The 144179-nt window shown below is 36.9% G+C and overlaps 1 protein-coding gene across 2 annotated transcripts; it reads right to left on the bottom strand.

Moving 5' to 3' along the window:
- Positions 1-49023: 49023 nt before the first annotated feature.
- Positions 49024-130752, bottom strand: FAM83B (family with sequence similarity 83 member B). 2 transcript variants are annotated; one of them, XM_036870798.1, is made up of 6 exons: positions 130623-130717; positions 128972-129304; positions 111894-112397; positions 56365-56529; positions 55546-55670; positions 49024-51723 (listed from the first exon to the last, which is right to left on the bottom strand). In XM_036870798.1, the coding sequence occupies exons 3-6, from the start codon at positions 112335-112337 to the stop codon at positions 49419-49421; spliced, it is 3039 nt and encodes a 1012-aa protein (XP_036726693.1). In that variant the 5' UTR covers positions 112338-112397; positions 128972-129304; positions 130623-130717; the 3' UTR covers positions 49024-49418. The 2 variants fall into 2 exon arrangements, with proteins under 2 accessions (XP_036726693.1, XP_036726692.1); XM_036870797.1 differs by lacking the exon at positions 128972-129304 and having other exon boundaries at positions 130623-130752.
- Between the last annotated feature and the right edge of the window lie 13427 nt (positions 130753-144179).

The following is a 144179-nucleotide window of genomic DNA, read 5'->3' as shown; positions in this document are numbered from 1 at the left end:
TGGAGCCTGTGCCTCACAACAAGAGAGGCCGCGATAGTGAGAGGCCCGCGCACCGCGATGAAGAGTGGCCCCCGCTTGCTGCAACTAGAGAAAGCCCTCGCACAGAAACGAAGACCAAACACAGCCATAAATAAATAAATAAATAAATAATTTAAAAAAAAAATTAATCTTAAGATGTAGCCACATGCCTATTTGTGATGCACAAAACATCACCATTCAAACTTCTTTCAGCCCAGTGACTTCTGCCGCCTACAAGATAATTCTACTTATTTTTCTTCACCATGAAGCATTTCTTTAACTAACCTTAACTTGCTACCTTTTTTATCATTGATGCCACCATATGTCAGCACCCAGGTAGTGGGTGGAGAGAAAAGGTGAGAAGCTGGCTGGTACTGCTGAATCAGAGAAACAATCTAAACCTCGGGGCCCAAACCCACATCAGATGCTCTGCTTTAACATATTAATAATGATAATGATCACAACATTTATTAATGCCTTCCTGTGGCAGGCATGCCATTGAGTGATTTATATGTATTCTTAGAATTAATCCAACAGAAAGCACTACAATTTGGAGTTGAGGGGGAGAGATTGAGTAAATGTTCAAGGTCAGAACCTCTTCAAGGTCAGCTAGCAAATTGTTGCCTTCCTGCACACTCACATCTGTTTGACTCCAAAGCTCTTGCTTTTTTTTTTTTTTTTAACATCTTTATTGGAGTAAAATTGCTTTACAATAGTGTGTTAGTTTCTGCTTTATAACAAAGTGAATCAGCTATATATATACATATATCTCCTCCCTCTTGCGTCTCCCTCCCACCCTCCCTATCCCACCCCTCTAGGTGGTCACAAAGCACCGAGCTGATCTCCCTGTGCTCTGAGGCTGCTTCCCACTAGCTATCTATTTTACATCTGGTAGTATATATAAGTCCATGCCACTCTCTCACTTCATCCCAGCTTACCCTTCCCTCTCCCCGTGTCCTCAAGTCCATTCTCTACATCTGCATCTTTATTCCTCTCCTTCCCCTAGGATCTTCAAAACCATTTTTTTTTTTTTTAGATTCCATATATATGTGTTAGCGTACGGTATTTGTTTCTCTCTTTCTGACTTACTTCACTCTGTATGACAGACTCTAGGTCCATCCACCTCACTACAAATAACTCAATTTCGTTTCTTTTTTATGGCTGAGTAATATTCAATTGTATATATGTGCCACATCCTCTTTAACCATTCATCTGTCAATGGACACTTAGGTTGCTTCCATGTCATGGCTATTGTAAATAGAGCTGCAATGAACATTGTGGTACATGACTCTTTTTGAATTATGGCTTTCTCAGGGTATATGCCCAGTAGTGGGATTGCTGGGTCGTATGGTAGTTCTATTTTTAGTTTTTTAAGGAACCTCCATACTGTTCTCCTTAGTGGCTGTATCAATTTATATTCCCACCAACAGTGCAGGAGGGTTCCCTTTTCTCCACACCCCAAAGCTCTTGCTTTTAACATTTTGTTCCAAGCGCCAATTTGGAAAAACACATGGAATGCCAGATACTACATATGAGGCTTTATTCTGAGACTGACACTTAATTGTTTAGGTTTTTTTACTGCTATATACAAGTCATTCATCAATGCATACAATGGGTCAAATCTGAACTCAGCCTGTAAATTAAGGCCTGCCCCACCTACTCCATAACCCCCCTCCCTCTCCAGTCATGTTTCTCTCTTGACCTTTCTGGAACATCCCAGCTCATCTCTCAAATGCAATTATAATGTGGCAATAAACTGCTCTTCCCTCACAAGGACAAAGCCCTTGCTTCATGAGCAGACGTGAGTCACTCCTTACAGGAATCCCTAATTGACCTGTGTTGCTCCACAATCATCTTCCCTCTCCCTTTCTTTTCTTCTCTCTGCATTTCTGAAGATATCTGTACCTTACCCTCACACAATTCATTCCCTTTTTTCTATTCGTTCATGTTTTTTTCGTTCTACGGACCTAGTTGGTCCCTGATGGTGATACAGATGCTGTTGAATAGAGAGGTGAGCAACAGAATGAGGACCCTTTACTCATGAAATATGGAGAGTGATCTGATTAGGAAGACCTAGATAGCAACTTCAGATGGAGTATTAGGAAAGCCTCAGCGAGGAGGGTATGCTTGAACTGAGACATAAATAACAAGAAGAAAACAACCTATGCAGGTGCAGAGAAAAAGTATTTCAAATGTCAATTATAAAGATTCTAAAGTGAGGAGGGACTTGGCATGTTTGAGGTCCATCAAGAGATGCCTATAGCTGGAACACAGTGGGGAAAACAGTGGTAGAAGATGAGGTTAGAGATAGAAGCTATGACAAGGAGTTATTTAATTGCAGTGAAAGTCGCTGGAAGATTTTTGAAAGGGAAGAATCATGATCTAGTTTTTCTTTTAGAAAGATCACTAGGGCTACTAAGTAGAAAATGCCTTGTATAGAAGCAAGAATGGAAGAAGAAAGACCCTAAGGGAGAAGTGATACAGGCTTAGATCATCAGCAAACAATGAAGATGGAGAGAGTAGACACATTAGCAATGTACGTTGAATGAGTGGGCCACATGGCTTGATGCTGAACTTAATAAGACTGAGGTTCTAGAGCAACTGGTTGGAAAAGTAGGCTATTTAAAGACTTGGAGAAAAGGCTGAAAAATAAATAGTTGGGAGCCTCGAGACTCTCAATTTAACTGTGATAGATTTGACACATCAGTTTAACACAGAGACGGGAAGCGGAAAGTAGGATATAAGACTTTGAAGTTCAGAAGAGCAGCCAAGGCTAGAAAAACAAATTTCGGAGAAATCAGCATCTGGCTGAAGATGAAGCCATGGGACCTGTTATTGGGAAGGAATGAATGTAGTGATCCCAGTAGAGGACCTATAGAATAAAGTTCCTCAATTTTCTCAGATTTAACATTTATATATTTCCAATTATTTCAAAAGTATATCATGATATGCAGTGATGGGTAATTTTGTTTCATGTATGGATTTTTCCTCCCCAGCGACTCTATATAAACTCTGAAAGGGAAGTGAGCTATATTTGTTTGTTTCGGTGTTGTCCACTCTGCCTTGTTTGAATGAAAATCTGAATTGAAATGAATTAAAATGAACTGAGAAAAGGAGTCCACGGAGTTGGAGAATTTTTGTGAGTCATTTAACAAGAACATTTTTCACTTTTATTTTTAAACCCAGTTGAAAGAATAATAAGTTTTACATTCCTAAGATGCTACTGCTTCTGCTTAGTTTAAAACAACATTTTTATTTTTTTCTGAATCACTCTTCTCAGGATGTTCACATGAAGAGCTCTGTAATGAGAATCTTTTCCTGACTGTCTTCACTTATGAAAATGCTATTTCACCATTTCCATAAGTACTTGGAATGAGAGACAACATGAGACCCTGGCTAGTTTGAGCTCCCCCAGAAGTAGAGCTGGAGCTAATATTTGAGTGGAAGTAGTTTGTTTGGAGACACTCTCTAGAAATATGGGGGAGTCGGGAAGTGAGACAGGAAATGGGAAGAGGAAATCAAATGCTATATTATCAAGAAAAATACTACTGTGGGCAACTAGAATTTGATCTCTCTGGGAAACTTGAGGAACAAGTGTAGAATATAGAGCTCAAGAATGAGAGAGCTCCTTTTGGCTGGCTTTGCCCAGAACCATTATCACAGCCCTTTGCTCAGGGCTGGATGCAGGCTGCATGCACTCCTGTGCCAAGGAGAGCCTGGGACCGAGTGATACTGGATCCCAGAAGCTGGAAATTGGGGTGTCCTGTCCTGAAAGGTTAAGTGTGAGAGGGGCATGCATGAGGCGTGACCATATTTGCTACAGTGATATATTACAGGGAATGACAGCAATCTGGTTAAATAAGATTTCAAAGTGCCAATTGATTATAAAGTTCTCTTTACAACTTAGTTTGCAAAGAGCTTCTGTGCGTCTTCAGCCTGGGCTAGTTGTCCTTGAAAAGTAAATAGCAATGGATTTCTATAAGTCATACTTTTAAGCCCCTTAAAACAAATAATAATGAGAGAGAGACAGAGGGGGTGAATACTTATGGTTATAAAATTGTAACCTAATAGTTGCTTTTAAAATAAAACAGAAGGCAAAGCATCTATTTGGCCATTTCTTCATTTCAAGATGTAAAGATGTTAGAAAAATCTTGTGTGACAAAAATAATTAGGGAAAATAAAGTGGTAGAAGAAGAAAAATTGCAGAAGATTTGTATTTATTTATAAATGGGTATGGGGGATGCCATGCTCTAAATAATAAAAAAGAAACACATAACTATTCTTCTTTATCTTTTCAACCCACATGGCCTTTCCTCTGATCTTTGACATTCAATGTAAAGTATAGTTAGGATAATTTGTGTTTTCTAGGGAAGGAAGCACAAAATCAATGAAATGCTGCAGACAGGAGGGTTATATTAAGTGCTAGAATGGGCTCTTCAGACAGATGGGCTCATCGAATAAGGGTCAGCCACTTGGTGATCATCAAACAGAACTCATTTCCAGGCACTCTTCCTGTAATATGGGTGTGTCCATATGATGACTCAGAAGACCCATGCAAAAGAGGCCCTGTACCTAGACACCGAGATTCTGATCATATGGCTACCTGCTTCATTTATTGTAGATGTGTCTCAATGACAATGATGTGATAATTTTTTTAACCATGGACATTAGAAACAAGAAAGAACTATGTGGAAAGAAAGCACTATGTATATTAGTTAATAGAATTTTTGCATAACAATTAGTTGAACAATTATGCCCACTGAATAACCATGGGTAGATCACAGGTGAAGTCTTGCTGAATAAGTAGTGCTTCCACAGTCAAAGACTGGGGAGCTCTTTCTTCACAGATGACTAGAGACAAAATCTCAGCTTAGTGCTGGTTTCAGTGAACTGTGGTTTAAGTTTCTTGGGTTTCTTACAGATTTTTGCCACCTGATGGCTTGGGCTTGCAGATTTCTTGTGTACTGTTCCCGGTCTCAGATTTGTTTCCATCACAAAATGATCTCTCCTATTACTGACAACACACAGCCTCTACTGCAAATGATCTGTGAACAATTTGGGGTTGCATTATCCTATGCTGACTTCGGGTTTTAATGTCCTTTGCTTATTTTTTGCACCTCGTTCTCTGGTCCAATAATGTCAAAGTTCACATATTTTTTTGCCCCACATCTTTTATTTATTTACTGTCATGTTGACCAATTCAGGTACTGTTACTACAATATTCAGTGCTACACACTGAATACCCAAATTTCATACTCTGTACTGCCTTTATTCTTTCTGTTCCAACTAATACCTGAGCTATTACATTTATTACGACAATTATCAACATAAAGCCACCAGTTATATCTCAATAATAAATATCCATTGTGTTCTGCTCTGCTTGTAACTGGAGATGTAGCCTTTATAACAAAGAAGTATCTATTTTTATTGCCCCTGTCATTTTTTTATAGTTAGCCACACATTTCAACATTAATATCCTTTTCTCTGTGAAACTTTTTCCTTCCCTCTTCAAATTTCCTCTTTGCCATATTTGACTAGCAGAGAATAATTCTGAGTCTCTGCATGCAGACATAAAATCTGGTCCATTTAGAAGGAGAAGGATGGAGAGAGAAACTAACAAAACCTTTTATTTTTAATTCTTCAACTCTGCATCATCATTTCTGGTCACACATAGGTATATTTTATATGTTTCTTAGACTTCTGGGCCAAATATAGGATTTTGGAGAAAAAATTTAAATGTAAGAAAAAATATCAAAGTGTTTATCATGCACCTGATTTTGCATTTTACTTTTACAAGTGAGCAGCCTGAAATTTTCTTGCACTTTATTACCGTCACATTAGAGATCTGAGTAAGTACTAACTGCATGGCAGTACATTATTGCTGGAGATCTGTTTGAAGGGATTTCTTTGAATCTCCCACTTTCTTTAAGAAAAAGACTAATACATAAATCAGTTTCTTAACTGGACAGCTACATGTAAAAGAATGAAATTAGAGCACTCCCTAACACCATATACAAAAATAAACTCAAAATGGATTAGAGACCTAAATGAAAGACTGGACACTATAAAACTCTTAGAGGAAAACATAGGAAGAACACTATTTGACATAAATCATAGCAAGATCTTTTTTGATCCACCTCCTAGAGTAATGGAAATAAAAACAAAAATAAATAAATGGGACCTAATGAAACTTAAAAGCTTTTGCAAAGCAAAGGAAACTACAAACAAGACGAAAAGGCAACCCTCAGAATGGGAGAAAATATTTGCAAATGAATCAATGGACAAAGGATTAATCTCCAAAATATATAAACAGCTTATGCAGCTCAATATTAAAAAAAAAAACCCAATCAAAAAATGGGCAGAAGACCTAAGTAGACATTTCTCCAAAGAAGACATACATATGGCCAAGAAGCACATGAAAAGCTGCTCAACACCACTAATTATTAGAGAAACGCAAATCAAAACTACAATGAGGTATCACCTCACACCAGTTAGAATGGGCATCATTCCATCATCTTATGGAAAAACCTAAACGAACTTTTCGGCCAACCCAATACTATCTCTGTGGTTTTTGCCTTTGCCAGAATGTTATCAATGTATATTGGAATCATATAGTAAGTAGCCTTTTCAGATTGGCTTCTTTCACTTAGTAATATGCATTTAAGGTTTCTCCATATCTTTTCATGGCTTAATAGCTCATTTATTTTTGTCACTGAATAATTTCCATTACATACAAGTACAACATCATCAACTGAAGGATATCTTGGTTGCTTCCAAGATTTGGCAAGTATAGTAAACCTTTTTGGTTTGGTTTGGTTTGGTTGCTTCCAAGATTTGGCAAGTAAATAAATATTTCTAATGTTACAAATTATCATTCTAACATCTTTTTTTTCATTCTAAACTCCAGTAGATAGACATATAGAAAGTCTAAGAGATCCCTATGAATAAATAAACCCCAGAAGCTGGTTAATAAAAAAACATAGTCTTCGTACTAACCCATTTGAAAACATTTTATTTCTTTCTCATTAGAGTGAAAATATTGGTAGTAAAAGTATTCTCTAATTTCAAATTCCAGATAAATGAGTGTTTAATATATAATTATATAATATTATTTAAAGACTAAAATCAATCAAAACAATTCAAATTATAATAAACATAGTTTGCCCTCTTTAATTGAAGAAACTACCCAGAACACAATTTGATCTATAAATTAGTTTACAGTGTACAACATGTGTGTTTTTCTAAAGGACTTTTAAACTTTTGTCATAGCATACCATGATATGTAAATTGTTGTAAAAAAAAATCTTTCGTAAAACAATGATGGTCTGTAGAGTAAACAAAACAAAGCAAATCATCAGATCACCAATAATCTTTAAAAATATCCACAGTGAACGCTTACATAGTGTTTACTATGTACAGGTTCTGTTTTAAGTGCTTTTATAAACATTTTATTTCTTACAATAATGCAATGTGTTGATACTCTTTTGAACTCGATTTCACAAACAAAATGTTGTGGTCACTCTGAAGAGATAGGATGGATCCTCCCCGCCCCCCCAAATTTGGTTCAGATGTTAAGGATGACACCACACATGCACAGAAGGTATGAAAATAGCTATAACTCAAATAATGAGACTTTTTGGAAAGGAGAGAGCAGACTCCCAAGCAGCCCAAAAGGCTTGAGGGAGCAGGGAAAGGAGACTGGCTTGATGCCCTGGTGGCTGGGGTGGGAGTTGAGCTGAGGACTCTGAACAGGATTTCAGCTTCCTACCAGAGCCAAAAGAGGGGGCGTCCAGACTTTCTCATCACATTTTCTAGACATAGGGCAGAAAGGGAGTAGGGACTGGTAGGGGGTGAAAGCTGTCAGTGGTCAACAAAAATGGACTCTAATATTTTATTACAGAAAGAAACAGACTCAGTGTAGATAGCTTACTCTGGTCATAGAGCTTATAAATTGCAGATCTGGGACTAAAAGTCAAACAGTAGATTCCAGCATCCATGCTGTTAACTAAGATACACATTTTCTGACTATATAAATATCACTTACTGTAGAAAATATGGAATGTATAGATAAATTGGGAAGAGAAAAATAAAAATTATTCACACAACTCATGGAAAACCATAGTTCTATTTAGTTTATTTCTATATTGTCCTTTAATAGTTATCCTATTTTAATACCTGTAATCTGCTTTGAATATTCCTAAATTAAATATCACAAGTTGAACCTTTTTCAGATAATTAAATATTCCCTTAAGTAGTAGACAGAATTCAAAGAAGCCCCTTATGATCTCCTGCTCTTGGCTTTATGTCCTGTATTGTAGTCTCCCCCTTGAATGTGGGCACAGCCTGTGACCTGATCTAATTAATAGAATATGACAAGGGTGATAGTATGTCACCTCCATAATTATGTTACCTTATACAGCAAGGTGAAGGTATTCCATAGATGTAGTTAAAGCATCTTGAGTTCATCAAAAGGGGTATTATCCTAGGTAGCATTATGTGGCCTCAGCCTTCCCCAAAGAGAGACACTCTTCTGCGGTCTTAGAGAAGTAAGGTGCCATGTTGAGAGGGCCTATAAGACAGCCACATGTCAAGGAAATGCAACAGCCTCTAGGAGCAAAGAGTGAACCTGGATGACAGTCAACAAGAAAACAGGGACATCTGTCCTACAATCACAAAAAACTGAATTCTGAAAATAACCCCATGAGCTTGGAAGAAGAGCCCGAGAATGGAACTTAGCCCAGACAACACCTGTAGGCAGCTTTGAGGTACGCTGAGAAGAGAATCCAGTCAAGCTGTGTGTGGACTCCCGACCCATGGAAACTATGAGATAATAAATAAATGTTGTTTTACGCTTCTAAGTCTATGGATTTGGGGTCATCTGTTATGTAGCAATAGAAAAGTAGTACATCTAAATATGTGTTTTCAAACTGTGGCACAAAATTGTATCAGATGCATTACCCTTATGTTATTTAAGTGTTTTCTATATAAATCTCAGTTTAAATTTGTGAATTTTTTTTTTTTTTTGGTATAAATTCAAAGAAGTCAACCCATAGAGTTCACTGCACATATGTGATTTTTTTGCTTCCTTAAATTCAGAGTGCTTTATTTTAATAACAGGAACTCAATTGTCCAAGGCTTGTGGTCTTGATGGAACTGTCAGTCTATGTCCCTAGTCCTTGCCTGGCCAGGGGAGAGTAACATGAGTTCACAAGACCCATCAGACTCTTTCCCTGCAATCTGAATCTCAACTAGAGAGGCACTGAAAGCCAGTGGATCTGATTCATACTTACGATGACATTCTGATGAGACTTTTTGTGCTTCCCTCCTAACTAGATCCCCATTTGCTTGGTTTCATATTTTTTCTTAGGCCTCATTGTTCAGCTCCTTCTTTGATTCCATGAGTGCAAACTCATATCCTTCCTATCTATCTATCTATCTATCTATCTATCTATCTATCTATCTATCTATCTATCATCACCTATCCAAACATACACACAGCATCAATTCTCATTATATTGGGGTTCCACTTTTGTGAATTTGCATACTTGATAAAACTTATATGTAACCCCAGAATCAGCTCTCCCCAGCTTTTGTGGTCATTCACACACATGTGTAGAGTGTTGGAAACTTCAAGTGGCCCAGTATAAATTCCCAGCTGAGATCAAACAAGGCAACACTCTTCCTTCGTCAGTTCTTATACTGTAAACAGCCTTTTCAGAGACTATATATGTTTCATGTTTTTGCATTTCTGTGCATTTTGGGCTGATTTTGGTTTAAAATGGCTTCCAACCATTAGGTTGAAGTATACTGTCTAGTATTCCCAAGCACAAAAAAGCTCTAACGTGCCTTGTGGAGAAAATGCCTGTGTTCAACAAACTTTGTTCAGGCATTAGTTATAGTGCTGTGCACCATGAGTTTAATGTTATTGAATCAATAACACAGTACATCCAAAAAAGAAAGAGGAAATTCAGTGTTCTCTATAGGAGGCTGCTCCAGAAAGTACTAAAGTAACATCTATAGTGTGTGATAAAACTATGGAAAAATGGTTAAATATATGGATTCATGAGATGATTATGGATTACAAAAAAGCATAGTGGTCAGATTGTGTGAGGCTGAAAAAAATCAAAGAAATTTACGGTAACATTACACAGAGTCAGGAAAATGTTAAACCCTTCTCAGCTAGTGGTGGTTGGCTCACACATTTCAAAAGGCAATAACTGTGTGAGAAGTGCTAATCTGGCAGGAGAGGCAACTAAAAAATACCTGGTAAGTGTCATACAGGAAAGGGTCATATGGAAAAGGAGGTATGCAATGGTCAGGAGACTGGCTTGTTTTATAAGAACTTTGGTAAACTAGCCTATATAATGCAAATAACATTTCAGTTGATGAAAATGTGACCAAAGTCTCACAAGAATCTTACCCTGTATTTCTCCTTGGAGCAATAGTTCAGTATTTGTTAATTTAGTATTCATATGACTTTATACAACATCACTACCATGAATAACCAGAATCTACTGTGTGTATGTGTGTGTATATATACATGCAAATACACAAATATGATATATATACACACCTGATACTTACACAGTCATATATATTATAAACCAGTGTTTTGGTTGCTGGCAACTAAAGAATTCTATGAATGCACTGGATCAAAGGTTAAACTTTAATCACTTTATACAGTTTGTCAAAGTTGTCCTTCAGAAATGAAAAAAAGTTAAGACTTTCTCAAGTGAATAAAAGTTGGGTGAATATATCACCAGTAGGTCTGTCTTACAAGAAATGTTAAACAGACTTCCTCTGCATCACTTTGAGAGTAATAATTTTATCCATTCTAAAATCTCATCCCCTGTACTCTAGTCATACCATTCCATTAGGTTCTGTTTCTGTTTCTTGAGATTCATATCTCTTTTTCATGGGATTACTTTTCTTGCATGACTGGAGATCTTGCCTTGTGTGCTAATTTTACTGGGCATACTGGTTAGGGGCAGGGTTATGTAGGAAGGACTTAATTAGGAGCTAATTTTCTGGTCACAGAGTTTTCCATTTCCTCCTGGGTGTCTCCAGCTACTCAGGACATTCTCATGCCTCTCTGGCCCACAGGCCCAATCTCACTGCTTCTGTCAGACCACAAAGACCTCTACTTGGTCTTAAGCGGGGGGTGGGGGTGGGGGGGGAGAATTGCATGCCTCCTGGGGCAGCTCCATCCACTAAGATTCTTATCAGTTGACTCAAGGTCCTTTCTTCTTTGACAGATATTGATATATCACACCTAAGCCCAGAACACCTTCTCCCACTCCACACCTCCTCCCCCACAACTACTGTCTTTTTTTACCCTGTGCTGGTTTTCCTTGTAACTTGCTTTTAATCTGTGACTTCTCCCATTAATCTTATTCCATCGTGTGCCACATTCCAATAATTAATTTCTGGTCTACTGAGAGAATGGCTTTTCTATTTCCAGTTCTGTTATAGGTTTTTAAAAATATGCTGTTGAAAGTGAGACTACATCAAACTAAAAAACGTCTGTAAGGCAAATGAAAGCATCTACCAAATGAAAAGTCCACCTATGGAATGGGAGAAAATATTTGCAAATAATGCATCTGATAAGGGATTAATATCCAAAATATATAAATAACTCATACAACTCAACAGCAAGTAATAACAATAACATTTTTCCATAGAAGACATACAGATAGCCAACAGGTACATCACTAATCATTAGGGAAATGCAAATCAAAACTGCAATGAGATATCACCACACATCAGTTAGAATGGCTATTATCAAAAGACAAGAAATAACAAGTGATGGCAAGGATGTGCACTATTGGTGAGAATGTAAATTGGTGCAGCAGCAATGGAAAATTGTATGGAAGTTCCTTTAGAAATTATAAATAGCACTACCTTATGATCCAGCAATTATTCTTCTGGGTATGTATCCAAAGAAAATGAAAATACTAACTTGAAAAGATATATGAGCCCCCATGTTTATTGCAGCATTATTTACAATAAGCAAGATATGGAAACAACCTAAGTGTCCATTCATAGATGAGTGGATAAAGAACATGTGGTATATATATATATATACCAAAAACAATGGAATATTATTCCATTATATATATATATATATATATATAATGTAATACTATTTCAGCCATAAAAAAGAAGAAAATCTTGCCATCTGGGATAACATGGATGGACTTTGGAGGAATTATGCTAAATGAAATAAGTTAGACAAAGAAAGACATATACCATATAATCTCAATTATATGTGGAATGTAAACAAACAAACAAACAACAACAGGAACAACAAATGTCTAAAGATAGGATAGAGAGAACAGGTTGTTGGTTACCAGCGTCAGAGGTGGGGGGCAAAATGGGAAGAGGGGGTTAAAATATACAAACTCCCAATTATAAAATAAATAAGTCATGGGGATGTAATATACAGCATGGGAGATATAGTTTATAATATCATATTGTACATTTGAAAGTCCTTAAGAGAGTAAATTTTAAAAGTTTTCATCACAAGAAAAATAAAATCTGTAACTTTGCATAGTGAAGGATGTTAACCAGATGTATTGGGATAATCATTTTGCAACATATTCAAATATTGAATCATTAAGTTGAACACCTGAAAATAGTATAATGTTATTTGTCAATTATATTTAAATTTTAAAAAATACAATACTAAGCATTTGATAAGGGAGTGTTGTCTAGAATGTATATTGAGTCAGCCATCTTAAGGCAATCCTGAAACAACTTTCTAAGTTTAAAACCATCTGAAAAAATTACAAATAAAATCAGTTTTAGATTTGACTTTTTTAAAAATATAAAACTGCTCTACATAAAAACTGAATATCTGAATAAAGTTAAAGTAATACAAGAGAGACATTTGGAATAAACTTTATAAAAAGAATTCATACAAATCTCTAAGAAACATGTTAATGTCCCAAGAGATAAATAGAGAAAACATATTAACTGGAAATTTTAATGACAAAAATAAGCATGAATAAACATAAAATACATTAAACAAAATATAAATTTAAAAGCTGAGAAATGGTTTTATATTTGCCAAATTCATAGAAAAAATGAATTTTAATGAGAATTTTAACACACTGTGTTCTAAGATAAACATTTTTATATACTACTAGTGATTATTGAAATTGAATTATTTGCCAATACACTTCAAATGTTCTAAATCTTTTTCCATTTGATTCAAATATGGAACTAGATCTTTAAAATATATTTAAATGAGGATGTTGTTTTACACAAAATTTGTAATGTAAGAAAAAAGTAAATGTCTAAAGATAGGAAAACAGTTAAGCATATTATAGTTCAACCACATTATAGTCTATTATGTAAGCATTTAAAGTTGATGTTTATGAAGACTTATTTTATGGAGACAAGCTTACAATAAGTTAAGTTTTAAAAGTACAGCATAATTATGTATATAGTTCATTTTCAACTTAAAAAATATGCATGTGAATAAACCAGAAACTAAAAGGAAATTTGTGAAAATATCAAAGATTTTATATTATTGATAAATGTATTTTTAATTTTAAATATTTTTTTCTGTATTTTCTAAAGCATCTGTGGTGAGGAAATAGTACCCCAATGGATAGTAAGAAAAGCTATTTTAAAAATTAATCACTTGAAAAGTACTTGATTTCTCAGCATCTTTCCCTTTTATTTCATGTCTAGTAATTTCCCCCCTTTTATTAGTTTTCTAGGGCTGCTGTGACAAAGTACCAATAACTGGGTGGCTTAAAATAACAGGAATTTATTGTGTCCCAATTCTGGAGCCCAGAAGACCAAACCACGGTGCCAACAGGTGCTCCTTCTGAATGAAGCCTGTAGGGGAGAATCCTTCCTTGCCTCTTCCCAGCTTTTGGCTGTGCCCATCCATCCTTGATGTTTATTTGCTTTTGACAGCCCAACTCTAGACTCTGGGTCCATCTTCATATGGCATTCTCCCTGTGTCTTCACATTGTCTTCCTTCTGTGCACGTCTGTCTCTATATTCAGATTTCTTCCTATAAGGACATCAGTCATATTGGGTTAGGGCCCACCCTAATAACTTTATTTTAACTTGATTATCTCTGTAAAGACTCTATTTCCAAACAAAGTCACATTCTGAGGTACCAGGGGTTAGGACATCAACATATGTTTTGTGGGGGGATACACAATTCAACTCATAATACTCCTGCTTGGCAAGTTACGATGTCCTACCTATTTCTGTCTTCAAAGAAATTATCTCTTAGCTCTGAGTATCCCTCTTAACCCTCTAGATTATCACATTGTGCTGAATTAGTATGCCATTGCTTAGAAGCTTCTTCTCAATTAGTTGGAAAAGTCCTAATAGGAAAGGGCCTGATTCAGGGTTGGGTTAATACCCAGTAATGGCTTATGGGGTCAGGCACTAATGACAGCCTGGAAGATATTTTTCAGCACCTCGCTGATCATGTCACATAGGAAAAGTGACAAACTACTTCACCTAAAGGCAAAAGAGGAACCTGGCTCACTGGAGACAACTAAGGAAGAAAATGTTCAGTTTCACTGCCAAGTGGCAGAAATGTCATGTTGGATAATATGCCTGGTGACCCTTTAAATCGCTTCCTTAATTTCCTACTGTGGTATTTTCCTTAGAGAAACCTCTCTTGGAAGCGGGAAGCTCTCTTCAAAGCAGAAAATAATAGCATGAAGCTACAGCCAGCTTCCTTGCTTTCTTTTCATTGTCTGCATTCAAAATATAAGATGGGAAAATACATAATAAATGTGGCAATTTAGGTGATCCAATTCTCAGTAAGACATATTGAATAAGGTATCAATTAAGTACTCAAGAAATACTAAGCACTACTTATTCATGGAGTGGGTTATAGATTCAATCCTCAAGGCATCCTTCTTTATTTAGTCTTGAAAATAGTAAGAAGGAAATCTGGGAACATTGAACTGCTAATTTTTTTTTTGGTTCCCTCCAAACCCCCATTCCTTTGGCAGCCCATATAAAAAGTAATGTTCTGGTATGCATTATGAATTACATTCAGGGGAGATTTTTTTATTTTAAAGCTACTATGGATTCAGTCTCGGCATATATTATTTAGATCTATATATTAAATTACATGGTAATTTATTCTCATTTATTCCCACGTTTAAAATGTGTGTGCTACTATTGCATCCATAGGCAGACTTGCAGGAACTAATTCCAGTTGCAATCCTCTTACAGAATCAGTCCTAAACCATTATCCCAGCATGAATTCATGGCACCATACTAAAAGAAAATGCCATCTCTTTTAGGGACGGTAATTTGGGAGTAGGAACTCTGTCCATTCAGGATCACTATAGCAAAATGAGTGGTTTTGACATAGTGAATATTATTCAAGTCAATCCCAAATTACAGACTTGTGTCCTGCCTCTGTAGAAACTTGTCCAAATGAAGGGCTCATGTTTGAAATTTTCCATACGTGAATTTAAGCACTATTATTATATTCAAGCCCAGATTGTATTAAAATATCATTTTTTGGCTGTTATTCTGACTGAAATATATCAAAAAATCTTAGCTCTAACTTTGATTCCAGCAAACCTGGCATTTCAAAAAGATGGTCTCAAATTCATCTGCAGGCAATCATTAAAGCTGTAAGGCAAAATTAGTGCTACATTATTCTCAAAAGACGTGTTTGTTTGTTTTTCAAAAGATTTTGTTTTGTCTTTGTTTTTCTTCCTTATTCCATATATGCCTTAATCTCTATGATACTGAATTCAGAGAAATGCTGCAAAATTCCAGACAGATGTCTTGCATACCTGAATTGGCCACAATTCCTAAATTGGTTCCTAGGAAACCAGCTAGGCATCTGCTGGTTTATAGGCCCAGCTTCTTCCAAGATTATTTTTCCGGTATACATTACTCTACTATCTTGAATTTCTCAGTACTTGATCGTTACTGGGATAAATAAGAATGCAGAATTTCATTTTGTATTTATCTAAGAGAAGGGCTATTTAGTAGTTGTTGGCAATTTCTCTTTCTTGTGGTAGAGATATCAAATCCTAAATTTTTAAAGTTTCAGCAGCATGTACTCCCAAGATATTACCCCAAAATAAAGCAAGTAACTCACTATCTATGTTTTGTCTTTCGCTTAGGTATGGGTGCTGGTGATGGTATATTATTAATGCAAAGTTTTCCCCCCGGTACATCTTTGCATCCAGGAATTTGCTTAAAGGAGAAATCTGAAAGGATCAGTAGTAGAACATACACTTCTTCCCTTTGAAGTATAAATCTTTAGAAAGGTTGGACAGACTACAGGTTGCCCCCATGAAATGAGAGCAGGGTTCCTCAAAAGAAAACTGTTTTGAGAGGAGAGGTCTGGTCCATGACCCCATATTGCCATCGAGTCCTGTGAACTGCGTGGCAGATGCTGGGTTCCCTCCTTCTAAGAAACTTGGGTAGCATGAGTGGATGAGTCTCAGGATAAGAGGCTGTAGATATGAATGAAAGAGCTTCTTTATAAGAACTGAGCCTAACCCTAGAGCCAAAAGTATTTCTTCTTGGAGCTCTTGTTATTTGAATATGAAAATAAATATAATTTATTTCCTACCCCAGTAGAAAAATGCAGCACGCTAGTAATATTTAAAATAATGATATTTTCTTGCACTTTTGTAAATTGTTTCTGCATAGGAGTTTTATTTCTTTAAACAGATTATTATCTCCCTGAGAACAAGAACCATATCTTCTACATGTTTTTGTGTTTTATGATAGCATCATTAATTGCTGTAATTTATGAATAGTGAACACCTGATATGTGGGAGGGGGTTTGACTAAATTATATTTTCCCTTTATATGGCTTTATGGTTCATGATGTGCTTTCACACACACACACACACACACACACACACACAATTACCTGACAACCACACAGAGAGCGGATTGTGCCAGATAAAATAGTTTCCCTGAAACTTAGGGAAATAAGGGATTTGTTCACGGATAAAGTCTTATAGCTAAGAACTGGGAGAACCAAAATTCAAACACAGATGTATAGAATCTAAATACATTGCTATTCCACTTACCACCACTGGTGGCACTCTGGTGGTCCTCAAGCCAACTTTCAGCCACAGATTTCTTTTCTCCTTTTTCTACTGACCGCTAGGTGAGACACTCTCTCCCCAGCTGACCACACTGCTCAGCACTGGAGGCTGAGCCATGTCTGGCACCCCTCAGTGACTTAGTTACTTGCCTGACCCCTAAAGACTTGACATCTGAAACTTCACCATCAACTATACAACATGGAAAATGTCTGTGTCTTGTTTAGAGCCTTCACTCGAAACAGAATATATTAAATGTTAAAAGGAAGCAAAGTAAGCAGAAAGCGAGAAGAAAGGAGAGTTACTGAGAAAGACATTTATTATGGGAGATCCTCACAAAAGTCTCCGCAAGCCTTGATCCCTCTGTGTTGTAATGCTCTTCCCTTCTTATAGAATGCAAAGGAATTACAAACTGTGATTTTGTTTTAAGCAAATAAAAAGCCTCTTAATACCCCTTTTCAAAATATAAGTAGCTTATAAAACAAGGGAAATAATTATGTAAGTCTACAATTTTACTATTATAATCTCTATTTTTTTTTAAATGTTAGTTTTGCTTGATTTATTATATTTTTATTAGAAATTAGAAAATAACTTGCTCTTCGATGATATAAATCAAGGGAGTTATGATGGAAAATCAACAAGGATCCACAAAGTGCCAAAAGAAGGTAATGGGAAAAATGAGGATGAATTCACAACTTAGAAAGAGAGCCCACTGGCCCCGCAGGTCACACCTAGCAACAGCTACAAGGTCCAAACAGGTCTCGGTGTCTCCATCCCCAATCACTGCAAAAGCGACATCAGCCTGAGGATTAGAATTAACTGCACAAGTAAAACCCCAATTCAGGCCAAAGCTGGAAGCAATCCTATGATAGCTTCCTATGGCTTAGTATCATACTCAATAGGGAATTAAAGAACAGGATGGGGACTTCCCTGGTGGCGCAGTGGTTGGGAATCTGCCTGCCAATGCAGGGGACACGAATTCGAGCCCTGGTCTGGGAAGATCCCACATGCCGCGGAGCGACTAATCCCGTGAGCCACAACTACTGAGCCTGCGCATCTGGAGCCTGTGCTCCGCAACGGGAGAGGCCGCGACAGTGAGAGGCCCGCACACCGCGATGAAGAGTGGCCCCCACTCGCCGCAACTGGAGAAAGCCCTCGCACAGAAACGAAGACCCAACACAGCCAAAAATAAATAAATAAATAAATTTATTAAAAAAAAAAAAAAAGAACAGGATGTCCCTTTTAGTCATTCTATATCTCTAATTTTCCTGACATTTGCCCCCTCTTCATGCTCCTTAAAGAATCAAACAAAGCTTAAGTCCAGAGGAGGCAATCACCCTTAATTTTGACAGATCTTAAAAAACAATTACTTCTCTGATTTATACTGAGGGCCTTTTAATCATTGAATTGCCTTAAATTACATCCTTTTTATTAAAAATCTGTTCCTCTGTCCTTGTCCATTCTCTCTAATTCTTATGGCATTTCTCAAGACGAGGTAAGAAGGGTCTATAAGCTTCTTAATGAGTTCTCTGGATAAAACCTTCTTCATGTGGAAAATAGGTTGTTAAGATCTAAGATCTTTTCCTCTTCTGATGTATTCATAGTAGTTTGCTATAGTAGTGAGTTAAGAAGAGCTGTGAGGCTATGCCTTGCTCAGAAAAAGTTTTAAGATCAGTTTCAGGTCTTTTTCTTGAGCTTCACAAAAAGAGTGAAGATGGGAAGGCCAGATTACTTGCCATGATCTATCACTCTGATAATCTCTCCACGTGTTTAATTCAGATGACTCTGACTCAGGCTTGCTGGTATCTTGGTAAGAAACAAAGGCTAAGTGCTTGACCAGCTCTCTTACAAAGCTGACTAGCTTAGCCAGTGCTTAAGACTACAACTGTAGCATGTAAAGGGCTAGCAAGACTGAGGCTTAACCAGTTCCATCCTCCAAAGGTCTGATTTGGCAACTATAGCCCAGCAAGTCAAATCCCAATACAGAAAATTACTTAAGGGAGGCAAATGACTTTGCTGGTCATCTGACTGCTCTGTCTTGTTTTTATTCCCCCCTGGACATGATTTACATATAGGGGACAGGACACAGTGCTTGGGTAACATCAAATGTCAGCTAGGTAGGGGCTGAGCCTAGAAGGCAAGTGGGTTGTGAAGTAGAAATTGCGGTTAAAAGGCAGTAACAGAAATTGGGAAAATCTGGACACACAAAATAGGGGACATTTGCACTTTGGTGAGCTGAGCACACCAAATCCTGGGTATAATAAATACATTTGCCCCAAGATCAGTTCAACACAGTCCCAGACTTTCTCCTGCCAGCCCTCTGTCTCCTACCTCACACTGGATCACAGGGTTGGAGATCCTACCTTGAGCCCCAGAAGGTCCATCTAAGCCCCTGAGAGCAGCATGTTGGCAACACTGAGAGAAGATATGCTTTTCTGAGCTGACCACGTGATGCTACCTCACAGATCTAAACTTGGAGTAACTGCTTTGATTGGATCTTCACTTTTAACTGTGGTAGAAAAAGAGTTTCAAGACACACACTTTGACTACATGTTTCATTCCACTTAGTACATCTCCTACTCACATCAATATATAAGTGTCCTTGCTGAATTCATTTTGATTTCTCTTTATTATTTCATAAGTATGGTTTTAAAGAGAGCAGTTTATAGGCTACAGATCCAGTACAAGACCCTGCCAACTGTTGTGGAACCCACTTTATGTGAAGCAGGGCTCTTAACATATTTGTCAGAACAAGTTTCTTGTGTCTATTTCTTAGAAGATTGTGTCCAACACTATTGGAACAATGTCTATAAAATAAGTGAGCTGATTTACCAAGGAAAAGTAGATATGCTTTATGGTCAAATAAAATATGAGAGAGGGAGAGTGAACCAAGATGGTGACATGGTGGCACCTGAGCACCTCTCCTCCTATGGACACATTGAATGTACAGCTACACACAGAACAATCTAGGAACCAGCTGAGCAGATCCTATACATCAGACAAATGAGAAAATACCCACATCGGAGCAGACAGGAAAGGTTGAGACACACTCTTGCCTTAAGCCCCCTACCCAGCCCAGCACAGCGCCATATGACTGGTAGGGAACCCCCAACCCCCAGATTCTCCCTGAAGAGCACAGAATGTGGATTCCACATCTAGCACTCCCAACTTTTAAGACTCTCACTGGAGGGAAGGGCTCCCCAAACACCTAGCTCTGACTGCCAAAGAGGATCATGTTGGAGAGACCCACAAGATCAGAGCAAATACACAGGAAGTTCCTCAAGGTGCTCAAGCACCTGCCACCCCTCAGGGTTCAGGGAGCAGGCAAAATCGCCTGTCACTCAGTCCTTCTTGGAAAGAGGTTCATCTGCTTACTTTAAAAGCTGCTGCCTGAAGGCCAGGCTTCTAATTTAGCAGGCATTTGGGGCTGGCTAGGATCCTCCTCAGAGACCTGGGAAGTCAACGGACACTTCTGCCTTCCCCCGCCAGCCCACTCCTAGTCACCAGTATCTCCCTGGAAGGAGTTTGAACACAAAACTGCACCCCAGCTTTTAAGGCTGCTGCCTAAGGGACAGGTCCCCAGATTGCTTCACTCTGATAGCCAACAAGGCTTAATTCCCAAATCCTCCAGGACTGAGGCAAACAAAGGAGCAGTACTTAATGGGTAACTGAGCCCTCTTCATAGCTATTCCCAACCTCCCAGGGCTCAATGAAGAGACAGCAGGTAATAAACGCCAGTCTCCCAGGCGTTTCCTGAAAGGGGTGTATCTACATTCTTTAAAAGTTGCTGCCTAAGGGCTGGTTTCTAATTTAGCAGGCATCTAATTTAGGGACTGGCTGCCATCCTCCCTAATAACCAGGAAGCCAGTGGATACCTCTCCCACCTTCTCCCTGCAGCCTGCTTCAATAATAAAACCAAGTCTCCAGTATCTCCCTGGAAGATGCTTGTACATACATCTAACACCCCAGCTTTTGTGGCTGCCCCCTGATGGATGGGCCCCAGGTCCCCTGACCACTCTCCCACTCATCTCCCCATACACCTAGGGCCAGCACAGAGGAAACAGGCAAAAAACACCCACCTCCCAGTTTCTCACTGGAAGGGCCTTAATTAATTACACGCTTTCCCTTCTGCTGCCTGAGGGTCCAGTTTCTAATCAGTCTGCAATCAATATAGGAAAATCAGCTGTATTTCTATACATCAACAACAAACTACCAGAACCATTTACAATAGCATCAAAAAGAATAAAATACTTAGAAATAAATTCAGTCAACAAGGTGAAAGATTTCTACACTGACGGCATTCGTGAAAGAAATTAAAGAAGACACAAATAAATGGAAAGATATTTCACGTTCAAGAATTGGAGGAATTAATATTGCTAAAATGTCCACACTACCAAAATGATCTATAGATTCAATGTAATCCGTATCAAATTCCAATGACATTTTTCACAGAAATTGGAAAAAAACGCCCTAAATTTTGTATGGAACCCCAAAGACCTCAAACAGCCAAAGCAATCTTGAGAAAGAAGAACAAAGCTGGAGATATCATACTTCCTGATTTCAGACTATATTTCAAGCTATGATAATCAAAACAGTATAGTATTGGCATAAAAACAGACACATAGATCAATGGAACAGAATCAAGTGTCCCCAAAATTAACACACAACTAATGGTCAACTAATCTTTGACAAGGGCACAAAGAACACAGAATGAGAGAAGGATAGTCTCTGCAATAAATACTGTTGGGAAAACTTGATATCCACATACAAATTGATTAATTCAAAATGGATTAAAGACATAAAGTTAAGACTTGAAATCGTAAAACTTCTAGAAGAAAATATGGGCGGGGGGGGTAAGTTCCTTGACACTGGTCTTGGTAACGATTTTTTTGAATTTTATACAAAAAAACAAAGGCAACAAAAGCAAAAGTAAACAAGTAGAACTACATCAAACTAAAAAGCTTCTGCACAGCAAAGGAAACACAATAAAAAGGTAGCCTATGGAATGGAAGAAAATATTTTCAAACCCCATATCTGATAAGGAATTAATATCCAAAATATATAAGGAGCTCATATAATTTAATAGAAAAAACACAAATAACCCAATAAAAAAGAAGTCAAAAGATCTAAATAGACATTTTTCCAAAGAAGAAAATCAAATGGCCAACATGCATATGGAAAGGTGCTCAACATCACTAATCATCAGGGAAATGCAAGTCAAACAAAGAAGACAAATGCTGGTGAGGAAGTGAATAAAAGGGAATGCTGGTGCACTCTTGGAGGGAATGTAAACTGGTACAGCCTCTATGGAAAACAGTATGAAGATTTCTCAAGAAATTATAAATAGAACTACCATATAATCCAGTAATCCCACTTCTGGGTATATATCCAAAGGAAACAAAATCATTATTTTGATGAGATATTTGTACTCTCATGTTCACAGCAGCATTATTCACAATAGCTTAAGTATGCAAACAACCTAAGTGTCTTCCTACAGATGAATGAATAAAGAAAATGTGTTATATGTATGATAAAACATTACTCAACCTTAAAAAGAAGGAAATCCTGTCATTTGCAACAGCATGGATGAACCTTGAGGACATTATGCTAAGTAAATTAAGTCAGACAGAGAAAGACAAACACCACATGACAACACTTATATGTGAAATTTAAAAAAAATAAATAAAAATTCAAACTCATACAAGAAGAGAGTAGAAACATGCCTTATTTTTTGTTTTTCCCTTGCTGCTTTAAATATTTTGTCATTGAATTTAATTTTTGTTAATTTGATTAATATGTGTCTTGGTATGTTTTTCCTAGGGTTTATCCTGTATGGGACTCTCTGTGCTTCCTGTACTTGGGTGACTATTTCCTTTCCCATTTTAAGGAAGTTTTTAACTATAATCTCTTCAAATATTTTCTCAGACCCTTTCTTTTTCTCTTCTTCTTCTGGGACCCCTATAATTCAAATGTTGGTGCATTTAGTATTGTCCCAGAGGTCTCTGAGCTTGTCTTCAATTCTTTTCATTCTTTTTTCTTTATTCTGCTCCTCAGCAGTTATTTCTACCATTTTGTCTTCCAGCTCACTTATTCGTTCTTCCACCTCAGTTATTCTGTTACTGATTCCTTCTAGTGTATTTTTCATTTCAGTTATTGTGTTGTTCATCTCTGTTTGTTTGTTCTTTAGTTCTTCTAGATCTTTGTTAAACATTTCTTGCATTTTCTCAATCTGTGCCTCTGTTCTATTTCTGAGATTCTGGATCATCTTTACTATCATTTCTCTGAATTCTTTTTCAGGTAGATTGCCTATTTCCTCTTCATTTATTTGGTCTTGTAGGTTTTTACCTTGCTCCTTCATCTGTGACATATTTTTTTTTGCCATCTCAAAAGATATCACAAATAAAATTGTAGACCTATATCACTGATGAACATAGATGCAAAACTACTGAACAAAATACTAGCAAACAGAATCCAAAAGCACATTAAAAGGATCATACACCATGATCAAGTGGGATTTATCCTAAGGATGCAAGGATTCTTCAATATACACAATTCAATCAATGTGATACACCATACTAACAAATTGAAGAGTAAAATCCATATGATCATCTCAATAGATGCAGAAAAAGCTTTTGACAAAATTCAACCCCCATTTATGATAAAAACTCTCCAGAAAATGGGTGTAAACAGAACCTACCTCAACATAATAAAAGCCATATATGACAAACTCACAGCAAGCATCATACTCAATGGTGAAAAACTGAAAGCATTTCCACTAAGATCAGGAGCAAGACAAGGATGTCCACTTTTGCCACTCTTATTCAACATAGTTTTGGAAGTGCTAGCCACAACAATCAGAGAAGAAAAAGAAATAAAATGAATAGAAATTGGAAAAGAAGATATAAAACTGTCACTGTTTGCTGATGACATGATACTATACATAGAAAATCCTAATGATGCCAACAGAAAACTACTAGAACTAATGAATGAATTTGGTAAGGTTTCAGGATACAAAATTAATGCACAGAAATCTCTGGCATTCCTATATACCAACAATAAAAAATCAGAAATAGGAAACACTTTTAAGGAAACACTCCCATTTACCATTGCAATAAAAAGAATAAAATAGCTAGGAATAAACCTACCAAAGGAGGTGAAAGACTTATACTCCGAAAACTATAAAACACTGATGAAAGAAATCAAAGATGACATAAACAGATGGAGAAATATACAATGGTCTTGGATTGGAAGAATCAATATTGTGAAGATGACTATACTACCCAAAGCAATCTACAGGTACAATGTAATCCTCATCAAACTACCAATGGCATTCTTCACAGAAGTAGAACAAAAAATTTTACAATTCGTATGGGGACACAAAAGACCCCAAATAGCAAAAGCATCTTGAGAAAGAAAAACGGAGTTGGAGGAATCAGGCTCCCCTACTTCAAACTATAACACAAAGCTACAGTAATCAAGACAGTATGGTACTGGCACAAAAACAGAAATATAGATCAATGGTACAGGATAGAATGCCCAGAGATAAACCCACGCACATATTGGCACCTAATTTATGACAAAGGAGGCAAGAACATACAATGGAGAAAAGACAGCCTCTTCAATAAGTGGTGATGGGAAAACTGGACAGCTACATGTAAAAGAATGAAATTAGAACACTCTTTAACACCATACAGAAAAATAAACTCCAAATGGATTAAAGACTTAAATGTAAGACCAGACACTATAAAACTCTTAGAGGAAAAACACTCTTTGACATAAACCACAGCAAAATTTTTTTTGACTCACCTTCTAGAGTAACGGAAATAAAAACAAAAATAAACAAATGGGACTTAATTAAACTTAAAACCTTTTGCACAGCAAAGAAAACCATAAACAAGACAAAAAGACAACCCTCCGAATGGGAGAAAATATTTGCAAATGAAACAACAAAGGATTTATCTCCAAAATATACAAACAGCTCATGGAGCTCAATATCAAAAAAACAAACAATCCAGTTAAAAAATGTGTGGAAGACCTAAATAGACATTTTACCAAGGAAGACATTCAGGTGGCCATAAGGCACATGAAAAGATGCTCAACATCATTAATTATTAGAGAAATGCAAATCAAAACTACAATGAAGTATCACCTCACGCCGGTTAGAATGGCCATTATCAAAAAATCTAGAAACACTAAATGCTGGAAAGGGTGTGGTGAAAAGGGGAACACTCCTGCACTATTGGTGGGAATGTAAATTGATACAACCACTATGGAAAACAATATGGAGGTTCCTTAAAAAGAGACAAATAGAACTGCCATATGACCAGCAATCCCACTACTGGGCATATACCCTGAGAAAACCATAATTCAGAAAGAGTCATGTACCACAATGTTCATTGCAGCTCTATTTACAATAACTAGGACATGGAACCAACCTAAATGCCCATCAACAGATGAATGGATAAAGAAGATGTGGCACATATATACAATGGACTATTACTCAGCCATAAAAAGAAATGAAATTGAGTTATTTGTAGTGAGGTGGATGGACCTAGAATCTCTCCTACAGAGTGAAGTTAGTCAGAAAGAGAAAAACAAATACCGTATGCTAACGCATATATATGGAATGTAAAAAAAAAAAAAAAATGGTACTGATGAACCTTGTTTCAGGGCAGTAATAAAGAGGTAGACATAGAGAATGGACTTGAGGACATGGAGTGAGAGGCAGAAGCTGGGGCGAAGTGAGAGTAGCATCGACATATATACACTACCGAACGTAAAATAGTTGGCTGGTAGGAAGCAGCAGCATAGCACAGGGAGATTGGCTCAGTGTTTTGTGATGACCTAGAGGGGTGGGATAGGGATGATGGGAGGGAGGCTCAAGAGGGAGGGGATATAGGGACACGTGCATGCATATGGCTGATTCGCTTTTTTGTGCAACAGAAACTAACACAGTATTGTGAAGCAATTATACTCCAAAAAAGATCTATTTTAAAAAAATTTAGTTGTATGAGAACCACCTGGAGATCTCTCTCTTTTGAGTCATACCATAGTTTGAGAATTGCAGATTTATTAAATTTAAAAATTACCTTAGGTGAGATAATTTCCCTGATTGATTCTTAGAGACCTAATTATGAATATCAAATGCAAACTATGTAGAGAAAGAAATTATAAAAAATATTTTAAATAATGTATTATAACTTTATTCCATATTTCAAAGAAACAGTTATCTATATCTTTGAAAATTGAATTGCTTTTTGTAAAAATAAATGTGAAAATGCCCAAGAGTAAAACATTTTCAATGTTCTTCAACAGTAGGATACTGGTTTGGTTTTCTTGTGTTTTGTTTATTTGTTTGTTATATGTGTACATTCTTCTAAGCCATTAAAATATGAAAACTGGGGAGTTCCTCGGTGGTCCAGTGGTTAAGAATCTGCCTTCCAGTGCAAGGGACGCAGGTTCGATCCCTGGTTGGGGAACTAAGATCCCACGTCACGGGGCAACTAAGCCCATGCTCCACAACTACCGAGCCTGTGAGCTCTAGAGTCCAAGTGCCACAACTAGAGAGCCTGTGCACCACAAGTACTGAGCCCACACACTCTGGTGCCTGCACGCCACAACTAGAGAAACCCGTGCACCACAATGAAAAGATCCTGCATGCCGTAACTGAGACCCAACGCAGCCAAATAAATTTAAAAAAAAGAAAAAGAAAACTGTCTCTTTATATTTTTCAATTTACTGGAAAAATTGTGTGGCAAATTATGTAACTACTGGAAGATATGCAACTTCTAAAAGAAATTGATATGTTAATTCAATTTACTGAAATATATTTTTAACAATTAGTTATGCACTACAGAAAAAAATCATTCAAACATGCAATATGCACTAGTGATATAACACTAGTTCTGAGATATTTGTTTATTTTGTACAAATGCAAGTGTGAGAGCTTTATTCAACAACTCGAAAAGAATGTGGTTTTTTAATCATTAAGTATTAATTCAGGCATACAATTTTAAACAAAATAAAATTGAATATTACTTCTTCTGTATATAATGCAGGGCTGAGCTTCTTTGTTCTTTTATATTTCAAGCTCTACTTTAACAAAGCATAGGAAGAAAGTTAAATTTAAGGATTTCTTGAATTTATAAAATAGTTTTCTTCCCAGGAACTCAAAATTACTTGCATTCATTCTTAGAAGATGTTTGTCAGGCTGATAGTTTTACTGTGTCATCTTATGACTAAGATGTGCCTGGCAGAATGAACACCAACCCCTCCTGCCTTCTAATCAAAGGCACTGAGCAGAACCAAGTAGATGTCTATGGGTTGAGTCTGATTTAGTTTTAGACACAGTGAAGCTCATACGTCCATATATGGAATTTTGTTTTGTGGGAACCCTGTCAAAGTAGGCACCATGGAAGGATAAACATTCCATGAAGTTGAGTCTGAATCCTATATATTTAGTACTCTCCTGGGTAAATGGTCGGGTTGCTTTCAGAACTAGTGGATGGACCACTTTAGTGCCACATGAGACTCAAGGAACACATTTCACTTTCATCAAACACAATTCCATCTTATTTTTATTGTCTTATTGTTTTCATCTGTTAAGTTACCCCCAGTAGGAAGATTTTGTCACCAATGTAAATTTCCAAAGAATGAGACAGCAAACTAGTCCATGCCTTTCATAGATCTGTTCAATAAAAATAAGTTTGATAAACACTAGATTAGCTAACACTGAAATTCTCCTGTAAACCAGAAACTATTCCAGCAGAAATTCATTTAATGCTCAATACAACTCATATTATAGATTCTTAAAAAGTAGATATTGAGAGATCACACAGCTTGCCCATGGCCATAGGCAGTAAAATGCTTTCCATATGCAAGTTCAACATTGCCCATTTCCGAGTCATTATGACCAAGGAAAAGAATACATGGGCAATTGACACAAACACCACTCTCAATGCACAGAGTGAGAAACAAAATATTCATGATGAAAAAATTAAAGAGAATAGACATGATGTCTATGTATCAGAGAAGCAGTCTTGGACTGGGCACCTTGCATGCCAAAAGAGGGACCTCACCCTTGGCTGATTCAGGTTTTGTGGTACCTGAAGCATATTCAATTTTGGGACCGCCACTTTAAGGAAAAGATTATATGAGTATAAATAAAAATATGGGATAAAAGTACGTATTTATTATGAATTAGAAAGGAAATCTCAACAAATTAAAAAAAAAGTTAAACTACCAAGTACCACAAATATCACAAAATGCAGAAAAATAACACATCAGTATTATTAATGAACAACCTGATACACCTGTCTAATATTTTATATCCTACAATTTTTAGTGCATTTTCTTTGACTGACTCCTCCCATGACAACAATTTTATAATATAATTTTCTAAAAAGAGAATAGAAAGGTAATATTTAATTGCTCCTCTGGCATGGTTGATGGAAAGTTGAGTGTGTTTTTCAAAATTATTGATTCAAAAGTGTCTCCTCTGTGCTCCATTTCTTTATTGGTAATGTCACATCTGCTCCAAAAGTGCTTCTTGCCTGGAGGCAAGGCATCAGAAAACTGCAACAGCTGCTAGTTCAGCTTGGCCACATCCTCCCTGAACCATGATTCCTCCTCATGCCATCCCTCACCAGGCCATTGGTGTATAGGACGTGATGTAGCCATGAAGCCTCGTCACGGTAACTTCTGAACAGGGAGCAGTGGAACAGAGTCTAAACTGATTCCTTCTTCTTTAAGTCAAATATGGAGTCCAGAGGCATGATGAGGTCTACCATGCAGAGATCTAATTATTGGAGGTAAAGTTGGCAGCCTATTGAACTGGCCTCAGCCCCAGGGACACCGTCATGGGACAGAGGGTGTTATCCAAGCTGGGCAGTATGCCATGCTCCCAACACCTCTTCACATCCACTGTGGAGAGGGCTCCAAGCCATGATTCAATAGCTTCCTGAGAAAGCTACCACTGACCGTAATACTTTACGTATTTATAGAGAAGTAGGAGTTGGCAAGTAACATCCCATGGTTTTTGCAACAATAGAAGTTTCCTAAGCAGGGGAATGGCTTGTTAGAAAACAAGAAAATCCATGTGAGTCTGAATACAACACTGCCTTCATCCTAGAGAACTTGGGTTCTTCCACTGAACAAGCTCAGTTCTGCTAGCCGACTTTTTGCTAGGTTATCAAAACTTTAAGAGAGAGAGTTAACAGGGACATTTAGGAGGTAAAAAAAAAAAATCTCTCCTTAATGTTATAACAGAGAATGGGATTTGGATTCAAATAGACCATATCTGGCTCTACCACTTAACTTTCTATAAAATGGGAGTAGTACATACTGTGAACAGTTGAGTAGAGATTTACTGAGATATTATATGTGCAATGACAGTGCACTGCTTGGCCTATACATTTTTAATGTTAAATCCCTACAATCTCTCCTGAACCAATCAATACCAATAATGCTTCACCTTGACCCATCAGGACCAATATTCTCCACCAGTGGAATAAGTTTTACTGCTGTAAACTTGTCAGGCAGGGTACGTTGTTTAGCACTGGAAACTCAAATATGTATCGTCATAGCCAACATTAATCTCTGTCCTCTTTGTTTAATACTTCATTTTTGAGCCTAAGCATGTAGATTCCCACTGGATTTGCATCCTTGCTGTAAATCTCTGCTCACTAGACTAATTCTGAATGTATTCATAATGAGGAAACTTTGTATTGATGACTTACTGACTTGGACACTTCTTGATGTGTGTGACCCCTGTTACCTTGTTCAACCCACTAAACTGTATTTCCTCAGCATTGTTGCTGGCCTGTCTGAAACCTGGAATTAGCCAAGCACTATAGCATCAAGCGGCTGGCTACCAAGCTAAGCCACTTGATTTCATCTGATGCATTTGTGCTCTCCTTCCTGCTGGCTCCTGCTGCCAAGTTCTCAGCAAGTAGGAGGGTCTAATGCAGGCTCTTAAGCCACTTCTCAAAGAGGTACACAAAACCATTATGAGTAACAACAGGATTGAAAAATATACATTAACTCTCAGGATGACTAGTTTCTACAAATCATACTTACTTGAATAAAAATTGTAAAGGCCAAAATAGTGCAAAGAACTTTACCTTCATTATCTCTCTTATTCTTCATCAGAATTCCATAAGGGAACTAGTAAAATTATTCCCATTTTATAGATCAGGATTTGGCAAACTATGGCCCATGGGTCTGGCCTGCCATCTGTTTTTGTGTGGCCCATGAACTAAGGATGGCTTTTAAATTTTTAAGTGGTTGAAACATAATAAAAGTAAGAATAATATTTTGTGACATGTGAAAATTATATGAAATTCAAATTGCATACCCATAAATGAAATTTCATTGGAACAGAGCAACATCCATTTGTTTGCATTCTGTCTATGAGTAATTTTGCTCTACAATGCAAAGTTGAGTAGTTGCAACAGAGACCTTATGGCCAGCAAAGCCTGAAATATTTACTATCTGACTCCTTATAAAGAAACTTTGCTGACCCCATTTACAGGTAATGAAGCTAAAGATCAGAGCATTCAGTAACTTACCCAAGCTTACTCTAAAAGAAAGTAGTGATGATAAGATAAAAACTGGGTCTGATTGATCCAAGAGATCATATCTTAACAACTCTACAATGTTGTTATAATTTTCGTTGTTATGGAATTTACTGAATCTCACACACAGAAAGGAAATTACGTTTTAATGACTCTATAGTCATACTTTCTATCTTGACCACTGCAGATAGGTTTGGCAGAAGATGACTGCTACCACTTCTATAAAATGGTATGCTGCCAAATTTATAAGGAGAGCATTTCGCTTTGCTGACATCTGCATGGCACAATGAAGTTCTGGTCCTATTTCAAGTGGAATAATTGCCAATCCCCATATTATAAACACTTCTACTTCTAACCTAACTTGAAAAGCACAGCACATATGCTAGGCTTTTGGAATTGGATGAAAATTATGGGACCATGCCCAAGAAATAATTACAAATGATTATTCAAAATTATACATTCAGTTAATTGCCAGTAAAGAGAAAAAATACTCCCTTCCTGGTTTCAGAAGCCAGAAATAGTGGCAAAAGATTCAATCCATTAAATAAATGGAAAAAAATTACATCATCATAATCATTATCTCAGAGCAACATTTTAATATCCAATATTCATTTTAAGGTCAACTTTGAAATATATTTATAATTTTATTTTATTTTCACCTTGACAACCACTAAATTTTAGATATATAATGCTAATTTTCAAGGCTGCTATTTTGTACATGTTAGAGTGCACGAGGAAGGGCATCAAGGATTAAGGGATACTGTTTTTAGGTCTTTGTAGAGATGCATAGACTGCGTCTGTCCATATACTGGGACACAGTGGCACACTGATAATTAGTATTGTGATGATACATTGACTTATGAATTAACGCATTCATAATCAGTATCACAGGCTATTATCATTGTCAATGGTATTAGGATCTTTGGACTGAAACACTTAATCTGCATTTGTACCACAGCTGCCCATTCTGGAAGGCTTCATCTTCCAATTATTATGTTGGATCTTAAGATATCTATTTTTGTGACTTGGCTGTAAAGGTAAATGGCACATCTCGGAAGAGCACTGATTTTAATAGGCTAGTGTCTACCTTAAGTGGGGAAGTAAAAAAGACAAGGCCTTTTTTTTTCTAGGTAAGAAGAAAAGACATATGTATTAGAAAATTATAACGGGTAAAGTAATATTCTAAAAATTAAAGCTGTGCGTCCTACTTCCAATTTCATTTGCAAGAAGCTTAGAAGTTGCCACTCCATCCTAAAAACAGTTAAAAATCTTCATCGATTGATGGGGGTGAGATGGGGAGGGATTAAATTGGGAGATTAAGACTGACATATACACAATACTATATATAAAATAGATAACCAGCATGGACCTACTGTATAACACAGGGAATTCTACTCAATACTCTGTAATGACCTATATGGGAAAAGAATCTAAAAAAGAATGGATATATGTATATGGATAACTGATTCACTTTGTTGTATAGCAGAAACTAACACAACCTTGTAAATCAACTCTACTCCAATAAAAAATTTAAAAAATAAATAACTTTTTAAAAAAGGATAAAGTCACAAACTCTCTTGAACAATAAGGGGAAGATGCTGGAAAAACCACTGCCCCTAAGGTTAGAGACACACACAGGTGCACACCATGTGAAGAAGCCATGCCTCAGGGGAGCAGAGATCACCATGGCAACTAGGGCCCCGAGTAGGAAAACCTGAACTGGAATTGAAGACTTGCTGAAGCCTCAGTGTGGACACCTGTGAGAGTTAAAAATTCCAGGGGCACCCCGTCACAGGGGAGACCTGACAATATTGGAAGATTTTCCTAGAGGAGCTCAGCCAGATTCCCACAGGGAGAGTGGAAAATGAACCATTTAGAAATACTCCAGAGCACTCTGTTCTTAACAAGGTTGCCCTCAGGGCAAATGAGGTCAGGAGCCCAACCTCCTGGGGTATGATGAGAGCCTAAAAAACTTGTGTAAGGGATTTACCCAAATCCAGCCCACTCTAGCCATCCTGTCTCACCTTCGGGGGAGAGAAAAACTGAGAAACACTTATGAAGTTTACAGTCCCGAGGTACAGTCTAACTAAAACACTCAGACCTGATCACAGGACTATAGAATATTTCCCTTCCCTACAACTTAACACCATGTTACTAAAGGTCTATTTACAGCACTTCCTTTTACCCAGTGCATTATGTCCCTTATCAAGAAAATAAAAAATTGCAAGGTGTACAAAAGGCAAAAAACACAGTTTGAAGAAACTGAGCAAGCATCATAACCAGACATGACAGGGTTGTTGGAACTATCAGACTGAGCATTTAAAATAACCATGATTAATATGCTCAGGGCTGTAATGGATAAAGTGCACAACAAGCAAGAACAGACGGGCAATGTAAACAGGGAGATGTAAATCCTATAAAAGAATCAAAAAGAAATGCTGGAAATAAAAAAACACTAACAGAAGAGAAGAATGCCTCTGAGGGGCTTATTAGCAGACAGGACAAAGCTGAGGAAGGTATCTCTCAGCTAGAGGATCTATCAATAGAATCCTAGAAAGCTGAAAAGCAAAGAAAATAAAGATTATAAAAAAGAAAGCAAAATATCCAAGGACTGTGGAACAACTACAAAAAGTATAACGTATGCATAATGAGATTACCAGAAGGAGAATAATGAGAGGAAGAAACAGAAGAAATATTTGAAACAATGATTACTGGGAATTTGCCAAAATTAATGTCAGAAACCCAACCATAGATCCAGGAAGCTCAGAAAAAACACCAAGCAGGAGAAATGCCAATAAAACTACACCTCAGTATATCATTTTCAAACTAGAGAAAATCAAAGTTAAAGAAAAAATTCTGATAAAAAGCCAGAAAAAAAAAAAAAAACACCTTATCTACAGAGGAATAAAGATAAGAATTACATCCAATTTTACCTCAGAAACTATGCAAACAAGAAGAGAGTGGACTGAAATAATTAAAGTGTTGAGAGGAGAAACCTCAGGAGACTAGAATTCTGTTCCCTGTGAAATTATCCTTTAAAAGTGAACAGAATAAAGATTTCCTCAAACAAACAAACAAAAGAAAACCTTGACGGAATCTGTTGCCAGTAGGCCTGCCTTGCCTTGCAAAACTTAAAAGAAGTTCTTCAGAGAGAAGAAAAAATAATAAGTCAGAAACTTCGGTCTACATAAAAAAGGAAGAGTATCAAAGAAGGAATAAGTAAAAGTATAATAAAAATATTTTTCTTATTCTTAATTGATCTAACAGATAGCAGTTTGTTCAAAATAATAGCAATAATGTATTCAATTACAGATGCACATATATGTCGATATATATGTGAAATGAATGACAGCAATTGTACAAAGGACAAGAGGAAGGAATTAGAATTATTTTGTTATTATAAGGTATTCACAGTACATGTGAAGTGATATAATGTTGTTTGAAAGTGGATTTGAACTAGTTAGTTGTAAAGGAATTTTGTAAACTCTAGGGCAACCACCAAAAAAAAAAGGAAGAAAAGAAGTATAATTGATATGCTAAGAAATGAGAGAAAATGCAATAATGTAAAATGCTACATTAAAACCACAAAAGGGAGGGGAATTCCCTGGAAGTACAGTGGTTAGGACTCGGTGCTTTTACTGCCAGGCCCAGGTTCGATCCCTGGTCAGGGAACTAAGATCCTGCAAGCTGTGTGGCACAGCCAAAAAAAAAAAGAAAAAAGAGTGAAAGACAAAAATAGGAACAAAGAATAAGGGCAACAAAGAGAAAATAGTGGTAAATATGGTAGATATTAGTCCAACTGTATCAATAACCACTTTGAATATAAATGCTCTAAGTGGATCAATTAAAAGACAGAGATTGTCAGAGTGAATCAAAAAAAATGACCCAACTATACGTTATCTACTAGAAGCTCCCTTTAAATACAAAGAAACATATAGATTAGAAATAAATGCATGGAGAGAAATACACCATGTTAACACTAATCAAAAGAAAGTAGAAGTAGCTATATTAATTTTAAGACAGAACAGACTTCAAAGTAAGGAAAGTTTTCAGGGATAAAGAAAGGCATTACATGATGTTAAAGAAGTCAGTTATCCAAGAAAACAAATTCTTAATGTGTATGCACCTAACAATGGAGAATCAAACTACACCAGACAAAAACAGATAGGGGACTTCCCTGGTGGTCCTGGGGATGAGAATCCGCCTTCCAATGCAGGGGACGTGGGTTAGATCCCTGGTAGGAGAACTAAGATCCCACATGCCGCAGGGCTACTAAGTCCACATGCTGCAACTACTGAGAACGTGGGCCACAACTAGAGAGCCCGTGTGCCACAACTAGAGAGAAGCCTGTGCACCTCAGTGGAGGATCCCACGTACCGTAACAAAGATCCCAATGAAGATCCCACGTGCCAGAGCTGGGACCCTACACAACCAAAAATAAAATAAATAAATAAGTAAATATTTTTAAAAACTGGTAGAATTGCAAGGATAAACAGATGAATCCACTATCGTAACTTGAGACTTCAACACCGATCAGAAACAGGCAGATTCAGCAGGCAGAAAATCAGTAAGGACGTAGGTAAACAACGACATCATAGATTAACTGAATATAATTGACATTTATAGATTACTTTATCCAACAACAGCAGAATACACATTTTTATCAAGCTCACATGAAACATTCACCAAGATAGACCACATTCTGGGCTGTAAACCACACCTTAACAAATTTAAAAGAGAAATTGTACAATGTCTGCTCTCAGACCACAATGAACTAAACTAGAAATCAATAACAGAAAGATAATTGGAAAATCCCCAAACATTTCAAGATTAAACAGTACACTTCTAAATAACACATGCATCAGAGAAGAAATCCTAAGAGAAATTTTAAAATATTTAAACTAAAATAAAATGAAAACAGAACTTATCAAAATTTGTGGGATACAGCAAAAACAGTGCTTAGAGGGAAATTTATAACATTAAATGCACATATTATTAGAGAAGAAAAAAAGATCAAAAATCAATCATCTAGTTTCCATCATTGGAAACTAGAGAAAGAAGAACAAATTAAATGCAAAGTAAGCTGAAGACAAGAAATCATAAGAAGATAAGAAATCATAAGAATGAGAGCAGAAATCAATGAAATTGAATACAGAAAATCAATGAAATTGACAACAGGAAATCAATAGAGAAAAATCAACAAAACCAAAGCTGGTTCTTTGAAAAGATCAATAAAACTGATATTCAAATTAAAACAAAATGCTGTACCACTACACTCCTATTAGAAAGGGCAAAATCCAGAACACTGGCAAAACCAAATGCTGATGAGGATGCAAAATGGTACAGTCACTTTGGAAGACAGTTTGGCATTTTCTTACAAAATTAAACTTACTTTTTCCATATAATCCAGGCTTTGCACTCCTTGGTGTTTACCCAGAGGAGGTGAAAACTTATGTCCACACAAAAACTTGCACATGAATATTTATAGAAGCTTTATTCATCGTTGCCAAAACTTGGAGGCTACCAAGATATCCTTCAGTTTGTGAATGGTTAAGTTAAATAAACTACAGTACATCCAGGAAATTGAATTTTATTTAGTGCTAAAATGAAATGAACTATCAAAGCCATGAAAAGACACAGAGAAGCTTAAATACTTATTATCAAGTGAAAGAAGCCAATCTGAAAATGCTACATACTGTATAATTCCAACAAAATGGCATTCTGGGAAAGGCAAAACTATGGAGACAGTAAAAAAGATTAGTGTTTGCAGTGATGGTGGTGAGACAGTAGAGATGAATAGGTAAAGGACAAAGGATATTTAGGGCAGTAACATACTCTGATGATATTATAATGTTTGATATATATCATTATTCTTTTATCCAATCCCATAGAGTGTGCAACACCAAGAGTGAACCCTAATGGGATGGAATTCGGGTGGTTGTCAATGTAGGTTCATCCTTGGCTAAAAGAAAAAACTGGTGAGTGATGTTGATAATGGGGGAGGATATGCACGTGTGAGGGCAGGGAGTATGTGAGAAATCTCTGTAACTTTTGTATACACTACTATAAAATAGATACCCAACTAGATATACCTACTGTATAACACAGGAACTCTGCTCAATACTCTGTAATAACCTAAATGGGAAAATAATTTGAAAAAGAATAGATACATATATATGTATAACTGAATCACTTTGCTGTACACCTGAAACTAACACCACATTGTTAATCAACTATACTGCAATATAAAATAAAAATTAAAAAAGAAATCTCTGTAACTTTTAATGTTATAAACCTAAAACTACTCTAAAAAACTAAAGTTTTTTAAATAAGAAAAAATAAAATAAATACATATTCCTAAATTGTGCTTACTTTTAGTATATTTATCTCATTTTCTGGACAAAATGTTTCAAAATTAAGCTCTCTTTATATAGTAAGTAAAGCATGTGAGTCTTTGCCTCATTATACTTCCCCTCTCTTCTGAGTCTTCTTAATACTTTTCTGCATGACTCTTTTGTGCTTTTATTATCACTCTATTTACTTGAGTCATTCTGCTGGTTCCGTATATTGTAAACTCTTTGAAGTCAGGTACTGAATCTTAAAAAGGTATTTGCATTTACTGCTATAGGGGATTAATGAAAAATCATTGACTTAAATTGAATAAAATATGTACTTGTGGAAAAGTACATTATGAGGAAAGATGTGTGCTTTTGTTTGACAGGCACAGAGAGATTTTTATGTGCTACGCAGTTTCTTGTGTTAAACTAATGAAAACCTGTCCACTTTTAATGTCTGATTTGCTTTCATCATTTGCAAAGACAAATATTAGATAAATATGAAGTGGAGAGGAGAATTTATTTTAATGAGAGGGTAAATAAGAAGAAGGTGAACTCCAGAGAGAAGGAAGATTAGACCTGAAAAGGACTTGCAATTCCCATGCAAGGAAGGTACAAGATACCATATTAGGAGAGTTGGAGAGAGTGCCCAATCTGAGTAGAGTTTTTAGTATTATCTTCCTTCTAGGTCCAGTCACAGCATCCAAGCCTGTTCATCTCTTTCTTCTTTGTCTCTAATACTTACTAAACATTTAGTATAGGTAGAGCATTATTCTAGAAACCATAATATTTTGTATTCTAAGTGCCCTGAATTAATTTTGCTGAAGCTGATAGATAAGCATGATTCTTTATTCTAATTGATGATCCTAAATCTGGCCTGAACAGACTTTGTGGTTCAGACACTAATGGACATGCAATGAGTTTTGAACCATAATCAATTCATCTAGTGACAGATGAGTCAGTTCTGAAACATAGTATATTTTTCTTTCATAGGCTTTGAAAGCTAATTGTTTCAGTTCAAATTCTGATTCTACCGTTTACTAGCTTCTTGTCCTTTGAGATCATTAAGAAAGTCCTGTAAGCTTCAGTTTCCACATTGGGTAAAGAGGGATGATAGTAGAATTTAGCACAAAAATTTCTGTGAGGATCAGTTGAAATAATGCATTTAAAATCCCCACACATTATAAGCACTCAATAAATACTAGCTATTAATACTATTAGAATTAGTGTTGATCTATTGTGCAGCTGTCCCTATTATGGATCTCTTGACCTCTGGGGCAGACATTTTTGAATGAATAATTAATGTTGATAAGGTTTGAATTAACTGGACTTCAGTAAGCTAATATTTGTCCATTCAGGGTGCATTGAATAAAGCGCACTCTGCCAAGCTCATGAGTCTTCAGTACTCTCTCTCCATACTTAACAAAGCACAGAATCACCAATTTTATGGCTTTTCTACTTTTATTTTAATTTTTTATCTAGCTCTAAATAGCAAGATGTATTCAAGTGTATTTTATATCAATAATTCATTCCTTATTTAAATTTAACCTGAACAGAATATATAAACCAACAGTACATTTTAAAAATCTAGTTCTTATCTAGTGTTAAGTCTTATAATGTCTTATAATGGCATCAACACCCCATTATGTATAATATTTATTTATGTATTTATTTATGTATGTATGTATGTATGTATGTATTTATTTATTTATTTATTTATATAGACAACCAGGCTATTTAATGATGTCTTTCTTTCTGTAAGGTAGTCAGATCAAAATGATCACAGTCACAGAACTCCATAGCAATAGCAAATGAGCTTCCTTGTTATTGAATATAGTAAAACAGAAAATGTTTTCTTTCTCAAATGGCAAAATAAATTATATGTTGATGACCTATAAATGATATAGATTACATAATTCCAAATTTTTTATTAAAAATAATATACAAATAACATTTGCCCCAATAAGGCAAAGTAGTGTAGATCCGATTCCTCTCCCCTTCTAATATATACAGATAAAAATATCTCTTAACAGCTGAGCAAGCAAACCTACAAATTTGGCTTAGGTGGATATTAACTAATTTTCAACAGGTTGAAGAGAGAACCATTTTAGTGGAAAACTACTTAAGCTTAAAGATGGAGCAAGCATGATTTCTCTCTAACATAATGTCATTCATCAAACATAGGTCCTAGAAAGCGTGTGAGCATGTGTGTGCACCGAGGTGAAGGAGGCAAACCAATCCTAAAGAAACAAGTTTTAATATTTTATTTTGGTAGAATATGCTATAGTTAAATGTTGTGATTTCAACATTAAATTCTGGCAGTGTAAACATCCCTGAAATTACTGAGGCTTAAGAATCTTCTTAGAAGCACAGAAATTTAGCTTCAGTGGTTCTCATATTTCTATCCCTAGGCTAGCAGCACGAACATCATATGGGGACTCAGAAATGCACATTTTAGGCCCCCCTCCAGACCTACTAATGTAGAAACTCTAGGGGTAAAATCCAGACATCTATGTTTTCATGAACTCTCTAAGACATTTATATGCACATGAACATTTGAGCATCTTTTGTCTAAATCAATTCCTCACAAACGGGAGCAATTTGACATATGTGCCAAGAAGTCTGGAGCAAACAAAAATCATTAGTTTAAGTAGAATGTTTGCCATTGATGCCTTTTCTAGAGCCTTTAAAGTCCTGTCTAGTTATGTTACTCCTTTGACTCAATTAGGGAACATTTTGTACGCCGCCATGCCTCCTCCCCATTCTCTCTTTAACAAGCTCAAGCTCAGCTTCATTTTGGTCTTTAAGATGGATCTTGATTCTGGTCAGTGATATTCAGCTAACTCCAGACCCTCCCTTTGAGGGTCAGTGTCATGATGCTCATTGCCAATCTGACTCACCCTACTGGCTAGTTCTACTTTATCTGGTTATCAAATCATTTCCCTATTTCTGGAAAACAGTTTAATATTTATGCACCTCTTCTTATATTTCCACCTCTTATCCCAGAGGACAGAATGTCCACCCTAGCATGTTCTTCTGACCCCCCTTCTTATTAGCTGCTCTTCAAGGCTGCATTGATTAGTAAGAAGACTAATCAGAGATGAAGCCAATAAACAGGCCACTTTTCACCAGCATGCAAAAAACTGTGTGCTTGTATGAGGATGAAACATGGTGGGGCAGGAAAGGGGGGCAAAGACAGGCAGGAGGACTGTGGGAAGCAAACAACATCCCCCTGGATGTAAGCCTTAGCCCTACTTCTTAGCCGAGCCCTGAGTGTGGTACAAAACCAAGGCCAGCATGTCAGGTACTTCCTTATCAAAGAACCCTAGAAGGCACAAGGAATAAAACACAGAATTCAAACACTAAAATTTCACTCCCCTAAATCCTAATTTCTCAGACCCAGCCACTGTTTTCCTATTTTGTTCTCTGAATCCAGAGTTTTGCTTGGATACCCACCAAATATCTCCAGTTTTAGAGGAACTTAGTTGTTTTAATAAGTCCCAAAGTTGCTGGAAATTTCTATGGAGGAGCCCCCTTAGCTAGCCATAACTCTCTATGCCAACTACTCCCAGTTAAATCAGCAGTTTATATGCTTTATATGGTTCACATACCAACCTATGGGGGCCTCATCATACTCCTTGTTAGTACCACAAAACACTGAGTTCTGTGTTGGATTATCTGTTGTGGTCCCTTGTTACACCTCCAATATTCTAAGTTCTACCTTCCTCTCCTCTTTCCAGCTGGAGTAGCTACACTCTCCCCATGCCTCATTAGAAGCGATTCTAGTTTATAGCTCTAGGCAGATCTTTCTTTTACAATTCTGCTATAGTTACTCAGTCCATGTCTGTTTATATTTTGAAATATAATGACTTTACTTGGCAAATAATATCAGGACAGAAGAGATCCTTTGTGAAAATGCTTCACCACTGAGTTTGTGTTTCTATCATGAAAAACCATCTGGATAAAGAGAAATTCAAGAGATGACATACTTAGGAAGTCATCAAAGCCTTCCTTTGTTGTTACATTTAGCCTAAGGCAGTTTTCCGGTTGCTACCATCTTGAGAAATTTTGGTGTGTATTATACACATTTATATCCTCATCATAAATGTGGAGGAAGTATTTAAGATACACAGACAGAATCTTGGATTTAAATAAGGGGTTTCCAGGAAAGTGCTCAGGAAAACTCTCGTTGACTATTTAAAACATGCAATAAACAGCAAGATAAACATATTTTCAGCAGGGGAGATTCATTTGTTTTGTGGTCACTGGTGAAAAAAAATAAGGCTAAAATCACTGCCATTTGCTCTTCTTTCCTATCTCTCTTCTCTTGATTTCTTTTCTCTTCTCTTTTCTACCTGTCCCTGGACAATCTTACTCAGTGTAATTATCCACTTCGATTATCCACTTCAATGCAGATTACTTCCACAACTATCTGACTCTTCTCCCCTGAGCCCCAGATATACACCATTAATGGCTGCCTACAACTTAGTGTCTGAAACATAACAACTACAAATGACTCAGCATCCTTCCCTCCACACACCACCACACACCACGCCTGCCCCTTCTTCTATATACCTTACCTCAGGTAAGGAAACTCTGCAGCCTTCCAAGCTAAAAGACTCAAATGATCAAAACTCATCTCTTTCCTTTAAGAAAAATCATATTTTTAGTTATCAACTATTTTATTCTAATTCCAAAACCTTTTCAATTTTGTTCCCTCTTCTTCATCCCCTAAGGCCACTGCGTTTGTTCGTCACCCATTAAAAATTTCTTAGATTTCCACGGTAGCTTCCTAGTTGGACTCTGGATCTCCACGTTTCCTCCTCATCCATTTTTAGTAGCACTTCCTAAGATTAATTTTTACAAAAACAATTTTAAAGGTCATTCCAAGCTCAAGAGCCTTCAAAGATTTCTCACTGCTTCCAAGATACAGTCTAGACTTTAGCTTGGCACATAGGATGCCTTATAATTTGGCACTAAAGCTTCTTTTCTGACATTTACCGTTTCTTCTTTGCACCCCCATAAACGCTAAAATCAAACCACACAAACCTCTCCATTGTTTTAGAAAAACACCACACCTTTTATACATTTCTATCTTTGTATATGCTTTTCCTCTGCCTAGAGTAGATACTCCACTTTATCTTACTAGCATAAAGAGACTCCACTGTGGCTTATTCACATGGGATATTAATTGTTTATTTGTGACTCGATCACTAAATTATGCTTCTGGAAGGAGAAGACTGTGCGTACACCATAGGTATCCAGCAAATAATAGACATTTAATTTCAGTGAATGACTACTTAAATAAATCCAAGGCAACATCCATAGTAATTACATCCATAAATAATGATCTTAATGATGTTAGGATAAGGTCAACAAATCAGTGAGTAGTAAATTGTTCAGGAGATACGCATTTTAGGGAGGATGAAAAATCTGGAAAGATACCATTTTCTCTTCTCTTTTTACTTGCAGAATGAAGGAAAATTTGACTCTACATTTAAAAGCAGCCCGGTGAATTCTACTTTACATACCTATCAAAAACTAATTCAGAAATGATGTCATAAATTTCCCATACCTAATACTGAGTCAATTCCCCACGTGTAGTGTTAGGGACATTACGTCTTCTAAAGGAAATGCAGATGGTGATCATGAATGACACAAAGAAACACATTTCGGATCTTTGATGATATTAAGGAATAATTGATAAAGGTATTATAGAAAATATCCTTAAATATTAAGGATATTATAGAAAATATCCTTAAATATTAAGGATATTTAGAAAACATCCTTAACTTTTAGTGATACATAATGAAAACACAGAAGTGACATCTGATATTGCTTCAAAATAATATGAAATGGTGAAACAGTTAAGAGTGTGGATGATACATATATCCATGAGTTGATGGGTGATGGGTATTCACTAAAATATTTGTCCAGGTGTGTATATGTTTGAAATTTTCTCAATAAGTTAAAAAAAATACATTTTCCATCGTGACCAATGCCTCCACAATTGTGAACAATTAAAGTGACATCAAATATTTGTTCTTGCTATTTGTGAGGCACTCTGATATTTTCTATTCTAGTCTCTCCTATTCTATTTTTAAAAATATAATTATGGACCACTAAATTTATTTGTTTTGATAGTGGGTAATGGCAAACACTCTGTTACACAGTGGAATAATTTTTCATATGTTAGTCTCCCCCTGTCCAACGCTCCCTCTAAGAGTTTTCTATATTCCACATTAATTAGTAACCACCTCATAAATCGCCCAGCACCTTAAACATCGTATCTTCTTGATGTTGCTCTAATTCTGACACATGGTTCTTGTCACGAAGTCTGCTGTAGAAAATTTTTCTAGAATTGGTCTAAACAGATGAAGATTAAGGCAGGTCATGGATAAAGCTAAGGCAACCTAGGAAAGACAATTCATGACATCATAAAATCGTTTTCCTGACTCAGAACAGGTATTTCTTTTTTTTTTTTTTTTTTTTTTGTGATATATGGCCTTTACTATGTTGAGGTAAGATCCTTCTACGCTTACTTTCTGGCGAGTTTTTATCATAAATGGGTGTTGAATTTTGTCTAAAGCTTTTTCTGCATCTATTGAGATGATCATATGACTTTTATTCTTTAATTTGTTAATGTGGTGTATCAAAATGATTAATTTGCATATACTGAAGTATCCTTGCATCCCTGGGATAAATCCCACTTGATCATTGTGTATGATCCTTTTAATGTGCTGTTGGATTCTGTTTGCTAGTATTTTGTTGAGGATTTTTACATCTATGTTCATCAGTGATATTGGCCTGTAGTTTTCTTTTTTTGTGACATCTTTGTCTGGTTTTGGTATCAGGGTGATGGTGGCCTCATAGAATGAGTTTGGGAGTGTTCCTCCTTCTGCTGTATTTTGGAAGAGTTTGAGAAGGATAGGTGTTAACTCTTCTCTAAATGTTGGATAGAATTCTCCTGTGAAGCCATCTGGTCCTGGGCTTTTGTTTGTTGGAAGATTTTTAATCACAGTTTCAATTTCAGTGCTTGTGATTGTAGACAGGCATAACTCATTTTATTGGACTTTGTCAAATTTGGGGTTCACTGGAGAGAACTACTAAGAAATTAAAAGTTATTACTGACTTTATCCAAGTAAAAAGTATTCAAAGCAATGTTAGTGGAATGATAATCGTATTATGCTAATATTTACCTGTGCTCTTCTTTCGAGGGGACCAAATTACAAAGTAGATGTGTTTGATATTTACATACTCCTATGAAGTACAAAATATTACCATTTTCATTTAATATGAAAGAAATCAAGCACAAACAGTGTTTCTTAAAACATTCATGAAAACTTGCTGCACCTCCTGATGATCCAGACATTCTTTCTTCTTACATAAAGTCTACTGTAACCTGCATACCTGGAACAAAGTAGGTTCCCAGTATGAGTGGTGAATAAATAAATGAGCTAGATTATTGAAACAGTTATGGGAGAAATGTCCAATCAGACGTGTTATACTTTTCTTTGTTAGCTCAAGAGTATTCCTCTGTATATTTCTCTTTTCTGTTTTTAATGTTTTCAGCTCAGGTAATCCTACGTCAGGTAATTCTTTTCCTCAGGCAGGATACAAACTTAATTCTTTTAAGGTCGTTCTGTTTTTTTCTAGTTCAAAACCTCAGGATGGTCTTTGGCTCCTCAAATCAACTGAGCCTATTCATAAGTTTCCTTTAGGATGGCCACAAAAGTAAAACCTCATCTATGTCTCATATTATCCCATTGAACCAGAATTTTCTTAAACAGCGACACTTATGGTGAATGTAAAAAAAGTAAAAGTTTGTTTTTACTTAACTATTTAAAATTTTTGTTACCTACTTAAAAATCACATTTGCCTTTAAAAGGCCAGTATTTAATTCAATGGCATCTTAATCTGTGATATAAGGGATATTTTTTTTCCCTAAGGAAAATGCATTTTGGGTTATAAGTAACTTTCAGATTCCAGATTGTATAATGTCACTAACTGATGTAATACAAATGCACCTTCAGAATATTTTACTCAAATTAAACATTACAAAATTCTAAAAAAGTCAGCTATCAATATTTTAACAAAATCGTCTCTGTTTTTCAAAGTCACAAGTTATTTAAAATAACTACTATATTCCAGTAGAAATAGAAAGAGAATGAGTGTATGTGATACTGTTAAGGGAAGAATACTGTCACTGGATATCAAATGTGGATAAATTATTAAATGAAATGTAATTGTTAATCCAAAAAAGTTAAGCATTTAACAGATTATTTCAAAATTTATGGAGAAATATTTTAAAATGTGTAAAAATCTAAATTCATTATATAATAACTAAGTGAAAAACATCAGTGTCAGTGGTGAAATCCAGGGTATGAAGATAAAAAATAAACAACCTGATGCATAGATTTTGTACAAAATTATTTAATATTCACTTATTAAATCTAGTAACAAAAGTGAATTTGGAAGAATATTTGCTAACATTGCACGTATATAAAAAGTTGACTCTCTTTGGTTTATAATTTCATCTTTTTCTTTTTAAATATTCTAGAACCAAATGAATCTTATGATAAACTTTTTTTAAAAAAAACAGCATCACACATAGGTCACACATTATGTAAAACAATGATTCTAATTTATATCTCTTAGCCATAGGCACGTTAAGAATCAACAGATATCCACAAAAGACAAATATCTGTGGGATAATAGTTGAATAATTGGAAAATCTTGAGTAAAGTTATAGTTGAGTGCAGCCATAGTTCAACCTCATCTGGGTCACACTAGATGCCATCTAGATTAAATAAGATATTTGCTTCCACAAATGTAGATGGCCACCATATACCCAGACCTCAACACATTGCATCAGAATTGTGGCCAATCCCAATCCCTGAAACAGAGGGACAGCAGTGTGTTCAGGATACAGGCACTTAAACTATTCTGAAACTGTCAAGAACTACTTTGAAATCGTACCTAATTTTCTGAGTTTCTGCTTACAAACTAATGTCCTATGTAGAGAGTAAAAATTGCCTTACCAAATTTTAATATAAAATTGCATCTAAGTGACATTATCTTTCCACCAAAATTAACATGGGGAGAAAAAGAAAATATATTGCTTGAAATGATTACATCCATGAAGCTTGGGTGTGTCTGTTGAAAATTCAAAACCCTGAGTAAATTATCTGAAGCATTGTATGCTTGCTCAGTCTTAACCCTGTGGAGTTTCTCAGCCTCAAAAACTTTGGAAAGTTACTGTGTATAGATGCTGACATATAGACATTTCTGGAGGAAAAAAATAGAAGGAAAATAAGAAAAGAAAAGAGGGAGAGGGGAATAAATCTGCCGTGAAAAAGCCCAAGCTACCCGTCACAGGTGGATGGAATGAAGCCCTAGGCTTCCAACTCTACCAGGGAGAGGAGGAACTCAGGAACTACTTAAAAGCTATCTGTGTTTCCAGAAATGATGGCAGCTGTTGTACAAAAAGGCAACAGGCTTTTGCATATAATTAAACTGATTAAAACTCTATAGTCTTTATGTAATTTCAGCTTTATGCATTTTCAGTTGCATTGCTGTAAATTTCAGGACTTCCAATTTCAGAGCTGCCTAACGACAGCCCATTAGCCCCTTCACTCTGAAAGATGCCTTATCTCACTATAACAAAGAATGGGTAATATTAAAATCAATCTGGTTTGGTTAACTCCAGATTCTCCTTTGATAAATCAGTAAATGACTATGGTCCAGAATCACAGAAGTGAATTTTTCTAAGAGCAAAATGAAAAATCTCTCTCACTCATTAAACCTCAATTCTAATGCTTTTTAATAATCTGATACTAATCTGTGAAGATCATACAATTGCCAGATGACTCTAAAATTTAAAACGCTAACAATTAGAAACATTTTTCTTATTGTAAATGAATTCCTTATTTGATTATAAGGAACTACACATTCCAAAGGCCGTTTTCTTAAAAAATTCAAATTTTTTTGTAAATATATTTGGCTACTTTTCCTGTGAAACATGACTGTTCACTCTTAATGCTTATTTTATGTTGTTAAATTATTAGGAAGTGTGCAAATTTTCCAATCTTTTACACTCAGCTTTCCAAAACGAACAAATCCCATGTCGTAGTACTTGGAAATTCCCTATGTTATAACAGGAGTTTTAAAACCTACTTTTATGAATGATGTGAAATTGAGTACTATATTCTGGATTTGTGTATATAAAATGCTATTGCTGTACAGTTAGTTGTATATTTCTGCAACTCTTAAAGAGAGAGCAAAAGAGAAAGACAACGAAACCTTTCTTAGTTGATTGTTGTTGAGTCAGGAAATATAAACGTTGTCTCATTTAATTCTCAACAGTTTGGGTGAGGCAGGTGTTGAACACATTGGGGAGGTAATAGGATGTGACAGAGTGTTATAGACACTTTAGTACCATGACTCACTGGTGATGTGGTTTGGGGCATTACCTCTACGAGTCTCAGTGTCGCAATTATCACCTGTAAATAATGAGGACAATGGTAGCTGCAAAATAGTGCCGTGGGGACTTTAGATTCTAGCTCAGGACCTGGTCTATGAATGTTAGGTTTTCTTCTCCTGCTGTCGTGTATTTTCCTGTCATGTTTCTTATCATGGTTTTAAAATACTGTGGAAAATTATTTTAATGACATAGATATTTCAATGTCATTATTTTAATTACTTAGTAATGACATAGATATTAATATTTGACTGAATCTTGAGTTTTGAAAACAACATGCTGCCTCATATAGCAACTTAGACGGTGTTAAACGATATATTTAAAGTGTCATAGGGGATTTCCTTGGTGGTCCAGTGGTTAAGACTCTGCTGCAGGGGGCATGGGTTCAATCTCTGGTCAGGGAACTAAAAAAAAAAGTTTCATAGAAACACTTTCCACTTCTCAAATGATGCATTGTTTCTTTTTTTTTAATTAATTAATTTATTTATTATTGGCTGTGTTGGGTCTTCGTTTCTGTGTGAGGGCCTTCTCCAGTTGCGGCAAGTGGGGGCCACTCTTCATCACGGTGCGCGGGCCTCTCACTATCGCGGCCTCCCCTGTTGTGGAGCACAAGCTCCAGACGCGCCGGCTCAGCAATTGTGGCTCACGGGCCCAGTTGCTCCGCGGCACGTGGGATCTTCCCACACCAGGGCTCGAACCCGTGTCTCCTGCATCAGCAGGCAGACTCTCAACCACTGCGCCACCAGGAAAGCCCCAATGCATTGTTTCTTGAATTCTGTTCTTTGTGGATGAGGTAAAGCCAAGTTAATGTCTCTGTAATGGATATGGAGCTTTTATTTCATTACTCTAAGAAAGGCAAAGTGTATCTTATGAACTGCATATCATCATCAAATTAAGATATAGAAAGATTTAAAACTTTCAATGAGGCCTCAAGGTCATTGAAGAACCAGGCCAGGTAGCACTTCTCCTCATTTTCATCAGGGTTCTCTCAAGAAAACACTATGCAGTCAGAGTGTATTTGACACAGTATAAAAAAGAGCAAAGACTTTCTCAAGCAAAACACCTAAGCACTGTCGTACTAATCTAAGATAAAAATTTATGTAGAAGTTTACATTTCCTAAAACCTTCTTTGTATTAGAAAAAAGAGAGGAATAATTCAGGTTTTCCAAATTCCTGCTGGCTTGCTATAAGTTTGAAGGAAAGAATGACAATAAAAGTTCAGCAGCTGATGACTGGAGTGCAGTACAGGCTCCCTTTGTCCAGAGTGGAAATAAGCACATCCTGAAAATAAATTTCTATGGTGTACTTGAACTACCTGAGGCTGATACTTTGCAAACACCTCAGATAAAATAAAAAATGTGCTGTGCTATATGGTTTAAATTGTACTGTTGCTGCCCAACCAGTTCCACAGAAAAATTAATAAAACATTAATAAAATACAAGTTATCTTGTAGAATTTAAGGGTAATTAAAAACCACAAAGGCTTTGTCATATTTTCTCATAATTTGAAGATATGAAAACCCCATAAAGACGTACTATAAAGGACCGTTGACAGTGTTATGATCCGTTTTAATAAGGAAAGCATTTGCAATGAATGGTTAAAATCCACATACCATCTCTCCACCAAAGTTTCCATTTAAGACTTAAGAAGATCTTCAGTCTGAAGAAAACAATTTCATTACATTTGTCTTACCATTACAATTTAAAAATCATGTATTTATAGACATTCCATCTATAGTGTAATTAAGCACAACTAAATTTATCACACAGAACAATAACTTTACTATACATTAGTAAGTTGGTAAACACATACTTCACACCCCAAATTCCTCCCCCATAGAAATCTATTAGGATATTACAAAAAAAATCTACAATGTTCTTTGGACAAATATTTATAGCCACATTCATTTTGTATTTTAAAGTCTATTTGTAGTTACAGTATTTCATTTATTTTTGTGTATGAAGCTTCCAAACTTCTGTATAAATCCTCGAAACTTGTTTTCATTTGGCTGATATGAGTGGTAAACACCAGTGTTGTAATTAAGCATTGGGCTGGACCTGCCATAACTATTGCCCATAGTTGAGGATTTCATTTCTGGGTGGTGTGTACTGGTATTTGGCATGTTGCTTGTTGGCTGACTAGAGCTTTCAATCTTACAAAATGGCTCAAAACGACTGTAAACACGCCGGTCAATTGAATGAGTTCTTATAAGCTCATCATTGGGCTTTGGTCTTGCAGAAGAAGCTGGTTTTCGTTCAGGAACAACAACTGCTTTAATCTCCTTCGAATCTTGGTACTGGATCTGCTCAGTGTTGAATCTCGGGGCAGATGCATCTCCTGCTCTTTCCAAGAACTTGCTTTCAACTGGACCTGAAGAAGGTATAGTTTTGTTACTTTCATCAGGTGAAGAATGTATCCCCTGAGATGAACAAACTGCTACATCTTCCTTACCCTTGTGGATGCTGCCTGGAGAGCTGGATGAAGAGGAATGTTTTCTTCTAGGAGATGAATCAATTTTGGGTTCTGACTTTTTTTGTTTTTGATTCTCTTCAGCCTCAGAAACTAAAGTGTCAGAACTACTACACATTCTATAAAAGGCAGGTGCTTTATTTTTGGATAGATTTTCTTTCTTTTCTGGGGTAAGGCTAAGTAATGACCTTAACTTCTGAGATCCCTTTTTCAAAAAACTTGGGGAACCCTTCACTTCTTTCTTGGAAGTGAGTTCTTTGTTGGGTTCTTCTTTATTCACATCAAGCAAAGCAGCAATGGAAATTGACTTGATAGCAGTGCCACTCGGAGGGTCTTTCTTGGTAACCTCCTCTTCCTCATCCTCTTCCATGGCATGGGTCACATTATGAATGCTTTTAGAACTTTTTAACAAATCCTCTTTAGGTTTTTCTGGTTGTCTAATTGGATTCCTGGTAAATGTACTATACACATAATGCTTACTATTTCCATGATTTAAATTGGCTTTCGAGTGGTCAACGAATGGGAAACTTCGCCTTTTAAGCAGATTCTCATTTTGTTGATTCTTTAGGTTTTCTGTCTGCTTATTTACAGACAAGGTTGTATATAAATAGTTGTTTGAGTCCGTAGGGCCATTTGTAGTTGGGGTTAAAACTGCCAGGTGGCTTTCGGGAACCTGTAGGGTGTGCGTTTTTGATGCCTCCGACTGCAACGGGAGCTTGGGGGTTGATTCCTGCGAGGGTTTGTCTGTCAGATGCTGTGCACCTGTTGGGGTGTCTGGGATCTTTTTAGGCATGTCACTTCCCTGGGAACCAATGACTGTTGAATTTGAGGAGTCAGTTGTACAACTGTTAACTTCCTGTTGCTCAGGTAAAGTGGGTTTAAACACAAAAGAAGAACGAAGCCGAGAGTGAGTATAAACGGTATTGGCTTTCAAATTCTCAGGACCTTCGTAGCCCTCAAACCGGTCACCTAGAGCCGATCCATTGGAATCAGGGGAAGCTTCTGAATGATCATTTAAGTAGGATTCAATTCTCCAGTTACGCAAGAATGACTTGGTGGTATGTTCAAGGGTTGGCATGCGTTGTTGCAAAAAGCGAATATGATTATCTGTCCCGTTAAAAGACCTCCGCACGTTGGAATTCCTTTCTGGAAGGTTTGTCGTCTTCCTCTGGGCAAGTCGGTCAGCAAAACTCTGGGCAGGTGTGTTCTGGTGGCCTGCATAGCCTCCCCGTGATGAGGATGCCACACTGAGACTATCTGAAGGCCTTTTCCAATTACAGGGAGCATTAGTGATTCGATTCAGAGCCCTGTTAAGCAGCAGGTATGGTGTTGTTTCTGGCTGTTCCCCAGCATAACTATGCCTCTTCCAATTTTCATTTATCTGACTGTGTTGATGCTGATGGATTGGATCATTAAAGTTGGGAACAAAATGAGGTCTGTATGCATGATTTCTTATGCTATATTTGTCACGTTCATTGAGAGTATATATCCCTCTCTTTTTGAAGTAGCTAGAATCTAGTTTATGAATTTTGTCTTGTCTACCAAAAAGGTTTCTTTGGCTGGAAATGGAAGCTAAGGAAGACACTGAACGCTGGAAAGTGCCATTCTCCCAGAGCACTTTGTTGTACTTCACCCTTGCTGACTCTTCCCGTACAAATGAGCTGGGGACACAGGACCTGGCATAGAGAGTCCTAAATTCTTCATCAAAGGACTCAACAAGTTGTCCTGTGATTATCTGAACCATGCTGAGGTGCGCTTTTTCAAATGACCACATGTAGCTGGGAAAAAAAAAAAATCAAGATAGGCAAATTTTAATTGTGCTGACAATATTTAGCTCTATTAAGAAAAATGTGTCATTTAATGTCGACAAAAGAGTATTTTGTTTATTTTCCTTAACTACCATAATTTAGAACAGCTTCAGTCATTACATGCTTGCAGTACATGTCTCCCCACTCCCATATTCATATGTTAAATAACAAAGCAACACAAGTCCTGGCTTTCAATCCATCCATAATTTCAAGAAGTACAAAGAAAAGCCTGGTGTGCATTTTGCATCTCTGCCTACTAAGATTTTATGGAGTAAAATATGACATTATATTCCATATACAGCATCCTGGCAGGGTGCAGCAAGCTGGTATTGGAGGAAAAGTTGAGAGACCTGGCCTCTGCCAAGCTGTCTATTCCACATGAAGCTGGACCTCAGTTTCCTCCCGGACAGAATGAGGATAAGGACAGCAAAATCCCTACAATTCCTTATGGTCCTAGCATGTCATGATGCAAGATCGTCTGTGCTAATGCATGTATTCCATCTCTGTGGCTTAAGTGTAATTGTAATTTAGGTGCCAGGGTTTGGAAACAGACAGGATTTGTGGCAGCAGCTTCAGCCACTAAGGGCATCCTTCACTTCACTCAGTATATACAGTAAATTCAGTCCTTACAAACCATGCCAATCAGAATGCCAATTAAGACCTTTCCATGTAGAATGCAATTGCTAAGGGATTGAAGTTTATAATTACTTTATAGTACTTTGTGGAACTTCAAATCCCTCTCCTGGAGTTTAGAGGCAACAGTTATCTTGAAGTTTCATATATAATTTTAAATCTTATTTTAGAAAATCTTGATAATGTAACATACAGAGTAACTGAGCTGAAAAGGCCATTGCTAACATGTTATGTCTCAAAAAATGTACGTGATATAATGGGGGTTAATACGAAACAAAAAGGAGACAGAGCCATTCTCCACAATAAAGGAGCTTACTATTTATACAGGGAAGATAATAACAGAGGCAGATGGAAATATTAAAAGAATGTGCAGAACAATAATCTAAGATACATAAAATACCATAAGCAGCAGTGTATAACTTAAAAATCTTCTTATTCTGATATGCTTAATTTTATCAGTATGCTTACTGAATGCATAGTATGAGAAGAATATTTTTATGTACAGATGTGTGGACCACCAGGATGACTTACAAGAAATAGTACAAAAGTGAATCATTCGAGGAATTTTCAATCCAACTGAAGGTATGAATATAAAGTTTGTTAAAAACAGCAAGTAAAGAATAAATAATCAGCTATCAAATAGAAGAAAATCCCCAGAGACGGTAAGAGTTTAGCAGTATTTTGACAGAGACTGGAAGCCTAGAAGCTCAAACTTGAAAAGTGTGGGAAAACAATTTGTGTCGAAGAAGAAATGTATGGAAAAAGGAAGGAAGCAATAGTGGCTATGTTTTGGTTGAACACAGAAAACAAATTATATTTAGCTGAAATAAGAAGCTATATAAGAGACTGATGAACTAGTGGGGGAAATCTTGAAAGCAAAGCAGGGAGATCACAGGATTTTTAAAAAACATACAAATTTCTCTCTTAGTCAAATCTGTGGACAATACTAAGTATCTTCCAGGTTTCCTATGACAATTTCAAATGAGGGTATCCAATTCAAAAAAAAAGTATATGTGTTTTATCTCCTCATTGTTAGTATCATGATGTAGCAAAACACCTGTTGTGTTTTCCTGATAAAACTGTCCTTGTGACATGTGAGCTGTCACACACTGTGTGACGTGGTGAGTACAGATGCCAAACCTCTCTAGAAATGATGGGCATTTAGCATTTCAAGAAGTTTTGTGGCTAAGAAATTTGAATTAAAGAAGAAGGCATTCTGAATTTGCCTACAAGGAAAACAATGGCAATACTAGAACAGGAGAGATGAAGGCCAAAACTCCTTTACCCAAAAGGGAGTACAGTCTTAACCAGTTTCTACAAAGACTGGTTCATAACAGTTCCACCAGATCCTCTTACATTTGGTAACAATAGGAAAAATCCATAATTATTAGTCAGAAAAAAGCAAAAATGACAAGGGCTGAAAACCATCAATTTTTTTAAAAGAAGTATATTTAAAATTAACATGAAATAATAAAGAGAGTAGAGTTGTTAGATAATTGTTTTGATGAATTTTAATAATCTGTGGTCCTATGTATTCCATATTCACTTACACAAACAGTAACTTAAATTTTGCCTCTGGCTTATGATATAGATAAGATAAAGAGTTTCTGTTGCTGTTTGTTTGTTTGTTTTTTCCAACACCAATTTTAAAGTAGCTCAGTTACAGTCATCTCAACAGATATCACCTGTTAATACCTAGTAAGACAAAGTTGATGTGAATTTATTGTTGAAGATAATCTTCAAAGTCAAGTTAAATAATAAAAATAGAAAGTATTCATTATGATGAGATTAATAAACACCATTCTATAAGTCAAGTGAACTCCCATTTTAATTAAAATTTCCATTAAAACCCCTCTAAAAACAAGTGGGTCTGACTAAATAGAAAACAAATAATGAGTCTTTAAAAGAATTCATTAATTTCAAGCACTAGTTGTAATTTCTGCTCTTAACACATTTTCCTTTAAAATTCCAAAGAGGATTTTCAATATAGGGTCCCTGAGCTCAAAGAGAAATTTAGCAAATATTAACAGTTAAAACAGGCCTAAAATAGCAGCTGACATTAGGGGCTTTGGATGAATTAACTCATTTAATTCTCACGAAACAAGGTAGGTTCTATTATTATCCTCCTTTTAGAGAGGAGGAGACTAAAGGGCAACCAAGTTAAATAACTTGTCCATGGCCACCCCATTCAATGTGTTGCCTCCTTCTTGTGGACTTTTTAAGTTCTTAAGAGAAGAGGCAAAATTTGCCCTCACATTGTCCTGTTGACATCCACAGCTCTCCTGGTTTCTTCCTGCAGTCTTTAGTATTGAGTGACCTAGGAGTTCATGTGTGTTTGGTGTTTTTATCTGCCTATTGATATAACCTTACTGTGTATCCCATTCAGGACCAACGCCTGGAATTTATAAGGGAGTTTGAAGGCAGCACTTTTACTCTGGAGTCAGCTGGACCTAGACTGGGTTGCCAGACCTGAACTGTCTTTTGGCCCTTAGCTGTGATGTTTTGGGCAAGTCACTGAACCTTCTAGAACTTCTGTTTCATCATTTATAAAATGTAGATAAAAACAACTGCCTTACAGAGAAGTTGTAAGGACTGGGAATGAAACATAAGAGCCAAGCTAGAACAGAAGTAGATATATTCCACCAGTGGTACCCTAGAAAGATGCCAGAGAGTAGATCTGGGGCTGAAAAACCTCGACTAGTGTCTACCATGGCATTTTAACAGCCAGATTCTTCAATGATTTTTCAGTAGTCCTATGATGACAACATGATAATCATCAGAGTCTCAATAATACTAAAATAAGAGCAATCCATTAGGCAGGTTCTTCAAGGTGATACACAGCTTCTATTTTTATGAACAATTATTATGCTTCATACTGTTTTCATAAGGAACAAAAACACTTTTAGCATTATAGAGCTTTAGGAAACCTGAGATATTAGTCAACTCTCTGATTTTGGGGAGGAAGAACTTGAAGCCCAAGGAAGTTATGTGACTTGCACAACTACTTCACAGCCAGAACTGAAATTCAAGTTTCCAAGCTTTTCATGCAAGGGTTCTTCTTTTATTTTTAAGAAATAACTAAACAGATTACATTAAAACTTGAAACTCATAAATTCTATAAATGATTGATAATACTGGAAGTAAACACAATGATCTTACCTGTAGGAACCATACATAACTTTCTGGCAGTCAATTAACAAAAATTTCTGTTCCATTTTTCCATGAAATTTTGCTCCTGTTTTGGAAAGATAATCTTGGCCTTTTACTGTCCGCACTCGGATATTCTAGAATTGCATGTAAATATAAAGTAAAAATTATGGCTAGAAAGGGGATATTTTGAAAAGTAAAATATGTCATCATAAAAACTTAGTAACCAAAAAAGTACACATGAAATAATTTTTTAAAACATATAACAACAACAACAAAAATAGTGAAAAGCACATTTTAAAACACCACCCAAAAAAGAAGTACTCAAGGAAAATGGTCACTTAAAATAATATATTTTAACATAACTTATATCATTTGCACAGGATGGTTCTATAAGTCACTTAGGGTCCTACTGCAAGAGCCCTTCTCAGGTTATAGTAGCATGATAACAAAATAACTAAGATTAAAATCCACCTGTCTTTTAATAAGTCAAACATCACTGAAAACACTATGCTAAATGACTGTGACAAGCAATATCTGCTGAATGAAAGAATCACTCAAGCCAGTCGTTTCAAGGTTGTAAATTAATTATGACTGGCAGCAAAGTTAACTCAGAAGCTTAAGTGTCCCACCATCAAGAAAAGCATCCTATAAAACCATCACGAAGATGGTGAAGTCACAGTCTGAAAAGTACAAGGGACCCCTTCTGTGGTCACGACCTTAAATATATGGTGTACATTTAGAGTAATATAACTTAACATGCCTTACATTCAATGACTGAGATAAAGATAAAATAGTTGAAGAAACCAAAACAAAGCATAAAATACTTACTCTGAGACGTTGAACTTGACAGCCCTGTTTCTCGGTCATACATAGGAAATGATTAAAGTTTGACTCATCAAGCAGAATGTACACAGATATCCTTCGAGTTGATGCCTCCACTATTTCTTTGAAAATGTCCACGTCTGTAAATATATCCATCACTAAAGCAATGACCTATTAAAGATAAGAAAATGAAACAATTTTAGGTACCCAATAGAGAAAGATCTAGAAATTGCTTGCTTTCAGGAAAAATTAGACAAAACAGAAAATAGTTCAATGCATAATATATATATATATAAATGTATACACAAATATTTGTGCAGTTTTCTAAAATAGAAGATAGAAAAGTATATTGAAAATAAACAAACTATATACATATTTGTAACACTAAGTAATTTCATACTAGCTTTAAGTCAAAGGGAATCTTCATTTCAGTAGAATGTTGGGTGAAGGGCAGATCCAAATCATGGCAATCAAGGTTGCCTGTAGGGTGAATGGAGGGGACAGGTAGATAGAGGGTAGAAATTGGTGCTACAGTTTTCATGGGAAATATTTCCAGGGAAAAGCAAGATTCCTGTAACTTGTTGATAAGAATAAAAGTCTTGGAGAACTAGGACAGAGAAAAAAATCTTCTAGACATTGAAATACAGCTAAGAAAGGACCAAAGATAAGAAAGGGTATAAGAAGACTTGAAGACCAGAAAATTAAATACATATGCTTAAAATTAGCTTAGCAGACAGAACAAGTAAAAGAAAACAAAATGGACAAAAGATACGATTAAAAAGGTAAATGCAGAGAGAAATATCCTAAGGAACAGGCCCCTAAAATGGAGAGAGTCCAAGTTAACTGTTGGAAACAGAACCATTATTGCCTTCGAGAAGCAGCGGGAGTGAAATGATGCTGAAAGAAAGGGAAATCATTCTACTGACTATATGCCAGATGAGAAGGACAGAATCCCTGCCCTTTGTGAAGCTTACAAAGTGGGGGAAGAAACCACAAGCAATACAGAGAAGAGGTAAATTATGTGATAAACTATAAGATGATGTTTATTGGGAAAAAATTAAGAGCAGGATAAGGGGGAATCACAGTTCCCTGGAAATTGAGAAGTAGGGGTTTGGGGCTTTCGGGGTAAGCCTTTCTGAAATAATGTCCTTTGAGGAAGTCCTCAAGATGGATATCCTGAGGAAGCGTGTCCCAGGCAGGGGGACCCAGCAATGCAAAGGTCCTATAACAGGTTCAAGAAACTGAAAGGGCAGAAATAAAACAAGAAAGGGAGAAACTAATCACAACGCCTTGAAGGCATTATAAAGCCTTCAGTGGTTTTTCCTGAATAAGAGTGTAAGCTGTTGACAGTTATTATTGAAGTAATAATATGGTCTCATTTATGTTAGAAAAGGATTGTTCAGGCTACTGTGTTAAGAACAGACTTTAAGGCTGGAAGGCAGGGTGGAAACAGGGAGGCCAGTTAGAACTATTGGAGCAATTCCAGTGGGAGGTGATGGTGGCCAGGACCAGACGGTGCTGGTACCAGCCACTATCAGTGATGAGGAGAAATGGTCAGCACTGGATATTTTGAGCAAAAAGGACTTCTAGATGGACTGAATATGGGATGTGGGAGAAAGAGGGGGAAAAAGAGGATGACTGTAAGATTTTTCAGCTCACCAACCTGAAGGACAGAGTTGTCATCAACTGATATAGGGGAGGGTACAGCTACACTAAATTTTAGGTAAAAGACTGAAAAGGCAAGTTAAGTTTGAGGGACTTGGATATTCAAGTGGAATACTGAGTAGGGAGGTCTAGGCCAGAGCTGTCAACTGGGTGTTGTAGTGTAGAGATGACAATTAAATCCAAGTCATCCAGGGAGACTGGATGAATAGTTAGGAGATCTAGTACAAGAGGGGCTAGCAAAGGAAGACTAAAAGAAGGGGCATCCTGAGAGGCAAGTTAAGACAGGGTATCAAGAAGAAGGGTGTCCTCAAGAGTGTCATACCCTACTGCAAGGCCAAGTAACATGAGGATTAAGCATTCATTGGATTTAGTAATATACAGGTTATTGATGACTTCACAGTGTAGTTTTAGTGGAGTGGTGAGAGCAAAAGCTTTCTTGGGAGGGGTTTAATAGGGTTTGAGAGGACAGATACTGAAAGTAGCAGGTATAGGTAACTCTTTTTGAGTAATCTGGCTACAATGAGATGCAGAAAAATAGAGCAGTAGCTGTGGGTAAAGCTGGGTCAAGAGAAGTTGTATTTTTTGTTTTGTTTTAAGGTGAGAGAAATAACAGCAGGTCTGTGTGCTAATGAAATGCTCCAGTAAAGAGTGAAAATCAGTGATGCAAGAGATGGTGGAAGGGGGGATGGGGAAACAAGGGATTTCTGGAGGAAGGCCTTTGAGCAGGCAATACAAAAAAGGATCTAGTGCAAAAAATAATTAGAGCACAGGGAATAAAGATCTTCAAAAGATCATTGTACTACCAAGCCAGAAGGCCAGGTACAAGGTGCAGGTGCTGGTGGAAGTACAGATGTGGTGGAGGGGCTATGGACGTTCTCCTCTGAATAATGCCACTTTCTCAGTGAAATGGGAGGCACGGTCTTCAACTGAGAAGACCTTGGATTATGGAAGCCACGTTAGCGGTGTGAGGAAAGGGGTTAAGTAGTCAGCTAGGAGGGTAGAAGAGGGAACAGACTACAGAATATAGTGTGACTGCAGGGTGGCATTAAGGACCCACCAAGTCATAAATTTAAAATCAGACCAGTCAATGTGGTTGAGAGCTATTCTCTCTCACCAAGGAACAAAAATTTTCAAGAAATGAGAAGGGAAGAAATGTCCTGGGAATAGACACACGGCAACAATAGCTAGGATAATGTACTGGATACATTGCAAGTATGTTAGAACATGAAGAAGGTCATGGATAATATATGATTTAATCCAATAAGATGTTAGAACAAAATACTGGGCCATGTTCAAATTATACAAGATGATGACATTCTTTAAACTACCAGTGAAACATACTTCAATCAGATTTTCTTTAGGAAGAACAATTTCAATCACTCTAATGGCCTCATGTGATCGTTTCCTTATTTATAAATGGTATGAGGTGTCAGGAGAAAGGAGAAGCTAGTGAGAACAGCCTCACCTGTGTCTTGTGCATATTCTCTATAAAATCAAACATGCAAAAAACCTTCAATCACATCCACAATTATTAATGAATGCATTTATATACAATAATGAGTGATGTGATGGTGTATGGACATTGAGATAAAGAAATGAAAATGTCCATTTTATAAATTTATTTTACAAAATAACTTTAAAAACCATATGTCTGGAGCAGTCTAGCACTAATTTTTTTTTTTTTTAAACTAGAAAGGAATTTTTTAAAATAAAGAAACATTCTTATACTACATGGTATTCTTTGTAAAAAATTAATCAGTATATCTAAAGAATTTATTTTTAATTTGTCTGATAGTCTCCTGTAACAAATTACTTGAGACTTTGGAAATGAACAAAAACTCATGACCAGATAAATAAAGGGTTTTGTTTGTAAAAAGTAATTGAAGTCACTCAGCCAATGGAATATTCTAGCACATAAAAGGTAGAACAAATGACAGTCTCTCTTGCATGACAGATAACACAATGCATCAGGATCCAGGAGACCAGATTACACATCTTTGACAAGTTTATGTGATGTCAATGGAGTCAGGTACCTTATCAGGATTTCTGGTTCCCAGCACCCAGTAGATATCTTGAAAACTTATATAAAGTCTACAGAAAGTTTCAGCTGTGCCAAGAAAGGCAAAATAAAATGTAGCCTTTTTTTTAAATTTAATGGTGGGTTACATTCATGGAAAGGAATGATAATTAGAAATGAGGTATGCCAAACCTGATCTGAAGGTGTTACACTCCCAGCTAGTTAACTAAATCACACTGTGCTGTAGAAATAACCACAATGACTATACATAATGAAATAAAAATGATATACCTGATTAGTACAAGGCTTTTCAAAAAGTACATTAATTGATTTCATAAGTCAGTACAGAAACCAGTTGCATTAAATGGTATTCATTAAACTACCATGTTATATAATTTTAAACTTCTTCTCTTGCTTCTTCATTAATTACTGTTTTATTCTTGTTTGATAAATTGAAAAAGTAAACAAGCAAATGCATTCATCAGCAACATGAGACTTAGAAAACTTTCAGGGAGATATTCTGAGTGACTTTTAAGATTTGAGTGAAACTTTGCATCTTTTAGTAGTTTCAGAGAAACTGATTCAAGGATATGAGTTTCCACTTATTTTTCTCAGAGTAGTAAATTTTCCTGAAGTGACCTAGACATACTGAATTAAAATAATATAAACAATGACAATAAATTTATGATAACTTCATGATACAATTTAAGCCCCTTTAGGAAAGTAAATAATGAGTTGTTATGTAATTCAGAGAAAGGGGAGAAAAAGCTCTAATTGTACAAGGTTGTTAGGGTGGGTACCCAGTAGAATGAAATACACTACCAGGGCTTCATGAATAAGCCTTAAATAATGAATAAAGATTATTTTTAGTCATCAAAGCTGGAAGACTAGCATTATAGAAATAGAGGCAAAAATTAGAATGATGGTAACAGTAATATTTTAATAAATGTTTATTGAATTAACCTAAAGTTAAACACAAAGATTATCACACTTATGAATATGGAACAAATTTACTTAGGGTTTATCTGCATAACTGCTATGAAGGATCTTGAAAATCTGACACATGTTTAGATTTGATCTTGAGAGCAATATAAATCCTGAAGAGGAAAATATGTGCACAAAATAGTATCTTGGGAAAATGTATCTGATAGCAACATTCATATTGAAAATATCTAAACTCTAATGAATAATATTGACTAAAGAGGAACATGAAGCCCTCTTTTTATGATAATGTTATAAGTGCAGTGAAATAGTTTTTAGAATGTGAGGTAGAAACCAATGACAAGAAAAATGAAAAGCATGATAGATTTGATAGAAAATGTTCATCACAATGTTGACACTGAATTACTTGCATTTCCTTAGAAATATGCCTCACCATCTTTAGAATTTTAATTTTGAAACCCATACTGTTTTTTCCGCTATAATCCATTAAGATAGAACACTATTAGCAATATGTTTTTATATGACCTAGATATTTAAAGAGATGTAAGTATACCTTGGGTTAATGATCTGTAGTCACAGAACTGTCAGTAATACCCTCAAAATTGAAAAAGTGAATATTATACCTTTTATGCTTCAAAATACTAAGCACCATTTGAAAGGATTTGGACTTCCTTGGTAATTGCCTACAAATATACAGGAGGATTTACCTTTTTCCAACAGAAGGAACTCTAATAAGGAGTTCAAATTAAAAAAAAAATCAACAAAGCTTTTTATAACCGTATCTATAATAAAATTCAACACAACTAGAAAACCTTAAGAATTGAGTAATAGAAATCAAGGGAAATGATCACTTAGGAAATATATATCTCTGAGTCTGTAATGCCTGTTAAAAGCAATGTGCTAAATGGATTTCAGAAAAAAGAGAGCCTGATATTAAGAATAAGTGCTTTTGGTCCTTATCCTTCTGCAGCTTAAATAAAAGTATCCATTTTGTGTGAAATTTCATATATAATATATTGTATGCACTGTAATATTGTTTAGTAAGTTTCAGCTTTACATTATGAATGCCATAATTTCTGCACATATATAAGCATCTATACTAGTAGCTAAATTGATATCAACTGGTTTGGTCTGCCATAAATTGTGTAACCTTTGGAAAGTCGTGAAATGATTCTGAGTCTAACGGACCTCTATTATATATTAAATAAATCACAGACGATCGTGTGTGTACCAAGTTCTAAAATTCTATGTTTCAGTAACTATTCATTCACTCCCAATTACCCAACAATTGGATTAAAACATGCATTGTACTTAGCTTGTAAAAATCTCACCTACCACGACCTGGTGAAAGTGAAAAACAAACAAACAAAAATCCTGGGTATTGTACTAAAATTCAATAGAAGATGTAAGGGGGAATGTTTGGGCTGTGTTATGGCTACAACATAAATCTGTAGAAGTAGTACATATGTTTGTCAACTCAGAAGAGTTGCATAATTATGGATATTTCCCTCCCTTTCTGCATTGTGTTACATGATTGAAAGTACTTATACACCAGTATTATGGACTGAATGTTTGCATCTTCCAAAAATGCATATTTTGAAATCCTGATCAGGCTTAAAAGAAACAGCAAGAAGAGCCATAGTCCTTTTACTGATTTCACAGTTCAGCCCTCTTACAAGTTCTCATTTCCCCAGCACTTCCAAAAAGTGACTTCTCCTGAAACTTGGCCTGACAAGGGTCCTGAGCATGGGCTCCCAAGCCAAGGTGTCAGAATCTAGATCTTGGCAAACTGACCAAAGTAACTTGTTTTCCTGAGACTCTTAGGAGATCTCCTTTAATCTGTAGCATAACTATCCATTGGCTTGGAATAACTATTATCTTATTTAAATTTTTCCCATATAAAGGGATGTCTGTCAGGAAGAAAGGAGTGAAGGGCACTGCAGGTGGAAAGACAAAGAGGGAAGAAAGGAATAAGAATCTATTACTAGTTTTGTTGGGAAAATTGTAGAGTAGCACTTAAAGGGGAGGAAACGTTTGGGTAACAGGATCTGAAACATTAAGAATACTCACCAGGAACAGCATTAGAACCCATTTTGTTGGGACATGGAAATCTGCTGAGGAGGAGTTAGCCATAAGGCTAGAAAGATTAGAAAGGTCAATTTGGCCAAGATTGTAGAGGGCAGCCCTTGCACGCCAGGCTAACTACAGATTCCACAAGGCACAATGGGGAAGCATGTAAAGCTTTTCACCAAAGAATTATGTAATTGGAAAAATACTTAAGAAGATTAATATGTTAGTATACATGGGATGAGTGAGAAATTGGAACACCTACCAGCAAGTAGAGGAGTTAGGAGGTTTCAATCTTAATGCAGCATAAATGTGTAAGATCCCAATGTGAATGAAGGCAGCAGGAATAGAAGGAAGGGAGGTAAAGCTGCAAAGGATGACTTGACAAGACTCAGTGGCTGAGTGCTTGAGAAAGACAACAGAGAGAGGCTAGTCAGGGCTCATCAGGTATTAGAGACCTAAATTACATGGAAAATTACTGTACCATTATAAGAAAATTTAAGATTTGAAAGGAGTATTTTGTATATAAGGAAATTCAAAACAACGTGATAAACACCACACTAAAAAGTTGTACTATGTTTTTCCTATCTACCTATTTATCTATTCATCCATCCTTTCATCCATGCTTTTTTAAAATTAACCATTGAAACTTAAGTGTTTTTAGGCATACAGGAAAAGTTGGGTGGACCTCAAAGGAATAAAATAGGAAAGAGGTAATACAGTTGATGGCATACAATCTCGGTGGAGTCAGAATGGGATGGCATGAGCAGAGGAGGAAGAGTTTGCCTTAGAATTAGGTTCTACGGATGTGCTAAGACTACAGGGAAGAAGAGAATGAGTACTAACTGCAAGAAACATTTTGATGGTGTATAGGGTATTGTGAGAGGAGGAAAGGGAAACAGATTAGGTGACTGTCACTGGATGCCCTCAGCATATACTTCATGGCTGGGGGTAAAGCCTTCCTCTGGGGCTGTGGTTAGTGAACGCTCAGACTGTGGGCTTGCATGGGAATGAAGAAGGTCCAGAACAGTTGATCTGAGGAATACAGTACAGAATTAACAGGAAAATAAAAATTATGCAGTATAACAGTGAGAGGCCAACTGAACTTTTTTTTTTAATGTAAACTTGAAATTGACTTTTTAGCAAGTTTTTGAGAAATTTTCCATCAACATTCAACAAATGTCAAAAGACATTTAGGTAACAGAGAAATTTCAATACTGACTAGGTATTTAATAGTAATGCTTTTTTTAGGTTTGATTATTTTTTTTAAAAAGCCCTTATTTTTTAGAGAATTATATTGAAGCAATTACAGATGAAATGAAATAATCTGTTACATGTGATTTTCTTCAACTTAATTCAGCAGCAGTGGGGGATACGGAGGAAACAAAATTGAACACAAGTTGATAATTAATGAAACAGGGTGGTGGGTACATGAGGAATCATTATCATATTCTCTCTTCTTTTATGTACGTTTGAAAGTTTCCAAAGCAAGATGATAAGTAACCAAGAAACTATCTAAACTTTCACTCCACCCATCGTATTCCTTCTTCTCACTCTTTTCTATTTTTATCTTTTTAGGTCAGATATTATCCTTGCTAAATTTCCCCTTTATTTTTGTACTCCTTCTTCCTAAGTCACTCTTCAGTGTTTCCTTTACTTCCACAAATATCTGTCCCTACATATCTCTCTGATTCTGTCATTTTTCTAGCGAGGTGGACTAAGAGAAGAATATAACCTTTTTGAGCCTCAAATTTCTCATCTATAAAATCAAGTGAATAACTCCTATTCTGTAGGAATGTTGGGAAAATTGAGATGCTGTATATCAAGTCTGTAATAAGTGGCCCATGGCATAGGATGTTACACAGTATAAGAACATGGCAAAGGATCACTGAATAGTTGCTACTATTAATAAAAACGTGGGTGATAACAGAGCTTGAAGAATAGACATTCTGTTATATTTGAGCAAAATTTTATAGTCCCTAATTTAAAGAGATGAGTAAAGTGTTTCACATGTTTCAAACCATTATTTTCTTAATTTATAGCATTGGCCTTAACCAAATATTCCCCAATAATTAAAACAACAATTACAACAAAACAGAACAAAACTTTTTATTCATGTTTTAAGAGGCTGCATTCTTTACTTGAGCAATAACTGTGTTACTTTAATGTCAACAATTAATTAACCTGACATAAAAAATCAAACATACCACATGGCAAAAATACCACAGGTCCTATTTATTCAATAGTAATTTCTATCTGGATAAGAAACTTGAATATCAAGGTATCAAGGAGTTACACAGAAGTTATGAAATATTGCAGTAGCATTTTTGTATTTAGTATAAGTCTTTCCTATGTCTTTATAGTCAAGTTATATGTACCTAATCCTCTGTTTATTTAACTCTACTACTCTCTTTTCTCTCTTGGATAATTTTTTTCACCGTTAGCTTCTGAGAATTGTGTATTATTTTTCACTTTGATGCCTGAAAGTTGAAAGCCCACATACCTTTGGTGGTAGAGAAGAGTCATTCTAAAAGCTAAGAGACAGGGGAAATAATTTAATTTTCAGGGGCTCATCAAGCTAAATTGAAAAACGTGAACCACATTACCTAGAATATTTGCTGAATAATCCCTCTCCAACACACTCCAGGTTTCTTAAGTATTTTGAACACCTAATAATACTCATTCTATTCAGATAAACAATATACAGACACAAAACAGCAAATGTTTTTCAGTTGGGCTACGGAAACAAGACACAGATTTCCTATTTTACTAGCAACTATGTCATTTTCAAGTTTTCATTAATATGATTAAAATCCCATTGTGAGGGCTTCCCTGGTGGCGCAGTGGGTGAGAATCTGCCTGCTAACGCAGGGGACACGGGTTCGAGCCCTGGTCTGGGAGGATCTCACATGCCGTGGAGCAACTAGGCTCGTGAGCCACAACTACTGAGCCTGCGCGTCTGGAGCCTGTGCTCCGCAACAAGAGAGGCCGCGATAGTGAAGAGGCCCGTGCACCGCAATGAAGAGTGGCCCTCGCTTGCCGCAACTAGAGAAAGCCCTCACACAGAAACGAAGACCCAACACAGCCAAAAATAAATATAAAAATAAATAAAGATTACTATTTAAAAAAAAATCTCATTGTGAGAATCTTCCTTTTCTCTGCTGAGAAAATTCTAAAGTATAATTTATTTATTTTTCTTATATAGGCTCAGAAGAAGGAACTTGTCAGAATTCTAGGTTGAAAATCTGTTTCACTTTATTACATATTTTATATCTGAAATTTGAGGTTTTATCAAAAGGCAACTGTCTTTATCAAAAGTTGAAATAGCCACATTTATTCCAAACATTTTTATTAACTTAAACCAAATTGGTTTATCTGTAAAATTAAGGAAGACCCATGTCTTTACATATCACCCTTGATTAATATTCTACATAAATATGTTATTGAAAAATAAAATATGTTTCATATAACTATATCCTCAAGCAGCTGGTAAAGCTATAGATTTTGGCAAAATGGAAATTAATGATTAAAGAAGAGGAATAGAATGAGATGAGGACAAAAGAGGAGAAGAACTATACAAAAATTCTCTTGGAGTAATACTTTAAATTTGGTTATTATACCAAATTTGTAAAATGACATTTGAAAAGTCATTTAAACTCTAAGTATTTCCAAAGGCCAAATAATTTCATCTTTTACATATAAGGACACAAATAATATTAAAAAGGTACTTCCATTCTAACAAAATTCAAGTTGGAGTTTCAATCTGGGCCAGTGAAATATATATATTTTTAAATTTACTTATTATTTATTTATTATTTATTTTTTGCTGTGTTGGGTCTTCGTTTCTGTGTGAGGGCTTTCTCTAGTTGCGGCAAGTGGGGGCCACTCTTCATCGCGATGCTCGGGCCTCTCACTATCGCGGCCTCTCTTGTTGCGGAGCACAGGCTCCAGACGCGCAGGCTCAGTAGTTGTAGCTCACGGGCCTAGTTGCTCCACGGCATGTGGGATCTTCCCAGACCAGGGCTCAAACCCGTGTCCCCTGCATTGGCAGGCAGATTCTCAACCACTGCGCCACCAGGGAAGCCCTGGGCCAGTGAAATATTTTTGAAACAACTTAAATATGCCTGCAATTTAGGTTTCTTGAGACTTAATTTTTGAAAATAGATCAAATGGCAAAAGAAAAGTACACTGGATAAGTATTAAAACATTCAGATAAAGAAAAAAATTATCCAAATCATTAAAATGTGAGGCAGTTCAATAAGAAATCTAAACTTAAGCTTTTATTATTGAGCTGATCAAAGGCAACAGAAAGCCTGCCGATTGATAAGGAGACCAAAGGAATCTGTCCTCTGAGAGGATTGTAGAAAAGGGGTATGCAGAACGCTCTCGTGAATTTAATGAAATGATAGGAGAGAACACTGTCAATGACATATTTAGTTTCAAATTAAATTAAATTAAATTAAAGAAATTAAAGTTTCATGAGCATCTAGAAAAGAGTCCCAACCACACTTTCTCAGATAGGCTAATTATTCAGTTAAAAGATCATCTCACAGTTTTTTTAGACATTATGTTACATTACTCTTTTTTACTTTGAAATCAAACTTCCTAAGTAAAATTTAGGAGCATTTCTTTCAATTCTAGTATCTGGATCAGAAAGTAAACAAACAAGTGGTTAGCAACATTCTTATGACATGAAAAGAATGTATAAAATATTTTTCATAATTAGACACACACACATGGGGAGGGGAGAGGGAGAGAGAGAGAGAGAGATTGATCGATTATCTGTCTCATTCTCTCTACCTCCAGGGGAAAACTTACAAAGAACAGACTAAGAAAGGAAAAATTGCAACAATTTCACAATTATGCCAGGGACAATGACATTTTCTTTTCTTCTTGGTATATACATATTTTTACAAAACTGACATTATTTATGTAATGTGTATGCCATATATTTGTCATTCTAGACAAATGCCTCCTCAAAAAATTAAAAATAGAACTACCATATGATCTAACAAATCCACGCCTGGTTATGTATCCGAAGAATACAGAAAGAATAACTCAGAAGGATATATGCATCCCTATGTTCCTTGCAGCACTATTTACAATAGCCAAGACATGGAAACAACCTAAATGTCCATCAACAGAAGGTGTGATATACATGTGCAATGGAATATTACTCAGCCATAAAAAAAGAATTAAATCTTGCCATTTATGATAACATAGATGGACCTAGAGGGTACTAGGCTAAGTGAAATAAGTCAGAGAGATAAAGATAAATACCATATGATATCACTTACATGTGGACTCCAAAAAACAAAATAAATGAACAAACATAACCAAACAGAAACAGAGTCATAGATACAGAGAACAAACACGTGGTTACCAGAGAAGAGAGGGTTGAGGGGAGGGACATAGATGAGGGGGATTAAGAGGTACAAACTTTAAATTAAAAAATAAATGAGTCACAGATATGAAATGTACAGTGTGGGGAATACAGCCAATAACTATGTAACATCTTTATATGGTGACAGACGGTAACTAGACTTATCATGGTGATCATTTTGAAATGTATAGAAATATCAAATCACTATGCTGTGTACCAGGAACTAACATAGTAGTGTAGGTCAATAATACTTCAAAAACAAACTCATAGATTTTCGAGCTGGGCAAGATGGTGGAAGAGTAAGATGCGGAGATCACCTTCCTTCCCACAGATACATTAGAAATACATCTACACGTGGAACTGCTCCTATAGAATACCCACTGAACGCTGGCAGAAGACATCAGACCTCCCAAAAGGCAAGAAACTCCCCACGTACTTGGGTAGGGCAAAAGAAAAAAGAAATAACAGAGACAAAAAATAGGAACGGGACCTGCACCAGTGGGAGGGAGCTGTGAAGGAGGAAAGTTTTCCACACACTAGGAAGCCCCGTCACTGGCGGAGACTGCGGGTGGCATAGGGGGGAAGCTTCGGGACTACGGAGGACAGCGCAGCCACAGGGGTGCGGAGGGCAAAGCGGAGAGATTCCCGCACAGAGGCTCGGCACCAAGCAGCACTCACCAGCCCGAGAGGCTTGTCTGCTTACCCGCCGGTGCGGGGGGGGCGGGGGTTGGGAGCTGAGGCTCCGGCTTCTGTCGGATCCCAGGGAGAGGACTGGGGTTGGCTGCATGAACAAAGCCTGAAGGGGTTAGCACACCACAGCTAGCCAGGAGGGAGTCCGGGAAAAGGTCTGCAGCTGCTGAAGAGGCAAGAGACTTTTTCTTGCCTCTTTGTTTCGCAGTGCGCAAGGAGAGGGGATTCAGAGCGCCGCCTAAATGAGCTCCAGAGACAGGCGCGAGCCGCGGCGGCTATGAGCACTGACCCCAGAGACGGGCATGAGACGACGCTAAGGCTGCCGCCACCAAGAAGCCTGTGTGCGAGCACAGGTCACTATCCACACCGCCCCTCCTGGGAGCCTGTGCAGCCCGCCACTGCCAGGGTCCTGTGATCCAGGGACAACATCCCCGGGAAAACGCACGGCGCCTCAGGCTGGTGCAACGTCACTCTGGCCTCTGCCACTGCAGGCTCGTCCCACATCCATACCCCTCCCTCCCCCCGGCCTGAGTGAGCCACAGCACCCGAAGCAGCTGCTCCTTTAACCCCATCCTGTGTGAGCAAAGAACAGACACCCTCAGGCGACCTATACGCAGAGGCGGGTCCAAATCCAAAGCTGAAACCCGGGAGCTGTGCGAACAAAGAAGAGAAAGGGAAATTTCTCCCAGCAGCCTCAGAAGCAGCGGATTAAAGCTCCACAAACAACTTGATGTACCTGCATCTGTTGAATACCTGACTAGACAACGAATCATCCCAAATTCAGGAGGTGGACTTTGGGAGCAGGATATATTACTTTTTCAACTTTTCCTTTTTTTGTGACTGTATATGTGTATGCTTCTGGGTGAGATTTTGTCTGTATAGCTCTGCTTTCACCATTTGTCCTAGGGTTCGGTCTGTCTGTCTTTTTTTTTTTTTTTTCTTAAAAAAATTTTTTTCTTAATAAATGTTTTCTTAATAATTTTTTCCTTATTTTCTATTTTTAAAAATTATAAACATTTTTTCTTATTAAGTTTTTTCATATTTTTTATTTTAAAAAATTAAAAAAATTTTTTCTTAATAAATTTTTTTCTTAATACTCTTTTATTTTTTATTATAAAAATTAATAAATTTATTTTAAAAAATTAAAAAAATTTTCTTAATAAATTTTTTCTTAATAATTTTTTCTTCTTTTTATTATAATAGCTTTATTTTGTTTTATTTTATTTTATTTTATCCTCTTTCTTTCTTTCTTTCTTTCTATTTTTTCTCCCTTTTATTCTGAGTCATGTGGATGAAAGGCTCTTGGTGATCCAGCCAGGCATCAGGGCTGTGCCTCTGAGGTGGGAGAGACACTGGTCCACAAGAGACCTCCCAGCTCCACGTAACACCAAATGGCGAAAATCTCTCAGAGATCTCCATCTCAACATCAAGATCAAAATCCAGCTTCACTCAACGACCAGCAAGCTACAGTGCTGTACACCCTATGCCAAACAACTAGCAAGACAGGAACACAGCCCCATCCATTAGCAGAGAGGCTGCCTAAAATCATAATAAGGCTACAGACACCCCAAAATACACCACCAGATGTGAACGTGCCCACCAGAAAGACAAGAGCCAGCCTCATCCACCAGAACACAGGCACTAGTTCCCTCCACCAGGAAGCCTACACAACCCACTGAAGCAACCTTAGCCACTGGGGACAGATACCAAAAACAACGGGAACTATGAACCTGCAGCCTGTGAAAAGGAGACCCCAAACACAGTAAGATAACCAAAATGAGAAGACAGAAAAACACACAGCAGATGAAGGAGCAGGGTCAAAACACACCAGACCTAACAAATGAAGAGGAAATAGGTAGTCTACCTGAAAAAGAATTCAGAATAATGATAGTAAAGATGATCCAAAATCTTGGAAATAGAATAGACAAAATGCAAGAAACATTTAACAAGGACGGAGAAGAACTAAAGAGGAACCAAGCAACGATGAAAAACACAATAAATGAAATTAAAAGTACTCTAGACGGGATCAATAGCATAGCAGAATAACTGAGGCAGAAGAACGGATAACTGACCTGGAAGATAAAATAGTGGAAATAACTACTGCAGAGCAGAATAAAGAAAAAAGAATGAAAAGAACTGAGGACAGTCTCAGAGACCTCTGGGACAACATTAAACGCACCAACATTTGAATTATAGGGGTCCCAGAAGAAGAAGAGAAAAAGAAAGGGACTGAGAAAATATTTGAAGACATTATAGTTGAAAACTTCCCTAATATGGGAAAGGAAATAGTTAATCAAGTCCTGGAAGCACAGAGAGTCCCATACAGGATAAATGCAAGGAGAAACATGCCAAGACACATATTAATCAAACTATCAAAAATTAAATATAAAGAAAACATATTAAAAGCAGGAAGGGAAAAACAACAAATAACACACAAGGGAATCCCCATAAGGTTAACAGCTGATCTTTCAGCAGAAACTCTGCAAGCCAGAAGGAAGTGGCAGGATATACTTAAAGTGATGAAGGAGAAAAACCTACAACCAAGATTACTCTACCCAGCAAGGATCTCATTCAGATGTGATGGAGAAATTAAAACCTTTACAGACAAGCAAAAGCTGAGAGAGTTCAGCACCACCAAACCAGCTTTACAACAAATGCTAAAGGAACTTCTCTAGGCAAGAAACACAAGAGAAGGAAAACACCTACAATAACAAACCCAAAACATTTAAGAAAATGGGAATAGGAACATACATATAGATAATTACCTTAAATGTAAATGGATTAAATGCTCCCACCAAAAGACACAGACTGGCTGAATGGATACAAAAACAAGACCCATATATATGCTGTCTACAGGAGACCCACTTCAGACCTAGAGACACATACAGGCTGAAAGTGAGGGGATGGAAAAAGACATTCCATGCAAATGGAATACAAAAGAAAGCTGGAGTAGCAATTCTCATATCAGGCAAAATAGACTTTAAAATAAAGACTATTACAAGAGACAAAGAAGGACACTATATAATGATCAAGGGATCGATCCAAGAGGAAGGTATAACAATTGTAAATACTTATGCACCCAACATAGGAGCACCTCAATACATAAGGCAAATACTAACAGCCATAAAAGGGGAAATCGACAGCAACACAATCATAGTAGGGGACTTTAACACCCCACTTTCACCAATGGACAGATCATCCAAAATGAAAATAAATAAGGAAACACAAGCTTTAAATGATACATTAAACAAGAGGGACTTAATTGATATTTATAGGACATTCCACCCAAAAACAACAGAATACACATTTTTCTCAAGTGCTCATGGAACATTCTCCAGGATAGATCATATCTTGGGTCACAAATAAAGCCTTGGTAAATTTAAGAAAATTGAAATCGTATCAAGTATCTTTTGCGACCACAACGCTATGAGACTAGATATCAATTACAGGAAAAGATCTGTAAAAAATACAAACACATGGAGGCTACACAATACACTACTTAATAACGAAGTGATCACTGAAGAAATCAAAGGGGAAATCAAAAAATACCTAGAAACAAACGACAATGGAGACACGACGACCCAAAACCTATGGGATGCAGCAAAAGCAGTACTAAGAGGGAACTTTATAGCAATACAAGCCTACATCAAGAAACAGGAAACATCTCGAATAAACAACCTAACCTTGCACCTAAAGCAATTAGAGAAAGAAGAACAAAAATACCCCAAAGATAGCAGAAGGAAAGAAATCATAAAGATCACATCAGAAATAAATGAAAAAGAAATGAAGGAGACAATAGCAAAGATCAATAAAACTAAAAGCTGGTTGTTTGGGAAGTTAAACAAAATTGATAAACCATTAGCCAGATTCATCAAGAGAAAAAGGTAGAAGACTCAAATCAATAGAATTAGAAATGAAAAAGGAGAAGTAACCACTGACACTGTAGAAATACAAACGATCATGAGAGATTACTACAAGCAACTCTATGCCAATAAAATGGACAACCTGGAAGAAATGGACAGATTCTTAGAAATGCAAAACCTGCCGAGACTGAGCCAGGAATAAATAGAAAATATGAACAGACCAATCACAAGCACTGAAATTGAAACTGTGATTAAAAATCTTCAAACAAACAAAAGCCCAGGACCAGATGGCTTCACAGGCGAATTCTATCAAACATTTAGAGAAAAGCTAACACCTATCCTTCTCAAAAATCTTCCAAAATATAGCAGAGGGACGAACACTCCCAAACTCATTCTATGAGGCCACCATCACCCTGATACCAAAACCACACAAAGATGTCACAAAGAAAGAAAACTACAGGCCAATATCACTGATGAACATAGATGCAAAAATCCTCAACAAAATACTAGCAAACAGAATCCAACAGCACATTAAAAGGATCATACACTATGATCAAGTGGGGTTTATTCCAGGAATGCAAGGATTCTTCAATATATGCAAATCAATCAACGTGATACATCATATTAACAAATTGAAGGAGAAAAAACATATGATCATCTCAATAGATGCAGAGAAAACTTTTGACAAAATTCAACACCCATTTATGATAAAAGCCCTGTAGAAAGTAGGCATAGAGGGAACTTTCCTCAACATAATAAATGCCATATATGACAAACCCACAGCCAACATTGTCGTCAATGGTGAAAAACTGAAACCATTTCCACTAAGATCAGGAACAAGACAAGGTTGCCCACTCTCACCACTATTATTCAACATAGTTTTGGCAGTGTTAGCCACAGCAATCAGAGAAGAAAAAGAAATAAAAGGAATCCAAATCGGAAAAGAAGAAGTAAAGCTGTCACTGTTTGCAGATGACATGATACTATACATAGAGAATCCTAAAACTGCCACCAGAAAACTACTAGAGCTAATCAATGATTTTGGGAAAGTAGCAGGATACAAAATTATTGCACAGAAATCTCTTGCATTCCTATACACTAATGATGAAAAATCTGAAAGTGAAATTAAGAAAACACTCCCGTTTACCATTGCAACAAAAAGAGTAAAATATCTAGGAATAAACCTACCTAAGGAGACAAAAGATCTGTATGCAGAAAATTATAAGACACTGATGAAAGAAATTAAAGATGATACAAATAGATGGAGAGATATACCATGTTCCTGGATTTGAAGAATCAATATTGTGAAAATGACTCTACTACCCAAAGCAATCTACAGATTCAATGCAATCCCTATCAAACTACCACTGGCATTTTTCACAGAACTAGAACAAAAAATTTCACAATTTGTATGGAAACACAAAGGACCCCTAATAGCCAAAGCAATCTTGGGAATGAAAAATGGAGCTGGGGGAATCAGGCTCCCTGACTTCAGAGTATATTACAAAACTACAGTAATCAAGACAGTTTGGTACTGGCACAAAAACAGAAACATAGATCAATGGAACAGGATAGAAAGCCCAGAGGTAAACCCACGCACATATGGTCACCTTATCTTTGATAAAGGAGGCAAGCACATACAGTGGAGAAAAGACAGCCTCTTCAATAAGTGGTGATGGGAAAACTGGACAGGTACATGTAAAAGTATGAAATTAGAACACTCCCTGACACCATACACAAAAATAAACTCAAAATGGATTAAAGACCTAAGTGTAAGGCCAGACACTATCAAACTCTTAGAGGAAAACATAGGCAGAACACTCTATGACATAAATCACAGCAAGATCCTTTTTGACCCAGCTCCTAGAGAAATGGAAATAAAAACACAAATAAACACAAATAAACACAAATAAACAAATGAAACTTAAAAGCTTTTGCACAGCAAAGGAAACCATAAACAAGACCAAAAGACAACCCTCAGAATGGGAGAAAATATTTGCAAATGAAGCAACTGACAAAGGATTAATCTCCAAGATTTACAAGCAGCTCATGCAGCTCAATAACAAGAAAACAAACAACCCAATCCAAAAATGGGTGGAAGACCTAAAGAGACATTTCTTCAAAGAAGATATACAGATTGCCAACAGACACATGAAAGAATGCTCAACATCATTAATCATTAGAGAAATGCAAATCAAAACTACAATGAGATATCATCTCACACCAGTCAGAATGGCCATCATCAAAAAATGTACAAACAATAAATGCTGGAGAGGGTGTGGAGAAAAGGGAACCCTCTTGCACTGTTGGTGGGAGTGTAAATTGATACAGCCACTATGGAGAACAGTATGGATGTTCCTTAAAAAACTAAAAATAGAACTACCATACGACCCAGCAATCCCACTACTGGGCATATACCCTGAGAAAACCATAATTCAACAAGAGTCATGTACCAAAATGTTCATTGCAGCTCTATTTACAATAGCCAGGACATGGATGCAATCTAAGTGTCCATCATTGGATGAATGGATAAAGAAGATGTGGCACATATATACAATGGAATATTACTCAGCCATAAAAAGAAATGAAATGGAGGTATTTGTAGTGAGGTGGATGGAGTTAGAGTCTGTCATACAGAGTGAAGTAAGTCAGAAAGAGAAAAACAAATACAGTATGCTAACACATATATATGGAATCTAAAAAAAAAAAAAGAAGGTCAAGAAGAACCTAGTGGCAAGACGGGAATAAAGACACAGACCTACTAGAGAATGGACTTGAGGATATGGGGAGGGGGAGGGGTAAGATGTGACAGGGTGAGAGAGTGGCATGGACATATATACACTACCAAATGTAAAATAGCTAGTGGGAAGCAGCCGCATATCACAGGGAGATCAGCTTGGTGCTTTGTGACCACCTAGAGGGGTGGGATAGGGAGGGTGGGAGGGAGGGAGACGCAAGAGGGAAGAGATATGGGAACATATGTATATGTATAACTGATTCACTTTGTTATAAAGCAGAAACTAACACACCATTGTAAAGCAATTATACTCCAATAAAGATGTTTAAAAAAAAAAAACTCATAGAAAAAGAGATGAGATTTGTGGTTATCAGAGGTGGGAGATGGGGTGTGAAGAGGGGAGGAGGAATTGGATGAAGGTAGTCAAAAGATACAAACTTCTAGTTATCAGATAAAAAATATAAGGGATTCAATGTACAACATGATAAATATAATTAAGACTGCTGTCCGTCGTATATGAAAGTTGTTGAGAGTAAATCCTCAGAATTCTCATTACAAGGAAAAACTTCTTTTCTATTTAATTTTGTATCTATATGAGATGATGGGTTCACTAAACCTATTGTCATCATTGCATGATGTATGTTAACTCAAATCATTATGCTGTATACCTTAAACTTATACAGTGCTGTACATCAATTCTATCTCAGTAAAACTGAAAGGAAAATGTATATAAGCCACTATGGATGATTTCAATACATGCATAAATTATATGAGATATGAAAATTATGGTTAGATTTTTTTTCTTAAAAAGTATAGCCAAAAAGTGGTTATTTGAAAAATCCATCTCATTAATTAAATTAAAAATCAAGTATTCAAAATAAATCATATGTTCATCCATAATAAAATATATAGAATATTTTAAATAAGACAGGTTTCAGAGCGCTTAAAGGAGTTCTTCTTGGTGGCAGAACTGTGCTCTAGGGATATTTCTCAAAATGGAAGAATCTCGCCAGGTAAGGAACCATATTGCAAAAGTAAAAGTAGAATGGCTCATGAAAGAAATTGCTTAGTTTCTACTAAAGAAATGGAAGAAAAAATAAAGTGGTATGAGGGTATAAGGGACTTGAAGGTCAATGAAATCACTGACTACAATTCTATTAGTAGACTATCTTTTATAAGAATCTTTGCCAGCATTTGCCAGGCTTTTTTTTTTTTCTCATGAAATGCCAAGAAGGCAGAGATTTCCATTTGGTCAATAAATGAGGTAGCAGCAGCTGCCTCGTATTTCACAAGTGTCAAAGTCCATTAATTTTTTCTTCCTCCAAATTTTGGTAAAGGAGAGCCTGAAATAAGTAATGGTAATTTTTTTTTATCCCTCGAGTGGATTTTCTTTCATGACAGGTTTTATGTCACATCTGTTCAATGTCATTCCTTTGATAAAAATCATATGGTGACTCAAGCTAAATATGTCATCATAACATTTATGTCATTAGGTCTCTTTTCTGAGATTCCTTCAAATCTTAATACATTCTCTGAAGTTTGGTCCTGTGTTTAACTGGAACCTTGCATAGAATTAAAACAAAAAACATTTGTTGAGCAAAGGCATGAATTAAATCAACTCTGACCTCTGAAGTGCTTTCAAGCTCTGAGATACTATGCTTCTTAAAAAACAACAACAACAAAAACTTCATAAAAGATTCCCTTTGAAAATATCACTGAGAATTCTCCTCTACTTCTTCCGTCTCATGCCATCGGCTCCTCATGCTGCAAGCTAATGAGACGTTAGACACAGAAGTTGAAAATCAAGATCAAATGGGAGTAAAGAGAATAAGGAACTGAAGAGAACTTCACTGGGCTATGACATCACTCAGAAATGTCAGCCACACTGGCGTCTTCTACTTGTATATTTCAGTAACATTGAACAATGCTTTGGAGTCATTTGGTTGTCTTCCATGGTAATGTTTCCAAACGATTGAGATCAGTAAATAAAATTATGCTATCTAAGAAAAATAACACATTCTTAAATAGCATTTGATTGAATAAAACAATGATGGGAATAATCTTCAGTTTAATTAAAATTATAATAAGACTAATCTAGATAATGGCTTTACTACTCAGAAGAAACAACAAAAAAAGGCTGGAATATGTTTCTAACATTTGTGGATTTTTTAACCATTAACCAGCATTCAAGAAAAGGCACTGCCTGAAAAGAGATGCATAGCACATATTAAAAAGTAAGCTTTACTCTACAGTTATGACTAAAGCTCATAACTGTAATGAGCTTTATATTTGATGCTCCTGTTTACCCTAAACACATTACAATAATAGAATATAATGGAAATGGTCACTTCATAAAACAGGATGAATTTTAATATAACCAGAAAAGAATGTCTAATCAAAAAGGTTCATACATATACATTGAATGAAAGAGATTGCATAATACTTGCCATACCTGTGAATGGATATTTCAGTATGTGGTTATTTAGTTATAATATTTTACCAGGTCTTAGAGATAATTCTTAGCAACATTATACCAAATCACCATATATATAAAATCACCTATTAACTGTGGGAATAATCAATAACTTGTTTTGCTTTGACTCTATACTAGATTGAATTCTAAGTCTAGAAAAAAGTTGATTTTTTTCTTAATTTAAATTTAGATGATACAATCAGATAAAACAGATAAGGAAGTATAAGCAGCTTCTGGCAGGAAAGAGCTCTCTACAGGGGCCCCTTTTGTCTTGTCACTAACCTTACACCAGGCACCCCCATGCTCTACTCATCTCTGGCCCTAGCACACCTTTCAAACAGTAATCACACAATACCTTGTCCAATCTGTTGGCTCTTTCCATAGATCAAAGAAGTAGAAATGAAGAATAAGTAATTAACAGATTACCAGATCTCTTCCCTAGCTTCCCCTTTAGTAATCTCGAGAATGAACAGTGTGAACAAGATAGCATCTAAAGAAAAATCACAAGAAGGCAATAAGCCTGCATACATGCCTATACACAGTGGGGTATGGTGACCAATCTGATACCCTATCCCAGTGATTAACTGAGATTACTTCCTGTTTCCCTTTAAAACTTTCAAGGTTGAGCAGAATCTTTGGAGTTGGTTTTTGGGGAACACGAGTCCACCTTCTCCCCAGACTGACGGCATTCTGATTAAAAGAAACTTTCCTTTCTACCAACATTTCTCTCTCTCTCTCTCTCTCCCTCTCTCTCTCCCCCCCACACCCCCATTGATTTTTGAGCAGTGAGCAGCTGAACCTGATTCGGTAACAAAATCACCAGCTTAATTCAGCCCATGTACGTTACCTATATGGGATCATTGTCACAGGTTCTGGTACTTTTTTCTGCTCTTAATAGAATAAATGACCTAGCTTATTTCTAAACTGAACCAGACATTCTGTACTTTGTGATCTTTTGAAAATTCCATTTAAATGGAATTTCAGTTCTCCATAGAGATAAAACAGGAACTTCAGTTGAAACAAGTCTCAGATTTTCAGTTTAATCCTTTCAGCACAAAGACACACCCACGGAGAGCTTCATCTTAGAACAAGGGAGGGAAGCTGTTTTCTGAGGCGAGAATCCTAGGCACCTGGTCATCGTGGCACAAGCTGGGAGAGGCACAGCTGGAGCCCACAGTGATTTCAATCTGCCTCACAGCCTTCCATTTTGTCTGTGGCCAATAACCTGCCCTTTTCTCCACCTCTCACTCTCACTTTGGGTGGAAGCACAGAACTTTACTCCGAAGGAGGTGACCTTGGAGCATGGCTGGCAGTCACTCCCCAGCTCTGCCACTCCTGCTTCCCATGTGGCTGCTGCCTCTGGGGGTCTTTTCCAGGCTTCCCCAGGATGTCCTTCATTCTCCTTACAGGTCACTAATGTCCCCTCCTCCACCGTCCCCCTCCTCTCATTTTCTTTTATTCAATTGAAGTATAGTTGATTTACAGTGTTGTGTTAGTTTCAGGTGTACAGCAAAGTGATTCAGATATATATATATATATATATATATATATATATGTATATATATATATATGTATTTTTTTTCAGATTCTTTTCCATTTTAGGTTATTATAAGATATTGAATATAGTTCCCTGTGCTATACAGTAGGTTCTTGTTGTTTATCTATTTTATATATAGTAGTGTGCATATGTTAATCCCAAACTCCTAATTTATTACTTCTTCCCTTTCCCTTTTGGTAATCATAAGTTTGTTTTCTATGTCTATGGGTCTATTTCTGTTTTGTATATAAGTTCATTTGTATCCTGCAATCCCTCTCTGGGGCATGTATCCAGAGAAAACTATAATTCAAAAAGAGACATGCACCCCAATGTTCATTGCAGCACTGTTTACAAAAGCCAAGCAACCTAAGTGTCCATCAACAGATTAATGGATAAAGAAGATGTGGTACATGTATACAATGTAATATTGCTCAGCCATAAAAAGGAATAAAATAATGCCATTTGCAGCAACATGGATGGACCTAGAGATTACCATACTAGGTGAATAAAGTCAGAAAGAGAAAGACAAATATCATATGACATTGCTTATATGTGGAACCTCTCATTTTCTCTTGGTCTCTTTTTCCCTCTTTCTCTGTTTCCTTGGATATACATTTTCTTTGCTTCTTTTTACTGCTTGGCTTCCCCAAAAGTCAATTTTTGCCTCCCACAGCCACTCTGCCAACATTGGCTTGCGTGAGGCTCCTGGAGCCAGAGCTACACTCTGGTTCTCACTCTTTCCTGGCACCACAGCTCTAGTGCTAAAGGTGTCTACTGACTCTGTCTCTGAACCTCAGTCTAATGTCTTAACAGCCAGAATCTCTTTGGCCCACCCATGGAACAAACACTGAAGTCTGAAATGAGCAGAGGTGGGGTCTCATCCATCTGCTTATTTTTAATTTAAAAAAAGTGCATTGAGCTCTCATTCTTTGACAGACTCCAAGAGGCATTAAATCCAGGCTGGAGGAAGGGGCCAGGGTCCAGTGGAGGAGTGTTTATCTTATCTTAGAAAGGAGTGGGGAGGCAATAATCAAGGTTAGAACAAGATGTAATCTTTGGACAACAGTACTTCTAGGTAGAAATGGTAATATCTGTGAATTCACTCAACAGGGTCCCTTAGGACTTTTGGAAGATAATGCTACTCACTGCCTTTGGACAAGTTTTGTTTGCTCAGCTGGACTTGTTGATAACTGTCTGCATATCAGCATATGTACTGACCATCACTCCCTAACACCATTAAATATCTGAGAAGACCAGCTAATCATAGACATTTTAGAAGAGAGAGAAATAGTCTTTTACTTACAATTTTTTAAGAACACTGACTTATTACTTAACAATTGGACATTGAACAATATGTAAACAAAGACTTTAAACTTTGTGATTAGTCATAGGAGCCTTAAAATAAGAAGCAAATATCTTTGCCAAATGGAGTGAGACAATAACCACCTAGGGTGCCCAGGACAGTTTCAGCCTGACAAAGAACTCTTCCCCTGTCACACAGGATAAGGGTTGACACTAATTCCTCAGTGAGGAGGAGCTGGGAAGTGACATTAGAACCTATGTTATGCATGCACGATCCATAAGCATATAGAGCAATGATTCTAATATTCACCTGGAAAATAAAATGTGAGTACATAGAAAAATTCAAAGAAAAGGGTAATTGAAAGTGTACTCTTATGCTAGAATAAATAGTATGCTACTGGCATATAAAAACTAGACCAGTAGAAAGAAACGGAGGAAAAATAAAGAAGACTGAGTTAAAAAATATACTGTAATCAAGATTCTGTTAAAGATGATTTTCAAACAGTTAAGAAAGAACAATGTTATTACATTAATAGGGTTAGAAAATAAGAAAATAAAGACTAATATCCCAATAGAAAAATGACTGAAACCAAGACATGTGGCCAATAAACATATGAAATGTAGCACAAAATCTCAGTAACAGACAGTATTACAAATTAAACTGTCATGTTTTACCTGTCAGCCTGTCAAAAAAACTGAAGTGATTGACAGCACTCCATGTCGGCAGGTGGTGAGAGAAAATCTCAGCAGTAGTGTAAATTGAGACAATTTTCCTAGGTGACAATCTGGTAACGTTCTTAACAGTGAATGGGTACCAAACCACATCCTTTTTCCCACCAGGGCAATTCCCTGGACTCATCCTAAGAGAGACGGTACTCAAAGGTAGAGATGTACACCTTCATGTTAAACCCTGCACTCACTATGACTACACACATCTGTAAGCAGCCTACATGTCCAATAAATAATATGGCATTATAGTACATCCATATAATGGAAAACAGTGGTGAAAATAAGCCAGGTTCAAAGCAGTTTGTAGGATATAAACCCATTGACTGAAATATAGAGAAATATATACATAGAAAAAAATCTACAATTATAATCACCAAATTTATTTCAGGTTATTTTTATTGTCTTCTATCTTCCTCTTATTCTGGTACTGTATTATTATAAGTGAGACCAGTTCTATTTTTTGATTATCAAAATGTATTTGTTTTAAATATTTATGAAATCAAACTATATAATTTTCACCATACATAGTGGGAGTTCAGTCATTCTGAACAAATCGTCTTGTTTTATCCTAAAGATTGAAGTTAAAGAGCCCCTCAAGATGCTTGTGTACAGAGAGAACAAATATAGTAACCAGCACTCCTTGAAAAATTCTGTCCTAATGAGACTTATTTCTGCCTGAGTGTGTGAGCTACAGGTTATACATAGATAAGATTTTGGACATCACTAGTAGACAACTAGAAATAAAATGAAAGGACAATTTGACTCTTGTACAAAGTAAAGGAGGTTTGCCCAGAATTCTACAGTTCTTTTATCTTAGAACCCATACAAAAGTTTTGGAAACTGTCAAAAACAAGATAACTATAATGATTAAGAAGGGCATGTAGCCTCCCCAATAATAATGACAAACTGACAGAATTCTCAGAGAGACTAAAATCATAGTAGAGCTGAAGACTAAATCATGGCAGTCAATTCCTACTAATGAATCCCCAGATAAGAAGAAATCCTGTATGATAGATATTGGACTTAGGAAATGTCTACCTCTGGAAGTTGGCAGAGTCAAAACAGTGGAAATATGATCCAGGATTCCTAAAAGTGAATTCATGATTTGTAGATTCAGAGCTCTGAAATAGAAGGTGGGGGGCACTTGGGGACATTGTCTTCCATTTTGGGGAACAGGATTATTTTATGTCACATCATGCACTTGGATGTCAATGTCAGGGACAAGACACAAACACAGGACACAATGTTTGACCCAATAAGGCAACCCCTTTGCTAGGAGGTGGATGAAAGAAGAAACACAAAAGCAAACGTATGGTTACCAAAGGGGAAACGTAGGGAGAGGGATAAATTGGGAGACTGGGATTAACAGATACATACTACTATATATAAAATAGATAATCAACAAGGACCTACTGTATAGCACAGGGAACTCTATTCAATAATCTGTAATAACCTACATGGGAAAAGAATCTGAAAAAGAATGGATATAGGTATATGTATAACTGAATCACTTTGCTGTACACCTGAAACTAACACAACATTGTAAATCAACCATACTCCAATATTTTTTAAAAAAGATATAAGAAAAAATAATGCTAATAAACTATGAAGAGAATTTTTTGCACAAAAAAAAGAGAAACATTTTACACCAAAAAAAACCAAAACCAAAACCAAAACCAAAACCAAAACCAAAACCAAAACCTGTGCTGAAAGTGATTCAAGCAAATGGTGGCAAATTCACAAATCATGAATGAAAATTAAGTCAGTCTTAACCTCCTTAAATAAGAAAGACCCAGGGCTGGGAAGACAGCTGGCTTCTAAGACTTGAAAAGGAGGCCGAGGAGGGATGACTCTTGGACTGAAATATAGTCTGTCAAATCAGGTGACTTGCCTCACCAATGACACACCTGTCACTAAACAGCATCAGCCTGTCAGAGCTAAAGTGTTTAACTACCTTAAATAATTTCTTTATAAATCTGGTTAATAAAAATGAGCTGAATGTAAAATGCTGACTTCTCTTAAAAGTCATTCCAAGGTAGAACTTAGTGCCTCAACAGCCTAACTTCAGCAGCAACTGTTGTTTCTTTCCTTTATGTTCAATATTAAAGGACTGAATAAAGAAAGCAATGCTATTTTTATGAGAACCTACATAAGTCATTTTATTAACTTTCTATATCATGGCAATGCTGTGTCACCACAACATTTTTAAAAACTTCTTCAGTTGAGTATATGATGTGTTATATATTCTTTCCTATGACAGGAAATTTTTTAACAGGGTTACAGGGGATAAGACGATTGATCATCTACTTGCTTTATTGTAACAGACTTTCACCATATTTGTTTCAAGAGGATAACAATACACATTTTTTTATAACGGTGAGCAAACTTGTAAACCTGATACAGTATTACTGACTGAGATTCTATATTGAGCTACATAGTTACCCAATTCCCCAGTCCCGGTGGTATTTCCAGTCTAGGAAAACGTGGTAAATGTATTAAGAGGAGAGCAACAGAACACGAGGAGGATAGCCTAAAAAGCAGGATCAATATAAATTGAGTTCTGAGACATGTCATCTTTAACCTTCAGGCTTCTTCTTTGTAGACTATTCAAGAATACTGATTTGGTGAGATATATAGGCAGATTCCCAATTCTTTTCACACGTGTCAACGATAGCTTTTGTTGCCAGCAACTCAGTAAATCAGTAAAGTTGACAAGTGCCAAAGAAGTGTCATGATCTATTGAAAAATTTAAATTTTGACCTATGATTGCCCTTTAATATCCTAATACACAATTAGAGATGCTTTGAGTGTTGAGTATGCCAGTGCGGTTACACGTGTGGTCTTGCACACACATTTCCCAGCCATTCTTACCAGGTCAATGGGATGGCCCATCATGCTCATCAGTTTTGGCATCTCTCAGTTTCTTGCTTTTTAAAAAAACTTATTTGAGGCATGTTGCCATTTAGCTGCAAGCACAGAGTCAATTCAGCCTCCACAATCAAGCATTTTATTTGCTATGTATATTTGTTATACACATGTATAAATATATACATACGTTGTCAGTGACATGTGCTTTTTCTCCCCTGAGTCATCAACATTTACTTGATTGACAGCAAAGACAGAATCTGTGGCACCAAAACTATTATTTTTATGAATGCTTCACTTGAGTATGTAAAAATACAAAAACTGTTTTATTTTTGGTGCTTTTGAAGTATGAAACAGAAATCATACCAATTGCTGACTTCGTTCTTCAATAGCACTCTCACTTTTTCTGCCTCAATATTCTTCAAGAATACCACACTCCCAACAAGTGAAAACTTGCTTTACACATGGAGATTCCTCCCTCCCCAGGCTGTGAATGAGCACTTTGAAAAGGCCCCCCACAGATTCTGCTCTGCTGCCACAGGGGTGGGATAAGGCTGGGGATGCCTCACTCTCTTCCCATCTCTCCATCCACCGAAAGGCAACGATCTAAAGAGAGGTAAGTTCTTTGCTCCTGCTTTCAAGTTGTGCCTTGTATTTACATGAAGATGCTAAAAGCTGTAAGCCCCACCATTAAGGTGAAGTATGTTACAATATTAATTACATGAATAACTTTGTGTACATAATTGCATTGTACACATCAAATGTGCATTTTCACAAAATCTTAGTTGACTTTAAATGTGATACTGCATTTTGTAAACATTTATAAACTATCATGGGATAAACTCTTTTAACCTGTTTTATATATCAGGTTTGATTTTTGTTTGTTTTAACCCAAATCGTTTCATTTCATTATGATTAACAAGTGTGCTCTGGGTCATTTGGGCCCTGGAGCTCAATTTGTCTTCAGTCACCAAAATCTGAGCATGAACATTTGAACAGCATTCAGTCTGGCAATTTCCCTGAGCTTTTGAACAGAACACTGACAGACCCAAGTAAAGACGGCACTGGAATTATTGGGTATGACAAAGGATAAAATGTGTATTTTGAATCAGGTTTCCAGTTGCTGCATTTACTACTACATCCTAAAATCTCAGTGCAAGTTATCCTTGCATGCAATTTCTAAAATGTTGAAAAAAAGAAATGTTTGGTAAAACCTTGAACCTATTCTCCCATTCACACAAATGCTGTATGTAATGTCTATTTAAAATATAATAATAAGGCTTTCCTAATTTGTACTTTATCAATTTATACCGCTGATTTCGGATTTCATGGCAAATCAGAACTCACCTTTCTATTTCTCATTTTTGTTTAAGAAATATGCTGCACATTCACTATGTGCTAGGTATTTTAAAGTATACAAGGTAAAGTTCCTTTCTCAAGGACTTTAAAGTTTAGTTGGAGAAACAGAGGCATAAACAAAGATTTGAATCACAGCAGGATTAAGGGCTAAAAAGATGTGCATGGGAGCATGGAAAGTAATACTAAGAGAACCTGGGAAGTTCAGGAAATGTTTAGCAGAGATGGGTTAACTAAAACATGAAGGTAAAGAAGAAATTGATAGGAGAGCCGACTGTAAAAGAACAGAAGAGAGGTTCCCAAATCAGTCCAGATAGACCATGCAAACCTGGAGTTGAGCAGATGACACTGGGCACTTGCACATCTTGGTGAAAGAACCAACAGGTCTTGATAAAAATTTGGATGGGGGTAGGGAAAGATACATGAGAGAAGGAGTTAAAACGATTTCAAGGTTACTATTTTGGGTACTTTGGGGTTTTTTTAATTTTTATTTTATATTGGAGTATAGTTGAGTTACTGTTTTGAATGCATGTTAAGATGGTGATACAGTCAGAAAATATAAATGCAACATCTGATTTGGAAGTGGGGTAGAGATAGGAGTTCAGCTGGGGAAGTACTAAGTTTGGGGTGCATGGGACACTCAGGTGGCAATGTCTGGAGAAGCTGGTGTGAACTGGTGATGGGCAGCATGTCATTCTTTCTGGCCTTTTTCCCAATTCTCCACAGGTAACAAATGACCTACCAAGACCAGCCATCTCTGTGTCTGAGTCTCTGCCAAGTGTAGAGCATCTCCAAGCCTGCTTCACACCTGAACAGAGCTAGCGATGAGCCTCCCAAGGACTCCTGTTCTTCCTGCACTGCTGCGGGGCTGGCAGAGAATTCTTCTCTGAGCTAGAGACAGCCTGGGAGGAAAGAGCACCAGACAGAAGCAATAGGCAGGTTTAACTATGTCAGAAGCTTCTGGTTCATTTCAGGTTTAATTACCAGGGGATATACAGCGAATGCCATATTGGATCCTTGGAAACCCTTTTTAAGACAAAAACATTTCGCTAAATATCCAAAGGGGGAGGAAGAAAATAACATTAGCCTCTCTAAGAAAGGCCACCCTGAGTAGAGGAAGGAAGGATGTTTTCTTCATTCTGGTCTTCTCTCGGGCCCAAATAATTGATTATTTTCCTTGAGTATGTTGTAATTACAACACCAAAATTCCTTAAATTTAAAGGTTGCTAATTAGGAAAATAGTACAGGTACTATTTCTATTTTATGCAGGTCTAATCCCTACCTGCTAGCCAAAATCATTGCTGGCTGTGAACTGGTAGGCATGTGACCTGCTTAATTCTTCTTCTGGAAGATGCCTTAGTGTTACTTGCATGTCTTTTTTTTTTTTTTTTTTCCTGTCACATTATCCTACTAGTTCAGACAAAAAGAGAGTGACTAGAAGTTCCAGAATATTCACCAATCGAAAGCTTAAACACTTTGACCTGAATTTTACAGCTAACTTAACAGTTAGGTTTTCATGTTCTTTTGTCTTTTTCCAGACATCTGTAGAATTTTTTAACGTGAAAATTCTTATTAGAATTTCTGTCAAAAGCTGTAAGAAAATTTTCTGAGTCTTCTGTCCCTATATTCTATTTGTAGAGAACACAATAATACATAAGTACATGTCATAAATTTTAATCTCATCTAATGGCTTCCCTATTTATAGCATTTAAACTACTCAGAATACACAGCTATGCAATCAAGGCTTTCATTATCAGCAAGAAGATTACAAATATTATTTCAGATTAATCATGGTACCCAAAGCTGTTTCCCATCTGTGGTTTCCCTACTTTCCAGGTGGTGTTGTTTATTTTCTATTGATAATAGTGGTGGTGTTGATAATTTTCTATTATCAGGTCATGTGATGGGTTACTCCACAACAGTGCAGCAGCAGTATTGGCTGGTAAAGCTGTCCCAGGTCTGCTGAAGGTACTAAGTAGCCTAAAGGGTCTCAAAGAGAGGACCTGGGAAAGAATGTAGCAGTGGTGACTAGGAAAATAATAACAATAAAAACAAAAACAACAAAGACTCAAGTGAAGGAAACATAGAGACAACATCTAACTAAATACTAACAGGATGATGTCAAATGTAATTTTATACTATTTTGCATTTGTACTGTTTCCATACAACCTCTTAGAATCTAGACTTGACTACAATATTAAATTAAGTTTAATTCTTAACAAATGCAGTTGATTTTTATTAAAGAAGATCCTTCCAAGGATTTTGAGTAACATGTATAAATTCAAACCAGGTAAATTTTCCTGATAGTTGTTGAAATGTGACTAAATACCAAAATATTTTGTTGTTTTTATCCTATCAATTTTAAATTGACAGCATTCTTAAATACAGAATAATCTTCCCTGATATACACATTACTATATATAAAATAGATAAACAATAAGGACCTACTGTATAGCACAGAGAACTCTATTCAATATCTTATAATAATCTATAATGGAGAAGAATATATATATAACCTTATATATATATAATGGAAAAGAATCTGAAAAAGAATATATATATATATATATATATAACTGAATCACTTTGCTGTACACCTGAAACTAACACAACATTGTAAATTAACTCTACTTCAATTTTAAAAATGGTTAAAAGAATAAATCCTCCCTGACTTCTCAAGCATAGTATACTGAATATAATTTAAATCTGATATTATTTAAATGTACCCTAAGACAATGACAATTTTAAAGGTTGTTGGCAGAGACACTTGCTATAGTCTAAGGCCTTATGAGGCTATGCTTATGGTATTCGTTTGTATGCTTCTTACTGTTTCTCTCTTGCTATCAGGATGTCAAGCTAACACTTTCTTTTCTTGTCAGTGTGGCTCCTTGTATTCTAACTTGATATTTGTAATTTGATCTCGGTTTGGAAAGAAGATCTAAGAGCTAATTTGAATTTTGTATAATATAAGGGACTAGGAGGCCTGTTCAACCAAAAAGCTATCATTTTTGCCATGTCTATTTTGGCTGTTCTAGGGCTGATTTGTTTATTTCTTGGTTCTCTGCGCCAGTCTAGATGGTGGTATAAACAGGCGGCCACATCTGGAAAGGTAACATGTTGGTGTATACTTTAGGTTTAAGCAATTGATAAAGTATAAAGTATTTTAACCAGTGATTTTTTTTAGTCTTTACAATTGGTTATTGGTTTCAGAACCCATTTTTCCCTAATTTTGATGAAGCCTCTCTCAACAGAAACAACCATTATACACTACATTTACAACACACACAAGTAAAAACTATGAACGTGAACTTCACGTTTATTTTCAGAATATATGATGCCTTGATATGTGAGTGTGTGTTAAAATTCTCTGATGCAACAATCGTGTTTGAACACAAACTGCCTGAGAAGGTAAAAGCCAGAACCACAAACTGGTACATCTACCTGAGGATAGGAAAAAAACACCCGTGTATTATAAAAAGATATGTACAAATCTCAAGGAAGTACAACAAAGTATAATAGTATTTTATGCAAGGCTAAAATGATAAAAACTGAAGGGATCCTGATGTGGTATCGCATCTCTCCATTCCCAGGTCCGTTCCCAAGAAAACACACCTGCCCCAGGCAAACCAAAGCTTGTCCTGTCCAGGCTCCATTATGATCATCTCTTCAATATGCCTTTGCAATGCACATTCTCACTCACCCAGATTTTGGATGTTACTGTTGTTGTTTTCCCACACCCCTTCTCAGTTACAGAGTCCATGGCAATAAAGTATTTGTAAATGCCCTGGCAATAATTAGGTTCCAGGCTTGGAACTACCATGCTAGCCGTGGTCAAAGTACTTCACTTCTTGAAATCTCAGTTTCTTTATCTGAAAAATGTGAAAATAAAGCATACCCCCCAGTCTTTTCAAGGATGAAATAAAATAGTCTTTTAGGCATGTAGCATCATACCTAACACATAGGAAAGGCTACGTGGTCGAGCTGAGGTTCAAAGCCAGGCAGTCGGGATCCAGGGTTCACGTCCATGTTCATCATCCCTGCCCTAAGCTGCCAGATACATTTGCATATTCTGAAGTTTCTTTCTGAAAGGTATCACATCAGATTTGCCCCTGCTTATTTCTAATAGTTTTCTGGCCAAACAAAGCCATTCTTCATGAGCAGCCTAAATTCCAAGGGTCTACTACCATTTCTAATATGTCTACTGAAAACTGAAGAAACAGGTTTTGTATTCTATTCCAGTAAAAAACAAAAATGTTAATTGAAACACCAGATGGCTGAGGCACACCCCTGTAGAGTTCTGTTTCTTAGCTTCCGTAAGATGACACATATTTTTAATTAAAATCTCTTCAAGTATGTTCTCTCAAATATAAGACATGACACTTGCATAAACTATATTGTATTTGTACCATTTTTGGCATATGTGTGTTTTTTTATTGGCAGACGTCACACGCATATGTTAAGTTACAGAAAGTAGATTATATTTCCCTAATTTACCTATAACTAACATCCTAAACAAAATCAAGAGACGCATCAGTATCCAAATAGACTACATACACCATCTATCAGAAAAAAAAAGTGCTTCTAGGACTTGGAGTTTGTAAATTCTGGGCAGATCCATTGCTTCCTGAATTTAGATATGGAACACTGGGAGAGCCGTTTAAATCACTGGACACCAGTCACCGAAAACCATTGGCTACATACGCCACAACACTTACGGGATTCAAGTGCAAAAGACACACAATTAAATATGAGCCTGGAAAGAACTCTTCTCTCTCACCCTTAAATTAACCCCCTAAATTAACAGACAAATATAAACGTCCAAATGGAAAAGAACAGTTTTCTTCATGGAATAATTAAAGACTACTGTTCTCTGACCACCATAAAACACAGTGATTCAGATTTGAGTAAGGTGACAAGAAACCAATTATCTTTTAGCACTTAAAACACTTAAAGTAATTAGAATGTCAAATCACTTCCAGAATAGACAGGAGTAGAATGGCTACAGGAATAAACATTGAGGCCTCACATATATTCACATGTGCATGAGAAAAGACTGCTTGGAGGTTCCTTTTATAGTTCTCTTCATATAAATATTATCAAAGGAGAATCTTAGGTGTTAAACTTTAGAAGGTGTTTATAAAAAGTCACATTCCATCTACATCACTTTATTCAGATATTTGACCTTTGATTTAATTTAGAAATTGGTTCTGTATGTAACTTGATTTAGTAGAAGCAGAATATTTTAATTGGTCCATAGATGTTGGGCATATATCAAAGCTGGAAATGTGAAACTTGTGATGCCTAGAATGTCTTTTAAGAACCACCAGTTGATGGCAAACATCATTTCTAGAACCAAGATATAAAGTGTTAAGTGGCTGAACTGATATCAGAAATTTGGTTCATTTTATAAGTGCTGATGTATTTTACACAGTTTATTAAACAGTTTAGACTTGTAAAAATTTGCCCTAATACACCAACTATAAAATATTATTAACAAATAACCATGATACGAACAGTGTGTGTCAAGGAACATCTCAGTGGTATAAATCAAAAGAATTCTCAGGAGTAATCTCATCTTGTTAGTTCAGATCAGGTTTCCTATAATAGTTATCTATCGCTGCTTAGCAAATTATCCCTAAAATGTAGTGGCTTCACACAACAAATGTTTATTATCTCACAGTTTACATGGGTGAAGAATTTGAGAGCAGCTTAGCTGGGTGGTTCTGACTCAGAGCTAAGGTTGTAGTCATCTGAGCCTGGCTGAGAAGGATTATCTGCTCCCAAGGGGGTTCTTGGTTCCTGACCCCACGGGCTTCTGTATAAACTGCTGGGGGATCTCATGACAGAGCTTACCCCAGAGCAAGAAATCAAAAGAGAGTGAGAGGCAAGCAAGATGTCTTTTAAAACCTGGTTTTACTTCTGCCATGTTCTATTCATTAGAGGGAGTCACTAAATCTAGTCCACACTCAAGGAGAAGGGAATTCAAGCTCCACTTTTGGAGGGAGGACTATTGAAGAGTTGTGGACATATTTTAAAATTAGCACATGTAACAGTAAGATGTGTTGCCCAAAATGTACACAGTATTAGTAGGTAGAGATGGAGAACAGTAGTTCTGGAAGAGGGAAGGACAAAAGCAAATATTTAAAGGCAGAAAATGGCAGATGTCAAATCTAGAAGGCAGATTCTGGATGTGGTCATTGCTTCTGTGGCACTTGAAGAAAGCAAAGACACAAAGGTTTGTAATCAGAAAAGGATGACATTGATCCTTCTGGCAAGAAACCATAGGGATACTGGAGAAAGCAGAATTGTTAGGTAGCAAGATAAGTTAAAGGGACTGTTGCAATTAACCATGAAAAGTTGGGAGCAGAACTTGGGCGGTAGCAATGGAGAGAATTAGGAGGAGGGAGACGTGGCCGAGGTCCAAACCTCAGTGCCCGATGACAAAACTGGAAGCGTAACATGAGAGAGGGATGAATCATATGTGATTCCAAGGTACTGTGGCCTTGGTATCTAAGAAAGTGATGATGCCTTTCACAGAGAGAGAAGACAAGAGAACACATTTAAGGAGCTTCATAAACTTCTAGCTACTCTTTTGGACATAATTGCATTTGAAAGTCCAGTGAGCCGTGTAGGTAAAGATGTCGGACAGTCGACTAGAATTAAAGGGCAATGTTCAGAAGACAGTCCACACCAGAGTTGTAAAGAGCAGGAGGTGTGGAAGTGGAAAGGGACACCAAGGAGTAAAATGCAGAGAACAGACCCAAGGGCTAAAACCTTTAAAACGTTCACTTTCAGGAGATGGAAAGAGAGCTACCAAAGGACATAAAGAAACACTAGGGCTTCCCTGGTGGCTCAGTGGTTGGGAATCTGCCTGCCAATGCAGGGGACACGGGTTCAAGCCCTGGTCTGGGAGGATCCCACATGCCACGGAGCAACTAAACCCGTGTGCCACAACTACTGAGCCTGCGCGTCTGGAGCCTGTGCTCCGCAACAAGAGAGACCGCGATAGTGAGAGGCCCGCACATCGCGATGAAGAGTGGCCCTCGCTTGCCACAACTAGAGAGCCCTCACACAGAAACGAAGACCCAACACAGCCATAAATAAATAAATAAATAAATAAATAAATAAATAAATAAATAAGAAAGAAACACTAGAAGTACAGGAAAAGAATGAAGAGAGAAATATCATAGAAACCAATGGTAAGAGATGAAAGGTGACCAGTGACTACAGAGAAGTGGAGGAGGCTGAGGATTGTTAAAAAGTGGCTGGCGTGTCTTGACCATGTGGACAACAGTGGCCTCTGAGGCACCGGGTTAGAGAGGAATGGAAGACAGACCCAGACTGCAGAGATTAGAGGAAAGAGCAATAAAGAAACAGAGACCCTTCATGGAAAATACTCCCTAAGAAAGTAAAATGATTAAAAAGTAAGAGAGAGAATGGTAACAAGATGGTAACAGGATGGAGGCAAGCAACCACTCAGTGTGTTGTAGTGGAAAGCAGAGGGAAATAACTATAAACACAAAATAAAGATATAGAAATCAAAGTAATAGAACTGCAGGGGACAGTTAAGATCACAGATTTTTTTTTTTTTTTTTGTCTGAAGAAAACAGGAGGTTAGGAGAGAGGACAGCTGATATTAGGCTTTTGAGGGGGAAAAGCTGGAGGTGGAAAGTGATTCACTTAGAAAGTCTTCACATCAGGGATATTTATCCAGGGAAGCAGCTCTTGGCCTCTGAGTAGTAAAGCTGTTCAACACAGTTTTGAATGCTAAGCCCCGGGGCTTCCCTGGTGGCGCAGTGGTTGAGAATCTGCCTGCCAATGCAAGGGACACGGGTTCGAGCCCTGGTCTGGGAAGATCCCACATGCTTCGGAGCAACTAAGCCCATGTGCCACAACTACTGAGTCTGCGTGTCTGGAGCCTGTGCTCCGCAACGAGAGGCCGTGATAGTGAGAGGCCCGCGCACCGCGATGAAGAGTGGCCCCCACTTGCCGCAACTAGAGAAAGCCCTCACACAGAAACGAAGACCCAACACAGCTAAAAAAAAAAAAAAGGCTAAGCCCCATAATAAACATGTGTAATTAAAAAAATTCTCTTGTCACTGTTTCTTCTTAATATGAGATTACATGAGTTGAATATACCGTGACATACGTTACAGCAATCTGAAGCAGTTTCTTCAGCAGTAACCAGGAAACAAAAAAAAAAAAGAAAAGAAAAGAAAAAGAAAAAAGAAAAAAAGGACTTTTTCTACTTCCAGGCTGAAGGGAGAATTTCACATGTGTAATCAGTGAGTGCACTCTTTGGGTCACATTTCCTGAAGTGGTATTTTTAAATAATTGGGCTCTCAATTCCTTTGATCTTACCCTTAAAAATAAAACTGTGTGGACACACACGTTAAACGTGAAAATAAGCTCTGGGAAATCTGTGACTCTGAGCTCCAGGGATTTTGCTACTGTGAAACTATGCAAATAAATCCTAAAAGCCCTGATGACTGAATCAGAATGGGTCTACTTCTACAAACACATAAAAAGGCAGCTGACATGATAACCTTTTATTTTAGAAGTGAGCTTCATGGTTTTCCAAATTGGATTGTTAATGGAAATAAATTATTTGAAATGTAACTTAGAAAGAGAAAAAGACTGGTGTACTTGGCTCAATTAATACACTTATTTTTTGAATGTGGCAGATGTTTTTTGAAAACAGGTGAAATGAACATACATCTGAAAAAATTAACACTACATGTTCCCAAACTTTATGCTTTCTAGAATATAACTTTGACAAATATAATGCTATAAAATTCTTGTATTTGGTTTCACTCAGGGCCATTCATTTCCCTCTTGATGTTTTGAATAGAATCTGGCATTATATACTTCTGTTTAAAAAATTAGGTTTAGGGAGTTCCCTGGTGGTGGTTAAGACTTGGTGCTTTCACTGCTGTGGCACCAGGTTCAATCCCTGGTCGGGGAACTGAGATCCCGCAAGCCATGCGGCACAGCCATAAAAAAAGAGGGAAAGAGAGAATATCACTAAAAAATTAAGTTTAACAGAAATTGTTAAAATATAAAAGTTATATGTATAAAATTTATATGTAAACTTCGCTACTTAATATATCTAAATAATATATTGCTATACATGATACTTATAATATTTATAAAGCCATTTTTAAAAGATACACACAGTTATTTTTTTTAAGGCTTTAAACCTAGGAGCACTTAAACCCTATTAAATTTCCCATGGAGTTAAACATTTATAAGTGTGCTTTAAGAAGTCTCTAAGATTTTAAACATGATGAAAAGTATGTACATGTAAAACATATGTAAATATGAACATCTATCCTTACACAGATAGAACATTTATACATAAATGTATTCTCACGTGTATACTATTTTTAAGTAGTATTTTAAACACAAGACTACCATTTGCAGCTCAGATAGACAAAACTTCATGAAGATAATGGTTGTAATAATGAGTCTGATGATGTGTACTGCATGGAAAAATGTTGGAAAAGTAAGGCATGAGGAGGAAAAATAAAATATAGGAAGGTCTCCATTATAAACATGTTAGAAATTCTTAAAATAAGAGTAAAATAAAAAGTCTTTAACTGATTCACTGAATGACTAATATTTATATTTCAGTACTAGACATAAATTTTAAACATTTTTTCTAAACTTTAAAATAGTGATAGCTTACCCTTTATTTTTATCTTCAATTCCATTAATATATATCTAAGATATGTGTAATTTTTTTCTCACATGCAGATTTTGTGATATTTAATCATACTAATCCATTCTAAATTAAATGAAAGGGAGTCCTCTAATACAAGACTATGATAGCTTATATTAGACCAACATTCTTACTGAAAACAATAAAGGCTAAAAAACAAAAATAAAGGCAGCCAGAATTTGTGGAGCCAAGATCATAGATAAAGGAGAAACAATGAGGAAAGCCAAGTGTTGCCTGCCACTTTTTCACCTAATATTTTTTCACATTTGCCAATTCACACAGCAAGGCACTGAGGCCAAAGCAGTAAGCTGTGGTGAAGAGTTTTTAGCAATTTCAAAGGGATGAAGAAAACAGAAACTGGATTCTAGTACCATCAATGCAAAAAGGACTTACAGACACCTGATCACAGAGAAAGGGGAATCATGATAAACTGAACTTAGGATTCCATGCAGTTATTGCCCTAAAGACATTTGGCAAATCTTAAATTGCTCACTGAGTAAAAGGATGAGAAACAAAAGAGAAGAAAGTTGATAAGAGGGTAAAGAGTTTAAGAAAGCTTTTGAAAATCACATTAGGAAGATAAAAATTGGAGTTGAGATTCTTCCAAGAAAAAGAGGCTCCTCTAAATACCTCCAGTGAAATCCCAGAAGAGTTACCCTAGAAGTAGATGAAAACTGGAGATAGCCCACTATTCTGTAAGACTAAATGTCATCCTCATACCTCAATCCCTGTATGGAATAGGTTGATTTACCCTTACTTTAACTGTCAACTTAAAGAAAACTAAATCCTCTTTAGTGGAGATTACAACTGCAACTTTTCATACTAAATATTCAGCATTCAATCAAAAATTCCAAGCATGTAAGAGGACAGGACCAAATGACCAAACACCAAGAGGAAAAAACAAAACACAGATAATATAAATAGATTTATAGGTGATCCAGATACTGGTGTCATCAGAAACAGACTTTAAAATAACTATTATTAAGGCATTCAAGAATTATATGGCTGTTATACCCTGAGAAAACCATAATTCAAAATGAGTCATGTACCACAATGTTCATTGCAGCTCTATTTACAGTAGCCAGGACATGGAAGCAACCTAAGTGTCCTTCGACAGATGAATGGATAAAAAAGATGTGGCACATATATACAATGGAATATTACTCAGCCATAAAAAGAAATGAAATTGAGTTACTTGTACTGAGGTGGATGGACCTAGAGACTGTCATACAGAGTGAAGTTAAGTCAGAAAGAGAAAAGCAAATACCGTATGCTAATACATATATATGGAATCTAAAAAGAAAAATAATAATAATAGTTCTGAAGAACCTAGAGGCAGGACAGGAATAAAGACGCAGACATAGAGAATGGACTTGAGGACACGGGGAAGGGGAAGGGAAAGCTGGGACGAAGTGAGAGAGTGTCATGGACATATATACACTACCAAATGTAAAATAGATAGCTAATGGAAAGCAGCTTCATAGCACAGGGAGATCAGCTCAGTGCTTTGTGTCCACCTAGAGGGGTGGGATAGGGAGGGTGGGAGGGAGACATAAGAGGGAGGAGATATGGGGGTGTATATATATATATAGCTGATTCACTTTGTTATACAGCAGAAACTAACACACCATTGTAAAGCAATTATACTCCAATAAAGGTGTTAAAAATAAATAAATAAATAAATAAATAAATAAATAAAAATCCCAAACCTAAAAAAAAAAAGAAAATTAAATGGCTGAAAAATACCAACATCAGAATTAAGAATTCAGCAATTGAGTTTAATAATAAATAATACTCAAAGAAAGGATTGGTTAAGACTTAAAGATACTTATGCAGAAAATATCCAGAATGAAATATACAGAGAGAAAATTATGGAAGTTACAAAAATGAATATGAAATATATGGGATGTATTTAAGTAAAAATAAACAAAGATGTATACACCAGCAATTAGAATTCTTAGGACAGGAGTAGAAATAGAACAGGAGGATCAACATTTGAAGAGATGCTAGCTGAGATATTTCTAAAGCAATAGAAAGACAAGACAGATTCAAGAAGCTCTACTATGTCAAGGAAAAAAAAAATTAAAAAATAAGTACTCATCCAGGTACATCATATTAAAGCTCTTGAAAATGAGACATGAAAAGGAAGTCTTAAAAGCAGATGTAGAAAAAAGATATATTATCTCTAAATAAGCAACAATAAAAGTCTTTACAACTGCAATGATAGTTTGTTTAAAAAAAATTTCACAGCAAGTACTGTTTGTATTTCATGTTATATTCAACACTGTAATGGAAGACCTAACAATGTAGTAATGTAAATCAAAAATATAAAAAGTTACATGGATTGAAAAAGGGAAAATAAAACTAGCATTAGTTACAGATATGATGATATATCTAGAAAATTCCAAATAATCTATACGTAAACTATTGGAATTAATAAGTGAATTTATCAAGTCATTGAATCCAAGGTCAAAATATGAAAAATATATTGTATTTCTACACACTAGCAAAGAAGAAAAAATTAGAACAAAAATATTCAAATATTATTTCTAATATCAGAAAAAACCAAATAACCATTAGTAAATCAAACAAGTGATATGTAAGACCTATATACAGAAAACTACAAAATCTCACTGAAATAAAGTATTTATAACTATAAATGTAGGAACATATTCATGGATTGGAAGATTCAATATTGTAACATTTAATTCTGTTCAAATAGTCTACAGATGCAATATAATACCAATCAAAAGCTCATATTTTTTTTTTAATTGACAAGATGATTCTAAAATTCCTACAGAAAAGCCAAGGATTTAGAATAGCCAAGGCAATACTGAAGAAGAACAAAACTAGAATACTTATGCTACCAAATAGAGAGGCTTACTATAAAGCTATAAAAACTAAAACTAGAATACTTATGCTACCAAATAGAGAGGCTTACTGTAAAGCTATAAAAACTAAAACACTGTGGTCTTGGAACAGGGTTAAGAAATAGATCAAAGGAACAGAATACAGTGAGAAATATACTAATATCAAAGTGGTCACTTAAGTTATGACAATAGTGTCACTGCAGTACAGCATAGAAGGGATGATCTTTTCAATAAATGGTGTTAGGTCAACTAGATAGTATTTCTACAAAAATTAAAATGGACCCTGACCTCATATGAAACACATAAATCAATACCAGAAGGATTTGTAAACCCAAATATGAAAGACAAAATAAAACTTCTAAAAGCTAACAAAGGAGAACATCTTGATCATAGGTAGAAAAATATTTCTTCCATGAAACTCCAAAATAGCTAATCCTAAAATAAAAAATAAAAAATTGAGCTACATTAAAATTAAGAACCTCTGTTTATCAAACAAACATCCCATATCAGGGTGAAAAAGTAAGCCACAGAAGAGATTTGCAAGACATGTATTTGACAAATAATTAATATACAGCATAAAAAATTCTTAGAAATCAATCTTAAACAAATAATCTAGTTTAAAAAATAAGAAAAGAATGGGTAGAGAACCCTGAGCCCTATGACAGAATGCAAAACATATCTCATCTAAAATCCAAAGGACAAGTATAAAGGTGACAATATCATAAGAGCAACTAATCAACATCTGGCAAGAAAATTGATCAGGGCTCAATGTAGCAAGTAAAATTGAACATGAATTTTAAAAGATGAATGGGAGGCAAAGAATATGGAAAAGGATGTTCCAAGGAGGGGAATAATCATGTAGAAAATTAGGAAGCAATAAGCTGCCATGGAAGGCCCACAGAATGGCAGTAAGTAACACTGCAGGGTCAAGTGACAGGAGGGAGGTGGAAGGAGATAAAGCACAAAGGTGAGGATGCAGCAGGAGCCACCTTTAACAGGAGAAGCCTCATATACGCCATGCTTGTCGACCTGGACTCTATCTGGTACATCATCAGGACCCGAATGTAATAGGACCTGTACAAAAGTGTCCTGAGAATTCAGTGGTTTGCCTGGTACCAGCATGGAAGGTCTATCAGGTGCTCTGTTTGGGCTCAAGTACCAGCAATGCCTACTTCACATCCTAGTATAAATTATTTAACCTCTTTGTTCTTCACCAATGAAAGGAGGCAACAGAGGTGCCTACCTGAGAGAGCTGTTGTGAATATAAATATTAATACATATAAAGAGCTTAGCACACTGCCTAGCACATACCAGCCAATAAATGCTAGATAGTATTAATGTCATGAACAAATTTAGTTCTCCTTCCCAGTAGAGAAGCAACGTGATATGAGTCTGGGAATGGAAGACCCCTGAATATGATCTGTACTGAGAGTTACTCATCAGCTGGGTGACTTTGCACTTTTGGACTTTCTCAATTTCCAACTGCTCATTAGTAAAAAGACCACATGGTCACTAACCCGAGATTCTTTTCTTTTTTTAAGTAACTGCTCCCAAATTTCAGCAGGCTTGAGTATGACTATGTACTGTGACTCAGATACTGATTTTTTCCCATGATTATGGATTTTCCAGTAGCACATATTGGATTGATATTTAGCCAAATGGCAATGTTTTTGCATTTTCACATTTATTTACTTGTTTAAAATATTTGTTTGGCTTCTTAGGGGGAAAATTGATAGGTGATGATTAATAAGACATTAATACAGACCAAAGGAAAGAAAATGTACACTTACTGATTTTTCTGCTTTTAAAGCTTCGAGATTAATTATTGAGTAGCTAATAATTATGCAAAAATAGTTATGAGGCTTTCTTCATTTCTAAATTCTAAAGGCTTTCTAAAGGAATATTACTGGGAGGTGCTCATCATATCAGCACTGGTGTGCCGAGGGGTGGGAGGAGGGTAGGTACAGGTCCAGGTAGCATGGATCCGCCCTGCCTGCAGCAGAGGCTGCCCTGGTAAGAAAGAGCACATTATCCTTGATAATCTTTACAACCGCCAGCACACGGTGTCATAAAAAAGCAGACTGCCTTTTAGTCAGACTTATTGTTGTTTTCAAATTCCCAAGAGACAATGAACTTCCTTATTACCTGTACCCAAGCAGCCTCCACTGCCCCTGTTCTATATGCCTTTGCTTATCAGCACAGGAAATCAAGTATTTTATTATGGGAAAAATCCTAAGTGGAAAAAGCAGGAGGCAAATTGTTATACATAATTTCAAATATGATCTCAACTATATTACATGCAAACATTCTATTTCAGCGATCAAATATTGGGTGCTCAGAGATCACACACACACACACACACACACACAGTTGTGTGCACATGTACTTCTCTATCCATCTATTTATATCTTAGCGGGAAGAAATTTTCTAAAGTTTATTTTCCCCCATATTTTCTATAAGGAATAGGTATACTTTGATAATAAGAAATAATAAACCTTTATTCTATGCAATCATTGAACTAGTAATCTGTCTCTGCCAGCAAATATTTTGACGGCATTTCAACTACATCAAAACTTTTCTACTTTGAAACTTCAGGAAATATCTCTATAACACTCTGATACATAGAGTAAAAAGGTGGGGAAAAAATCCAGACACTTTGTAATACATAGGTCACTCACATAATGTCCATACACCCTCAACCTCTTATCTATAGATCTCCCACAAATCTTTTAGCACATCCCCCAAATATCAGACTCTAAACCACTTGAAGTGTTTCTTTTTCTACTTGTATGACCTAACAGAGTGTCTTGAACATAGCAGGGATTTAATAAGGTCATATAAACTATATATAGTATAGTATGTAGTTGAAACTTTTTATACAGAAATAAATTTTATTGACTTAAAATATTAAGACATTTTAAAATAGCTTTAAGGGCCCCCCCCCAAATCACCTTCTTTAGGACACAGAATTAAGTAGCTATAGTTTTCTATTCCTTCAGGAAATTGAAGGTATATTCTCATTTCAAGAAGACATTGTCAGCTCCAGGCCATTATCAGCCTGTTGGTGAGCATTATCCCAACATATGCTACAAACTGTTTTATATTTCCCTCTACGTTTTAACTAACCAACAAAATGTTAATATGTCCAAGATTGGATGTAATGGTATTACTCAGAAACATTTCATGACCTCCCACTGTCCATATCCACAAAGCCAGACTGAAGGACCTTCACAATTTGATCTCAACACACACCCCCCACCGCCTTCCTTTTTTTCCAGCCCCACTGTACTCTCCCCACATTCCCTGTTGTCTAAAATATCAAGCTCTCCACGGTACTTCTACTCCTCAACATGTATGCCCCAAGGTGACCTCTGAAGAAAGTGAGGTCCCAAAGGCACCCTCCCAGTTCTTGTTTTTCCCCTCACCTGATCAGCACATGGGGTTGCTTAACACTTGCATTTGGGAGGCTCTGTTTCTCAGCAGGTTATATAACCTCCTGCCTTATCAGGTCCTGGGTCATCATCCAGCCAGTCTTCTTATCTCACACTTTTTTTTTACCTACTTCGTTGTATCTGAGTCTTATCCAGGTACTTTCTAGGCCGTCCCTCACCAATGAGCTCAGGACCAGAAATATTTCCAAGTCCAGCCGCTCTGGATGTAGATTCTAATCTGAACCTTAATCTCTATTTAGACACATATGTTGCTCTTGGTAGCTGCCGTCACCAGTCAACTATCTCAGGGCTCTGGTGAAAATGATAACTTAAAAGCCTCTGTGCCTTGGTCTCTGCCTGCTTCCTGATTGCAACTTTTTCATGACTCTGAGGCCAACTTCAAAGGACAATGCCATAATACCAGTTGCTCAGGCCAAAAATTTGGGGGTCATCTTATATTCTTCAACTTATTTTATACCCCACATTTTACTGCCTTCAAAATATATCCAAAATCTGACCAGCACTGCTACCATCCTGGTAATCTAAGACAATATCATCTCACATTTGAATTATTGTAATAGCCTCTGCTATGCTTATTCTTGAGCCCCTATAGTCAATTTTCAATACTGCAGCCAGATGTGTCCTTTTAAAATAAAGCATATTTCAAATTGATCATGTCTCTCTTTTGCCCAAAATTCTCCAGTGGCTCCCCATTTTACATGGAACATAAGCCAAGGTCTTTGTAATGGTCCATGAGGACCTCCATGATACCTCTTTGAACTCACCTAACTCATCTCCCCTTTGCTTTCTTGGGTCCAGGAACTGGCATCCATACTGTTCCTCTAACAAACAAGAAGGCATGTCCCTGCCCTAAAGCTTACCCTATGTCTAGTCTGCTCTGCCCTCAAAGAGATGCAAGGCTCATTCCTTCTTTCCTCAAATCTTGACTCCAATGTCACTTTCTTGATGAGGCCTCTTCTGAACACCCAATTTAAAATCGCAAACTAACCCCTGCCACCGCTCTCAATCAGCCCTCCTTACCCAGCCATATTTGTGTTTTGTTTTTCTCCATAGCACTCCTCATTTATTATGCTTATTAAAATCTAAATCTCCCTATTTGTCAGTAAGCTCCATTCAAAGATAGGGTTTCTTTGGTACTTTATTCTCTTATGTATCCTCAGAATTTAGAACTCTACTTGACATGCAGCAGACATTAAATAAATATTTGCTGAATGAATGAGCAAGTAGCTTGCCATACTTGTCACCTGTTAAGACTGGCCAAAGGTTGGCTGACCCAGTCATAGTTGAACCCAGAAGAGGCCAGAGGACAACCTCATTGACTGCCCTTCTCTTACTTCTTTGAATGTCTCCTTTATTTGAAACTCAGAGAACCCGTTTCTTTTCAGTGCATCCTGATTTAGTCTGCATTCTAGGTGCTACACCTCATCTATATATCATAACCTTCTGTCATTTCCAGTAGGTCACTTCTGATCTCTAATAGTAACCCCACAATGGCTTTGTACTTGGTCCATTTAGAAACCAGTGCTTCCACATCCCCACCAACTGGTCTCCATCCCAGACCCTCTCAACCAGGTCTTCTAAAACCTCCACTTGGGAATATGCAGCCATTAATAGTTTCCAGTTATGACCCTTTTAGATCATTACCACTGACTTAGTCATACCTATCACAAGAAAGCAGATTATTCATCAGTAAAATATGGATAATAAAAGTACCTATTTCACAGGGGGGTATGAAGGTCAGTTTAAAGTACTGCATGTAAAATGCTGACCAGTACATGACACATAAGTGCTCAATAAATTATGTGTTCCTGTTACTAGATTACATAAGATAAACCTTTTACTCAAAATCAGATGCTAGTTCCAGTCCTGATAATAAAAGCAACGTTTTTCAAGATAATTTGAAGAGCGACTAGTTAAAAGACATGAATGATTGATATACAAGTATATGTCACATGATGAATCTGTGGCAACTACAGGAGAATAGGCAGAATCCTTGAAATACAAACGTCAGTCTGGTGTGAGAGCCACCCTCATCTCAAAAGGGTCCCCATAACAACCCCCCATTACATTTCATATCTCATTAGGAGGACAGATAAGCTAAAGGAAGTTATATCCCTTTATTCTCATGGAAGTTAACATTTGATAAGATGCTTCAATGTGTACCTGAGGTCCTAAGCTTATCATCCCATTCAGCTGCAAACTACATTTTATGTATAACATTTTAAACAAAGATGCCTACAGAGTTCTCTTCATCCACGTTCCTTCGGCTTCCTATTGGAATACTACTTGCCCCGTTCTCCTGTGCAGGGTTATTTTTCTGGTTTACCCCTAAAGGCATCTGAGTTTGCAAAATTGCTAAATTCTATCCCTATGAACTTTAAGTATTATTTAGACATTAGGAAAACTGAATGTTTTACGATCATGTTTTATGATTAGCTTTGCCATTCCAACAAACTACTAAAGGTGTATTATCAGAAAAATATTACACACTTCAGTAAATAAATAAGTGTTTTTTTAAAATTTTAATCCTATCACAGGAAGGAAAATGAGTAAACAAATTATCATAAAAAATAAACTGTCTACTTCAGAGACCCCAGAATACAAGGAACTAAATTTTGTCCCATGGTCAATAACAGGCTCTCTCAAAGTTCAAGAGAAAGATTGTACACACCACATGCAGTCCCTATAGGAATTGCTTCTCACAGCTTATTTTGGAAAAAGAAAAGAAAAAGAATTAAAGAGTACAAAAGGGTAAAAACTGAGAAAAGAAAATGGTCATAAAAACATTTCCCTTAATCAGATAAATCATGCACACTCTGAAATAATTCAAATTTTAAATTGTTTCTTTCCAACTATTAACAGAGGTATAGGTTAATATCACCAAGGCAGAGTTTCTGGTAAGTTTATTGGCCCCTCTAAATAATTCTAAGTTTTCTTTTAAAAAGTAAACTCTTTCCCAAATTGCCACTTTCAAACAAAAATCGGTTAAAAATGAAAATCATGGGTGATTTTAGACTTTACCTGATAAGACATAGCCTGGTAAAACATCTGAAACTCATAAATCACACATGACTTTAGTATACAAACCAAGTTGGAGGTCTTATATAACATTTTTTAAAATTTTTTCATACACCAGATTTTTTGCTTCCACAGAGCAGAAAAACAGCCCCTCTATCAGGAAAGCAAAGTTTTTTAATCTAAGACTAATTATGGTAGACCTTAAATAATATACCTAATATTACTTCTTGAATTACATCAGAATATTTAGTAAGTAATAATAGTTCATAAACTCAGAGTTACTTAAACCAACTTTTGACCCTAAATGGCAGGTCTTTAATAAATATGAACTTTAAAAACTTACAAAAACTTGCTCTTCTTTTTTATAAATATGGAACCCTTGTATAATGTCTTTATTTAAAAATCTAATAAAATTATCACTTTTAAAATTCAAGATGAAAATGGAATGACTACCTTTTTTCCTCTTGGTCTACAGAATGTTCCCCTACCTCCACCTTAGCTTTTCACCAGAACTCTGTACCTTTTCAGATCTTTGGATCTTTTTGTAAGAAAGCATGGTTTAGAATTTTTTCTTCAACTCTGAATAGCTGTCCATAAAAGAGATGCCTCACTCTGTATGACAGACTCTAACTCCATCCACCTCACTACAAATACCTCCATTTCATTTCTTTTTTATGGCTGAGTAATATTCCATTGTATACAGAGTGAATTAAGTCAGAAAGAGAAAAACAAATACAGTATGCTAACACATATATATGGAATCTAAGGGGAAAAAAAAAAAAGGTCATGAAGAACCTAGTGGCAAGATGGGAATAAAGACACAGACCTACTAGAGAATGGACTTGAGGATATGGGGAGGGGGAGCAGTAAGATGTGACAGGGTGAGAGAGTGGCATGGACATATATACACTACCAAACGTAAAATAGATAGCTAGTGGGAAGCAGCCGCATAGCACAGGGAGATCAGCTCGGTGCTTTGTGACCGCCTGGAGGGGTGGGATGGGGAGGGTGGGAGGGGGGGAGACGCAGGAGGGAGGAGATGTGGGAACGTATGTATATGTATGACTGATTCACTTTGTTATGAAGCAGAAACTGGCACACCATTGTAAAGCAATTATACTCCAATAAAGATGTTAAAAAAAAAAAAAAGAGATGCCTTTTTTGCACATCCTGAGTATAAAATTCATACATCTAAGTTGTCTTCACAGTGGGTCTTATTTTCAAATATACATATTTATGTTGAATCAAAATTTTCCCATTTTGAACTTTCTAAGCAATAATACTGGGAAAATGCTATGTAGATCGCTAATATAGTGTACATAATCACCACAATACTTCAGAAATGGGTTTGAGTCATTTCACCAACAGCTAATAACTATGGCTGGCATTCCTGGTAAGATGCTGTCTTGTTAGATACTGGACTTGGTCATTCGTTGCTCTCACTTTTAAAGAAGAAATGCCAAATCACAGTGATGCAAAAGTACAGGCTGATAAAACAAATACCGTATATTAATGTATGTATGTGGAATCTAGAAAAATGGTATAGATGATCTTATTTGTAAAGCAGAAATAGAGACACACATAGAGAACACATGTATGGATACCAAGGGGGAAGGGGGGGGTGTGGGAGGAATTGGGAGATTGGGATTGACACATATATGCTATTGATACTATGGATAAAATAGACAACTAATGAGAACATACTGCATAGCACAGGGAACTCTACTTAATACACTGTAGTGACCTAAATCGGATGGAAATCCAAAAAAGAGTGGATATATGTATATGTATAGCTGATTTATTTTGCTGTACAGTAGAAACTAACACAACATTGTAAAGCAACTACACTCCAATAAAAATTAATTTTAAAAATACAGGCTGATGGATTTTTTGACAAAATAAAGGTCTGGAGTAATGTAGTAAGAGGAAAAGTAGAAGGAGGAGAAGAAGGGGTCGCCATCATCTCAACACCACATGCAGGGTATTAAACATGTGGAGGTGTCATGGTAGATATGTCAGCCGATTCATTCCACTCTCGCAAAGATCCTATGGAGTATTAGCATCTCCGTTTTACAGATGAGAAAACTAAAGCTCAGAGAGTTTGTAGTATAATGTCTAGTGCAAACAGCTGTTTGAGTTGGGACTCAACCCAGCCCTAACTGACCCTGAGATTCAGAGCCTTCATGTCATTCCATGAAGTCTCTTTGAAAAAGAGCATTATTTGAAATTGGCAATTAAAAGAGGCTGCAGCTTCCTGCCTGTGAAAGTCATCAAGTCAATCAAGGAAACTCAAAACTCTATTTTGCAATAAGGGTAAAGAGCATCTTATTTCCTCTTTCCTCTCCCTTAAGTAACTGTGTTAAAATCATCAGGGTTATTGTTAGTAGTGGAGGATAGGAGTAGAGACCCAGGAGTTTGGCATAGAGAGAGTATTCCCATGCAGACACAGTGAGAGTTAACATGGTAAAGTCAGTACAATTTTAAAAAGATTTTTAACAAGATCTCTCACTCTCTTTCTCTGTCTCTTTCTCTCTCTCTCACAGACACACACTCACACACACATATAATGCATTTTATTCAAAGAAAAGCTGTTCAAATTAATGTCACAGGATACTAATGTCATTAAATCTTACTAAGCAAAAGCTATTTTTTGGAAGAAACTAATTTTGACTCAAATTTAAACAAAGAAATATTCACAGTAAGTGTTGGAATAGGGAGGGTGCAGAGAGGAAATTCTTAATAAAAATTGGGAATATCAGGAGAGAGATAACCCTAGTCTAATAAGGGCACTGACAAACACATAAATATTGCTTAGCTGGGCAGGATATGGCTGCAAAGTAATAGTGATGAAAGTGACATACTATGACACAATAAATATTATTCATATAATGAACTAATTCAGTATAACATATTGAAATAATCTTGAGGTGGTAAGCGCTATTAGAGATTTGGATAAGAACATTCGATTTAAAAAACCCTAAAATGCTTTGCTTCATGTCTTTCATTAAACAAGTGACAATACCTGTGGTGTACAATGACTTGTTCAATCCATAACTAGTTAGCTATCAAGCCTCTAGCCCAGTGCTACTTTTATAACACCCATCAAATCCCAGGAGAAGCCCCCATCATTAGTCCAACTTCCCTTTTGTGGCAATGGGTCACCTGGTAGTGAATGTTTCTCTGTATTACTAAGAATTCTGAGGCCATAACAGACACGCCTAGGAACAGTGACTCGGGGAGCAACCAAGACCTGAACTCAGGAGATGCAGGACAGAGCACCTAAGGAATCACTTCCGCCCTAATTCTCACTAGACTTTTGCTTATGTATCTTCTCGACTCCATATTTCACAAGAGTAAGAGTCACATCTCATGGAAGATGCTAGCCTAGAATTAGGAAACAGAGAGGCCAACAGCATTCTGGTTAAACATTTACATATTCAAGATTATCAGAAATGATTGCTTTAGGGATATTTATCACTGAGTGGACAGAAGAAAAATGACTTTAATGAAAGATGACTTTTTAAAGTAATTAGAGGGGACATTTTCATAAGAGGTAGTCGCAGTAATTAGGAATAAATTCATATATCATCTTGGGAACACCTCTTGAGAGACAGGTAATTACCTGGGAAAAGTCTTGCTAGACGCTATCAGACTTTATAAAGTTGAACCAAATTTAATTATGTCAACTACATAGTGAAAAATAGAAGGAGGTTAGGAAAGAGCCAGTAAATAAAAATAAGACCATTTTAGGGCACAAGGTATTACCTGTAATTTGATTTTCCCAAAGGAAAATTCTCAAATAGCCAAATAAGCAAATATACAAAAGAAAAAAAAAAAAAAGAAAAAGAAAAAGAAAAAGGAAACAAAAGAAGAAAAAACATTTCTCTGAATAACCTGTAAGTGACAATTGGCAAAAATGAAATGAACAAATACAAACAAATCTATGGATTTTTGAAATACTATAAAGATTATATTCTGCTTATAAAAGCAGAATGATTCAGAGATAATAAAACAAATGCATATAAATTAATGAATTCAAAAACAAAATATTTTCAGTGGTTATGATCAGACTTCAAATGTTTAGACCTCTAAGAAAACTGCTTTTGGCTTCTTATTATTTTAAGATTCTTTTTTTCCATTTTATGACATTTATTTTCATAAGCACCTTATCTTAATTGTAACAGAGCAGTGAAAACGAATTTAAGTTCTTCTCTGAGATCGTTTCCTGGATTCTGCTTTGCTGGTTCCTAGCTCTACTTGTTACGGCCTCATAGCTCTATAGAGTTTCATAATGTTGATTAACAAAAGAATTTCACAGAGACAAAAACCTTTATTCTATTCACTAAAATAAACATTATTCAAGTACTTTATGAAAAAAAAAAGATCATCCTCTTCATACATTTCATCCTGTCATGACAATTCATTGAGAGTTACCAATAAAGAGAATTTGTCCTCTGAAAATAGTTCAGAAACAAGAAGTTTATCATAATAACTAACAGGCTTGATTCTGAAGGTTTACAAGAGCCTAACTTACCAGCTGAATAAATGATAGTCATGAAAAGCAGGCAGAATATTTAAAAGGCAACGTGTTCCAACAAGCTGGTATTTCATAATAATATTTCCTCTTCTTATTTTAACATTTTTCACAGGACCTAGTTCAGTTATGGGCTAAATAGTCTAAAATTTTGTAAAAATGTGGTCAATAACTTTTTCTTCTCTGGAGTACTGGATCCTTCAAAAATCTTTAAATTAACATAGTGACATATGAAGAAATTTCCAAAATATTCACAAAATATACATCCCATGCATTTATAGCCCATTTAACCTCAATATTTATTGCATCTGGTTAGAAACAAACACATTCTCCAATGCTTTTGGAAAAAAAAAAGGGAAAGAAAACCACTAAGTAATCTATTATGATTTATATTCAGTTTCAATATACTCAACTTATAAAGTTCAAATAATTCTTTCTTTGAATTCAGCTTGGATATGTATATACAAGGTAATATACATACCTTGGGTGTGTATAAAGGTAGAATTCTTTCTTATTTTATGCCACTTAGATTTGGTGAAAGAGAAGCAAAGCATTACATTATTGTTTTACAGTTTGGACTTTGAGTTCCTCAGCTTGCTAATTCAAGTAGGAATTCTAAGCAGACGATGACCAGGCAGAGGATATTACTTTTAGTGGCTCACTAAATAAATAGCTGCCACATTAGAAAGAAAAATACATCAGAAGGTCATGACTAATGTTCAGTTTCCAGTGAGTGCTAGCCCAAGAACTCATGCTAGCTCCTGAATTTCATTTTGTGCCATAGAAATGCAATGCCCCATAGGAGATTAGCTGTGGTGCAGGTTGATGAACTCATAACTACTGTTTACCATAATAACAAATATTAAGCTTCACTGATGTATTTTTCAATTTTCAGTTAACACTGTAGTTCAAAAACGTATTGTCTCCCCAAACAGAAATTCACAAATGTTCGTACTTGATATTTGTTGTTTTACCTTTACAAGGACTCATATATTTTCTTGACTTCTGTTGTTTCACAAAATACAATTGTATACTTTGTTCTCAGAGCATAGGATAGTCCAGTTTTAAAAATCCTCATGGTTCAATTCATAGAATTGAACTGACAGTTCAATTCATTCAGTGAAAGTTTGGACACCTACCGTGTACCTGATTCTATAGCTAATGTTTAACAACTGGAATAGATTCGTGCTTCCTTGATGTAACCCTGCTAAAGGAGTTAATATGGTTACAAGGTCAGGTTATTTGAGCTTAAAAGGTCCAGGGAAAAAAAATCACTTTACTTTTGCAAAGCCTGAGTTTGACAGTAGCCTTGGAACACTGTGTCTTCCTAATGTGAAAGGGAGGCTCTTAGTTGCCTGTCTTCCAAACTACCATGTCCCTGTGGGTTTCAAGGGTCTAATATGTCTGTACTTCATAAAAGCATGCTTTCCCAAGCATCTCTGTGTCTTGTTGACATGAAAGAAAGCAATGCTGTGTATGTGTGCATCCCAAGGCCCCTTTTAGATCTAAATTTCTATACTGTATAGTATCCGTAACTAAGAAATAGACACTTCATAGTTAACAATCATAACTTTTTGTTCATACATTTTAAAACTCAATAAACAGCCTGGGAAATTTTGTTGCAGTTTCCAAAACACCCATCATGGTGGTGAGTACATAGAAAACTCGCAAGAAGCTTTATTAGATTGATTAAAAGAACATTTCTACAGTTTTACCTGAGTTCTAAAATAGAATTTCTGAGATTTATAAACCAATACAAATATTTAAGAGAGAGTACAGAGGCCCTAAAATGCTAAGCACCTCAGGACTTTACTGCAGAATTTTACATTATCAAGCCTGATTTTTTACTGTTTTCACACAACTTAGGAAATAAATAAGAAAATCTATGCTTTATTTTATAGGATAAACTATATCCAGAGCAAGAATTAGGGCTCAGTCCTGTTAAGAACAAAGAAAAATTCACCAGATTTGCCAACCACATATTTCCTTTCAGAGATTAAGGAAAATGTAAGTGATTTAGGCTATGAATACATCAAATCATCTCTTTTCCGGTCCATACACCTCAGCTTTCATGGGTGAAGCTCTCTCATGTATGTGACGAAGAGAAGGAAATCTCCACCTGTAGCAGGAACCCAACACCACTCTCTCAGATATTTACAAGATATGGGAAGTACAACCTTCCTACGTATCCATACATATATTTCCTGAAACAGGCATGGTCTATACATATAGAGACTCTTTTATTAACATATGTCTGTTATACTATGGTGATTTTCCACATTTCAAATTTTTCATTTAGAAATAGAAATATTACCTTTCTTGCTTCTTTTATCATCTTCCGAATGGTTTCCTTAATTGTAAGTAGTTGTGCTCTTGGTGGATGAAAGAGGAGGTCAATGTGGGTCCCCCTTAAGAGTCCAGGCATCACATACGGCCAGCCCAAGTCAAGATTGGGAGCTTCCACATCAGACTCAACAGGCCAGTAAGTCCCTGAAGATGAGGTATCATCGCAGAAATTATCAGTACCATGTGCTGTGCTTTGTGCCACTTTTTGAACATTTTTCAAAATATAATTAATTTCTTCCTCGGCTAGAAAGTCTGGCACTCGTTCCTTGGCAAGAAATTCTTGGTATGCATCTAACCCCTGTTCAATCAGCGTGTCCACAGCTACTCGATACCATTCCTTGTAGTGAGGTTCAATGTAATTGTCTAATTTACACTCGTCATTCAAGGAGGAAAGAATTGATGAGTTCTCCATACTTGCAAACCTTTGACAGTGGCACTTTCAAATGCCCATTCGTGCAGGGATGAGAGGTATCTGGGTATTTAAAAAGAAGGAAATCAAGAACAGTTAGAATTCTGTAATCAAATGTTTCATAATCCATGTCAACTGTTATTTTTACATTTACTCATAAAAATGAGTACCAGTAGCTCAATATGACATACATTTCATATCCAAAGTGGCAATAATAATACCATAATTCACATATCTATCACAAATGAGCTAAACAGAATCCCATTCACAGACTGCTAGCTGATATTCCTTTTCCAAGTTACCTCTAACTTTAGTTTCTCATCTAAGGAAATACACCTTCCTTCTCTGATATCAAGAAAGTCCATCCTTCTTAACTTTAATCTGGGATTACACATGGTGTGATCAGTTTCTTTTTGGTTTTAAAATATTTTAAAATAGAATTAGAAGAAAACCAATGCCTGACCAGCCATTTATATAAATCTTACTGAGTACTTGTTATACATATATCCTGATGAAATATAAAAAGCACAGAACACTTGTCTTCCAGGAACTTATTAATTAGATGAAGAGGCAAAATGTACACACAAAACTGTTTGTTACCACTTTGAACAAAGACATATATTGCTAAGGGCCAAAATGAGTACTGTCTGTAGTCAATGCTTTCAGAATAAAAGCAAGTAGAGATCAATATGGAATAAAAGAGTTACGGATAGCCTTGCACAGGAGGTGGGCTTCAGCTGAACCTGGGGCAATGAGTAAGAATATGATCAGGTGGAAAGAAGGAATATTTTCATCCCACATAAAAATGTAAAACATAAGCAAAAGCACAGAACAAGTATGTGCTTGGTACATTCAGGAGTTAATTAAAAAAAAAAAAAAATCTTGGTCTGCTGAAAATGAGGTTCCTTGTATTAGGGGTAGGAGATAAAGTTGAATAGACAAAATGGAGCCAGGTGTGGAGGGCCACTGGAGACTGTTGTGATTCAGCAAAACTTGTGTTTAAAACAATTAGTCTGGCAGTATCAGGGGAGTGGAGGAGAGACAAGTAGCTAGGAGAGTCTTTCAGAGTTCAAACTCTCAGCGAGGACGTGACAAGAATATTCAAGTGATGGTTCAAAGAATGAACTCCTGAAATTTGATGGCTTGACAACATGTAGGTGATAAAGAAATTCAGGACATCAAAGACAATTCAGATTCCTCTTAGGAATTAAAATCTGCCTATGTGAGCTCACGCCCCATCCCTCATGCCCACAAAATGTTATCTGTTCCATAATTCCCTGCATGAGATACTGGACTGGACCTTATCTCAATCAAATAAGGGACTTTCCAGGCTTCTGAAGTCAGGATCTTCATTGTGTGGATTCAAACAAAGTACAACCCTATGATGTGCTACAAGCACAAAAGGGCTTATTTGACCAAAAACATCTTTGTCAGTGGCCCTGCCCTAGTTTACAATTTTCCACTTCACTCAGACTTTTTGGTCTCAGGTTTACCAAAAATCAAATCTGATTTGGGAGGGTAACCCAGGGAGCCATTATCATTTATCAACTCCTTACCTGAAAATATGTAACAAGAGTCACTACTCATAGACAGAAGTCATGAAGGAATGGACAATAAATAGGGCCGTAAGTTTTGCTGGGGGAGAAAAGATCAGAAAAAGATCCAGCATATAGGAAGGCAGAGATGAGGAGTGAGGAAGATACACAGTACCTTACGTTACTATTTTAGTGCAGATAAGCCTATGTCCATCCCTAGGCTCAGAGTTTTTACAGAGAAAATCTAGCAGTAATGAAAGCCTAAAGAGTAAATCTGATACAAAAATAAAAACAGAACATGTTCCTTTCGGTCTCCTGGAGGGTCCTCAGCTTGAGCCATAACTTGATCCAGGCCAAGGCGACTGGACCTGTCCCTGGGTCCCAAGACCATCAGGCTGTGCAATGTGGCATCTGAGATCTGGGCAATACCGTCTTCCTGCCCCACATGGTATCATGGTGGAGCTTTGGGTAACACATTCTCACTCCTCCATGGGCAGAAGGAGGAATAAATACCAAGCTGTCTGCTAGTGTGAGAGATATGGTATGAAGAAGTAAAATTTGTTTCTTTTATTACCTAATTACATTTAACTTAATCTATTGACATGCACCAGGAAGCCAATGAGGAAACTTTCATAAATGTCTCAATCTTGTATAAGGTGCCATCTTCTTTCAAATGACATTTTATTTGAGTCCAGTGGTTCTCAACAGGGGAGATTTGACCCCACCCCCATCCCAAACAAGAACAATGTCTGGAGATGTTTTTAATTATAAGGATTTGTGGGGAGGGTGCTACTGGCATTCAGTGTGTAGGGGCCAGGGATGCACAGGACAGCCACCCACAGTAAGGAATTCTTTGGTCCAAAATGTCAATAGTGCCAAGGCTGAGAACTGTTCATCAAGTTGCTCACTTCCTATGCATGATATCATACTACTAATTGATGACTTTTTGGTGTTCATTACAGTTTTCTTTGGCACATAACACTCATTTTTAACAAAGAAATAAGGTTTTTATTTGCTTGAGAGGATCAATCCATTTGATGAAAGTATAGTTCCCTAAGGTTTAATGAGGTGTGGTTCTTATTTGATAATTCCAGTCCATGAAGGGACAAATATCCAGTGATCACATGAAAATCACACAGATTATTTGTAATTGTTGAAAACAGTAGGTAAATGCTGATTGTTCATAACAATCCCAAGTTTTCTGAGCACTCATTTTTAAACTTTAACTTTTGAATTCCTATAACTTGTGATGTTAACTGCCTATGACTTATCTGGAAATTAAAATGCATAAAGTGCTTTAAAAAACTATATTCATTTCTGAGCTTTACCTACACAAATATGTACTCTGCAACTATAAAAAATTTATTCTTGAACTATGTGTAAGCTGAGAAATCATAAAGATCAGAGGGATTTGGAAAGTAAAATAAAACTAGGAGGATAAAGTGAAAAGTTAATTATGAAGGAAAAAACAATTGAAAATGAGAAAAAAGCAAAACAATACAGGACTAATCAAATAGCAAAGTCAGAAATGATGCAGAAAAACACACCAAAGGAAAAATGCAACAGCCATAAGCACTGAAGTTGAGATATGATTTATAAGGGTTAAGAAATAAATACACTTGATTTGTCCTGCTGGAGAGAGGCTATCTTTCAATGCCTAGAGATATCCATTTATTGCAAGAGGTGTTTACAAGGGATACTTGTAAAGGAGCCATCTACGGACAAATTTTAATGGAGGAGAGCAAGGTAATGGTACCTACATAAACGGCTACTGCAATAAAATAGCACCAGTATTTAGTTATAGACTTAATATAATACTTTCGAGAGTTCAATTATTAAATATTGGAAGGGCTATAATTGAGGATAAAATGAATTGGGTGTACCTTTAAACATAAAAAAAGCATTATTTAATTCATAACCATTAAAAACTCCTAGAAAGTATATTCTTTCAACATACAGGATAGAGTTAATAAGTAGAGAAAAATAAAATCTCACCACGATATAAAAGCTGAGCAGAGTGCTAGGCTCGGCTGCTATTTAAGTGACTCACTCCAGAAAAAGAGCCTTGGAAAATACATGATTCAAATCCAGGCCCCCAAACCACTATACACTGCATTTGATATCAAATCTTTAGTTTAACTTGCGGGAAGTATAAATTCCAAATGTTAAATCTGTAAATACAAAAGCTATAAACAAGGTATAAAAGAATAGATTTCAGTGCATGGGCCACTCTGAAAAACAGTTGGGCAGGTTCATTTATAAAACTGCATATAAATATGCAACTAACACATGAGATAAAAATTGCACTCCTGGGGTTGATCCCAGAGAAATGAAAACTTATCTTCACACAAAAACTTGTACATGAATGTTCATAGCAGCTTTATTCATAATAGCTCTAAACTGGAAACAGCTCAAATGTCCTTTTCAGGTGAAATTATACAAACTGTGGTACCCTCAGACCACAGAACATTAGTCAGCTATACAATGAACTAACTTCTGATGCCTGCAGCAACCTGGATGAACCTCACGAAAATTATGCTGGGTGAAAAAAGCCAACTCCCAAAGATTCCACGCTGCATGATTTCATTTATAAAACAGTCTTGAAATGACACAGTTATAAAAATGATCAGATTAGCGAATGCCAGGGCCTAAAGAAGGGGTGGATGTAAAAGGGCAACAAGGGGCATTTTCATGGTGATGGAAACTTTCTGGATCTTGACAATATCCACGTCATTATACTGGGTGTGACACAGAATAACAGTTTTTGCAAGATGTAACCACTGAGGGAAACTGGGTAAAAGATAACAACGAATTCCTCTGTATTATTTCTCTCAACTTCATGTGAATCTACAATTACTTCAAAACAAATTATACTGATGAGCAATTTCATCTGCCTTGAATAGAAAATAAAAACAAAAACAACACATAGCTGGGAGGGTGAGAGCTTGTGTGCAGGCTCATACCACCATGTTCAAAGCCTGCTTCCCAAATTACAGTAAGTCCCCTACATAACGAACCTTCAAGTTGTGTCGAGATGCAAACGTGGGTTCCATCAATGTCAGGCGTGAGTGAAATTGCAGCTTGCCCTCTGATTGTGTTAGGTGAGTACCTAGGCTAACTTTGTTGGACTTACGAACAAATTGGACTGAGGAATGCACTCTCGGAACAGAACTCATTCATATGTAGAGGACTTACTGTATTTTGAAGCTCTTGGACAAGTGACCTATGTCCACAAGCCTCAGTCTGTGTGTGTTACCGAATGCAAGTTCATGTTCCTGACCCCCAGTGAGGCCAATCAAACTGAAACATCAGAGTTTGGAGCAGAGAAAGGCTTATTGCAGGGCCCAGCAAGGAGAACTGGCGGCTTGGGTGGCTCACACTCAAAATCCCCGAGCTCCCCACCGGGTTCCAGCAAAGCATTTGTAAAGACCAGGTGAGGGAGGGACATCTCAGGGAATGTGACCATCTGATGCACAGTTCTCTGATTGGTTGATGGTGAGGTACCAGGGTGGTGTCACAAGGGATAACGGTATCAATCCTTAGGCTCCAATAGGTCTAGGGACTATGTGGTCATGGTCATCAAGTAGTTAATTTCTTCTATCTGGTGGTGGTTTTTAACATCTGAAAAACTCAGGAAATATGAGATGCTATTACAGGGGTTACTTCAGAGAGGAGCTAAAGCAGAAGATAATGGGGGAGTGGTCTGTCCCAGGAAGGCCCCATAGGGTCCTGCTCAGTTACATGTTAGTGGCATTAGGTCATTCTAAGGAATAAATGAGGTAATACCCTTAAAATATTTAGCTTTTACCATAATTATTATTATACTACTATTCCTATTTTACGTTTTAACAATCTGTTACAGTATAAACACTATAAAGATACAAAAATAATTTGTTCAAAAGAGTCTTTTAGGATTCAAAAACAGGTAGTGTTTTCTGTCATCCCATTAACAATGTTATGCACTGTTTTGTCAACTGCAGTATTAAGCAAACAGTCAAAAATAGTCTCCATTTGTTTATGGTTTCTGATCTAAGAAAATTCATTGAAAAGACTTCTGAAATAAGAGGTCAGTGAAAAAAGGCTCCAAGGAGAAATTACAAGCTTCTTAAATGACAGATAGTCTGAGGTTATGATTATTTCATGTGCAAACAGCTGGCTCCAAATCAGGACTTTGACCGAAAAATACCAAACAGATCAGAGTTGCCAGTGTCTTTGAGGTCCTTTTCCCAACTTCCGTCTTAGGCTGTTTCTATTCAGCTATTGAATGCTGTTATGAATTCAATTGTATCCTCCAACAAAATATGTTTAAGTCCTAACCCTCAGTACCAGTGAATGTGATCTTATTTGGAAATAGGGTCTTCTTTGTAAGAGACAGGTCATAGACAAATACACAGGGAGAACTCCAAAGGAGGACAGAGTTAGAGATTGGAATGCTAAGGATTTCTGGCAACACCAGAGCTAAGAGAAAGCCATGGACAGACTAACCCCTAGAGCCTTCTAAGAAAATGAGGTTCTGAGGAAACCTTGATTTCAGACTATTAGCCTCTAGAACTGTGAGAGAATAAACTCTATTGTTTCAGGACAAAATTTGTGGTAGCTTGTTATAGCAACACAAGGAAGCTAATATAAACACACATAGGATTGATTGTCTTTATTTGTAAACCTTAAAGAATGTAAAATAAAGGAACTTAATAAAAAAATAATTTACCCTCCACAAGTAATTTCAAGTGTTTTTCTAGTTTATGTGGTATTATAAAACCAGTTCTCTGACATAACTTCAACGTTAGGCAAATTTCACTAAGGGACATTTTATAGTCTTTCAAATATTGAGGAAAAAATGCCTCATATCACTCTTTTTTTGGGGGGTGAGAACTGACTCTATGATGTGTATCAAAATGTCTACTTACAGAAGATGAGAAAATGTTTTATAAAGGATTGTTTCAGAACATCCCTGTCTTATAAAATCATAATCTATGATGGACCACTGTTCAAAATCATATATCTCTTCTTTGTTCAAATTTGTACCTGCCAAGATAAGTTTGACTTTGATTATCAGAAATTAAGATGACAATTAAAACATTAAAGAAGTTACTGTTAAATTAAAAATTCACTATAATACTGAAGCTGCCAAGGACAATCTGATATCTAATTTTGGCATCCAAATGTATTAGGAGTTTCTAAACTGGCTTCATAATAACACTTACAAAAAAATGGTCCAGTATCCAAGAGCACAGGTCACAGGCTTCCACAGAGCAGGCCAAGGAATACATGCCTGCGTGGCACACGCAATCAGAGTGTGGGTGTAGATGTCTCCATATGTGGGTCACCAACAGAATCACCCATCTTATCAAACTCATGAAAAGCACAAAACTAAGCAGCTCCAACTCATTTTATAAATCCCAAATGAAAATTCCATTTGCTCAACATCTAATCATTTATTAGTTTCCTTAATCTCTTTTAATTGGGGATAGAATGATGATTACTTTCACATCAAAATAATTGCAGGGTTTGATTGTATTGGCTGCTCTTCAATATATTTGCACCCCCAGTCTAAACTATAGTTCAAATGTAAGAAAATAAAGGCCACCAATTTATGTTAATGACATTAAAACATAATCATTCACTACCATTTGGAAGGATTTATTGAGTAATTCCTGTAAAGAAATTTGTAGGAAAAAGAATAAACACTTTACTGAGAGAACATATACTTAATAGTCAAACTGCAGAGGATTACTCTATGCATGGCTTAAAATGTAAGAGAAATTAGAGTAAAACTACTCTTTGACCAATATCTAACTTGTTCCTGAACTGTGTTTTATTATGATATTAGTACGCCAGAAGCTCCAATGGATGGAACAAGGTCATCCTGATGGGTTGTAACTTGTGCCAAAATGCTCCATCTCTGCCTGGTCCTGATCAATGTGTGTAACATCCATTTGGACCAATAAATAGAAAAACATTGATACAGTTTACGGAACTGAACAATAGCATATATATTAGATGCCAGAATCAATATTCAAAATGAATTCAAAATGATCTTAAGTAGTGAAATATAAATTTATTTAAATTTAATAAATCAACTGGATAGGATTAAACTCAATAAAATAAATTTTAAAGTTTGAATTTACATTTAAAACTAGCTATACAAGTATAGGATGGAGGAGGGTTTGGGAGCAGATTATGTCATAAAGAATAGTTGAATAATTGGAATGTTTAGTCCAAAGAGAACACAAAGATAGGCATATTAGGGTAGTCTTTAATTACAAGAAATGGTGAAGCAGAATTATTTTAAAGGCAAATGACAAATCACAAGTTGGCTCAGTGACCCAGAGTGGGAAAGATGGCCCAGGATTTGACTTCTGCTCTGCCACATACTGGTTGTAAGACCTAGGTCTTCATTATTTCAGGGCTCCAAACCTCGTGTTCCTCACCAGGAAAACGGGTAAAATAACAGTACTGATAGCAAAGGGTTTCTATAAAGACTAAATGAGATAAAAGCCTTACTCTATATCAGCCATAAAAACTGCTAAAAATGGTGAGGTAGTCGTATAGGAAGGAGTTTTATTTAGTAATAAGGCTCTATTTTTCTCTTTCTTACTGAGAACCCTCTTTCTGTATGTAATCACACAGAGGACATATTTTTGGATAGAGTCCTATAATGTGTCACAAATTGGCTTCCCGGGGGACCCTTTGCTTTAAAATTTTAAGATGATATTTATTTTGCCTTCTGAAGAGACCTGGTATACCCACAAACCCGCGAACTTTGTTTGGAAGCAAGGAAGTGGTTAGGAAAGCGTTTCTTAGTCAGGTGTAACAAAGACCTGCCTACTATGCCCTGTCCTGGATTCTCCAGAGTCAGCCTTCACATTTTTTTGAAGTTATATAAACAGCATTATACACAAATGCAAAACAAATGAACAAAAAACCCAAGAAAGTCAGAGGGTGTCTCTAGTAGTTTTAATAGCAGGCAAAAATGCTTCTGTTATGATGCTATATGGACAACAATCAGGTTACCAAACTACATAAGAGCAAAATTATAACTAAAGAAAATTCACCCAAAACCAAAAGGAAACACACACATAAAAATGAGAGTGCTTGTCTTAGAGTGGTGGTTCTATGGGTGATGTTTTAAAACTTCTTTACACGTTTCTGTATTTACCAGATGTGTATCAATGAATATGTATTGTTGGCACTGGGGAAAAAGAAAGTTGATAAAAGAAGTATCCCAACAGTTATTTTTGACTTTAGAATGCCCTCCTCTTTTTTTCAGTCATGTGCTAAGTTGACTGTAATAGTTAAGTTAAAACTCTGCATATAATAATTATTAGACTCTGAAGTCTAATAATTATTACAAAGCAACACATGAAAAAGTACAAAATGTCCAGAAAATAAAGCTATGGTCACAGGGACCACAAAGAAAAAAATAAAATTAAAATAACTACATGTGGTTAACGAGGTCTTAGTAAGTAGCTCAGAGATGCACAGTGTCATCCCCAACTCTCAGGGGTCAGGACCAGAACCAGGGCAAGGAGTGCCACAGCACTCATGGCACCTGTTATCACATCTGATGCATCAATTAAAGGCCTTATTTGCTATACCTCCTTCACTAGACTAGGAGCGCTGGGATAGGGGAGACTCTCTGTTTAGCACACTCATTAATGCTCAGGATGGACATAATTGTTAAATAATAAGCTAATCACATACTGCGTTAATAACTCAAAGTAAGAGAATGAGAGTTGATTAAAGTATGATAGGGCAAAAAATGCCAAAGTATAAATTTTTTTATAAAACGATAATATCCATGCAGAACTCTTAAAGATTGAAGCAACTACTTGTTTATATTAACTAGAGGTTAATTTTTTGATAATACAAAATATTAACCATTTGTAAAGCACTTTTAAGAAAATAATTAGAAACCCAGTGACTGCTGTAAGTCATTAGATAAATCTAGAGATCTCTATCAAAAAACACAAACACGGGCTTCCCTAGTGGCGCAGTGGTTGAGAATCTGCCTGCCGATGCAGGGGACATGGGTTCGAGCCCTGGTCTGAGAAGATCCCACATGCCGCGGAGCAACTAGGCCCGTGAGCCACAATTACTGAGCCTGCACGTCTGGAGCCTGTGCTCCGCAACAAGAGAGGCTGCGACAGTGAGAGGCCCACGCACCGCGATGAAGAGTGGCCCCCACTTGCCGCAACTGGAGAAAGCCCTCGCACAGAAACGAAGACCCAACACAGCCAAAAATAAATAAATTAATTAATTTTAAAAAAAACAAACAAAACACAAACACTTATTTCAAATGAGCACTTTGTCAGGAGAATGGAGATGTTATCAAGTGTCACTTGGAGATTGTAACAAAAATTTTTCTGACATACTTCACTCTATATGACAGACTCTAGGTCCATCCACCTCACTACAAATAACTCAATTTTGTTTCTTTTTATGGCTGACTAATATTCCATTGTATATATGTGCCACATCTTCTTGATCCATTCATCAGTCGATGGACACTTAGGTTGCTTCCATGTCCTGGCTATTGTAAATAGTGCTGCAGTGAACACTGTAGTACATGTCTCTTTTTGAACTATGGTTTTCTCAGGGTATATGCCCAGTAGTGGGATTGCTGGGTCGTATGGTAGTTCTAGTTTTAGTTTTTTAAGGAACCTCCATATTGTTCTCCATAGTGGCTGTATCAATTTACATTCCCACCAACAGTGCAAGAGGGTTCCCTTTTCTCCACACCCTCTCCAGCATTTATTCTTTGTAGATTTTTTGATGATGGTCATTCTGACAGGTGTGAGGTGATACCTCATTGTAGTTTTGATTTGCATTTCTCTGACGATTAGTGATGTTGAGCATCCTTTCATGTGTTTATTGGCAATCTGTATATCTTCTTTGGAGAAACGTCTATTTAGGTCTTCTGCCCATTTTTGGATTGGGTTTTTGTTTTCTTGATATTGAGCTTCATGAGCTGCTTGTATATTTTGGAGATTAATCCTTTGTCAGTTGCTTTGTTTGCAAATATTTTCTCCCATTCTGAGTGTTGTCTTTTGGTCTTGTTTATGGTTTCCTTTGCTGTGCAAAAGCTTTTAAGTTTCATTAGGACCCATTTGCTTATTTTTGTTTTTATTTCCATTACTCTAGGAGGTGGGTCAAAAAAGATCTTGCTGTGATTTATGTCATAGAGTGCTCTGCCTATGTTTTCCTCTAAGAGTTTGATAGTGTCTGGCCTTACATTTAGGGCTTTAATCCATTTTGAGTTTATTTTTGCATATGGTGTTAGGGAGTGTTCTAATTTCATTCTTTTACATGTAGCTGTCCTGATTTCCCAGCACCACTTATTGAAGAGGCTGTCTTTTCTCCATTGTATATTCTTGCCTCCTTTATCAAAGGTAAGGTGACCATATGTGTGTGGATTTATCTCTGGGCTTTCTATCTTGTTCCATTGATCTATATTTCTGTTTTTGTGCCAGTACCTTACTCTCTTGATTACTGTAGATTTGTAGTATGGTCTGAAGTCAGGGAGCCTGATTCCTCCAGCTCCATTTTTCTTTCTCAAGACTGCTTTGTCTATTCAGGATCTTTTGTGTTTCCATACAAATTGTGCAATTTTTTGTTCTAGTTCTGTGAAAAAATGCCATTGGTAGTTTGATAGGGATTGCATTGAGTCTGTAGATTGCTTTGTGTAGTAGAGTCATTTTCACAATGTTGATTCTTCCAATCCAAGAACATGGTATATCTCTCCATCCGTTTATATCATCTTTAATTTCAAAGTTTAAAGTCTTGTGTTTTTCAATGGAAATAGTGATACAAATTAGCTGTAAAGCATGACTCATTTCACCTCTGTTATTAATGTCAGTTCTATTATTAAATGGATTTATTTCAGCAGGAAGAAAGGATTCATTCTGTGTTTAAATTAATTATGATTACAGACGTTTGGTATATCATTAAGGTGAAACTGGCATGGACTATATATTCCAGAGCAGCCCGGAGAAGTTTAAAAATCGACATTTTTTTTTTAACAACGTGATAAAACACAGCAGTGTGAGGCTTCGGATTATCCAATAAATTACCCTGTTACAAAGCCAGATTATGGTTTCGAGGATTATGTAAATCTCTCCATTCTAAAGGTACGTAAAACTTGCACGTGAGTCACTTGGTGGCCATCTGGGTTATCAGACCGACTGGGGTGTCACAGGGCTTGTGCTCAAGTGACCTTTATTTTACTTAATAACGACCCCAAAGCAAGAGGAGTGAAGATGGCAATTCGGAAACGCCAGAGAGAGGATGTAAAATGCTTCCTTTGAGTGAAAAGGCGAAAGCTCTGTACTTTTCATCAGGAAAGAAAAAAAGGTATGTGCTGAGGTTGCTGAGATCCATGGGCTTAGTCAGTACAAGACTAGCACTTTCTTCTAGATACCTTGAAATATTTATGAGAATGTGTCTACTTTAGGAAGAAGCTAGAGCCATGTGGCTGACAGGGTCTTGGTGCTCTGGCTGGGTGTCAGGCCTGAGCCTCTGAGGTGGGAGAGCCGAGTTCAGGACATTGGTCCAGCAGAGACCTCCCAGCCCCATATAATATCAAATGGTGAAAGCTCTCTCAGAGATCTCCATCTCAACACTAAGACCCAGCTCCACGCAAAGACCAGCAAGCTACAGTGCTAGACACCCTATGCCAAACAACTAGTAAGACAGGAACACAACCCCACCCAATAGCAGAGAGGCTGCCTAAAATCATAATAAGCTCACAGACACCCCAAAACACATCACCGGATGTGCTTAGCTAGCTATATCACAGTTGAAATAAAGTGATCCTCTTTTATTTTCTCCCAGAAATTCCCCCCCAAAAAATGTGATTGGAAAACTAGCCCATGCTACTTCAGCCCTTTTACTGATTTCTCAGTAAGCTTCTTCATTGGCTCCTCTAACTTGTTTGTAAAACAACTGCACACATAGAAATTAATCAGGTCTAAATAAAGAAACACATTTTTAAAATGTGTAAAATGCTGCTGGATTTGTATAATGGATTCTAGGTCTTGTGGATTTCAGGGAAACAGTAACCTGAGTTCCCTGTGATCTCTCTTTGTAACTGTGCTTTAATCTCTCTGACCGTGGTTCTAACCTGGGAAACTGTAATGACAAGCAATCCCTACAACAATGTACATTTTCAAGTGGAAAGACCCTGGCACTGTTCTGAAGGTGTGTTATCACTGGTTACATTATCAAAAGCTATCTTCTCTGTGCTTCAGTTGTAACCATCCTCTGTACAAATCAAGAAAGTCATTCACATGGAAAGTATACAAAATAAACAACTATTGAGGGTGTCCCCCAGATAATGGTATTACTATGCTGTGATATTAAAATCAAAAGTAACAATTTGTTTCAACTCAAATCATTAATGATTTTATCAAGTCACTTACTCCACATGTGACTTGTGCACACACGTACTTAAGATGATCTATGGCTCCTGTCCCAAATTTCTGGGGAATCATACTTGGGATCCAATGGCCTTGAATAGATTTTATGCTCTTTTCCCTTTAGGTTTCTTGTCCTAACTCTTCTACATACAAGATGCAACCTGCTAACTGGGAGTAAGTCTACTCTGTAAACAAAACACGGGATTTTATATAGTTTGAAGACACTGTCTTAATAACAGGGCTCTGAATTAAGGCTTTGAGGATGTACCAGATGTGACTGATTTCTCAGGGAATACCTTTAGATGTGAGTGTACAAGAACTGGCCAATTGCATAAACAAATGCTTTTGTAATAAAGCACTTTTCATGTTACTTTCAATGTTTAGAGGCTGATGTTTTTTGCCTCACATTAATAGACATGGAAATTGTAGACATAGGCTATCATTTCAATTTTCTTTAGTATCATTTTTCTATTAAGATTTTAAAAAGAAAGATTCAATTATATGTATAAGTGGTCCCTTAGTTCTTTTGACCTGTGACTTTTTCTGCATTAGACACTGACACTCAAAGTAACTCTTCTGTGATAAATCCAGTCTTTAATCCATCAACTAAGAAATATTTCAATTTACTGCCCAGTAAGGCTGTCAGCATGTCAATATGCAGTTTCAAAACATCGTTACCCTCTTTTTACTGTCTTATTTGCACTCTTATTTGAATATTTTATTCCAACTTGAACTTATAAGTTTTTGAAAAATAGATAAATGAAAGTCTCCATGGTAGTGATAAAATGCTTATCTAATAAATGGAATATAATCAAGGCAAAGACTGAAATGATTGGATATGTCAAAGGAGACAAATCTTTAGTTTTAAACAGATGATCATTATACACCTGTTCCATTAGGAAGGAAAAGAACAAATTTTTAAATGCATACAATGCTAGAAATGTATTGTTAAATATTGTATTTAACATTTAAATGTAACTGGCAATTTTATTTATATTTTGGTTGTCAGAGAATAAAATTTCCCTTGTAATGTGTTTTTTTGATATAATTTGATTTTACAGATTTTTAGAAACATATAATGTACCAAAGTAGAGACCTGTACTGATGGAGATGACAGATGGACATGAAGAAAGATAAATAAATAAATAGGTGAACAAATGGAGAAACAGACAAACAGAAGTAGGGAATGGGAGGGCTGGACAGAGAAAAGATGAAAGATGAGGTAGCAAAAGAAGACAAGAGAAAGGATGAGATGGAGGAGCAAAGAAAGAAAGAGAAGATTGAGGAAAAGAAAGAAAAGGAAGAGAAGGAACGAGAAGGGACAAAGAGAGGCCAAAAAGGTTAAATGGACAGTAAGACTGGAAAGCAAAGGAACGGTTGAGACTGAAAAAAAAACCCTGAAATCATTGGGAAACACCGTCAACAGTTCCTTACTCTAAAAACATCTTACCTTTTTTTCACTTTTCTCAAACCAATAATTCAGGAGTTACGTTTATTTGAGAAAAATACATTTTTTAAAAAACATCAGGAAACAGCTATTGAATGAGTCAGATGATACTGAGTATTTGGAGCAACGGGCTGTTTTGAAGTGAAGCCATCATTGCTTGTGCATGTATATAAAAGACAGCCCAGACAGACATCCCATGGTGAGCGACTCTATTACAGCCACTGAGGTGGAAGATGCCGCTTTTTAGTGCTCTGAAAACTGCCTATTCTTCCCCAAGTGAGTAATGCTTATACAATCTGAGAAGCAACGTGATAATAAATAGAGAACTAAAACCCTTTGAAATGAAAGTTGGACAATAGAAGTGGAAATAACGAGATTCCAGTGATACCTTGGGGAGACCTTAGTTAACACTATTTTATGGTACCCTCAATTAAAAGCAATCACAGAGAATTTCAGAGCACAATGGGATACACCAGTGATCATGTATCCAAGCCCTTTCACACCAGTGAAAAACTTGAGAGTCTGAGAGAATTTAAATACTCCGTCCAAAATCACCAGTAACTCAGGTCTCCTAATGTTCAATTTCACAAATGATTAATGAACATATACAATATCTGCTGAGATCTTCACAGTATGAAGGAAATACTAAGTAAAGGGACCTGATCCATTAATAACTGTTTGTACTTATTAGGTTCCTAACTGTGAGCTTCCTGAGATCCAAGAACAGGATCTTGTTACCCTTACATTCCCGGAGTAGAACACATTGCTTGATGCATAATTGTCAATATATATATGTTGAATGAATGGATAGGGCACAACAGCACAAAGTTATAACCTTTACACAACATGACTGCACAGCTTTTGTATAAACTCTTTAAAATAGGCCACTGCCTACTGGCTGTCATTTATATACATGCACATGGAGGTTACACCAGATCCTATGCCAGTACCTATGCCAGAGGCTGACCACTACCACCACCTTACCTTCCCCAAGGATGGGCAGAGTTTACAAATTATTTGACACATAGCTCAAAAGATAAATGGCACGTGCCTTTTGGGGAACATCTGGCTCACTCCAAAGGACAGTGTAAAAATAAAACAAAATACAAACTGGGTAGTAATTAGATGTCCCCCGAGGAAAAGTTCTGCATATTAAGCCATGATCATGTGACTCAAGCACTTTGCAATGTAGATGTGTCCAATGGGTGAATATCCCTTATATTGGTATCATCTCTCCAACCCAGGCTCATCTTCCTCAAAGCATCACAGCTACTCAAAACATCTTTTACCTCCCTGATCCCCCGCCCCTACCTCCTATGCATGCTAGCATCCTGACTCCTTAAAAACCCTCCTTCCCAAATGGAAGCCAACTTGCTCCCATTCAAGTTCACCTCCACACATACCCTTTCTACTGGAGCCCACCATCCCCCCCCCCAACCCCGTCCTGTGTCAGCTGCCCACAGTACTTATCTCCCATGATTGGCAATGCCAATCCCCATGGGTTCCCGACTCTACCTTGTGGGCCAGGATAGGTACCGCAAACAGTGCCAAAGCCCACTGGCCCACCTCAGGAGGAAGAGTCATCTGAAGGCTCCAGAAAATTTTCTCAGAGAAATTGGTGGTCAGTGGATTTAATTCTTGATGGAGCTTAGGTGCTATTTGTATAAAAGTTAACCCATTGAACCCCTAAAATCCATCATTTAGAATTCTGTTTCCATGGTGTTGGGGGTTGCGGAGTGTATTCTGATTTTCAAATGATAAATTCACCAACAAAGTTCTAAAATACACTTCACTTTCAAATTAGATATAATTAAGTAATCAAAAGGACATTTTTAACACTGTGTTTAACAGACGCTGTGAAATTGTGAAACATCCCTGGGACACACATACTCGGCAAGTTACAGGAGACACATGAACTTACCTAACTAGCTAAACAAGGGCAACTTGTAACTTTACAAATAATTAGTTAAATTAAGCTAAGTGTGGGGCCTGTTCAAAAGGTCTCCTCCAACCAGATTTACATTACAGAAGAGGCCTGATTTACTGGAATCACATTTTCACTGCAAGATTCACAGGGCCCTGTTACATCCTGGAAACTCACAGGTGTATAATGTAATGGAACCGGAAGCAAGAAGGTGAGTTGTTTCTGTTCAGTAAGTCATGGTCAAGAAAAGCTCCACCATAAACTGTAAGGGGTCTGCTAGCAGGAGGGGATGTACTAGAAAGAATAACCATCACCCAAAAGTTTAGTCAGTTACAGTTAAAGTAACAATCTCCAGAGAGTAACCACAAAAAACATCACTGAGTCAGCAGCAAGAGGTGTGGTTTGTCTCCATGTACGCAACCCCTTTCAGCAGTTGTTCAATGGGTGATACTTCCCACAATACATTCTGAGCGTCTGGGGTCTAAAACGTGCCAGCTTGAAAGGCAGGATCCACCCAGCCCCTCAGGCAGGCTCTGCAGGGTGCCGCCAGCATCCTTCACAGGCTTGTACACCACGTGTGCCGTAAGCTCAAAAGCAAGGGGTGAAATTTGGACTGGATGGCGTGGGGGCCTCTATCATGCTAGGAACTGCAGGAAGACAGGAAGAAATCAAACAGAACCAAGACCCGCCTCACCCCCACCCCATCCGGATCCACGCCACTCTTGTTCTTTTGTTATTTTGGAAAACCGAAAAGACCAGCTTCCTCTTCTGAGCCCCTTTCATCCCTGTTCCCTTTCGTATTTCTTGACAGGACTGATTCAGCCTCAGTCATGGATTTCCCTGGGGCTCCTGCCTGTGTTTGGGATGAGAAACGGAAAGAGGGGAGGTGCCTGCTGGTAACCTAGCATTATGTCTATCAAGTGGGAATCTGGAAAGGAGCTGCTGGATATCAGCGTCTGGCCTTGACTGCTGGCTACCAGCCCCACTCTTTCCTAGTGTTCTGGCCTCCTTAGCTCTAATCTCCACTGCTAGGGCTGAGACGCGATAATTTATAAGCACACCCCTCCGGGCACAGTCTCCATGCGGTCCTGTGTTTCCAAATTTCCAGTCTCTTCCCTATAAAGCACCACTGTCTCTTCACATACCCGTGATTCCAACTACTAACATACATACCTTATCTTCCTCTTCACCCCCCCCCCCCGGCCATATAGGTAATAATTCTCCCAACACGACACAAAGAACAGACCTAAAGTCTCCATGTGACTTTCCAGGAGCAATCCCCTCTCCTTTTAAGGCCACCACCACCCCGGAGCAGTGGTTCTTAAAATCTGATAGGAACCAGAATGACCGGGCGAGCTAATCAAGGTCACAGACCCAGGCTCAGGGGAACTAAAGTTTGAAAAGCACAAGTCTGGATTAATCTGAGAGCAGAAGTGGGATAGGACACAAATAGGAGAGTGTGTCAAGGTACAAACTTTTATTTTCCCTTTTGAGTTCTGTTCCCCACGCTGGGTCTAAAGGACACCCACGCCCTGTGCAGCCGCGGTCCCCACTTTTTCCCAAGCTCCCCTCCTCCATCCAGCCGCCTTCCTCCCAAGGAGGCCGCCCAAGACTCTCCCCACCGCCGACCCCAGAGCCAAGAGGAAAATGATCCAAAGTACACCGCGAGCGGGGCCTGTCCCTCGGGCACCGGAACCCAGCTCGCCTGAGACTGAACTTTTCAAACTTCCACAAGACTGAACTTTTCAAACTTCCCAACTCACTCTTACCCACACGCTAACGAAAGAAAAGCAGATAAAAGCAGGAGACTGAACTCTGCACGCCGGCGACTGTCCGATCCCGCGCGCGCTCCCCGGGGAGGTTCGCGCCCTCCTCCTGTCCGGCCCCGGGCTGGCCGCGGTCCCCGCCCCTGTGGCCCCCCGCCCGCCGGGGAGGGGAGGGGAGGGGAGCCAGGACCCCACTTACCGCCGGGAGCGTCCCGAGCCGCGCGCAGCCGCGCCCGCGCCAAAGGTTGGCGTCCCAGGAAGCGGAGGTGCGGAGTCACCTGCGCGTCAGGCGCGTAGGGCAGCTCGGTCCTGCCCGGGCCGCGCCTCCCGGGCCCAGGTGCCGAGCCAGCGAGGGCGGGGTGGGGACGGGCTGCAACAGGTCCCAAGCCGGGTCGCACCGAAGCCCGCGCAGCCAGCCAGCGCCCCGGAACCTGTCTAACTCAGACCTCCAACCCTCGGCCCTCAAAATAGAAAGCCTTTCTTTCCTGTCCGCCCTCGGGGCTACCAGCAACTACAAGTCGCGACATCCCGGCCGGGCGAGCAGAACCCGGAGGGCGGCAGCGCTCACCTGGGCAGGGGGTGGGCTCACGGAGCGGCATTCAGCTCCCATCCCCCGTGCGTCCCGGGCTCAGGAATGCGCGGGGGCGGGAGGGCGGCTGGGTGAGAGCCGGGGTGGTACCACCCCCAGGGAGCGGGTGGACTCAGCTTCAGGGAGATGATTCCCATCCGCGATCCGCAATGCAGACCCTACCCCACCGCCCGAGTGTGTCCGGGCTTGGAGGAGAGCAGGAAGTGGAAAGGTGGAAGACACACTGCGTGTGAATTTATCTTTTTGTAAGAAAGAATTTTAAGTATCATCAAAGATGTGGGACTGACTTTGCATTGTCTTGATTACTGATTTGGATGAAAGGAATACCTGCACGAAAAGCAGGTCACTAGGTGGGTGCTATGGAGCAATGTTATGGACATAGAGACACTATCATTTGGTTTTAATATAAAATAACTGCAGCAATTAATGAAATTAATTTTATATTTTTTCTTCTACATCTCAGTAAATCTGTCTCGAGTGTTTTTAATAATTGTATAATCACGTCGTCTTCAAGATCTAGCCATTTGCAGCAAATGTTAAAAATGCAGCCTAGTAGGGAAAGAATGAAACTTAGGAAAAATAGGCGTATTTTAAACTTCTGGCATGATGTGTCAATTATCATAAGCTGGAATTGACTTTTTAAATGACTTTTATGGCTATTCTGCCCTGAATAAAACACTTGAGGAAAATGCTAAACTGTTGAGATTTGAATTAAGTCCTGACTGACGAGTAGACACAGGAGAATGAAATGTACATATTCTAGATGTTGAAACAGAGCAAAGGACAAAGGTGGAAAGTAAAAGTAAGTTCCAGCACATCACAAAGCTAAATTTCCAGATTGTGGTATCTGCGATCTGAAGTTTCTTCAACAGCATGTGCAGAATATTCTTGTTTTACACATTTAACTTCTTTCTTCTGTTTCTGCTAATTTCCATGTCTCACCTTTTAATATTTTTGCAATTCTGGTCTTCATTTTTGGCATGAAATCTTCTGACTCACTCAATCCATGTTCTCTGTGTGGATCTTCATTTGCTGGTGTTCAAAAATAATGCTGCATTAAAAGAACAATATTTATGAGCATTTCGAAACTATGTTCATAAATATATGCTTACCTTATTTAAAAAACAACAAGAACATTTAGACTAAAATTAAAAGGGGCCCGTGGGAAGTTGAATTTTATTAACATATGCATTCGTACATAAATCAAGTGCAATCTATATCTACTAAAATGTTAATTATTCAAAGCAAAAGAGAGGAAAGTATCAGTAGAGAGGAAGAATCCATTAAGGGCGCTATGCTAAGGGCTTTCCATCCTTAGTGGAATGAGAGAATGTATAAAATTGACCTGACACCTTAAGTATCCTGCAAGCTAGGTGAGGAGAGAGGATGCATGTACAGGAAAGGGAGCTACTAGCACAAGGCAGTAGAACTTTAAGTGGAAAGGCTCTGTGTGCTTTACAGGTAAGAGGAAGAAATGATTACCTGCTTAGATTACTGGGGAATGCTGACAGAATAGAAATGTTGGAGTTTGAATTGGGTCCTGACTGACGAGCAGACTTGGCAGAAGATGGAAGTTGACATATAACTAGATGTTGCAATCGCAGACGAAAGGTTAGAGGTGAGAAAGTAAAAGCGAGTTCTGGGACCCTACACAGCAATAGCCACATGTGGCCATGGGTGTGGCAGGGCTGCACTGTAAGGTAAGTTTAGGAATAAAGTTTAGAGATATTTCCTCAGCCACAGAATGATGTCAGTGTTATTTACTGCCTAGGATTGGTGTGAGAATTATGAATTAGAAATAGTACGTGTAAAACCCTTACCATAGCACTGATATGTGATACAAAGTGGCCACTATTATTATACTTGGGCTCAGATTGTGAAGAGCCCTGATTGCAAAGCTGCAAAGCACAGACTTGGTATTGACTGATGGTGAAATAAGGACGAATCTAACAGTTGATGCCCTTTAGGATAAATTCTAGGGTGTGAGGAAGAGAGGCTAGGCCAGCTGTAGTGTAAAAAGGGTGACAAGGGTAGCAGCAGTGACAACAGAGAGACCAATTTGACAGCCAATGAGACTGAAAATCAATATAATTTGGGGTCAGAGTGGATGTGGAAGTTCAAACGTTTGAAATAAGAAATAACTGGAGCTGCTAAAAGTTATCAGTGGAGGGAAGGAAAGAAATAAACTAGCCATGTATGTGAAAAGTAGGAAGAGGCAGGAACAGGGTCACGTGGAATTTATTTCTGAGATGTTGGGGACCTCTCTAAGTGTATAGGCACTCAGGGAAAGATTGTGGAAAGGAAATAGCAAAGGATAGAAAGAATAGTGGTAAGGAACAAGAGCCAGATAGTGTGGGAAAGCACACATAACCCTCAGTCTTTCCATATGAAAACTGTGCCTAATACATTCTCACCTCTATGATTTTTTTAAACAGGTTCGATTGAAAACAGGAACTAAAAGTAGAATTTTACAAATAATACTTTTACTAAAAAGATGAGTGAGAAGATGGCATGCTTGACTAAGAGGCTCCCAAGACAATATTTATTGATCAGACAGCAAGTCCATCTTCATTGCTTCTTTACCCCATTTGACAAAATTTAGACTGAAGTCCAAGAACAAAATAGTGGCAATGTTAAATTACACTCAACAGATCTTGATCTATCTCCCACATTGAGTTCACATGCACAAGGAGATTCAAAAGCAGTATCAGTTTTTTTTTCTGATCCTCAACATATTTATAATTTAATTGAGAAGACAAACTATACATATATGAAATAGAATAACACAAAGTAATATACAGATGCACAAAAACATTCATAAAAATAAAAGATATAGAAGTCATAGAAGAGAAAAAGCAAATAAAGTTTATTGGAAAAGAGAATTATATTCTTGGTGACATTTTTTTTTTCTGACTGTTTATTTTGCTTTTAACAAACACGTGTAACTTCAAAACTTCTTAGAAAAATGATAAGAAGCTATTTCAGTGGGTTACCAGAATTCAGTCATTATTTGTAGACCAAAGGAGCACTAAGCTTCTGGTCCTTTCAAGAGCTTTAAAATAAACATTTTAGTGCACTTCAAGGCAATGGCTTCCAGGCAGATAAAGCCATTGATACAGAAAGAATGTCACATTTAACAATAAAAAAACAAGTTGTGCTTACCAATAACATTTTCCCTAAGTACCTTAGGGAATGTTAAGAAGCAAAATTCCTTATCAGTGTTGACAAAACCTACAGCTGGATGAATCATCACATCAGTTTAACTGTCTTAAGACACATTTCATGTATGACTACTGTGGAAATCATTGAAATGAACTTCATTTTATTTATGTGCCACATTTAAATTGTTATATAAAGTATTATGTAAGTGTCATTAATTCAACACATACTTATCAAGAGTTTTCTGTAGGAAAGGCATCATGTCAGGCACTAATTAGGGCAGAGGGTGGAAAGTTAATAAAGCATAGTAGATATGCCTAGGAATTATCTATGTTTATCTGAATCTTTGACATTTGTGTGTATGTTTGTGTGTGTGTGTTCATGTGTGTGTAAAGGTGGAAAAACTTAAATACAATTTAAAGTCCAAAAAGATGGTATGATTCTTTGTGAAAAGAGGTACGGAAACAAATATAATTAAATATTATTAGGTACATATGTAGATTAATAATAGTTTTTTCTGGGTTTTTTTTCCACTGCTAAATTCTTTCAAAAGGATGGGAAACACATTATTATACTTTGCTTCCTTCATTCTTCGAAATTAATGTTTATTACTGTGTAATTATTTTTTTAATCTAGAAGTATCTATAAAAGGTTAGATAATTTTTTTTGTTTTTGGCTGCGTTGGGTCTTCATTGCTGCATGCGGGCTTTCTCTAGTTGAGGTGAGTGGGGGCTACTCTTCTTTGTGGTGCGGTGCGCGGGCTTCTCATTTTGGTGGCTTCTCTTGTTGCGGAGCACGGGCTTCAGTAGTTGCCGCACGCGGGCTCTAGAGCGCCAGCTCAGTAGTTGTGGCTCATGGGCTTAGTTGCTCCGTGGCATGTGGGAATCTTCCCCGACCAGGGATGGAACCGATGTCCCCTGCATTGACAGGAAGATTCTTAACCACTGTACCACCAGGGAAGTCCAAGTTTAGATAATTGTAACAAATTATTTTAGTAAATGAGGTAAAGAGAAATTAAATGGTAATTAAAACACAGAAAACCATCATCTTTTATTTTTAAATCGCTAAACTCATTAGATCCTACCGTCTTATGAGTGCATTTTCTCTTCCTCTTGGGCAGATCAAATATGGGAAAATATTAGGTTGCTTACGTTTTTCATGACCCACACAAATAACTTAAAAAATCTTGCCAGTATTTACTAGTAAAACACATAATCATCAATGAAGTAAAAGGACAGAACATGTAGTGATGCTGATAGAAGATATTTGATATAATCTACTGATTATTAGAGTTACTAATTTTTAATAAATTTCCATTAGTGTTTTGTTACCAGTGTTTGCTAAGGTATATGAAAATTGTCCAGTTTAAATATCTTTTAAAAGGCTTCACCTAACTTCTGAAAAGTCATTAGCTGTTTATCATTGTTATGGATGAATATGAATAGCTGTCTTCAAAGGCATTTTAGAGTGGCAGTATGCAACAGCCATGATCACCAATGTTATTAACATAATCGCAGACATCCATCGTTATCCTACGTTGTATGAATTATTTAGAGATACGACAGTAGCGATCAGTTTAGCTGTCCTCAGCGTCACTCACTACCTGGATTGGATTTCACAGAGGTCGGCTGAGGTCTGGGATATAACTTGTGCTTTTGTGATTAAAACAATGAGAGAAGAGAGACAGAGACAGAGAGAGAGAGAGAGGAGAGAAGAGCAGCAGCTAATTGCCAACTCCAACTGCCTTTTCTGGAAGATCTAATTTGGGGATGTCTGCAATCCTATATCACTGTCTCACAGATCATGTTTATTTGCACTTCATCCCTTTGCCAACGTCTGCAGGATCCCCAGCCTGTGATGCCCTCCTTGTTCCTTTCTGCCTCTCTGCAGGATAACCATTGCTCAAGACCCATCTCTATTCCTACTTTGTCTAATTCTAGCTTTGACTAGTGTAGGCTCTTTAAAATGCAAAAGACTTAATCCCTTTACTACTTCTCTGTCAAAAATATGAGACCTTATAACATACCTATCATTGTTTTCCAGGGCTGTTACTGAAGTCTTCTGGTATAATTTAACCTTCCCAGCATCCTGTCTTCCAATCAGATCAGTGGTTCTCAGCAGAAGGAATACGAATCCATAGAGGACATTGGGAAGTGTTAACAATGATTGAGGGCTCTCCTGGCATTTGGTGGGCAAGAAACTGGAAAGGAATATGTCCTGCAATGGGTCCAGCACAATGGAAAATTCCCCCCTGTACTGTGCAAGTAACTGCAGTCCTGCCACATAATGAGGGTGAAAAATCCATTAATTATTACCTAAGACTAGAATTTCTTCCTTTTACATACAAGAATTGTTTGCAACTAAGTTAATTTTTGCAAGTAAGTAATTCTTTTTTACTTGTAATCTTCTACAAGTAAAAACAGTTTTAACATACATTGAATTCCAGGAATCTAGTTACAATATATTTTGCTTAATTTAGAAACTTGTTAAGAATTATTCTTTATTCTGTAAATCACAGCACTAGCAGAACTGCATCAGTTACCAATAAAACATATCTGTCTTCCTAGGCAACTGTAGGTCAAGCATCTGATGGCCTCTTCGTGTTTTCTGGTAGAATTCTGTGTGAATATTTATATATTAAAAAAACGGTATTTTTTTTTTTTTTACAAATTGCTTGTATTTATATTACAAGTGAGGGCATGACATTCCTTTTTAAAAATATGTGTGTAGGTTGTTATTTTATCAACAATTTTCAGTTTGTTTCAGTATAATGAGGGGACATTAACTTTATTGGTTCAGAAACATAGAGGGACATTGAGTCTGAGAGTTGAGACCTACAGAACCAGATTATATCGTTTTGTGGGAAAAGCAGGATGGAAAGGAGGAGTAAAGTAAAGTAGAAAACTAGGATTTATTGAATAATTCCTTTGTATCGGGCATAGTGTCTTAGATTCTAATATACACACAACACTGCAGGACCAACCCAGTGATGGCTGCAACCACTAAGTGATGAAAGAGCAAATAGTTCAAAGGCATAAAACATACACTGAATGATAACAACAAAGTCCTTACCATGGCCTGTTGCGTGCACTGGCCTGCTTACTTTGCTACTCACCTGGCATCTCCACCTCCCTTCATGCTGTACCCCCTGCTCTCACCTTCTGAGTTCCAGCCCCATCAACCTCCTCCCAGTTCATCTGTTTTCCTGGACGTTCTTCTTCCTTAGGGCATTTGCAAATGCTGTTCCTTCTGCCTGGAGAGCTCACTGTCTTCCCCAGGCTTTCCTTCTTTTTCCCTGAGGAAACCACTCTCTAGAATTATTCCCATGTTTTTTAATGCATGTTTGTTAGTTTGTTTTTCTGGCTCAATATTACTTCATGGAAATCCTTCTGTGTCTAAAGGCAAAGCTCTAATTGATTCTTTTAACTGAGACATGCTACCTTTTGAAAGGATGTTCTATATTATATATGTGGCATTTCTCTATGGATTACAATTTTATATCCGGATTACTCTATTTTTCCATGATTCACAACGTTGCAATAAACATCCTTGTGCATTTAAGAAAAGAGTCTAATATGAACTCCTCCTTCAGAGTTAAACGTTACCCTTCCTTCCACTGGAAAGCCTTCCTGGCTTCTCAGACTGGGTCATTTCCAGGTTTATACATTTTCATGTGGTTTTTCTTCCTTAAAACTATAGTAATTATAATTTTAAGTTTATGCAAATGCTCAGCTCCTCTAGTTCACAGGGAATAAACATCCATCTCTTTCTGTCCACCTCTGAACCCCTAGTGCATAGCAGGGGCTTAAAAATATATGAAGAATGAATGAGAGAGTGAATGAACTATTATAGCCAAGAGCACCTTCTCTTTAACTCTTCCAAGTGGTGCCTGCATACTCACGTTTTTGTCTCTTAGCAACTTCTGTAGCCGACATTTCCTCTTCTTCTGAAAATTGAGTTGATATGGTGTTGAAAAGAGCAAATGTAAGGGATTGTGAGCTTCAAAGACCTGACTTCTATATTGCTCAATATCAGACTTCAAATATCAAAATGTATCTCTTAATCTCTCCTCTAATTATGAGACTGGAATTATTCATATATAAACACAAACAGACACACTTTTGAACAGTGCCATGTTCTGCCTTTACCACCAACAGTATTCCAACCCAAAGTATATTTCCCCAGTGGGGATTATTTTAAATACACTAGATTTCATTTAAGCAGATGTTCCCTAATGTTCCAATTCTGCTTACAAACATAAGCAAAATAAACCCCACCATCATTATGATTATTAGTTGAACAAAAAGAGTTAAGAGAGAATGTTTAACAAAGAAAAAAAGTTTATAAAAACCTATAGGATACTACTGCTGTAGAGAGTCAGATTACATTGCTCTTTGTTATTATATAAAGAACATAGCTTTTTTTTTTCAATTTAAAAAATCTATTATGAAATTCAGTTGGGACATTAGGGCATCTGGAATGAGAAATGGTGAGAAGAAAATAGAAATCCGGATGGAACAGAAATTGAAATCCAATAACATTACCAAAGTTTATAAGCCCAAGTTGTAGAACCAGCTGATTTTCATTCAAATCCTGGATTTGTCATGACCCTTAGCATGGCATCTTATATGCCTGTGTCTCCAAATCCATACCCCTAAATCTGGTATAATTATAATAATACTGACCAACCTCAAAGAGATGTTAGGTAGATTAGAAAACCTACAATTACCATACAAAAGTCCAATATGACTATGGTTATCATTACTGCAGACATTCCACACCTATTTCAAACAGCAAAGCCGAGACAAGCTCTAAGATGAATTAGGACAGAAACAGAGCCTCATTCTCTGCATGGCAAAATTCCATTCTGATGCTTCACCTTGTATAATCATGTTCTAAAAAGACAAACTGATATTTCAAAATAACCACCCCCCTCATTAGGTTTTCAGCTAGCACAACCTACAGACTAGGGGAAGCCAATCAGAGTTTTTCTTGGAATTTAGCATCAGCATCTGTCTGGAGCTATAAAATCAGTCCGCGAGTAGCCATATTTAGTCATGGAGACAGAAAAGCAAAGAGAACTGGTCTGCAAAGAGAATGAGGACACAAAAGCCCACGGCAGAGTAGAGAGGGAAGATGAAACTGAGTCTTAATTGCTTTCCACTTTCTAGGCTCAGATTCTGTTGTGGGCTTGAGTGGAATCCTGTCCTTGGGCTTGGGAGAGATGCATAGATCCTCTTACTGTATCTTCACTCCTACATTTGTAAATACAAGCTGGTTTCTGTTACTCACGGTCTAAAGAATTCTAACTAATCACCTATTTTAGTATTCAGGTGGAGGGCTGAGAATAACAGACCCTCAGAGAATGTGGAACTGGCTTTCAGGAGAGGGTCAGGTTGATTTCTCAACCCAGAGAGAGAAATTGATAATCTGTATCATGCCACAGTGAAGTATTTGATTAAGTAATATGCGTTGGCTCTTGAGATTTAGGCTGAGTGCTTACCAAAAATGAAACATTAGTGGAAATAGTAGCAAATAAAGATATATGTGAAAGTGTGCCGTTTGCACTCTGAGATGTTTAGTTTTAGCCCAGGATATACTTCAATCCTGCATTCGTCTGTAAGCAGATAAGGAAAATCTGGGTCGATGATTAAAAATATTTTAGATCTAGACAAAACAATTTACCATAAATCACATGAACTGCAGTTGGTGCATACACCAAGTTCTATGGATAAGATTGATCCGATTGTTTCAAAGTACAGAATTGAAATTTGAGGTATATGTATGTTAAACCTGGCCACCTGCCTCCCTTTCCATGTCTTTAAAGCAGTCTTCTAACATTTGTTCCCAGAAGTAATCTTTACATTTCATTGTAAGGCTCATTTCATCACTACATTGTCAGGAGGAAGATACAGGACCCAGTCACGGTTAAGAAAGGCTCCTTCCTCATTCTACTGTTACCCATCCATGGTCTGTGGCCGAGGTCAATCAGCAGAGGATGGTGAGCACTGGTCACAACTCATAATCACAGGAAGGGAACTTTCATGGTAAAATAGGGTTTGGAGAGTGTCCTGATAGGCAGTGTCTTGTGGAAATGTTTTTTAGCAATCTCAGTTCCCCCAGATAAAGTCAAAAGACAGCCCAGGAAGTTTCAGGGCAGAGGCAGTGTAAAACTCTGAGGAACAGTCACCCATGATAACAAATAGTGTAAGAAGTATTATCCCCGTGGGTCACCCTCACATCCAAGATCAAACAGCACTAGGAAGTAAGGGGTGCCCAAATACCTATGTGTATGTGCATACCCACACCCACAAAGAGGAGCCTTCCTCATACTCCTCCCAGGGGAGGCCTTGAAGAGCACTGCACAAGGAAAAGATCAAGATTTGTTTCATTAAAGATTCATTCCATTGTTTCCCCCACCATTTAAAAAAAATTTTATTGGAGTACAGTTGATTTACAATGTTGTGTTAGTTTCAGGTGTACAGCAAAGTGAATCAGTTATACGTATACATATACCCATTCTTTTTCAGGCTCTTTTCCCATATAGGTTATTACAGAATATTGAGGAGAGTTCCCTGTGCTACACAGCAGGTCCTTTTTAGTTATCTATTTTAAGTGTGTTGGCCATGGTTAAGGTTATAATTTCAGGTAACAGTATATAAGAACAAATTGAAAATGAACTCGAGAAAGAATGGTTTCACTTAGAGAAAACTAACCTATTAAAATGCCCCTCAAATATTTTTGTCCAACAACATCCGCCTCTTGGGAAAACCATATTTTCCCTGTTCCTTTTGGATCTAATGGGTCTGAGAACCTGAGTACCTCCTCACTCTCCTCACAACCACAGTGGTAAGCGAATGACCTAGCCTTCCATATTTACTATTTAAAAAAAAAAGAGAGAGAGAGAGAGAGCCAGGCTGCTCGAATCATCTACATAGGGCCAACCAGAGGTTGTCTCTAGAATCAAAATCCCAACATTTAAATTTTTTAATCATAAAATATCTTGGCCATACTAAAATGTATAAGGAATAATATAACAAGGATCCATGTAACCAATACAGCCCCTACATACCCCACCACAGGCCATTCTATGATCTTGGAAAGTTAATCATTCTCTCCAGTTTTCATTCCCATGTCTGTCCTGATACTTGATTCTTTACTTATGTATGTACCCCTAAATGATATATAGGATTATTTTGTAAAATTTAAAATGATATCCATATATCATAATGCAATTAGAGAAGTTAGAAGCTGTCTTTCTGCTGAGATTGTTAAGCTGAGGTGGGGAAGGATGGCCTCTTCCTTTCCTAACTGCATGGATGAATGATGAAGAAAAAGGAAATTAAGCCAATTTATGAGGGGAAAAAAAGTTTAAACAGGTGGGAAGTGGAGGGAGAGGACATTTTAGTAAGATGATCGAGTGCTGGATATAGCTAACTACAAAACCATCAATCCGGCTCCTGTTTTAAACAGAATTTGAGTTGGATTTTGTCCCTTGCAACCCAAGGAGTACTCACATATAAATTGGTATCTTAAAAAAGAATACTGCAGGTAACAAAACGTATGATGCAAATAGATTGAACTGCATTTTTCTTTAATAGACCAATTGGCCATGGGTGGGCCCATGACCAAAACAAGATCACTCATGAGTCTTCCACTGGATTATATATTTGGATACTGGAGAAAAAACTGGGATAGCACACCGTGAATCTAATAGTGATCCATCTTCCCCAGACATATGGAGAAAATCCCTCGGTAGTTGGGAATGTTAAGGTTACATACAGAGGGAAGCAGTGGAGGTAGAGGTACAGATATTGGAAAATTTTTTGAACTCTGAAATCTAGTTAAATCTAATCTAGAGTCAAGAACTTCCAAATTAATGATCTAATAAGTTTCCTTTTTAGTTTTAAGTTAGTTTGAGTTGTTCCTGTCTTAAAAGTCCTGATCTATTCCCTATGGTATAGCTCTGTGTAAAGACTATTACTTCAGGATTACTCCAATTATGGAGTTGTTAAGTGTTTGTTGTTAGGCACTCGTTGGTTGAATCGTGGATAGGATATCTTTGGATATATGGAAAGAAAGACATAGATGAGCTGAGAAGTCAAGAGTAGGACATGGCATGTCTTTTTTGCAGTGTAGACAATTGCAGTGCTGACAATAATCGTCCTTCCTCTGGGAACTTCCCAAGCATCAGGAGGGTGAGAGGGCAGCCATCCTTAAATTGCATCAACTCCTAGATCCTACCAATGTCAGGAAGAGCCTACTGAACAAAGCTGGACCGATCCCACTTTCTCTCTATTTAGAAATGGTCTTGAGAATGAGCTAGTTACTCATGGCATGTGACTGGAACCACAACATGTAAACTCGGTGGCCGTGGCAATGCCATTTCATCTTAAAGATGAGAAGCAGAGAAAGCCATTATGCAGAAATGGAAAAACCGATGCAGATGTGCAGAGATAAACAAGAGAAATGGAAAGAGACTTTTCATGGCTCTCCTGGGCCTAATCCCATTGTCTTCTGAGGCTCAACGCCATTCTAGTCCCCTTATGTCGCTTCTCCATCTCTGCAAATTCAATTAAGCTTCATTGTGTGCTTGCCCAACCATTAGCTGGGTTCTGTTCACTTGCAACTGTATGTTTCAAAACAAAACAGCTGTGCCATTATAACAATAACTTTGACGGCAACGGTAATATAATGTTAACTAACATTAATCAAGCATTTTTCATAACTTTATATGACATATTATTTAATCTTCACTATAACCTTATGAGATAGATGTTATTATTTTCCCCAATTTAAATATGATAAAATGAATGTTAGCATATATTGTTACATCTTTAATTGAAAAATATTCAGGCAAGTTATTAGTAAAAATTAAAGAATTAATAAATATTGGGTTCCTCTAAATAAACTGTGATATTATATTAAACCTCCAACAGAAAAGGTGAGGAATTATCCCAGGTAGAGAGTAGTTCTTTTTTTTTCAGTTCTTTTTTTGATAGTGGTTATGCACTAGCATGGTATGATAGTTATTAAGAAGTAAATAACGACCATCAGGTGGCATTATGAGTCATTTTGACAGATACTATAATTTAATCCAAAAGTCCCCCAAAACAAACAAACAAAAATGATACCCCACTGATACTGACCCTATTTAAAGTTCTCATAGAAAATCTTGTGATTATGTTCAGAGAGATAACACATAGTGCACTGTGTCTTCAGGATCTGGCTTTGTTTTCCCCTGATATTTTTCTCAGTTGAAGCTATGGTTTTAAATTTTAAACAAATGCTTACATGACTCAGACTATTTGATGTAACATGAAAGAGCAACTTTGCCCCTAGCTAAACAGAAACTCCGTGGCTGCCTAAATCAAATGTCTGAAAAAAAATTAACCATGGGAAATCTTGCCTATGGCATGACCTATCATAATATAATTTAATATAAAGACAGAGTTTCAATCTATCAGTGTATCTTCTACCATACTGCGTACACTCTTATGTAGCACTCACTACATATTTTTGAGAAAATCAATGTGAGGTGGATCCAATTTTGAACTGTATCCAGGGGTGACTTGTATATGACCCAGAATGATTTCATTTCAAAAACCTGCCACTATCATAATTTCCTGTTGTTAATATTCCACAGATTACTGGAATGCATTTTCACTGCATTACCATTTGTTTTCATGTCTGGCTCCCCTATTAGATGGATTTTCTTAATATCAGAGACTGTGCCATCCTTATTCACCTTCTTTCTTTAGTGCCTAGTACATTGTGAGCACTCAGTAAAAATAGGTAAAATATATCCAACATATGATTATCCCAAGGTTCCAGGGCACTCAACAAAAGGAGTACACAAGTAGTCTGGCCATCTGGTATGTCTCCTTGTTGGTGTCATCTACAGACTTCTTAGACACCCAAGATTCCTTGAAGACTCTAACATCTGGTTAGCTCTCTGATTTCTGCTGAGTGCAGAATCCACATAGGTCATCTTTCCAACATACCCTG

This window comes from Balaenoptera musculus, chromosome 11 (genome assembly GCF_009873245.2).
Source record: "Balaenoptera musculus isolate JJ_BM4_2016_0621 chromosome 11, mBalMus1.pri.v3, whole genome shotgun sequence".
In the NCBI taxonomy this organism is placed as follows: domain Eukaryota; kingdom Metazoa; phylum Chordata; class Mammalia; order Artiodactyla; family Balaenopteridae; genus Balaenoptera; species Balaenoptera musculus.
The sequence above is the reverse complement of the archived record's forward strand: the minus strand, read 5'-3'. Positions and strand labels throughout refer to the sequence as shown.

Bases quoted from the DNA above. Each gene is read 5' to 3' on its own strand.
- FAM83B (XM_036870797.1), bottom strand. From the start codon at position 112,337: ATGGAGAACTCATCAATTCTTTCCTCCTTGAATGACGAGTGTAAATTA. The intron at 55,671-56,364 runs GTAAGTATTTTA...ATGCAATTCTAG, and splicing joins GTCAAGTTCAACGTCTCAGA to AATATCCGAGTGCGGACAGT. The intron at 51,724-55,545 runs GTAAGATCATTG...TTTTTTTCCCAG, and splicing joins GTTATGTATGGTTCCTACAG to CTACATGTGGTCATTTGAAA.